Here is a 107,307-nt window from a genome sequence, read left to right as displayed (position 1 = left end):
GCGATGTGTTTTAATTCATTTGTGCAAATCTCTACATATCTGTTTTTTTATTATTATTTGTTATTATTATTATGTTAAGAACTCATTTTTCAGGGCATTTTATCAATCTGCGTATTATTTCAGGATGTTTTAGACCTATACATAATTGTATATATTCCCATGTTATGGCATTGTCATCATTTATTATGAATAATTATGAATCTAATTTAAATAGATGTATAATACATTTATTTATTTATTTATTAACCATTTATTATCAGTGTCTTGGTTATAAATATAGATTCACACCCTTTTTGTGATTTGTGGCCATTTGTTAAAACTTTTTTTTAATAGTTTGTGCATGCACCTCTTAGAAACATAATTTGACATTTCTAGCATTAGGCCTATTTATTTATTTATTTTTCTATTATGTTAGGAAGTAGGTTTTCATAGATAGATAGATAGATAGATAGATAGATAGATAGATAGATAGATAGATAGATAGATAGATAGATAGATAGATAGATAGATAGATAGATAGATAGATAGATAGATTTATATGTGCTGTTTAAACAAAAAAAAAATGATGTAGAACAATATTAGACATTCCTCGTTGCCAGGAATGGGCAGTATTTCAAATACATGTATTTAAAATACATATTTGAAATACAAAATACTATTTTGTATTTAAATACCATTGAGAAAAATCTAATGTATTTTGTATTTAAATACATTTAATCTAAGTATTTTTGTATTTTCAAAATACATCAAATACTTTTGTCAGTCAACCTCTTTATCAGACTGCGGATTTCCTGTATCAACTAGTTCAGACATGCCACTTTCATTCATGTGAGCTGCAGCTGTATGACTCCATCTAGAATTGGGTAAGCAAGTTTTCAGAATTTCAGAAGTCTGATTACAAGCTTGTCGCATTCAAGTGCTTTTCTGTTGGAAAGAACAGGAATCATGGAGTATGCCAGGTTTCCTGGGAAAATCTTATTAAAACCAAAATTGTAGATATTTATGTTATTTAATCTGGAATAAAATGTAGCATCCCATTTGTTGACAACCATATAAACATTCACAGAGCTCTCTATATAGTTAGCTTGTTGATGAATCTGGATTTTCAGTCAAATACATGCTGCTTTGCTGTGTATAAAACATACAAAATGCTTGAAATGGTTATTGCACTACGGTGTGCATGATTTTAACATTAAAACAAGGTGATCTTGCTTTTGTGGGAGAAAAAAAAAAACACCTGTCCCAGCAGCAACTGTTTTCCCCTCTACAATGTTTATGGCCTGCACAACTCAGAAACGTGGGTATAAAATTATCTAAAAAATTAAGGGTTTGCCAGTAGAAAATATGACAAAGGCAATCATGTCCAATTTCCAACTAGAAAACTCATATTTACAAAACAAAATAAATAAAAAAATGATTGCTTGTGAAGGCAGGATAAGATAAGGTGAGGATGTCTCTGCAGGTGTCCTGCAGAGTTTAGCTCCAACTTGCCTCAACACACCTGCCTGGAAAGTTAGTATAGTAAGACCTTGTTTAGCTGCTTCAGGTGTGTTTAATTAGGGTTGGAGCTGCACTGGCCAGGACATCGGCCCTCCAGGACTAAACCTGGGGACCCCTGACATAGCTAGTCAAATGTGTTCAAAAGTGTTCATTAAACTTTAAGCATTACTGGTTGCTACACCAATACGATATAAAGTGATATAAAGGGTAAATCAATTAAAAGTTTTCTTTATCATTTATATATTGTTGTGGTATGCAAATATATGTGTGGAGGTTTTAGTGGGCAGGAGTTATTGATGTGTCAGAGCGATAAGGAAACATGGATAAATTAATAATAAGATAAATGATAAATGAATAATAAATTAGTGATAAGCAGTGTTCTGTGTGTGTGTATCCCAAGACAAATAGAACTATAATGCTAATAATAAAGATACAAAGTTAAAAAAAAAATGTTCTAAGGGCATACTCACACTAGGCACAGTAGCCTTGTACTAAAACCCAAGCACGGTTGTCCTTTCGCTAACAGACAGATATGAGAGGACTATTACAGAGGCAGCTGAGGATAATGGTGGAATTTGCAGCTTTACTCACAAACTACAATACCTGTTCATCAATAAGATGAGAACCAGACCCATTATAAATCTAAATGTACTCAAATTAAATTAATTGAAAAGTGTGATATCCAAGTAGTAATAAAGATTTTTACTGTCATAATGATAACAATAGCGCATACAAAAATAGTAAATTAACTCCATGCTCCGGTGCGTACTGCATGCGTACTGCACCCGAGCCACCTCTTCAAGCGGGCCAGGGCATGTTTAAACGAACCACACTGGACACAGTACAGAGCAGTCACACTTGTGAAATGAACTGAACTTTGGGGGTGTCACGGTTCACGGGTCTGTGTGTTCGTTCCTGTGGTCAGTCTCTCCCACCCATCACCCATGTCACTGAGTCAGTGAGTCTCATCACTTCTGGCAACCACACTGAAACCATTTCCTTCCTCTTGACTGACTCCCCTTTAGCTCCTGTGGTCTTGGGTCACCCCGGCTCCCACGCCACAATCCCAACATAAACTGGCGCCAGAACACTGTTTCTTCCTGGAGTGAATTTTGTCATGCTTCGTGTTTGTTGTCTGCATGTTCTTCTGTGTCTTGTTCTGTGTTACAGGATGAACATATGGATCTGTCAAACGTGAGTCTCGGGCTGCTTCTCTAAAAACATTAAGCCTACTGCGTTGTCCCGCATTTTTTACCGATCTGAGCGCCCGTTGTCTCGCCCGTTTAAACACGGTAGTTTTAACCGTGGTGGACTGGTTCTCGAAGGCAATTCCTTTTGTCTTTCTTCTGGTTTTCATCCCGAGAGTAATGGTCAGACGGAGAGGGCCAACCAAGATTTAGAACGTGTGTTGCGGTGTTTGGTGTCTCAGAACCCTTCCTCTTGGAGTCAGCAACTTTCATGGGTGAAGTACGCACACAATTCTTTACCAGTGTTGTCTACAGGCCTGTCTCCGTTTGAGTGTAGCTTACCAGCCACCTATTTTTCAGAGTATGGAATCTGAAGTCGCGGTCCCCTCTGCCCATGCCTTTGTGCAGAGGTGCCGCCGCACCTGGAGGATGGCTAGAGAGTCTATCCTCCAGATGGGGTCACGCACCAAGGCCCAGGCTGATCGCCACCAGTCAAAGCCTCCCGTCTACATCGTTGGTCAAAAAGTGTGGCTTTCATCTAAGAACATTCCTCTCCGTACCGTCTGTAATAAGCTTGCACCTAAATTCATTGGCCCGTTTACTGTCACCAAGATTATTAGTCTGGTGGCAGTTTGCCTTAAACTTCCTCCAGCGTACAGGAGAATTCATTCCGTCTTCCATTTTTCCAAATTAAAGCCAGTTTTTCATTCTACCATTAATCTGCCTGCCCCAGTTCCCCCACCGCTGCGACTCGTAGATGGGGAACTTACTTATTCTGTAAAAAGTATTCTGGACTCGAGGCGGAGGGGACGCGGATTTCAGTACCTGGTGGACTGGGAGGGTTACGGTCCGGAGGAGAGGAGTTGGGTTCCTGCTAGAGACATATTGGATCATTCACTTATCAATGATTACAATCGCCAGGTAAGTTCCCCTGGAAGCGCCAGGAGGCGCTCCTAGGGGGAGGGGGTACTGTCACGGTTCACGGGTCTGTGTGTTCATTCCTGTGTGTCTGTGTGTTGTTGTCACCTGTTATATTGCTTGTCAGAGTTGCTCCGGCAACCTCGGTGCTGACGAGCTAATCAGTGCAGTCGCACCTGTAGTGCATTATCCGCTGCCTTTATCTGTCTTGCGTTTGCTGTGCATGTTGTCAGATCATTGTTTGCTCATGCCTGTCGTTCTCTCCAGTGCTTCTGTTTCCTGCCTCGGATTCCCTGCTGTATTGGATCAGGTCAGTGCCTCGCAGACTCCGTGCCTCTGAGACCTGCTCGTCTGCTTGATATAATCTGACTACTCACCTTGCCTTATTTTCACTGTTATTCTAAATAAACTGCATTTAACTTCCGAGTTCTCATTCGCCAACAGGGGGTCAACCACAACTATAACCATAACAGCACAAAAAATGATGAATAATAAAAACATTGACAGCCAATCGGAATTGTTTCAGCTTTGAGCTTGAGCATTTAAAGTGACAGATGACACAACTGCATTGTATACTTAGAAAACACTAATATAATTATCATTCTCGGTGTTAACAGGTCTTAATAGTGTTACTTCACTGGATGGCCAATTTTACATGTATTTTGTGTATTTTCAAAATACAAAATACTGTATTTGTATTTAAATACATTTTTCCTCGCAATATTTTTATTTTAAATACATTTTGATGTATTTGTGCCCATCTCTACCTGTTGCCTGAAGCTATAGATTTCAGGTATAATGCTGTATTACAGGTAATGTTGGACATCATGAATGTCCTGAGGATGAGTACATACATTAACAGCATATATTAATTTATGGCTGAACTTTTTTAAATTAGATTCACAATGAATTTATTTATTAACCATTTATAATGTTTGGTTTATATTCACACACTTTTGTAATTTGTGTTTTGTAGTTTGTGACTCCCTGCACATGAAAACAACAATGAGATTACATATCTAAAGTTTTCCAGGATTTTTTTTTTTTTTAGTATATTAAATACTTTTGTCCAGATCAATAATTAGTGAAAGTTGTGGATGAAGACACAGTGGCACAACTATATCAGCTGTGTTATCCTGCATAATTATTTGCCCCATACATGGTCTAATGACTGGGAGGTAGTCCTACTGTACATTTGTCCCCAAATTTGGAAGCATGGATTCTAAATTTATTGATGTGACATTTACATGGCCATTCTATATTGTGAATACCCTGATTGCACACGTACATCACGGAGACATCTATTTGACGTCTGCATTTACATCTGCAAGACTTATTTTTTGTGATGAGTGTTTGCTCATCTGCAATATACGTCTATAGGACGTTTTCTATTAGATGTCAAATAGACATCTATTAGATGTCTTTAAGATGTTTATGATTTAGAATGTATGTAAAACTGACATCTTACAGGCGTCTGTCAGATGTTTGTACACAGCAGATGCTTTCCAGATCAAGCGATCTTTAACAGAAATCTTGCAGATGTGCTATCTCGGTAGTAAATGGTATGGAACACACAGTACAATATTTTACAAATGAAAAACCAAATGAGAAAAAAGAAGCAATGAATTTACTGCCATTGCGTGAATAATTATAATTATTATATTAGTCATATTTGGAATCTGATTACATAATCCTGATTAAAGAAGTAGTTACTATTAGTAGTTAGTATTACTGTTTTGATTTCATTTTTTTAAATCAAATAAATGCTGCTTTGTTGAGCTTTAAATAATAATAATAATAATAATAAAAATACCAAATTTTCATTGCTAGTAGGCCTATATATTTTATCAAAAGGAAGTTTTACAAAAAAGTAAAGTGATTGTATCAAATGTTGATAGTGTGGTAATTTGATAAATAACATTGCAATACAAAGGTTTACCATGTCACTTTATTTATTTATTTATTTGTTTTGTTTGTTTGTTTGTTTGTTTTAGGGATATACAGCATTTAGGCTAAACTTACATCTAATATTTCCATGGCTTGCTACACAGTACACACAGTCTGGGTACATTTAATTTATTAATATACATACTAATATATTTAGATACGATGTGGTGCCATATTTGTATCTTTTTTAATTTCGCACACTATAGTTCCGTGTTTCCGGAGGGTCTTCATTTGAAACGGACTAGTGCTGAAATAAACTCGACGCGCGTGTGTCCGGGAGGCTGGTCTGTGACACGACAGCATGAGATTATTAACAGAGTCAGGTCAGGAGAGCACAGGAGCTCTCTGTCCGGCTGCTGGCAGGCGAGCTCTCAGTGTTTATTAGCGTCAGCATTTTATCGCCACACGCTGACATGCGCGTGCTCTTACTTGCCCCAAACAGTCCCAAAACAGGGAACTGTACCACTGCCGAGAGAATAAGGTAACATTGCAGTTTGATTAACGTTAGCGAAACCAGGAAGTACCACAGTCCTCCATTGATTCTCAAGTCAACAAAAGAGCTTATCCTAGTAACCCTGTAAGGCGATCATTGATCAGTGAAGCAATTTAGTATCTTAAATCAAAGTCCTAGGTTATATGTCACGTATTGCACTGCATGCATAATGCACATATTTTCTTTTGGTGCTGTTGTACAAATAAGAACCATGATTTTGGACATGTACCATGGTAAAATCATGGTATTCTTGGAGATATGCATTGAAGTACCATGGTATTAAATCACTGTACTATGATCCAGCCACAGATGTTTTGTAAGGGGTGTTATTAAAGTACAGCTCAGAGCCAGTTTATTACAGAGATGCTGATTTATACAGTGTGTGTGTTTGGTTTGCAGGAATCATATCGTGGCTGCAGGACATACTTGTGTACTGTGTGATGCAAGAGAGTTCAGCTCTGCTTCTGATGTATCGTCCCTGATGATGCAAGAGCCGCGGTTCGAAGCTGCGCTGGCCATTCATCTTTTCAAAGCAGGCAGGCTTCTTTTAGGTGACACGTCCCCCTGGCCTCTCACACATACATGCATATGTTGGTTTCGCCATATTAGTGAGAGCATCTCAAGATGCAATTGATTTTATACTGAGGTGGAGCACCTCAGAGCCTAGCCTGCACACACACATACTGTACACGCATCTATCTTGTCTCATTAGTGTTACTGTCCACTATGGAGCTCTATCACACAATTTATGACTTTACTGGAGATAGATAAAGTGGAAGTAGCTACTTGCAAACTAAACAGTAAGTTTTATAATAGTATTTTGCTTAGGGATGCACATTATATTGGTACAGTACAATATCAGTTATCAGCCGTTATTAGTGTTTTAATTTATGACTAATATTGGATATTTAATTGTTCATGCTCATTTCTGCCTACTTTAACATGTAGATGCGGTGATCTTACACACAAAAAAGTAATATACTAATAAGTCCTGGCTTATCGATATCAGTCATTTTAATATTCATGCACCCCTACTGTTGATTGTTTTTAAGAGTTTTTTTTTTTTGCATATTTGTAGCCAATAAGTATTTTTATGGACTGAAATTCCACATGTACAAAAAAAAGTACTGTTATTACTGTTTTTTGTACCATGCACCATGGTACTATTTAAAATATTATGGCATATAATCATTTTATTATCATAGTGTATACCAGGGTACCATTGTATTACCATCTGAGGCCATTATTGTACTATGGTACCCCCACAGTTTACTGTACTTTATATGATATTATATCATATGATATTTTGTCAGCATCAGTTTATGGCATTAATTTAGAAAATTGACTGTTGACTGATAAATTGTGCATCCTTACTCACAGAATGACTGATTCAGATTAAAGGCTATTTCTCTCTCACCACCCTCAGATATGGCATTTTTTAGTCATTGCCCAGAATGTCCACTCTATGGATGACTACTTTCCCCTCTGGCAAGATAAACACACTGTTTCATGCCTCAAAGACTTTGCTCACTCAAAGGATTTAAAAGTTGAACTTCAGAGGAGGTGAATAAGTGAAATAAGGGATTTACATCTTTGCTGTGAATTTTCATTTCTCTGCAGATGCTGGAGTGCCGTTTGGGGTGGTGTTTGGAGGGACGGATGTGAACGAGGACGTAAAAGATGAGCACAAGCGAGTTGCGATGGAGGAAGTTCTGCGCAAGGCCAGGTCAAATTTACTCTGTCGTTGATGAAAGCTAACACTTATCCGGCTCCTCTGCTCTGTTACATAGAATTAAAGCAATAGTTTGACCAGAAATGAAAATTGAATTGAATCTGTCCGTTTCTCACATAAAAACTGATATGGCTTCATAAAACTAGTCGTATGGAAGAGTTATGATGCTTTGAAGGTGCTTTTGCGTCTTTTTTGAAGCTTGAAATCTTCAGTCATCATTCTTCAAAAAGTTTGTGCTCTATAGATGTTTTGGAGTGAGGGGCGAGTAAAGGCTTTTTTATTGTACGTGAACAATATGAAAGAGGATTATATAAGCTTACTAGTATATTGTTCATCTCTGCTTCTAAGATTAGTCTTTAATTAGTCTTCTAATCTGAGGATTGTGTGACTCTGAACACTGGAGTAATGATGCTGGAAATTCAGCTTTGCATCACAGAAAAATCTATTCAAATACAAAACAGTTTTTTTTTAAATTGTAAAAATATTTCACAATATTACTGTTTTAGTGTATTTTTGATTAAATAAATGCAGCCTTGGTGAGAATTTCATTTAATTAAAAACATGTAAAAATCTTAATGTTTCTGAACTTTTGACAGTACTGTTTTTTTTTTTTATAAATATCATACTGACCCCACACTTTTGAACAGCAGTGTGTAGTCTCTCTGTTTTTGCTTTCTCTTTTTATCCTCCAATAGGCCTTTGGCCTAAAAAGATTGATAGGATCAGGTATTATGTGGCATTTCTTTTACTTTTCAACTGTAAGAGTCTGAATCTGTACCCAAAGCCTGCCAGCTTTGGTTTCAATTCATTAACCAGGTGTTATAGATTCATGTGATCTGTTTTATTAGTACAGGCAGACTCACACCCTTTTGACAGTCTTAAGGGAATAGTTGTCACCAGGGAGCATAAGAATGATAAGAGCCTTCCACTTCAAACGCATCTCCCAGAGAAGACCCCCTGCTGCTGCCATTACTGACTAACCTTCACATCTCCTGAAAGAGAGACGAGGGACAGGGGATGATGAAGAGGAGATGTAAGGAAACCCTTGGGGCTTAGTTGCAATAATTTGGAAAAATAACAACACTCTGTCTGCTTTTTCTTTATTCAAAATCATTGTTAGCACACCCCCACCCCTCAAAAAAAAAAAATCAAAGAGGACCTTATGTCTTATGTATGTGTGTTTGTTTTGAGTTTGACTAAAGGGAGCTGTAGAATGAGGCTTGACAGCAAGACAGAGGCATAGTCCAAACTTTACAACTTTTTTCTTGATAAAATACAAATACAGGGAAGCTTCAAAAGCCAGAACCAGATTGAAAATCTGGGAAGTAAAATGCCATTTAAAATGGGAACAAAAAGATTTAAGGTTTTGAGAAACGTAAAACAAAGAAACATGAGGGTCAATTTTTATAATAAGTATTTTCTAAAATATGTATTTTTATTTAACTTTGAACTATTTTTATGCTAACAATATAATTTCTAATGAAATTTCTTAAATTTAAAAAAAACAAACTTGACTATAGTTTCATCTTTCTCTTCATCATCCTGGCTTTAAGTGTTACTCAGGGATTGCATTGCGGTGCTTTTATTTGCGTGGCTTGACTTGTTTGATTTACAGATTTTTGGCGGCCACTGACAGCTTTGATGTCTGGGAAAGTGTGGAATTGCAGTGAAATGAAAACGTTTGAACCCAGTCACTGGGGCGAACTTAGCTATCACACCAGTGCAGAAATCTGACTTTTCATGTTTCTTTACATGTTAAACATCTCACTTTCCTCATCTCTCTCTCTCACACACTCAGGTTTGCTGTGGCGTTCACTGATAAACTGAAAGACCGCGCCGAGGAGCTCTTGGTAAGAAACATTAGAGTTTACAACTCTGGTTTCTTATAGCTTCTGTTGTTGACACTTTCAGCAGCTGTCAAGAACCCTTTCCATACATGTACTATATATGAACTGCTGACATTTATAATGCTACTAAAGATTTCGCTTTCAAATCCATGCTATTTTTAAAAAAACTTTTTATTCATAAAAGAATCCTGAAGGAAATGTATCACAAATGTTTCGACAAAAATGTTAAACAATACAATTATTTTCAACATTGATAATAATCAGAAATGTTTCTTGAGCAGCAAATCAGCATATTAGAATAATTACTGAAGGATCATGTGACACTGAAGACTGGAGTAATGACGCTAAAATATTCAGCTTTGCATCAAATAAATAAATTATATTTTCAAATATATTCAAATAGAATATAGTTATTTCAAATTGTAATAATATTGAACAATATTACTGTTTTTATTGCTTTTTCAATCAAATAAATGCAGCTTTGGTGAACTTAAGAGACATCAAAAAAAAAATTATCTTACCTATTCCAAACTTTGAACTGTAGTGTATGTAGTAGAAAATGTCCTTAGTACACTTAAAGTATAGGTACATTGAAAATATATTGAGTAAATGAGGTAATAAAAATGCCTCTAATGGGTTAGAGAAGAGGGAAAAAAGGAGAGTGACGGATGACTACTGCCCTAGCTGATGCTATAAATAATACAAAAGGATTTAACGGCCACAAATGCAATATCCTGCCTTCAATCCTGTAATAGCATTAAAATCACTATATCCGTGTTTTATCCTCCAGTGAAACCCTAGACACACACTACACACGTGGAAGTCAAGGCAAACAGGATGTCTCTGTTTTTGTCACACACGCCAGGGGTCTCCCTCTCCCAGGACTGATAACATCCAGCCAATTTCCCCTCCATCTGTGTGAAATTATCCACTTTATCTCAGCCAGCCATTTACATATTATTCTTTTATTACCTTCCTGCTGCTGTATTGTTTTTTTTTTCTTGACTGGTATTGATTTATGCAAATCATGGATTCGCTGTGCTGATCAGAGATTTTTTTTCTTCTTCAGCAGATATTTTCTGTTATTACATTAGCCAAGGGCATGTTTTGGGCATGAACTTCAAACATGGATAACTCTATTATCATAAAAAGAGAAATTCTAATGGTTGACATTTAGTTTTATTTTCACCTGCAGGGCTTCGAGGGTCACAAAACCTTATAAAATATCAGTGAATTAAAATGTGAAAAAGCAAAATCATTCAAAAAGTAATAATAATATCTAAAATGAGTAAATAAGTAAAAGATATTATTAACGGTTTGTTTCCAGTAAACATGAACCAGTGGAGACGCCATGGAAATTCATTAGTGAAAAGGTTGGAAACGCATATCTTACAATACTACTAATGTCCAGTAGGGGTCTAACATTTATTTCTTGACCTTTTTTTCCAGGTATGTGAGAGCAAGAAGATCTATGTACAGCCTCAAGGTAGAGTTTATTAGTACTACATGTTTCCTAATAGCATTACATTGAAGTTGTGGGGCAAAATGCATTTTTGAAAGGCCTTTATTTTTTTATTCAATTTGTAATTATTGAAATGTCTTCATATGTTTCCAGGGATTGAGACCAGAGTGGCATCAGATTTCAGCTGGAGTGACTTTTTACACAGCACAGGTGCAACACCTTCACAAATACTGCTCTACACTTAGTGGGCAACATCATTAAATATATGATAGATGTACAGGTAGAAGAGGATTAGATGGATTTTCAGACCCCGTTTGATTAATAACTTGACATATGCATTCATCATCATCCCGCTCGAACACTCTGATAATTTTGATAAGCAGCAGACGTCGCCCCATTAAATATACATGTGGTCTTCGGTGCTCAACACACTTGAAGCAGTCTCAAGAGCATTCAACCTTGATTAGAGACGACCTGACCGCCTTCAGGAGTGAAGAGGTTGTGCATGTGAGTCTCTACATGTAAAATATGCGCATTTATTTTGAGATGGGGCAACAGAGTAAAAGATAGAAAGAACAAAGATGTATTTGAACTTATGATATTATGAATTAGTGATTTAAACATTTAATCCATCATTTTCCTGTGCTTGGAGGGTTTGTTTTTCACATTTACTTTCTTCACATTTCACATAGCTGAGAGAAAGCTTTGCTGGTTTCGTAGATAGTTAGTTCTGAGAAAAATGTATTTATTTCAGATGCCACCTGATTTACTATTTTATATCTAATGCAATGACATTCAGATTTATAAGTGTGACTTAAAGACTTCTGGGGCTGCTGTATATCGGTCCATCACTAATGAAAAGACCCACTTCCTAAGAACATGCTGCCTTACTCTATAAAAAGCTAAATGTACAGAGACTGATTCAAGGCCCAGAATATCTAATCCATTCTCCTGAGCTCATGCGCTGGTGTGTCTGAGTAATCTGCTCCAGTGCTCCTGCTGCTCTGCATTGAAGATTGATCTCTACGTAAGCCCATGCTTGTTTGTGGAGACCCCTGGGGCTGGTGCCACCGCTCTGAGATCAGTCGACACAAGCCTCTGCAGCTCTATCAAAGCAGGTGCTCTGACCCCCTACCACGCTCAGTGGATGCTGGGATAGCTGAGATGTCATCTATGGATCACACCCAGGTTGGATATCTATAGTTGTGTCAAAGTTTTTTAGGTGGAGCAGGTCTTCACATGACAGAGAAGATCTGGGTGGTCCTCTGGGATTGTGCTGTATAGACCCCCTCATAGCACTGGGTGATGATGAGAGTCATGCCTGCAGGGGCTCATGGGAAATGAGGTCCTGATGCAGAGATGATTTGGTGTGCTCAGAGATGTGAGTGGCAAGAGTGAAGTTTTATTTCTTTTATTCTTTTCTGAGGCTTTGAGCTGTCTGAAGGTGTAAGTGTAGCACCAGGGGTTGATGTTAGTGGAAAGACATAATTCAGAGAACCTTGTGAAGGGTGTTTTTTTGACTAGGTCATTGAACTGTCTGTTTTCTGCTACACTAGGCAGAAAAGCAAATTTTTGCATTGGTGATTAATCTGAAATAGGTTATTGGTGTAATCTGATGAGGCAATTTTGGATTAATATATAAAAGACTATTTCAAATTACCGGTATAATTAAAATAACACAAAATCGCGATATGGTTTGGTGTGATTTTCAAAATGTGCTGCACGTTTCAGAGGAAAGTGTGGCACTGTGTTCACTTGCATGCAGTTTATGATCCAGTGTTTTAGTGTTTTGGAGTGGCTTGGTTCAGAGTAAATGCTGCTCCTCACAAACTCCATCTTTGCATCTGATCTGACTTTGCTTAAAATGTGCATTCGGGAATGCAATATGTGCCTTCCCATACTTGTAATGAGAAGTGCTTATAAACCGGCTGCTGTGAACAAACGAGAAACTTTAAGGGCTCCTTGTGGTTTTTCTTCAGAATAAAAGTTTGATGGTTTAATGTTTGAAAATAAAGACGACGACGACGGCGATAAATTATTGTATTGTAATTTTTACTGTTGTAATAACTATCACTAAATTATTATTTTAAATGCAAATTTTTTATTTAGGGTAAATATTACACTAATATGTCTCTTTTTAGTATTCTTAATTTAATAATAATAATACAGAAATATTGATCATAATATTAAATAATATTATTTTATCATCATATTGATATATAATAATAATAATAATAATAATAATAATAAAAGTTTGCCCAAATTGTGAAACTCTACAAAGTGCAAACCTTTAATCGCAATTGCAATTTTTTTATCAGAAAAATGCATTTTTTTATCTAATTATTTGACTTAATACTTTCCATTTCCATAAACAGCATGCAAAAACAAAGCAAACTTTGGTTATTCACTTTAGATGTTCATAAACTGCATTCCTTTTTATGGGGACTGTTCTTGGCTGTTGCAGTGTATAGGTTTTAATATACTCTTAGTAAAAGCTGCTACATACTGCTTTGAAAAATGCTTCTGATTATATTTTCAAACCAGTTTAGAAGGAAACATACCTATGTTCCCAGGGTCCTGTGTTTCCCCGCTATATATGGCACAAAATTAACACATAAAAAAGGTCCTATGTTTCCCAATTCAGTGGTCTGCTAACACACATTATGTAAACTTTTAAAAGTCAGTGTTCATTTTCTCTAACCTTAACCTAATCCTAAACCAGGAGAAAGGGTGGATTTTAATGAAAGTTTAAGTGAACAACGTAGAAGGAGACCCCTTTATTAATTCACTTGGTGTTGAGAAGATAGACTTTGTGGATGGCTTTAATGAAAGCATTTGGAAAGCTGAAGCAGATGTTCAGTGCAGCTGGCTTAGTTATCCAGTTGCATTATCCTAACCCTAACCAGTTATCAGTAATCTTTGGGTGGTTAGAACACACTTTATAGCCTAGGGAAGATACAATTTATGTGTTTCTTATATGCCATATAAATTTGGGGAACATAGGAATGACCCCATTTACGATCTCTTGTAGTGTCTTTGACTATAGGCAGTGTGTCTTATTTTTTTTATAAATTCTGGTTTAGCAAAACTGCACACATGATGTTGTTGAAATGTGGTCAGTACTGCTTTTAATACTTGGTTATGAAGCTCTGTTCCAACGTTTCTTTTGAGGAATGAACCCCAAATTGTGATGCCAAAGGTTTATGTAAAGTCAGTGTCAAGTCACATTGTTTCAGAGCAGCTTTATCGAACATTATATATTTCATTCTTTAAAGCTTGTTTACAGCCTGAAACAGTGCAGGGCATTGTTATGTTCAAATGCTATGGCAGATTGTTTAGCACTAGACAACACATCGTAAACTTACCTCATTAAGTATGCATGTGCTTTATACAATCACAGAAACTTTCACGTGTTTTATCTTCATGTCAGATGAAAAAGTGGTTACCTTTTGACAGATTTACAATAATGTTTATTAACTTCATAATTAGACTGTTAGAGTTCACAAATCTACAGATTAACATGATACAAAATTCAACTGTGAAAAGCTATAAAATGTGACATTTAAAAATAGAAAAAACTTTCTTAATGTAGTGTAGAATTTTTGGCAACACTTCAGTATAGGGACCAATTCTCACTATTAACTAGTTGTTTATTAGCATGCCTATTATAAACATATTGGCTGTTTATTAGTACTTATAAAGCACATATTCTGCATGACCATATTCTACATCACTAATCTTACCCAATACCTAAACCTAAAAACTACATTACAGACTGCTGTATTAATAAGCAGGAAGTTAGGAGTTTGAGGCAAATGTCATAGTTAATGGTTTGTTAATGAGGAATGACAGGTAATAGGGAAAAGATGGTGCGCACATTTTACAGTTTGTCCATATAAGTTTCTGTGGCACATGAGGATGATTATTCTCCTCCCTGTGGAGAGATGCACTGCTCTTACCTTTATTTGCCTTTAGTTTTTCCTCCGCCTTCAGTGACAGGCCTGTTTGTTTATATCCTCCTCTTTTTCTTTCATGTGAACTCTCAGATCTAACATTAGAAAATACACTTGTCTACCACTGCACTCACACATATGGGCAAACCCACTAGGTTTTCTTTATTTATTTATTTTTAAACCTTTGAGGTGTAATTCATCCTGCAGTAATTATATTTTCCTCTCAGGTGCATCAGATAAATTGTCAGAGCATTCTTAACTGATCCTACAGAGAGACTGCAGAAAATTGTCAAGCTTGTCTACAGTTCAGCCACTGCTTGAAGGCAGAAGTATGATAAACATATAGATAGACAAACCTTCCATATATCAATCCATCCATCCATCCATCCATCCATCCATCCATCACAATTCTAAAAACATCGGACAGGAGTGATATGGATGGCGGCTATTTACTGTGAAGTGGAGGACATATTCCCCCTTCCATCGTGTTTGAGGAAGGCTGTAATCCGCCGTAAACCACTCTTTTGCACAAATCCTCTAGCACTAGATTAGAATCCGTGGACTTACTTCAAAGTTAAAGTTACCGTGGGAAAGAGTTTGCAAATTCACAGCATGCAAGGAGTCTGCAAAACCAGACATGTTTCTACGGTACAAGTACACTGTAAAAAAACTAAAGTTGAGCCAACTTAAAATAAGTTTAGAAAACTCAAAAATCTGCTGAAGCTGGTTGCCTTAAAATTTTAAGTTGGCTCAACTTTTTTTTATATACAGTGTATAGTGCGAATATAGTGAATAAAATGGGCAGATTTAATAAACATTTAGCAGACCCATGTAGAGTCACTGTAGATGGGTACCTTGGACATTGTAAACTGCATCTAAAACTATTGAATATATATATACTATTCATATAAGCTATTAATATTTTAAAGATCCATGGACATTTAATTTACCAACTACCTTCAGAAGTCAGAATAAATAATACATCTGACAGTTTATTTAGTTTTTAAGCAGTCTTTTTACAAGTTAATTATAATATGCCTTCTATACAAATGCAATCCCCATTAATATTTCATTTTCTTGTGTGTTCAGTGTCTCTAGGATGTAGTAAAGCCTATTTTCCCTGCAGCCACATGGTGGAGTGCAGTATTCGCAGTCTCTGGCAGTGAAGGCTAATCTCTCTGCCGAACTACTTTTAGCGTGGTTGTTAGTCAAGCCGTTACTTTCTTTAGGTAAACATTTAGACTGCACCCCAGTGCTGCAGAGCCTTTGAAATCAGACGTCACACTTTATCTTGAGCTGTATCTGTTTGATCATCTGTTCACATTCAAATACTGTTGCAGTGACGGGCTGACTTGCATGCTCTTTTAGATCCATAATAAAGCATTATGGTGCCTCTTGTGGATAAATGAATATACTTCAAAGCAGAAAACAAAAAAGGTTTCCAGTTTATCCTCCTCACTCATCTGTCCCTCATATGTCTCATCAGAATTACAGTAGTAGTGAGTTGTGCCATGCACTCCATAGTTACTTACATAAATGTGCATTCAAGCTCTCAGATGTCATGAGATTATAGTATGTAATCAACCAACCTGAGAATAGCAGTGATACACTTGCAAAATTCTCCTGTAGATATTCTGGCTTGTTTTTATGTTTGTGTATTCTTTTTCATTTGTTTTGATGACCTTTTGATGAACCCTCATTTTTTGATGATGATTTCTATCCGTTAGTTTAGTTTTGGATTTGGATGTTTGAAAATGCTTTTCCCGTGACGCATATTAACTGACCCTAATCTTTAGTAGAGGTCCGCTGGTCATGATATACCTACCAGCACGATGTAAATTTCATGACTACTTTAAGTCTGTTTTTGTCTTAAGGAACCGCTCAAAGTGTGAGATTAAACCCACAGCTGAGAGCTAAAACATATTCAGGCATTGGGAAGTTTTTTTTTTTTCCCTCGCTGTCTGCTTGTGCAGGTCTTTATGAATAAAAGATGTGTAATGAAACTGCTCTATAGTGGTATATAGTGCTGCATTTCAGACATCAGCTCTCCAAAAATGGATGTTTGTTCTAAATTAAGATCATTGCCTCCTATTCAAAATGAAAGACCAATTTTTATACCGACTTTTATAATCAGTTATAAAACACTGACAGTGAAAAATAGAATATTTGGACTGAATTTCTATTTCAGCTGAATTCTACTTCCTGATGTTTAACCCTCCAGTCCTGCTTGTATGGCGGTCAAAAATGACCTTTTTTCACAATGTACTACATTTTAGTTCAATGATTTATTTTTTTATATTTTGTGTTTTAGGGGGCTTTATGGTACTAAATCATATTTTTAGACCTGAAAATGAAGTTTCCAACTTAAACTCTCATAAATCTGGAATGTTTTGGATCACAGACTTAAGTCACTTGGCAGATAATTGCTGTGAATTCAAAATGTAAAAAAAGTAAAAGAAAAAGTTAGAAGTTTGTTTATTATTATGAAAAACGGGGGGAAAAAAACACTTGTTTTAATTTTAAAACTAGTTTCAAATTTTAGGTTGATGGCTAAAAAAAGTAGCTTGCAGTAAGATTTTGTTTTGGTTCACTACCAAAAATTCCAGAAATTCCCTTCCGATTCATTTCCAATGTGGTCAATTTTAAACCACCAAGAGTACAAGTGTGACACTTTTTTTTCCAGGACCATTTAACCTTTTTAAAACTTTTTTTTTTTTCACTTGCATGTGCCAAAACCTCTACCAAGTTTTGTACCATTCAGATGAAGTAAAACAATACAAAAAGGAAACATTGAAATGTTTGAAACAATAAAATAAATAATAAAACAAAAATGAAATCTAACAGGAAATAATAAAACCCCAATAAGACATATACAGTAATATAATATAATGGCATTTTTTTTGTATTTTATTTTTAATATATTGTAGTCCGCAAAAACTTAACCCCTAGCAAAATCATATTTACCAACCTGTAACTGTTTGCTGATTAACATGAAGGTAAAATATCTAAAAGTTTAACTGTTTTTTTTCTCTCTCTCAAATAAAAAAGAGAAACTTAGAGAAAGTATGGAGGTGAATGTTGACTACCCTTTTTAGAAACAGATTTATATACAGAAGGGCTATTGTGAGTCTGTCAGCTTATCCATCTATCTATGGGGCAGATGAGGTGAGACCATCCCTGACTTTCACTTTCCAAGTAAAAATTCACTCAAAGCCCTTGTCTGAGAGTTAAACCATTGTAAGCATGTACCCCTAGATCAGTCTTCTAATCCTGGAGCTTTACCTCACGTCACATACCTCTGTGTCCTTCCCCCTCTATGTTTAAGAGTGGAAGCTGTCCTCATACTGACCTATGACCAGCCTTAGCCTTTCTGAAACTAACATCATTGATGAGAACTAAAGCAAAACTGATTCCAGATCAGGGAGCAATTTATACTAAAAGCAACAATGCTCAACTTTAAGCAGCTTGTGTGTGGATTGTTCATAGCTAAACAAGTAGGTCTAATGTGCAAAGTTCACAGTGTCATTTCATTTATCACTCTTGTCCTCAGGCATACGGCACTGGTCTCTGGCTTTACCTGCTGAAACAGACAAAATAAAGCACTGTGACTATAAAGATAAAGTTTCCAAAAGATGGGTAATGCTATAAAGAAGGGGTTTTCAAACTGTTTACTCCCAGGAGCTAATGCATAAAAGCAGCTATACTTGATGTATGTATTTCATGTATACAAACCATATATATATATCTATCTTATAATTTGTCTTATAACAGCAGGTTTCAATATTGCTTTTATATTGTCTCTGTACTTAAGCCAAAACATATAATTAAAATATTATATGGAATATATATTTTAAAAACATATCCTTTTCTACCAAGTATTAGTAAATAAATATTTTCATTAATAACTTTAGTTAACTATAATTCATAATTTTTTACATAATTATTCAATTCAAGTTTATTTGTAGTGTTTTTCAAATCGTTGCAAAGCAGCTTTACAGAAAATTTAAGTTTCTACGTTATATTTAGTAATAGCTTATCAGTGGTGACTGTCTCAAGTTGATGTCCATATGGCAGAAATATATGGTAAAAATCAAGCACTTAGTTAATGTCATGTAGTCAAACAGACGGTGAACACTGTTAACAACAATGATTACATGTTGCGATCAAATTTCTAGCAAAATTTGGTAGTTTTGTATGTTGTCTGAGGGTGGGCATCATCTGAGGTCTTCTGAGGGTTGACATCATCTCTTCTCAGGTGTTTGGTCATCTCAGGTCTTTGTAAGGGCTGGATCCAGACTGAAGCTTGTGTAATTCCTATAGTTGCCACGGGATGCCAATTAAAGTTAGAAATTTTGATGAATGCGAGATTAGAAATAAGCAAGAACTCTTAATACAACACCAGAAAAAATGGAACCCCAGTAATTCACAGAAAATTTGATAGATTAAAAATAAAAATGTATTATAAAAGCTATTGGTAAAAGATTTTGAAAAGATATTGAAAACTCAGTGTCTTCCACATGACTTGTACATTGAACAACATCAGTGCATTGAACTTCAGTGTGTTGACAATATCTGACGTGAGTGAAACTTATTATTTTTGAATTTTCATTTAGTGACACAAGTGGTGCAGAAATTACAATTTGGTTTGGCCAAACTGAAGTATTTTTTCATTGTTAGTATTTGTCCAGTGAGGTAGACAGATTTGATAATATTTTGGTCAGCGCTGTTTAAGCCTGCACTGACTCACATTTGACACGCAGTTGACATGCATGTGTACGCATGCATACACTAGCGCTTCTATTTTGTGGATAATCTGAAATAGGTGGGATTTAAATGAGGGATGATCTGGGGTAAAGCACAGATTTGGACTGAACATTCCCACAGATACCAGCTACTGACTAAACAGAGAGGACTGTGTCACATGGACTTGGTGACATCATCATGAACATCTTTGTACCTATGGGTTATTTCAGGACTGTTAATCAGTTAAATTTGTGATAATACACTAATTGACTAATCAATCAGATCATTCTTTTGCACTCAATCTGTGTGCCATTGAGTTCAAGAATGTTTCTTATGAGTAGTACTTGGGCAAGGATTGTATTGTCCAATGATAGGAAAATCACATTTGTAATTAGTTGATATGCTAAATTGACTGTCTTAGTTTTTCCTAATTATCCACATTGATTATCTTGTCTCCAGTGGTCATTCTATGATCCAGATGTTTTGCATTAAACCAAAGAATATACATGGTGGCTTATAAAAATGGTTGTTTCTTCTGTGTATACTGTGATATATAAAGTATTTACATGCTATGACATACTATTTATATATGCCATATTGATAAAGTACTCGTCACACACGCTACTTTGAGCCTGCAATCAGTTTTGTACTCATTGCGTCTCTGACATCTCTATGACCTTGTTTGATGGATTAGCCTCATTACAGATGGAGGTACAGCATGTATGCATTGATTTATGTCACATTACATTTCATTGCTCAGAAACGCTTAAACATCTGATTCAGGATCAGCAGTTTCTCTGCACATAGTCGGGTGTTTCTTCAACTATTGGCACTTTTGACCCTGTTGACAAGCATTCAGTGGTGGAAATGACATTTAGACAGTTTTGGGATAAGTTGATGGATTGTTTTGTCTAGCAAAGGTTCATTTCATAGCTGTCATTTCATGTATCCTAAATGCACACAATTAAATAGCATTTTTACACTTTTTGACCAAATATAGCTTGATTGGAAATAGATATATATATGTATGTATTTTATTAAATGAACACTCCACTTTTTTTTTTTTTGTTTTTTAAATATGCTCATTTTACAACTCCCCTAGAGTTAAACAGTTGATTTTTACCGTTTTTTAATCCATTCAGCTGATCTCTGGGTCTGGCGGTAGCACTTGTAGCTTAGCTTAGCATAGATAATTGAATCTGATTAGACCATTAGCATCTCGCTCAAAAATGACCAAAGAGTTTTGATAATACGCAGCGCCTGAAAGTAGTCCCCAGCTATATCATAACTAGTTACCTAGCTGGGGACTACTTTCAGGCGCTGCGTAATATCATTGTGCCTGCTGCACCCATGGTACAGCAGCAAAAGTTCCTTGATTATTACGCCGGAACGAGAGTATAGTTCCTAGCCATATCGGCCTAGAAAATCACAATTTTTCATTTTCGGTCGGTCTTAGTACATGATGTAACTACAGAAGAGTCGAGCTTTAAACAGGAAAATTATCGAAACTCTTTGGTCATTTTTGATGACCAAATGCTAATGGTCTAATGAGATTCAATGATCTGTGCTAAGCTAAGCTAAAAGTGCTACCACCAGACCCGGAGATCGGCTGAATGCATTCAGAAATGGTAAAACTCAACTGTTTAACTCTAGCGGAGTTGTAAAATGAGCCTATTTTCAAAAAAAGTGGAAAGTTCCTTTTTATTTCCCTCCTTGTTTAGACAATTGTAGTTTTAAAATATTTTTTTTATAAAATAATATAGATTGAAAGTTTGTGTAAAACAGCCAAAACTGTAAAATCATAAAAGGCGTTTAAAATATAGCAAAAATAATTCAGAGTTTCCAAGACTGTCTCACTGTGACATTTTTGCCTTATGTTTTAGGTGTGCATACCAAGCAAGTGGAACATCTGCATGTGTTTCTGCTGGTATGTGGACTCAGACGAGTTAAAGATCCTCTGTATCTTCTAGAAGCTTTTGCAGGTATTATTATATATTATTATTCTATAAGACAGTTCATCCTCAGTTATTGTGCAACTTGAAACTGTGGCGGTTAGTCTTTAAATGTTAATATAATTGTATAAACATAATAAACATAATAGTTATGTGTGTTAAATGAAATATGATCCTTTCTCTTACAGAATGGCACAGTCAGAACCCCCTAGTGGTCCTCATCATCATTGGTCCAAAGGTAAGAAAGAAATAGTGTCTAGTTTAGGAAGACAATGTTATTTAAAATTAAACGTTATAATGGTCGAGCATACTATATATATATATATAAAATGTATGTATGTATGTGTGTGTATATATATATATATTTTAGTGCTGTCAATCAATTAAAAAAAATTATCGCGTTAATCACAGTCATGGGCTGTGATTAATCACAATTAATCGCAAATTTAAAATACTAGGATTAACCTGTAAATGTGTTGAAAAAGAAAAGCATGACAAACTAGTTTAAGGAAACAGAGCCTTTTACACCTGTGCCAGGTATCCTTATTATGCTTTTATCATTATTCTTTTGTTTTTATTCGGCCATTATACTGGCAAAAAAACGTTTACCAAGCCTCATTGCTTCAATCCCAGTATACACTTACCCAACTATTATCAAAAGTAATTCTAAATAAATAAAACAAAACATTTTTTTGCGACCTTATGTGACACATTATGACAAAATGCATTATAAGAATTGGACCTGCTCTACAGCTGCATCAGAGCTAACGTTAGCATCATGCTTCATAAGACAATTTATGAGATTAATAGTACACTTTTACTTTAAACCACCATCGAGTGTTTGTAATAGCTTCTTTATGCGATCACGTGGAATTTGGTCGTTTACTGTTGTTAAAATAAGCTATTTATAGCCTTTTTTATCACTGTACAAATTAGCATTTCAGATGTACACATTCATTATTATGAAAATATCCAAATCTCATATGGTTTGAAAATCACATACAAACCATATCCTATCGTAATCGTGTGTTTATTATCTTATATAATCTATAGTGGCTGTTGTCATGTTTATTTCTGCTGTGATGTTACCGCCTCTCCGCTCTTAAGTTGCCAGCTAAACATTCCCAGTATAATACATATTAGTAAAATTATCTATTTTTATTTTTATTTGTCTCTGTAATTTTTCCCGCCACTGCATTTTAAAAATAGCCCAATTGTGCAGGAAAACCGCAACACTGGTTCGCTGATAACCTCCCGCGCTGCAATGACGGCAAGAAGTTGGGGTCAAACCTTATCAAACGATTCATTTGCGTTAAAAAATATTAACTCGTTAAAATTTTGAAATTAATCGCATGCGTTAACGCGTTAACGTTGACAGCCCTAATATATTTCCTTGTCCTATTTTTTTAGAAAATATTAATTCAGACTTGTCAGCTTATTGCATGCACTGTTGGTTACAGTGTTTACTTCTGTTGTATTGATGTTTTTATAGTTTTTGTTTTCTTTCTTTTTTTGTGAATATAATATAACTATAATAGGATTATAGAGTCATGAAGTTAAAATATAAATATCTAAAATATACATAAATATCTAAAATATAAATCTGTTTTAGATTCATTTTTATGAAGTTCGATTTTTTTCATTTTTTTTTTTCAATTAGTCGTTTCTAATTCAGTAAATATGTCAAATAAATATGTTTTATTGCAGCAGTTGTTTTGCATGTGTTCTTTACTATCTTTAAATGAAATAGTGTGATAATAGCAATTATATTGATCATTGCCCAACTTGTTCTGTAAGATATTGGCTCTGGTCAGCAAAAAAATTACATTGGTCATCTACTAGTTTATTCATGTAAGTAATTAGAAATAGGAAGGTTACATGAAAAAGCCTCACAGTTCAAATGGCCAGACAACAACAACAACAAAAAAGGATTATTACTGTTTCTTTTTTTTTGTGTATGTTCGATTATCACATTTGCACTGTTCAGATATGTGTAAAGCAACTCTGCTTTGAAAACGTAGTTACATTAAAAGTCAAGTAATTTTTTTTTTAGTTTTGTGTCCCGCTGAAAAGTGTACAATGTAGGAAATTCCCTAGATAATCTATTCCTCGAAAGTTGACGAGCCCTGGTCTAATTATTCCATTTAACACCCATTCCTGATGCCGTCACCACAGGTAAAGCCGTGAAACCGTTCCTCATGTGCTGTATATCCTCTCATGTCTAGTTAACATCTCCAAAAGCCCATAACACATCCTGACATCCTTGCTGTGTCAGTGTTGGCGCACGTGGGCAGCATGTTTCCGTAGATTCCAAGGTAGAGCTAATTGGATGAAGCAAAGATAACAACATTAGCATGCATTAAGCTGGGCTTATCAGAGGCATTTAGAGGCTCACTCAAGCTAGAGCAGTGGAATCATGCAGAGGATTGGGGCTGCGGGGGACTAGCATAAGCTGTGGACTGTTCGTAGACCTGCAGAGCTATATGATGCTAGGGGAGGCTTGTTAGCTGCTACAAGCTAATGGCTAGCCTGTGGCAGGCCATCTGCCACTCCAGATTATGTGCCAAGCCTAGGTGCTGCCATTCTGCCAACCCCATAGAGAGGTCACCCTCCCCCTCTGGGCAGAATCTAGTCACAGACATGGTCAAATATTTTTAGAAATAAAGAGATTTTAAAAGATTGAAAAAAGGGAGGAGGAAACAAATAAGCCCAAAGCAAAAAATTGTGTCTCTAAGTGTGTGTCTGGGGAAGAGGGGAAACAGAGCGAGTCAACACAAGACCTCAAGCCCATATTACTTCCTTTCTCAAGCATGAAAGTTTTACTGTAGAAGTCTGACTGCACATGTTCTGCTTCATTTGGCATCATGTGCCAGTGGTGTTTTCGTTCCATCATATTTTTTATTTTTTCTGGCTGGATGTCAGTTGCAGCCCATGGAACCATATGGTAAAAAGTTGTGAAATTTGGCACACTGATTAGTCTGGGATTAATGGTGTGTTTACGTCCTCCTGGGAAGTTTGTATTTACAAGTTGGGAAGTCGTAATTATGATGGGTCAGATGGGTTCAAATCACTTTGGTCGAAGCAAGATCGCAATTTTTTTTAAAGTTGGCATAAAATGAAAATTCACCCTGTTTTCTAAATGCATTTTGCAGATCTTATTGTGAACAATTCATTTGTGCATTTATCCTTCTTTTTTTGACCTCATAATTTTTAATCAGAATGTCATTCCTGGACATTCTGGCGAAAACTGACTTCTTTCAGGCTTCTCTATGACTTATGTTGGACTTTTCTAATAATTTAGGCCCCTCCCCTATTTTACATTTGACTGAAAGTTCACATTTGTTTTTAAACTCAAAATCTAAACAACAATTAATGGATAGAGCCAAGTCTCTGCCATATGATACGTTTCACATGGGTGTACTTCACATTTGTAAGAAAAGATCTGTTGCTGCTTCCTGGTTCATTGAGACTTTATCTCTACTTCTGTCATGACGGCAACTCTCGGAGGGATTGGCATGTTAATTTACATGACAATGTTAATGTGTTTGGTCTTGGCGGAATAGATCTGCTACGCTGCTACTGCCAATGCATCCAAAACATGCTGCTGTGAGCATGAAATACTGCTGCTGCACATATAACATGAAATAACCCTCATATAGCATAATGAATACCCCATAGCAGACCTATACAGGTGGAGCTGGGAAGCTGGGGGTTTCTGAAGAGCTTCTACAGCAAACACTAGCCAAGTATTTGAATGTTGAGCAGCGAGATAATTGGTTGCTGAAACAAAAAGAACCAGTCGGCTTCACCATGTGATAACGATGTCATCATGTCAGATTGAGTTTGACCTATTGGACTGCTCCATCTAGAGATTCATACCAGAATTTTGGATGAAGAATGAAGAATGTGCATCAGATGTTTCATCTTGAACACTAAATCTCAGAAATACTTTAGTTTCTTGGAAACTAAACCTGTTAGGAATAACTGACATTTATACTACAGACATTCATACTATACTGTATAGAATGCACTTTTTATGTTCCTCTACCTGCTCAGGCAGCATGCAATTTTAGATGCTCCTCTTGAACTTTTGGATAAAAACTTTCTGAAGTGTATTTTTTCAGTTATTGAAGTGGTAATTATTATTTGTAGATGAGTGTCTACTATATTTTTCTGTAGCAAATATAAAATGGTTTGTTTTAAAGAACATTCTTCTCTTTTTTCCTCTAAATATTTTCTCCTTCCATTGAGTGGAAACACAACATGTCTAAAATTCTCCAAACAGCCAAACTTTATTTTCACAATATGAGCACCAAAATATGAACAAATTCCCCACACCATTATCCTTTCTTTTTACATTTCCCACCCAATCTGACAACAGATCCTGTCGACTAACTCATGGTGCCTTCAGTTTTCCTTCATTTCATCCTGAACTTCGGTACCTTGAGCATTTCAATGTGTCCTATTTCCGCTGCCACCTCTCCTCAAGCCCCGGTGATTTCCCTACAACGACACAATGCCACACACTTCTGCCACAACCTGACTTTTGTTCTGTGATGTTTCTTTGAGATTCACACATCAGGTGGAGACACATTTTCCTTTTTCTTGTCTATTTGCGTCTCCAGTGATGTTCAAAGGCTTTCTTGTTTGAGTGTGGTTGGCTCCAGGCAAACCGATGACACTGGCAGTTGCTTACATGTTCTTGTAAGCTGTGGTGTGTTTTTGTTTGATAAGAATATCTGGAGAGTGGTAAGACTCATTGTTTCTTTGTGGAGGGGCGGGCTCATGTTGATGACATCAAATGAATCCCAGATGTCTTGTTTCTTTTCTGCCTCCTTTTGGTTTGATTTGAAAATAATATTTAAAGCTGCATTCCTAAAATGTGCTGAAACTTCTCTTTAATTACCTGTTTTTAGGTGCTTCTGATCAATGACAAGTATTACTTTAAATTAATCTGTATTGGTGATCAAATTCCAGTGAGTTTTTCATTTTCAGTGAGTTTATAATTTTAAATGTGTGATTCAAGTTGTTAACATGACAATGAAAGGATACAGATATGCTAACTTTCTAATACAATAAGCTGCCAGTATTGGTTATTTTCATATTTAAGTGTTAGAAAATCAATATTGACAGCATTTGTCATTTCTAATTTATCACTTTTGCATTTTTTTGAACAAGAACAACACTTAAAACATAATATGCATTATTTATACATTATTATTTATTATTATTGCTATGTCAAAGGTATGCATATCTGTTAAAGCTATTAGTCAGTCGTTAGTATTTTTTAATGACATTATTTGAAGAGTTCAGATGCAAAAGCCTCTAAGTGCCGTTTGAAATTTTCTTTTAAAATTAGCATTTTTATCAGTCTCCTATATTTATGTTTGATGATTTAGCTTTAATTGCAAAGAAAAGGACCTATACATTGCCATAAGAGTAAAATTACTGAACCTAAACACTTTTGCATCTGAACTCTTCATTTCTCATATTGCCATTTTTTTCTTTTCATCTCTTCTTCCCTCCTTCCACTGAGTGAAAACACAACACATATCATTCTTTTCTGAAATTCTCCAAATAGCCTTTTACGCAATATGAGCACTAAAATATGAACCAGTTTCACACACCTGTGGTTTCCATACTTCCTTTATGCATTTGATCCATTCCTAGCATTTGTAATTTGTAATTTCAATTCATTTTTCATTATTAATTTGAATGCTATTTTTTAAGTATCTTTTTACATTTGCGTTCTCTTAAAAATTATGAGGGGACAAAGGTTTGCTAACTTTTTTGTGCAAACGTGTTCACATCATATCTTTAAGTGTCTTGGATTTCAGGGACTTGTTCTCTGTAATGTAAAACTGTACACATCTGTTGACCCATTTCCATTTTTTGTTGAAAATCTAATAAAAAGGTCATTTAATGACTTTATTTTTTGCTAAATTGCTCTTGCATATAGGCCTAGTTAGGTCTTGACCTTATATACCGTTCTCCTTTTGGTGGTGTGATTAAACAGCATGTCCTGTGGGAAGGACTGATCACACGGTTTGTTCTTATCCAGCAGCTTTAGTTTAAGCAATAATCTAAAAATTTTCTATCACTATTGGATTCAAATGTGCATCAAATATCACATTTCACTTAGGAAAAAAATGAATAGGCAGATAGTGGAATCAAAACAAACAGGATTTGTTGAGAGGCTCTGCTATGCTCACACACTCATATCATCTTTGACCCAAATTGCATGTGCTGTGGTTGCTGCTGCCACCCCGGCCAGCTAATACACGCAAAGCCCTCATCGTAATGAATCAGATTGAGCAACAACCCCGCCCTGACCCTAATCTCTGGAAATCTATGGGATTTTCAAATGCGTTTTTCCCTCAGGACAGCTGACCATGTAGGAAATTATGATCAGTATGAAATGTTGTCTTGTCCACAGGCCATGATTTGGTATTATTGACAGTATTTTACAGGCAGGGAAAAAAGAGCAAAAGGGAAAAAAACAGCAACATGGGATTTGTGCTCTTTATTGCTTATAAGCAAAGATAAGCCATAGGAACTTCTGCATAATAACGAAAAGACATCCATCCCATTTCTCATCACAGTATGACCTTAAATTACTTTTCATATTTATTTTACAGCACATGGCCCCTGAGTCTCATGTGAAAAAAATGTGAATCTAAACTTATTTGCAGTGTTGCTGCAGTCTTGGGACAGTGTGTCTGTTGTTACTTAAGCAGGATTGGCTAGTTATATTTTCATAAATGAAGAAAATACAAGGTGTTCAAAATTAGGGACTGCCCTTTGTTGTTTTTATGACCAAAAATATAATCTTCATGATAATAATAATAATAACTGTTGTTGTTGTTATAAAACTAATAAAAATGTTGGTAAATATTGGTTTCAAAATAGTGGGTCTATTTCTGTCTAACATTTAATGTCAGATTTACTAACAGCTTGCCCCAGTGCAAACCATCTTTTGACATTAAAATAGTACTGTCAGGAATTATTAAGGATGCGCAGTGAAGAATTAGGGCTGAAAAGGCATGGAAACAGTTATTTTTGCACCTGACCTTATTGAATATGCATTTGTAGGAGTCAGATGCAAAATTTATGGGAGAAGTGTATTAAAATGAATCACGTAATGCAATGTACTAACGTTTGCGCTTGTCAAATTACTGGTATTTGTGCCGTTATTTAACAGCCAAAAAAAGCATATCTTAAAGCCGGTGGTAGTTTGCGCTGTTCTTGGTAGATTGAGCTGGTCATTATAGAAATGATCTGGCTGCGTCGGTGTTCTTTAATGTGCGCATTGTTAGTAAATCACACACAACATTTCCCCTCCCATCTGCGTTTTTATGGATTTGTGCTGTTTTATTTTGCATTTTAATTTTAATTGTAAACTGAATCATATTTTTAAAAATGTAGGTTTTCTGTAATTCTTATGAAATAAAGTAGTATTTTGGCAATTATTTCTAGTCCATTTCACTTAAAAACCCAATATTTAATGCAATTTTGATTTGTCTTGTTTTTAATTTATATTTTATTTAAAGTTGAGTGATATTTCTTAACATTTATTTGTAGATTTTCTTTAAATCTTATCAAATAAAGTAGTCTTGCGTTTGGGGTCTTAAAGGCAAATAATATTTTTCATTAATCCCACGTCTCATTTTAGATAGATCCAGTGTTTACCGCAGAGGTTGAGGAGAGTGTCAAGAGGTAAATATCATCTCTTCTTTATTTTCATCTCCCTCCTTCACTCTCTGGTACTTGATCTTCAAAGTCTCAGTTCCTTATTACTGCCACTAAAGACCCACACATATGCACAGGAACATTCATGTGCTTTTTAAATATGCCTGTCTGTAATCTTTCCAGTACTTTTTAAATTCCCCTTTTAGGAAATGCCCTCATTCTAAACTGTTCCTGGATATATTATAATTTATGTATGAGGATGTGTGTCTGTGTAGAACTGTTGGAGTGTATCTGGCGGCTGATTTGAGTCAAGAGGAGCTGCATGCTGCCATGCAGAAATCTTTTGCCCTGGTCAACTCGTCTCTCTCAGAGGGAATGTCCGCTGCCATCTTAGAGGTTTGTTTAGAGAGCAATAATTGAATTGAATTTGTTTTATTACAAATTCTGTTATGAGACAATTTATAACATTTAAATAATTTTTTGGTATTCAGTTTGTTCTCACCAGTAGTGCAGGGGTGGCTTACATGAGCTTTGAATCTGTGTTTGTTTTGCCTGTTATTAGATAAGATATTATGAGCACAATATTATCATGGGGATCTAGTTAATCTGTGTTCAAACTGACCAGATTAGTTTAACCCACAGTGTCATTAATGTGCTAAGTAGCTGTTATAATATTTTCCTCAATAGTTCCACATCATTTCATTATCCCACATATGTGAACAGCCTAGATTGAAATAGCCAGTTTGACAGAATTGAAGTTAAAAAGGTTGTTGTAATTTACCAGAATTTAAAAATGAAAAGGAAAAGCCTTATAAGTGCAATCAGCTAGCCCATAATGCTTGATTGCTAGCTTGCTGCGAACGTTCTTGTAGCTGAAATAGCACTCACAATGTCAAAGTAATGAGTTCAATCTCAGGAAACATATACTGATAAAATACCTTGAATGCCTTTAAGTTGCTGCAGATAAAAGCACCTGGAAAATGAATAAATGTAAATGATTTGTGCACAAGGCCAAACAGAGTTAATGTATTGCAATCTGGTGTGTTTTAGGCGATGGATTTAGGTTTGCCTGTTTTAGCGAGGGATGTTCCTGGAAATGCTGCAATAGTCGAGCATGAGGTCACAGGACTGCTGTACTCAAGCCCTCAGGTAACATTTACAAAGGTTTGGATTATCAGTGAGAGCTTCATTTTAAAGCAGTGAAATCATATATTTTTTTCCATGGTGACATTTGTGTATGAATTTTGTATTTTGATGTCTTTAATACATATATAAAAAAAAAAAAAAAATCAAAATCTCTATATAAAGAAGGTGATTAGATAAGAGCATGGTGAAATCTGGTGTATCTGGGGATACATCATGATACAATGAACATTCTGACATCGTTTACAAACATTTTATGCCATAGATTATGAAAGGAGATGTTTATCAGAATGTCCACGCTGTTCTTTTTCATAGAATGTAACTGAACTGTGACAATATGTAAATATAAATGTAATCTATATGACACATTCCAAGTCTTCTGAAGATTTAGGTTAACACACACACACACACACACGTTGAAAAATCACATTGAAATCTTTGCCTCTGCTGAATAACCAATAACAATAACCAATAGAGTGCATTAGTATTCTCAGAGGCACCAGTTCCAGAAGTATTTTTCCAATTAATTAATTTTAAAAAAAGGTTGTTAAAAAGTTAAAAGCAACGAGTCAAGCCAACCATCTGCGAGGATAATTAAAGGGGCAATAGATGATTGTCTTCAGAAACATTTTTTGTTATGCTGGACAAAGGACTGTGTATTTAAAAGACAAAGGACTGTGTATTTATCGGCTGTAGTGAGGGAAGAACTACAATCCCATGAATGGTGTTAATTGAATTCAAAACAATGGGAAAAAACATATAGTATAGACATATACTTATTATTCTTATCTTAGAGTGTAGGCAGAGTTATGTCATTCTTCATGGGAGTGGGTGGAGCTAAAGATCTCTTTTTGCATTCTTTGCTCGCTGCAGCTCTGATTGGTGGAATTTTATGTATCGCATCATGGGTAATGTAGTTTTCACCACAAATTCTGTTATTAAACACAATTATTTTAATAAGTCAAATTAATGCAAACAGATGGGTTCAACAAAAGCATATGACAACCTCAGAGCTCAGAACTGCTCTGTCTTTAAAGTTTCAGTTATTGTTAGAAATCAGTTTCCCGATGGAGAAAATGTCTTTACTTCTGGAAGCTGACTGTTCTGCCCTGTCATGTTTGCCATCATTGATGTCAAATCTGAAGTAACAGATTTTTCATGCACTGCATTCACAAACGTGAATGAGATTTCAGCTGTGACTGAATTATAATAAGATTATAAGAAAAAGATATAGGAGTGCAGAACACTTGAATATATCAGAAGAAAGAAAGTCATTGAGGTTTGGAATGAAAAAGGGTGAGTAAATGTTTTGAATTACTTGACATTATTTAAACTGGTAATTTTACAACTTTTTCTCAAAATATTTTTTGGCATTAAAACGGTGCTGTAAAAAGAAGAGTAATGTTGACCTCCTCTTCTTGGCACCATCTCTATCTGCTGGTGACTAAGCTTTAACCTGTTTTGGGTGTTTAGGGGGAACAGACAGACTTAGCGTTCATTGTATCACCGTGCTAAACGGCTGAGAGGAGCCCAAGGCGGCTTAAAAGGTCAAAGACCAAAACTTCCATCCCTAAACCAATCTGCTCCTCTGAGTAATTTCCAAACATCCATTTATCATGCTTATCTGCAATTTATTAAAAGCAATAGTGGATCTGAAAATCTGATGTCTCTAGAGATGTCACAGAAAATTGTGTTGAAAGCATTGATGTTTGTTTGCAAATCAGGTCGATTTTGACCATTTGGATCCACCACGTGCCCCTCTATACACCTGTGACCTATGCTAAGCTTTGACCCTTAATTCAAAGAGCTGTTCCTTGACAAAGAGCTTGTACAAGCCTCTCTTTTCAGTCTCGATCTGTAGGTGAGTGTGCTACAGTTCAACCCACCTGCTATGCAGTTTGCATAATGTCATTTGGAGGATTTAATACATTACTGTAGTGGTAAAATATACTTACTATTGTCCCAATAAATGGCACGGTGATAGAATCCAGTGATTATTTCACACAAATCAAATACAGATGAAAAAATAATAATGTCTAGTTCTCTGCATGCATTAAATTGATCAAAAGTGACAGTAAAGACATAGAATATAACAAAATATTTCAAATAAATTTCATATAAATGCTGTAACATATTAGCATATTACAATGTTTTTTAAAGGATCATTTGACACTGATGACTGGAGTAATGATGCTGAAAATTCAGCTTTGCATCACAGGAATAAATTAAATGAATAAGACTATTATTTAAAAAAAAAAAAAAATCTGATTTGTTGACATCGATCAGTTGACTATATTATCCTGCACATTACATGGCTGTTTAGCAAATAACTTGACCCGCTCTACACCCAAGAGAGCTCAGGAACTTCCCACCAGGCAACATGTCTGTCAAACACACTCATTTACACTCTGGTTTCATCATGGCATTGTGTCAAAGACAGGCCTCATGTTGTGGTCAAATCTTTCATATGACACAAAAACTGTTTGCCTTTTCCTCATGCCTTCTGTTATCCTGCTGAGCTGAAAGAGAAGTTTATACCCTGCCTGTCACATCAGTGTGAAGCCAACTTTACCAAGAGTCTCTGTGGATAAGAGTAAATAGCAGGGGGTCACTGGAAGCTGAAGGTGTTTTAAGTCAGGTTGAAAGGCAAAGTTGCAACATGAGCAGCTTACATGACGAGTAATTCCACTGTCCTTAATAAAAAAGGCCTTTATATTTTCATTATTCAGATAGACAGCAGTTTTTTCCATAAATACAAAATGATTTATTTTTGTTTTAAACTAATATTATTTTTTTTTGTAAATGCTTTATGCTCACAAATGCAACATTTTGAATTTAGAAAATAATACATTAAAAGCTGATACAAAAATGTATTACAACTAAATGTTCATCAGTCATTACTCCAGTCTTCAGTGTCACATCAGAAATCATTCGAATATGCTGATCTGCTACTCAAGAAACATTTCTTCTTATTATCAAACATTACTTTTTATTGTCTTATTATCAATATTATTTTGTGGAAACTGACATACTTTTTTCAGGATTCTTAAATAAAAAGTTCAAAAGGACAGCATTTATTTACAATCAGTCTTTACCGTCACAATTCTTAAAAAAAAGAAAAAAAAGAAAAGATTGACAGGTTGTGTGATTGTATATTTAAAAATCAAATGTTTTGTAACAAATAATTGCATGGATATTTCATGGATAACAGAAAAAGAAAAAGACACGTGAAGCCTTAACATTAATTTCAATGTTCTTGTTTTTACAGGAATTTGTAAGCATGTCCAGAAAACTCCTGGATGACTGTGGGCTCCAGGAAAGACTGGTGAGAAACGGAAAGAATTACATTACAACTTTCCACAACCTAATGAAGGAGAGAATAACCTATCAGAAACTCGTGGAGACTCTTGACTGACAGTATAATGGGATTATCATTTGTCTCAGGTCTTTAAGAACTTTAAAAAGGTGAGGGCTTGTGCTCTTTCTAGAGCTTTTGAGACTGAATTGCATATTTCAGTTGGATATGCAAGCCTCTCCCATGACTGCCAAGATAATGGTGGCCATTTGTTTCTAAAAATAGGATAAAAAGGAAAGATATATTCATAGGACATTGACTTTTTTAGTTTCTCGAGGTATGAAAGGGACACACATTTTACTATATACATTTACCCAGTGCTTAAATTACAATTTATCAGGTCTTGGAACAAGGATGAGTGACAGATCTGGCGGTTTTTCTTTTTTGAGGGGTAGTAATTTATCTAGAAGCGTGTGCCTGACATCCATTTGAAACTGCACATGGCCGAGCTCTTGCTGTGTGCACAGAGCTGCATGTTTGCAAGTGTTTGTGTTCTACATTTGTTGTGTTGTGGCGCTTGATTGGCGATTCGGTATAATAGTGCCAGTGTGTTACCACAGTGGTTGTGAGTTTTCTGAGTTAAAGAATGTGTTGACATTACTTTGCTAGCTAGAAAGATTTCTGCTCTTAGGAGGATCGCAGCTTGAACTGAACAGGCAGCTTGTGTTCACGTGTGCATATGTGATATGACGTGACAGGCAAGATATATGCTAAACTAAAAATAACAGAAATGGACTATACTTGATTTTTTTTTTTAAACAAATGTAATTAGATTCCGGATTCAGTTTCAGAGGTGCTGTTTAGCTCGTTTGGCACAAATTACACCCTGCTTTTAATGTCGTAAAAATGAGAGCTTTAAAAATGTTAAATGTGTCAAGGCCAAGATTTACAGGCTTAATAAACTCAGAAGATAGCTCTAGGTTAGCCATAAGCTGATTCAACTGCCAAACTGTTTTTTCTCTAAAGCCCAGATGAAGAACAGTGATGCTCTCTGTACAATAAATGAAACACAAGATTGTTTTTAAGGACACATTTTACTCTTCGGAGGATTTTTTTTTATTTTTTATTAAAAGTTACTTTGTTCAGGGATTAAGGTTTGTATTTAGAGGTTTTGCTAAAGATATTATAAAATATTTATTATGTTTGCATCTAAGACTGTAGGTCTCAAATCTTAAACCATGACTTTCTATGAATGTATCTACATTTCTTTTAATTTCATGGCACAATAAAATATACAGTAAGCACTTGTATACAAACTTCTGTTGAATTTCAGTTCAAATATACACTGTAAAAAATTGCTGTAATTTTTACAGTAAATATTTACAATAGACTACTGTATTTTGAAATTTACAGCATTACAGGGAACATGCTAAATAATTGCTGTAAAATTACAGTAGTATCTACCATAATATAGTGTGCATGTTATTTAAGCAAGAATGTATTTTCCTATAGATTCTGGGAACATGATTATACAGTGATGCTACAGGATATCATACATATTCTTTTTTTTTTTTTAGTGTTGAAATCCAGTTTTGGAACTCAGTCAACTGTAATAAATACAGCCTTTTTAACAAAATATTTACACCATGTTGACTCTGACATATGATTATATAATGTACACATCTATTAGTTTAAAACTGTTTGCTTTAAAAAAAAAAAAACATGATTAGACAACTCGGCGGAGTGCAGTGCATGTGATGTCATTTCGTCATCAGCAGCGGACATCTTGGGACTTCTCACGAGTCACGACTTCTGGCGCTCTTTTTTTCCTATTTCGCGCTCAACTCCTGCACGCTACGATAAAGAAGTAGGCAACACTGCGATTACCAGAGAAGAGGACCTCAAAAGAGTGAGAGTGAGTGAGGGAGGTGAGTGTAACAACTAATTCATGCTTCAGTTAAAACGTGAAATCCTGATACATCCAGTTATTGTTTTACCAGTCATTAAGATATTTTTTTTTATTTTGTGACGTTTCAAAAGGGATAAATAGCTGTTCAATTGTATGCTATTTGCTGTTTTAGTGCAATGTTAGGATTAACATTAGCTGGGTAACGTTAACTAACTTTTTTTCATCTTGAAAGCGTGACCTGTCTGTCATATTACTATAACATTTTCGATAGCTGTTCGGTATAAAATTAGTGTGGATTGTTGTTAGTAGTCACGTAAACTTTAAAACATTGCAATTACATTAATAAAATTAAGTTATGTAGGTTTTATGCAACTTGGCAACATTAGTGTTTCACTGGACTGTCAAGCTATTAACTAATTAGCATGTGTTTGTTTCGATGAAGATGCTGTTTTTTTTTTTTTAAGTTTTAGTTTTGTTAATATCACTTATAAGGGTGTATGTAGTCAAATTAGTACTTTAGTTGTTCATTACAAAGTACATTGGAAATTACTGTGCACATGCTTTACTGCTGTGTATGTAACTTTATTAGCACTTTTTTTTTATTGCAGTTGATGTTTATCTGTGAATTCTGTAATAATGAGAGCTGCACAATCCTACATTTTGTGCAGCATATGAAATTGCATAGAAATGTGCCTAATTCACAATTTAGATGTGGTGTGCCTGATTGCCCACATGTTTTCTTCATTGAAGTCCCACATATACAGACATCACAAAGAACATCACACGTCTGCTAAAGAGATTCAGGCACAGATGTGTGATAAAACATTTAAATGCCATGTAGACTTTTGTGAAGTTCAATGTGGGACCCTAACACAGTTTTTGTCTCATTTGAAGAGCCACATTCAGTCAGGTCTGGAGATCCGGTGCCCATTTGGTTGCAACAGGACATTTAAGGTGAGATCTACATTCGCATCACATGTATCACGGACTCATAAAATGTGCTCTGTAAACCAATTGATAGAGCCTGCTATGGCCACGGTAACTCCCGTTTCTGATGTTGTGTCTGAGAGTGAGAGATCAGACGTTGTAGAGCACAATTTTCCTGAAGTTGTGGATGAATCTTTTTCTAAGAAATGTAACCCTTTTCTATCTCTGTTCCTGTATTCCATTTCACAGTTCTATTCTATATTCCTTCCATTTGTTATTGTCTCTGAACCTCTCCCTCTCTCTCTCCTTATTGGTAACCATAGTCTTTATTATCTTTTAGTTTATAGTATTATAGTATCAGTGTCTTTATTAGTTAACATGAACTACCCATGAACCATGCTTTTACAACACTTATTAAGCTATGTCCTTCTGTATTTCTTTTACAGGTGAATCCATGACCCCAAGCAAGTGGATGTTGTCAGTCGAAAGGGAAGTTGTCCTTGGCCCATGTTCAGAGGCATTTGTTGAGGGCCTGGCAGCATTGTTTGCGACCTATTACAACTTAAACCTTGTTAATGCGGATGAAGCTGCATGCACCCTCAAATTTATTCAGAGGTATGTCAGAGCATAAACTCCCAACAAAAAATGTATTGTAGACATTCAAATTCTCTTTACTTTTTTAGGTTTACAAGTTTGGATTTATTTTTTATTTTTTTTGGAAAAGTTGTCAAACAGCAAAAAACTGAACACTGAATTTAGTACATGCAGCCAAAGTCCAGCAAAAATATTTTATCAAAAAAATCTATTACAAAATATGCATCAGGGATATGGGTTTCCATATTTTCCGACCTCTGAGGGATGACCCATGCGATTCGCGTAGATCTGAGGTTTTTTTTTTTTTTTTTTTTGATGGGGTGGGGGTGTTGAAATCATGCAAATGGCCTTAAGCTATTACCTAAATAAACTGCTAAAGATTGTTTTCTAAAACATGGACTGAATTCACTCCTAGCCGCGCTTGGTTCGAGCCAATTTAAATTGCATTTGGGAACACAACATTTGTCATTAGAAATGTTTATAAATCTGTTGTTGTTTACTAAGAGAAGTTTCAGTGTCACGTGATCCTTCAGAAATCATTGTAATATGCTGATTTGCTGCTCAAGAAACATTTCTTATTATTATCAATGGTAAAAATAGTTTTGCTGCTTAATATTTTTGTGGAAACGATACCACTCAAACATTTGTATAAGATTTAAAAGGGAGAGAAATTAATAATTTTATTCATCATGCATGGAAGTGATATAAAGTGAATGAAGACATCTAAAATTATTTTTATTTCATTAAGTTTGTTAATGCATTTATTAATATTTTTGATAAATGCAGATAAATGTTGTTAATTAAACTTTACATTTATCAAAAAATCCTGAAAAAAAATATAATGTATCACCATTTCCACACACAATATGAAGCAGCAAAATTTTCTACATTTAATAACAATCAGAAATGTTTCTTGAGTCAAATAAATTGTAATGATTTCTAAATTCTGCTTTGCATAACAGGAATAACTTTACATTTTGTAATATATTTAAATTGTAAACTTTTTTTTTTTACACCATAAAACTTCAGGTAACAAATTTCGTTACCTGAATACCTTAAGTTTTTTTTTTTTTTTTTTTTGTAATGTTTCACAATATTGCTGTTTTTTTTGTTTTTACTTTATTTGTCTCTAGCTGATCACGTGCCTGATGCAAACCATATAGATAGATAGATAGATAGATAGATAGATAGATAGATAGATGGATGGATATAGGTGCTGGTCATATAATTAGAATATCATCAAAAAGTTGATTTATTTAACTATTTCCATTCAAAAAGTGAAACTTGTATAATGTATACATTCATTCCACACAGACTGATATTTCAAGTGTTTATTTCTTTTAATTTTGATTATAACTGACAACTAATGAAAACCCCAAATTCAGTATCTCAGAAAATTAGAATATTAAGTCACCTTTATTTATAAAGCGCTTTTAACAATACAGATTGTGTCAAAGCACTTAGCAGTATCAAATTGGAGGATAGAGTGTCAGTAATGTATAATAATAAGATAACTTTTCATTAGTTGTCAGTTACAATCATCAAAATTAAAAGAAATACACTTGAAATATATCAGTCTGTGTGGAATGAATGTATACATTATACAAGTTTCACTTTTTGAATGGAATTGGTGAAATAAATCAACTTTTTGATGATATTCTAATTATAAAAATACAATTAACTTAGTAAAACTATTGAAATATTTTCTTTGGCCCAAGCTCTTCAATAAATGAAATGTTAAGGAAAATTATATTTTAAAATGACACTTAAATTTATTTTATTCATTGAGTATATGCTGTTTTTTAAAAAACAATTGCTGTGTGTGTTTTTTTCATAGAGGAATTGTGGGCATTAACCCGGAAACTGGATCAAAAGTTGCTGGAAAGAGAGACAAGAAAATGAAAGGAATGAACCCACATGTATGCACACTGCTACGGAAGCTAATGGACTTTGAATGGCTTACCATTTAAAAAAAAAAAAAAAAAAGTGTTCCAATGAAATTGAAGTGAGAGACTCTGAACTGATTGTCAAGTGCATGATTGATGTTCAAATTAATGTACATGCAATGTCTTGCCCCTTCATGGATTTGGCAGTTTAAAGGTAGGCACAGTTCAGACCCTTTCTTTTGTGTTTATTTAAACTTTGAGTTTCTGAATGAAGTTCAGTCACACTGGAGGGAAAGTCCCCCCCCCCCAGGATAAAGCCTTTGGTTTAATGTGCAATCTCCATTTTTGTTTCTTATATTTTGTTTCAAATATGTTTTGGAAAATGGTGCATATGTTAAATGAACATCTATTGTACAATAAATTGTTACATTTATGAAAACCTGTTATTTTGAAAGGTTTATTCTTCACATTACACAATAAATTGACAAAGAATACTGAAAATGAGGAAAAAGTAGGTTTATACACCCTCACAGCAGTGCTAAATCTCAGCTATTACTTTAGTGAACTGAATTTCACAACAAATGCACTAATTTACTGTAAAATGTATGTGCAGTGCAAGTTCACAGTTGCTCTTGTAATTTCAGTCACATTCGTAACCGTTGCTACTGTAATTTTACAGGGATAGCTGTAAAAAAAAGCACCATAATTTTACAGCATATATACAGCCGTGTGCTGTAATTTTTACAGGACAAATGTAATTATTGATTTACAGTAGTCTTGTAAATTTACAGTCTTACTGGCAACCAAAATTGCCAGTAAGTTACTGTAAATTTTACAGGAAATTTTTTACAGTGTAGAGGTAAAATATATACATTAATGGTGCTCTGAAATCATGGGAATTTTTGGCCTGTGTGTGGTCTCAGCCATATGTTTGTACCAGAATATCATTATATTGTGGGAAAATCGGCCAACTCCAACTCTGGCATGGAGTTTTGTGGGCAACCTTTTCTTCAGAAAATGTAAAATATGTTTTTATCACTACTATTTCATTTGACTCCACAGCTGGAGTTACCACAAATGTTTTTACCAATATGAAAACCTGGGACATGCCAACAGTGCTTTATATTTGAGTATTGAAAGATAACAGATTACAAAAGATAAAAAACACCATTCATTTTTGATTAAATGGTTTCTATTTCTTATCATAGCACAATACACTGAGCGTGGCCTTATCGTGTGGCTTTTTAATGGAAAATGAAACAATTGACTGTACATACAAATGCAGGGTGGTAAAATATCTTCAAACAAAGTGAACTTTTGTCTGTACAATAATCACATGCGATTTAGTATAAAAAATGGAAGGATGCAGAGTAACAGTCAAAACGGAAGATATCATTGTAATGAAGTGTTATCTCAGAGTTTGGCTTTAGAGAAAGAATGACAGTTTACTCTATTAAATCTTTAAATTACCCAATGAAAAGAAAAATTTACTTAGCTAATTACCTCACAGTGTGTTTTTTTTTTTTTTTTTTGGTTGGTTGGTTGGGGGGAGGGGTACTTTTAATAATCCTCAAAAATAGCAATATTGGGTTTTCTCCCTTTTATCATGATCCGTAATCAAGGCAAAATCAATCTTTTACAAAGGCTAATCACAAAGAAAATGTCACACCTGTCCTTATGAAAGCCATGAAAATCTTGAGCATAATCCTGTGTAGCACTGACCAACAGAACGACTTTTCCAAATAAAGAAGGCATTCAGGTGACCACAGGTTGGAGCTAAACTCTGCAGGAAAGTGGACCAGAGTTGCGCATCGCTGGCATAGAGATATACATTGTGGGTGCATAAATCAGACTGCACGTGAGCCAACAATCATAGCTGTTGCAAAGACTCAGCAACTGGCACCTCAGGTGTCATACAACTGTCCTCCTTTCCCACCCAGTTAATTCCATGCCCATTCTCTTGTGGTAAATTTTTGGGAGGAGTTTGTCGATCCAAGGATGTGAAGGTGGTGAACTGGACCCTTTTCCTCTTACTAGTGGGTGAGTGTAGGGATTCACTTCGGATGGGTTTTGCTGTAGGGGATCCTACGCATGAAATATTAGTATCATTTGATATAGAAGACACCTGGCAAGAGGTCCTTCGGGTGAGGGTACCACAAGGCTCTGTATTGGGTGCTATGTCGATCACAGATGTATTAAGAGCGTCCTGCTGTAATGGGCTTCCAGTGACGTTCATAACCAGCTCAGCATCTGTTCCCAGCCATACCCAGTCATGCCGGTGACCAGTCTGCTCAGAAACTTGACCAGGCGTCTGCTTGTGCCTAAATTTAACCAAGTATGATAGACAATTTCCCATAAATACTATGATAGCCAAGCAGAAGACTCCCAGTAATGCATACATCCCGATCTCCAGGTCCGTAAGTGGGCGGTTTGACAGTGGTCCTTCAATATCATCGTCGTCACCATCATCATCATCATCATCATCTCCATAGTCATTTTTTGGCTCCTGATTGGGGATTTCCACTTGGGGAGGGTAGTTATTGTAGTTCACTAAGTTCCCAGAAGCCCTCCCAGTGCTTAACATCGAACCCTCAGGAACCTCATTGCTACTCCAGGATATTCCTGTGCGACCATCACTGCCAGCTTTTCCTGTACTAAAGAAGTTTCCACTGTTTAAAATATTCCCAGGTTTACTGACTCCAGCCGAGGCATCGTTTGCCCGTCCCATTCCCAAATCATTTACGATGCTGCCAACAGTTGAGTCTCGCGCAGTCGACTTGGCTGTGGTGGTAATCTTCATCAAGGCACTTTCCTCTCGCTCAGACTCTGAATTTCTGCTTGAAACCTGTTCTGGCTGCTGCAGCTTTTTTTCTGCCTCCTCTCCTTCAGCACCACGCTCACTGCTGTTGTCCTTCCCAGTGACACCAACAAATAATCCTGTGCTGTTTCCCATGTCATTATTGTTGATGCTGCTGTTGTCAGGACGTTTGATGTTTGTCTGGAACTTTACTGTTAAACTGCCAGTGCCTACAGCTAAAGTGCTTTTGCGCTTGGATTTCTGACAGACCTCACAAATGGTCATCTCAGCTCTCACCAGCGTTCCTTGCCCTTCACCTTCTGCCACTATAATCATAGGTGAGTCCTGCACAGAGATTACACCCTCATCCAGTGATGTCACAGCAAGGCGGTAGTGAGTAGAATCATAAATGTCCAATGGGGTGAGGGAGCCATCACTAAATTGGAGCCAGGAGCTCAACACTGCTTCCTGCAATGAGAATAAAATGTAATGTGAAGCAAGGCCACTGTGAAACAAAATGTTACTTATGTATATGTAGATATACATACACACACACACACACAGTTGAAGTCAGAAATTTACAAACACCTTGCAGAATCTGCAAAATGTTAATTATTTTACCAAAATAAGACGGATCATACAAAATGCATGTTTTTTTTTCTTTTAGTACTGACCTGACCTGAATAAGATATTTCACATAAAAGGCATTTGCATATAGTCCACATGAGAAAATAATAGTTGAATTAAATGACCCATTCAAAAGTTTACATACACTTGATTCGTAATGCTGTGTTGTTACCTGAATTGTTCATGAGTCCCTTGCTTGTCTTGAACAGTTAAACTTCCCTCTGTTCTTTAGAAAAATTCTTCAGGTCCCACAAATTCTGTGGTTTTTCAGCATTTTTTGTGTATTTGAACCCTTTCCAACAATGACTGTATGATTTTGAGATCCATCTTTTCACACTGAGGACAACTGAAATGTACTCATATACATCTATTACAGAAGGTTTGAATGCTCACTGATGCTCCTGAAGGAAAATTGATGCATTAAAAGCCAGGGGTGTAAACAGTCATTGCTGGAAAGTCATTGTTGGAAAGGGTTCAAATAAACAAAAAATGCTGAAAAACCACAGAATGTGTAGGATCTGTAGGATTTTTCTGAAGAACAGTCGGCAGTTTAACTGTTCAGGACAAACAAGAGACTCATGAACAACTATCACTAAACAAAAAAAACACAGCTGTGGATCTTTCAGTTAACAACACAGTATTAAGAATAAAGCGTATGTAAACTTTTGAACGAGGTCATTTTTATAAATTCTATTATTTTCTTTTGTGGACTATGTAAATGTGTTTTATGTGAAATATCTTATTCAGGTAAGTACTAAATAAAAAACATTCATTTTGTATGATCCCTCTTATTTTGGTAAAATAACTAACATTTTGCAGATTCTGCAAGGTATATGTAAACTTCTGACTTCAACTCTGTATTATTTATTGTTTGTTTGTTTGTTTGTACCAAAATTGGTATAGAGAACCACTAAATTCTGGAATTTGGTACCAAAAACCAACTGACATGTTGGTATCAGGACAACACTCATATATACAGTACTTGGTAGATTACTTACAATATGTAGTCTGTTACTGATTCCAAATGACATGACAAAAATTGTAGCAAGTAATGTGATCCATTACATTACACATTTTAGGTAATATATTCTGATGACTTTTTGAAAAATTACTTTAGTCTGATTACAAGTATTTTATGTAATATAATCTACAGTTTTTACTTTAAGTACTTTATTTTTTGAATCTGATTACCTAATCTATGTAATATTTATGCACAGTATAAAATGATTATGTACAAAATAGCTAGTCCTAACAGGGAAGCTTAATGGTTAAATTAGCAATCCTTTTACTTACAACCTGTTACCAATTCTTTTAAATGTAAATATGGCAACTTTATCAATTGAAATTATGCTAAATATTTATTGCTTGAAAGTTGTACAATCAGACAAATCAGTGTTAAAGACATTTATAGATGCCCCAAATTTTGGTTAAGGTTAAAGAAAGTGCTGTGAAATGACCTGTTTAGGATTGCTGAGAGCTTCCTGTGTGGTTGCCGTGGCGCTGATGACTCTGTTACTTCCTGTGCTGAGCTGCAGGTTGAGTGTGAGACCACTGACCAACTGCAGGCCCAGTTCAGTGATGGTCACTCGATCATCCACGACCTTCACCGTCTTCTCTGCCAGGATGGAGTCTGACAATGGGGAAAGGACCTGAAAAAAGGAGACACCTAGTTATTAAGGCCTGCATGAGATCAATACGGATTTATGTGTGGCCTGCTCCATTAATCTTGTTGTATGTAGGCCAAACTCAACAGATTTTACCTTTATAGACGTGGTGCCCACATCTTGTCCTGACAGAATGCTGCCTGCCTGCAGACGGGCAATATTGGTGTCCTCCACCTTCAGGAAGTACCGCACCAGTCTGGTCACATCCACCTGCCAATCAGAGCCCAGGAAGAAGGCCTGTGGCTCCCGAGGGTCTGATTGCTCTGCCACAAAGTGTGTGAGGACTCGCACCAGAGCATGCTGGAACTGCAGCATACATCCCCGGCCCTTACGCTCTTCCTCACTGCTCCAGCCTGGTTTGCTGTCAGGGACATACAGATGTTACTGACCACCCACTTCTAGTCATGTAACTTCATCTGTCACCTTTCATAGTCTTCAAAAACAGCTTAGATAAGGCCTCATTTGGAAATTAAACCACACACCCATATTTATATAATTCAAATAATGTTTAAAATGCCTTCAGACAAGCCATGTACATGCATGAAACACTTATTGGATCAAACTGAATTAATGAGAGGATTTTCTGCCTCATGTAATCCATTATGCAACAGTATTTAGACTACTCATAACTTTACACAATCTTATTCACAATTTTTCCACAATTCATAATCTACTTGACCCTGTCTGAAAGTGGATTTGACATTTAAAAGCATTTACTGGCTATAATGTTCTAACGCTCACAATTGTATTGTGTTAATGCTATTTTCCTCTTTTCAGAGATCTTTCCAATCAATACAATTAATTTTATATTACGTAACTATTGTCTTTTAAAAATTTCAGATTAAAATTTATTTAAAAGGTTCATCTTATTCCCTGTTATTTGAAACCATGCATATTATACTGTAGATAATGTGTGTAAAATAGACTATTAAAGACATTCTAAGATTTAATTATAACAATTTAAATTACTATTACCAGAAACTGTTGATATAGTAAATTAACCCTGTTTCATTTTGTGATTCCAGAGTAAAAAATATCTAAAAATATCTAGCTATCTATCCATCTAATTTTCAGTTTACATATTAAGTTGTTTTTGTTTTTTTCTTTCTTTAGGCTTTTTTATTAGCCTTATTATTATTATTATTATTTGTGGCCTTTTAGATGTTTAATGAGGCCCCCTGTTTGAGAACAACTATTCTAAGCCTTGCCACAAAGAAAAGAAAGCAGGTAAGTAAATTAAAAAGTGCAAAGAGATTTGCAAATGAACAAAAAAAAACAATGTCCAGTCAGACAGGACATTAAATGCATTGTAAGCTGACATGTACATGTATACAGAAATATTCCTTTATTAGTTTTTCAGAATAGATGCTAATCACAATATAGGCATTAACTAGAAATTGTGCATTTGAATGCGGTCACTGTGTGTTTGTACCTTTTGGTGGATATGATGGGGATCCTCCAGCTCTTGATCTGACTCAGCTCTGTATCAGACACCTCTATATCCAGTGGAAGACGAGGGAACCACACCATCATCTCCAGCTGAGCGCTCAGGTAACTGTAGGTAAAATTCACCAGCATCCGCAGTCGACCCTGGGTTTCTTTTCCATTCACGTAGACAAAGTCGCATCTGTCGGACACCTGAGGGCATCCAAAAATGTTGTTTATGTTATTTATAATTCTGAATGAACAGGCTGTTCAAACTGTAGTCATGTTCTGATGGATTTGAACGGACTTGTGTAAGAGGATTTGATGGTGCTTAGTCCAAGTAAAAACAACTTTTGAGACCAAGCATAATTTAGATCAGCGTTTAAATTTGATTTTTATTCAACTTCTTGAGATCAAATTGCTTTGGTAGTTATTTCCTTCATGAATGAACTCAACTTAGAAATGTATAATATGTAAAATTGTAATTAAATTAAAATGTATAATATATAAAATGAAATGGTGGTTGATTCTAACTCTATGGCCCTTATGGTGCATTTTAAATGTAACCTTTAGGCATTTACTGTCACATCTGAAATATAATGCATGGCATTGGGAGTCTCAAAGTCACTTAACGGTTCAGCATGTACCAAATGCATGCCTCCACATGATTAAATCAATTGTATAATTTATGATGCAATTAAATTTTAACAAGATTGAGGAAGGCATGCAGGGGTGACGTTGACTGTCATCCTGGTGCTGGAAAGCAAGTCTGCCTAGCCTAAACAGTTTAGTGAATATGTAGCGTATTAATACAGTGGAAAAAAAAAATAGATCTCCTGTTGATTTTGAACATTTGCCCACTGACAAAGAAATGATCAGCCTATAATTTTAATGGTAGGTTTATTTTATCAGTGAGAGACAGAATAACAAAAAAAAATCCAGAAAAAAGCATTTCAAAAAAGTTTTAAATTGATTTGAATTTTAATGAGTCAAATAAGTATTTGATGCCTTCGCAAAACATGACTTAGTACTTGGTGGCAAAACCCTTGTCGGCAATCACAGAGGTCAGACGCTTCTTGTAGTTGGCCACCAGGTTTGCACACATCTCAGGAGTGATTTTGTCCCACTCCTCTTTGCAGATCCTCTAAGTCATTGAGGTTTCAGCTCCCTCCACAGATTTTCTATGGGATTAAGGTCTGGAGACTGGCTAGGCCACTCCAGGACCTTAATGTGCTTCTTCTTGAGCCACTTCTTTGTTGCCTTGGCCATGTGTTTTGGGTCATTGTCATGCTGGAATACCCATCCACGACCCATTTTCAATGCCCTGTCTGGCTTCAATGCTCTGGCCCTGGCGATACATGGCCCCGTCCATCGTCCCTTTTAAGCGGTGCAGTTGTCCTGTCCCCTTAGCAAAAAAACACCCCCAAAGCATAATGTTTCCACCTCCATGTTTGACGGTGGGGATGGTGTTCTTGGGGTCATAGGCATCATTCCTCCTTCTCTAAACACGGCGAGTTGAGTTGATGCCAAAGAGCTGGATTTTGGTTTCATCTGACCACAACACTTGTTCTTCTCTGAATCATTGGCAAACTTCAGACGGGCTGTACATGTGCTTTCTTGAGCAGGTGAACCTTGAGGCGCTGCAGGATTTCAGTCCTTCACGGCGTAGTGTGTTACCAATTGTTTTCTTGGTGACTATGGTCCCAGATGCCTTGAGATCATTGACAAGATCCTTCCGTGTAGTTCTGGGCTGATTCCTCACCGTTTTTTTGTGTGTGGACCCAATTAAGGTGATTACCTGTTGCTGTTTAAAGCTGATTGTATTCCATGTGGGTATTGAGCCTGATGAAGACCTGAGGGTCGAAACGTTGCTGTTATTAAATTCATTTGGAGCAGCTATTTTCAGTGTGCGGACTTCTCTCTTTTTTCTTTGTTCAAGTTCCTCAGTTGTCCTGCACCTGAGCCCGATCTGGGTGGTTGGGGTGTGCACGCCTGTTTGACTTTTTTGATTCCTCACCGTTCTCATGATCATTGAAACTCCACGAGGTGAGATCTCGCATGGAGCCCGAGGAAGATTGACAGTTATTTTGTGTTTCTTCCATTTGCGAATAATCGCACCAACTGTTGTCACCTTCTCACAGCTGCTTGGCGATGGTCTTGTAGCCCATTTCAGCCTTGTGTAGGTCTACAATCTTGACATCCTTGGACAGCTCTTTGGTCTTGGCCATGGTGGAGAGTTTGGAATCTGATTTATTGATTGCTTCTGTGGACAGGTTTTCTTTTATACAGGTAAACTGAGATTAGAAGCAATCCCTTTAAAGGGGTCATCGGATGCCCATTTTACACAAGTTGATATGATTCTTTAGGGTGAAAGTCTATAACATACTTTGGCTAAAATTTCACAGTGGTAGTGTAAAAAACACCTTTACCCTGTCAAAATCAGCTCTGCTTTCAGCACGCTGTTCTAGTCCATGTTGCTTTAAATGCTAGTGAGCTCTGCTGACTCCGCCCTTCTCTTCCATGGAATGACGAGCAGACCATAGATATCCAGATACGTTGATGCATCAGCCATCTCGCATTCACCATAATAATCAATGAATATTCAAAGATATATAAGCGTATAACTTGCTGTTGTAGACGCACACAGTCAATGCGCTCAAAGATTTGCGGAAAGATAAATAGATGCATTTATGTAGATCGGGGAATGGCGCATTCTCTTCAAAATCAAAGTAATGTTAATCCTTTGCATCCTCAGTGGCTCATATATCGGGAGTAAATGACGACTGCTGTATTCATTATTACATCCAACAACTAAATACTTCAATCACTTAATCAGAGACATATTGCACCGGAGTCGACACAATGGTGGACGAATGACAGCTCACTCAGGGCAGGTCTAAGGTAAGACGGTCTTGTCAATCAACTATCGTGGGAGGGGCCTGTACAGAACTACGTCATTCTGACAGGAATCTCAGAACAGCCTGATTTGATAAATGTGTGCTAGATGGTGACTGAAGCCTTGGTTTATGCCTAATGCATTGACAGCACATGCGCCTCTGAGGGACTAAACATACTACAGTATGTGTTCCAAAATGACGGAGCAGCAGGAAACAGTAGCAGGGAGAGAAAGTAGTTCGCAGAAATTTACATCTAACCAGGTAAAAAAAAAAATGTTTTTCTGGTACAGTAGTTGCAGAGAGAGATAGATGCAAGGATGACTAGATGATTGACAGATTAGAAGAGAATATGAAACTGTTTGTAACTTTATTTACACTCCTTTCTGGAATAGGTTTAGGTTCTTGAATTTTTGTTCTTTAATTTTTGAATTTTCTCTTGCAAGACTGTAATTTTTAGAAGTCCAAACAGTGGTGTTTTCCATCACTCTATAATTGGTGCATTTCCCAAAAGCATAGTTAGCCACCTATGGTCACAAGTTCTCTTGTTGCCAACATAGTTTAATGATTCAGTGTTTCCCACAACCATAGTTTCAACAAACAGCATTGCAAAGTTGTGTACTTGGAACTACATCTTTCAACTTGTGGAACAAGAAGCTTAGTTGTGTCTTGTTAGTATGACATCGGACTTAAACAGATCATGCTCTTGAGTACAATAAGTATCCCAGAGAAGATTTCTCTCACCAGTGAGGTAAAAAAAAACTTGGAGTGGATCAGGAGAGGAGTGATTATAGAAAACTCGAGATAAAAGGTCACTCCGCTTGTTCTGTATGCTGCTTGATTAAGTTGCAAAGCTTTGTTTTGCTTTTTCTGGAATCATTTTCATTGATGGATAAGAAATATATTAACTAACCAGTCTTGAAATTAATTATTTAAAGCAATATTAAATGTTGTTCCAAACCATATGCTATTATTTACATGAAAACTCTCAAAAGTAGAACTACTGTACTACAACACAACATTAAACAGTTTTTGAAGAATCTGCACACAGCTGTTGTCTATACAACAATAATTCATACTGTCAATGCTATATCAGGCTCCAAAAGGCTAAAAAAAATAAATAATAATAATAAAATGAAAAGAGCCCATACAATCTGTGTGACAAAGTCTTCTGAAGCCATGTGAGTGCTTTCAGCTTCTGGGGAAAAAAAATAAATAAAATAGCAGCATGCTGGTTTGGAAAAACAAGAGTATACTATAGCAACTATTCTATTAATATAGAAACTATTCCAAACATGAGTCTCATCATGTTTCTTGCTCATGTATAATCTATTAATCTAAAGTTTGGATATATATTTTTTTACTGAGAACATCACAGTAAATGCATTTCTGTGTAATTCTAAGAAATGAGGCCAGAAAGCGATGTTGTCCTTGAATGAGACAGGACTGAAGTTCTTCTAAGTCTCTGATCTTGGCTGTAGTCACAGTGCTGAGCTGTCCTTTCAGATTAACTCCTCAACAAAGAGGATACAGGCCTCCTGAGTGAGGTCAAAACATGTCTTACTGACTTTCAGAGGACTGTCCCAAGAACACAGGCTCAGTGGCAGACATTGCATACACCAGAGAATTCTTTGAGGTCTCATTTCAGACCTTACTTCTGTCTGACAATGGCATGCTTAAACACACACACAACCTTGCACAGCTATACATCGTTTGTCATTGGGTTAATGACAAATAAGAAAAAAATGTGTCAAGATCTTAATTTTCAAGATTAAATTGAATGGCTCTAAAAATGTTACTTGGTGTGTACAGATTGTAGTTGTTATTTTCAAAACATTTTTAAATATACTTTTCAATGTAAAAACTTAAAAACTATATCAATTAATAATTCATGTTTTGTTTTATTATTAAATCATGTTATTATTTTAGACAGTCACACAGCGTGATCTGAACTAATCTTCTCATCATAAAAAAAAAAATGTTCTGACTTTTATTCTATTTTAAGAAATTTTTTTACCTTGACACATAAGCGGGCTTATGATATTTCATTTCCAACTTTGATTTGACAAAACTTTTTCAAATATTAATTAGAAGTAGAGAAATGGTGTTAAAATAATTGATGAATCTATAAAATAATAAAATTTATGCAAACTCTTTAATAACGTTTACTTTTTAATAAATAAAATTATTTTAATAAGGCTGTTTTATTCATTATGATATCAGAGCATATTATTTTTTAAATTAATGCCCTTAAAATAAATTTAAATGAAAATATGCTCATTATGTCAGTGTTGCATTAAACTCATTGAAAGAATTGAATTTATGTCATTTTGAATAAATACCATCACGCTATTGACCTATTTTTTTTCTAATATGTGCACAGAGGATGAGAGTTTGATATGACTCGATGTGACAGCCACTGTATCCAAGCTGAGATACAAGAGTAAAAACAGTATAATGACTGTACCTTAAGAACATCTTCATCTGTGGAGCTGCAGTCAGCAAACTCTGAGACATCCAATACAGAACCATCCTGTTCCACAGCAATAGTTCTTACTGCCACCATAACCCTCTTACCAGTCAGCACTGCAGTGTTCAACAGCTCAGTGTCCTACACAGGGGACAGAGATCAAAGTTAAATGTTGGATCTTAATACTGAGCTAAGCTTAAACCTTAGCACTCTTACAAATGGAGGTCAGAGATTCAACATGTTACGATAACACTATGCAATCTAGTAATGAAATTAATGTCATAATATCAGTGCACCTTTTACACCAATTTCACAAGTAAAGACAGAATGTTCAGGGCAGTGGCGCCTCCAAGGGGGGGCTACGGCCACCCCTAAAATGACACTGGCCACCCCATTGGCCCCCCCCCCCCCCCAAACAGAAAGAGTGGAGTTTTTTTTTTTATAATATATATATATATATATATATATATAAAAATGAACGCGGACATTGACGAAACACTATATTAAAAATAAATATAATAAACTTGTATTATTTGTACCGTAGAATTTGCTCTTTACCTGCGTTGCGGCGAGAGACTTTGCGCACTCACACAGCCACACTATCAAAGCTGCAGCACATGGTCTGTTCAAGTTTGAGATGAGCAATCAACGCGGGAGAGGAAACTTACAAGTAAAACTTAGTTTTCGTATGTTATATAAAACGTAGTTTATTCTGTCAAACTCACATAATACAATACTGTTTGGCTATAGATTAGGCGTCACTAAGGCATTAGGAATTGATTTATTTCTGTTGGTCACATGTGGATCGAACACTTTAAGTTTTTATTGCATTAATATTACTCAGGGCTCTACAGTGCGACCATTTCAGTCACATTTGAGACTGAAAACTAGCCTACTGCGTGCGACTATGAAAAAAATATTTAGGAGAAACGTGCGACTGACCCGGGGTGCGTAAATACAGTCACACTTCATTCCTGAATGAATCAGCCGTTCAAACGAATCAAATAAATGAATGAGTCAGTGATAAAATCAGTGACTTGCCGCCACCTGCTGGCAGTTTTAGTTTAATTTTAAAGTATATTTCCTCCTTATTTAAATAATTTAATATTTCTATATTCAAAATTTTGTATTTAAAACATTAACCTCAACATGAATTTATAAATTTAATTGCACTCTCAGCCTCATTAAATGTCTGAAAATACACCTACAAGCCACTCGTGTGTTCTTCTGTGCCACCTCTGTAGTACAAATTTATTTCTTAAATACTGATTTCATTTGATTGATAATTTATTCTTATTCTACCTTTTATTCTGTTGTTTTAATTATCAATGTTAAAAAGCTTAGAATTTTTTTAATTGATAAATAAAAGATGATATACTTTTAATACTTTGCCATTACAAAGGTAAAAACAAAATTCCCTGTAAATCACTTTGAGTCAAATATCACCTCGTAATGGAAAGGTAAATTTTATATCAGAATTTTTAATTATTGATTAGAATGTGCTCCTAAATTTTTGACCGTGCTCCTAAAAAGAAAAGTAAGCGTAGAGCCCTGTTACTCCATCAGTTGATCTGTAAATTATTGCAGATTTGGGCAACATTTAATGCAATCTTTAGCTCTTAAAGTCACATATGTAGAACAGTTTTTGATACCCAGACAGACGGGTAGTATTTTATTAATTTATGTCTGCAACAGAAACAGAACATATGTAAATTAAGCACTGACAGCATATTTCCACACAAATGTAGGGTTTATGATAAATAATCGAAATGAAGAGGAAGGCAGTCGACATATCCACCTTGTTCAGCAAAAGGCCTGTAAATTCTGAGAACATTTAGGGCTTCATTTACTGCAACAGTGTACCAACTGTTTTGATGAAGTGATGGGTTAAACATCTATGCTTCTTGTTTAATTTTACTCTCATTTGAAATGAATAAAATTTGCACTTCAAATAAACATGAGGGTACTTGCAGTTGAATTGCAGAGTGACTTTTTTCTATTTTGCTCTATACAGAAAATAGTAATAGCCTACTTAAGTTTTGAAGCATATAACTTTATATGCTCCCAGAATGAATGGTAACACCAAAAATTATCCTGCCACTGGCTCAGGGACATTAAGCAGATTTTAGGTTGGGATAGACTGTGTCAATCTATTTAGATAATCTGGGCCAGAGATGCACTATACAGTCTGATACAATTTTATGTAATCAAAGTCATTTTAATGAGAACAAGTGAAAAGCAAAAATGGATTATTTTATGGGACAAAACCCCATTTCCCAATATTGTCTTCAGTGAATGGGAAGCACCAGCTTAGTGGGGTAAACCTCTGAACTTTAAAGATCCTGACAGATGCAAAATGCCAGCTCACATAAATGAAACCGGTTTTCAGGAAGCAAAGGTCACTTAATTTACCTTTATGTAATGGATTAAAAAATAAGCATAAGCTATATCAATATTGTTTTACTAAAAATGAAAAAAGGAATTTGCCATCAGGCTGATCAAATAGCACTGTTTTGTCCATGAATAAAAATAGATTAATTTCTTATCCAATATAATGCTCTCTGAAATGAGAAAATCCCTTGCCCTGTAAAACCACCTAAAAGCGACTAGCAATAGCAATTCTGACATTCTCGGCTGTCACTGGGGTAATGCCCTGTAACGCATTAGTTTAGGGACAAATTCTCACTATTAACTAGTTGCTTATTAGCATGCATAGTACAAGCATATTGGCTCTTTATTGGTACCTATAAAGCACATATTAATGCCTTATTCTGCATAACCATACTTTAGATCCCTTAATCCTACTCCATACCTACAGTAAATTTAACAATACCTCACTATTAATAAGCAGCAGATTAGGAGTTTACGAAAAAATCATAGTTAATGATTAGTAAATAGTGAGAACTGGTCCCCAAATAAAGTGTGACCAACATTTCTTATACTTAAGTTTAATTTTGTATATCTCTTACAAGTATAAAAATGTATACTAAAAGTATCCTCTCCTAAAGAAGTACTGGCAAACATGTTAGGGGTTTTTGGCCATTTTCATTCCGGTGCTGTTTTCGGATTTCTGGGACAGTGTTCAGCTGTATATTAGAGCTGCTACAGAAAATCTGATTGATTATGCCTAAATCTGCTCATATTTGGACACAATCCAAAGGTCAGCATGATCGGTCTTGCAGATGAAGCTTGTCACATTTACAAGCTCTGTCACAGTGTTGAGCCCCTGGTACCCTGCTTGATCAAATCTGTCTTTCAAAATGCCAGTAAATAAGTAATGAAGATGCTTTACTGTCTCAGATAGAGATGTTTTACTTTTTTTTTTTTTACTGTCTTTAATGAAGTACCATAACCTACCATAACTAGAGGAGCCAGGCCTACAAAGTTTCTCTGAGTGGTGTAGATCCTCATGGTGCCTTCAGACGCCCCCATCATTTTGACCTCATCAGGAAGTGTCAACTCCCACTTAATCACCTGAATCTCCGATTGACTGCTGACATCTTCCACTTCAAAATCCATCTGAAGAACTGCTTGGAGTTTATTTAACCTGAAAGAGAATGTGTCATTAAACACGTCACATAATATACTGTAAAGCCTCTTAATCTTCTGTGATCAAATGGTCAAATGAGCAGCTGCAATTGCAAATTGCTGTTTGATTCTAAATAACTGAGTGCAATTATAAGTCAATATTGATCATACTATTGATGCCATTCCTAATAACCCATTTTACATCTTAAGAAGCAATTGAGAAAATTTAGTTTCTTAACTTTTTAAAATTGCATCATTTTCTCACCCCAAAATGTTTACAAACCTGCTTGACTTTCTTTCTTCTGCAAAACATAAAACATATTGTGAGAAATGTTTCAGTGTTTTGTACAGAAGATAACTATTTAGTTACAAACATTCTTTAAAGTATCTTTTATCTTTGCTGACATTTTTAACAGTTGTACAGTAGCAACTGTATTGAGCTGTCCGAGTTCACTCTGAATCCTTCACTTGCCAGTTGTTAAAAAACTGTAAAGTTTGTTAAATTAAATTAAACCTTCCTTCTAGCCCACCGCGAACCCTGTCATAGCCGACATAGAGCGTTGAGTGTGAGTGTTGAGAATGTTTCTTCTTTATAATTTCAAGTGAAATCAAATAATTAAATGTAACCAAACATATGCCATTTAAAGTGGTTTAAAAATGCTGTCAGTCAAACAAGATTGTTATTCATGATTTAGTGTGTTTGCTCTCAAGGCAAGAAATGCCACATCATCTCATGCTCAAATCAAAGGCTGAAATCCTAGAATCGTTTCTGACTACAACCACAAATAGTGAGGAGAATTCAGGTTAGGCTTTCACTAATAGGATTCTGACACACACACATACATACACACACTGCTGTACCACCCTGACCTTTGTGCTCACATCTAATGGATGCATAATAAACCTGCACATATATGTACACATATGTAGTGAAGTTCATTCGCTGGTGGTTTTATGTTAATTCACTTTAAAGTAAAAGCATAAATCCAAACAAAGTGCTTTTATTAAACTGATAAGGACTAATCAACAAATTACTGGAATAATTATAGGACCAATTTGCTTTAGAATGTAAAATTGCTGTTTCCATGGACAATATTTCCTTCCTGGTTATGGTTAATCAGAGTCCCCAATGAGAGTCGGTTAATCACTGTCTAATCATCTGATTAAAAGCAATTAATTCAATTTTCCCTAACAGACACACTCACCTTTTCACATTTGTAGTTGACTTCCTCTGACAGATTACTCCAACACTCCCATCTGGGCCTGTGTCTAGAGTGATGACCCATAGTAATGTGTTGCTAGGTGTGGCTGTACGGAAGGACACACCCTTTTTTACCATGGCTCTGTTAGGAGTAAAAAAAAAAAATTGAAGGAATATCTTAATTACATTTGGCCTAGTATCACTTTCAACAAATGTGTGAATTGCGAATAAATTGCAGTGATTAATAGTAAAACAAACAAATAGGTTAGTTACTGGTTAAACTAATAACACAACACATCTTTCACGCTATCTCATAGATTGTTATTACAAACAAATTTGAGATGGAAATCCCCCCCCCCCCCCAATGTGTACTGGGTATACTGCGATAAAGTGGTGTACCCCAAGGCTTGATTCTGGGCCCTTTGTTATTTATAGATTTCCACTGGTGTAATGAATGTGTAACATCTTCAGTAAAAGTATACTCTTATCAGTTCTCGCGTTTTCTGGAAATCATATACTTATCTTGGCATATCTAGCAACAGGCTGTTCGAGCTACAGGAACACCTGCCAGAAAGTTTGTAAGGTAAAACCATCTCGGAAAATTTATTTCACATTTATCCTCTTTAATAAAGCACCACAGATACCTATTATCTTACACATTTAGATGGATGTCATCATGTTTTATTTGGTTTTTTTAAAGTGTAATTATGCACATTCCTGGTATGTATGATTTAAAATGTGTTTCATTTATTACTGGTTCTATCCTCACTGAAGAGCAATGCTTGTTTCTATACATAGCAGGTTTGCATGTGTGGGTGGATGGCAGGGCTGTATGGCAGGGGAGATGAGGCCAAGGATGTTCTGTTCAAGGAGTTTAAAGCTGAGGTTTACTGTGTGGTTTCCAATACAGGGGCAAAGAAAAGGATGTTAGTCTCTTTTCCCTTACAGTGGACAGGAAATCAGTGAAATCTACATCAGAGCTAGTTAGCCAAGCCAAGACGGTCATGACAACCCAAAACTACAGACAGTCACACAAATGAGCACACAAACCCCACAATATTTTATTGTTTAGAAGCTCACTCAAAGAAACAAACAACTGAAATGAGACACTTTGGCCATATATTGTTCAATCCAAATGCTCGTCTGTTCAACCACAGAAGCTCTTAAAAGTTAATTTAAGGCCATCTGAGGCAAATGTCTATGTTCCTGTTCCTCCCAAACCTTGACAAACTGTCACACTGACCCCATATCACACTATAATCAGAATAATGTATCAATATAATTGATTATACAACTGCAACATTAGGTACCCACGGGTAAAAGGAAGTTTGTCAGCTCAATAGTGTCAAAATCCTCTTTAGCTGAAGGGACCATTAGAGCTCTTGGAACAGAATCTAAAAGCTTCCCGGGAACCAATACAGGCACAAAGAGTGGCATAAAGGATATCAATATAAGCATGGAAAGATTGTTAAAAATATGACTGCTGCAAAATGCACCTTCCAGATTCCAGCACCCTCTAAATCTTTAGTAATGTCAGAGCCATATTTGTGTTTTCATCTGTTGCTGAAGGGTCTTTTTTTCTCCACGAGTGTCTGTCATAGATATTGGGGTTATAAAACTCCATAGGCAAGATATTAGTCTCACATGGGCTGTATTATAAGACCCTAGCTGCCTGCCTGCTTGACTGCTTGGTAAGGGCATTTGAACATACACATATAATCATGTTTGCAAACACAGGAAGCACAGGGAAGATTATGTTCTGTTGGTTTTATTAATGAAAACAGTAAGATTTGTCTATTTTATGCATGTAATACAGGGTTACGGTTATGTTGGGCTTGTTTAGAAAATATGATCTTTTTGTGTTCAAACTTGTGTGTACATGAGTGTAAGACCATCTGTACTCTGTAAGATGTAATCACTGTCTCGCATGAAGGGATCATGGGAACACTAATCTTGGCATTGACAGAGAAGATTCTGAGACTCTTCAAACGTAAAACCAGATTTGACACTTTCTTTCTTGAATGAAAATGTTTAATCTCTCACAATATCTCTTTTTCTTTTGTCATCTTTTCTTTGCATGTTTCTGACTGCACAGTTTCACTCCTAGTACCAGATGCATCAAGTGAAGCACAAAGGTTGCAACTGCAACATTTATCATAATGCTTTAATATTATCAATTTTGATTAGAATTGTCATTATAAACTAACTTCTAATTCCTGATTTGAAACACTAAATTATTGCATTATATTTATGTGTTTGTACAATACAATTTCTGTGAAAGCAGTAAAGTGACAGTAAATATAATTATCATGTTACTATATATATATATATATATATATATAAGTCGTGACGTATTGTCAAGTATGGTGACCCATACTCGAAATTGGTGCTCTGCCTTTAACCCATCCAAGTGCACACACACAGCAGTGAGTAGTGAACAAATCCACACACACACACACACACACACCGTGAACACACACCCGGAGCAGTGGGCAGCCATGCTGCAGCGCCCGGGGAGCAGTTGGGGGTTCGGTGCCTTGCTCAAGGGCACCTCAGTCGTGGTATTGAGGGTGGAGAGGTGCCCTTGAGCAAGGCACCGCTCAAGGGCACCTCTCCACTAATATATATATATATATAATATATATATATATATATATATATTAGTGATGTAAAAAGATTAATCGCATCCAAAATAAAAGTTTTTGTTTACATAATGTGTGTGTACTGTGTATATTTATTATGTATATATAAATACACACATACAGTATATATTTTGAAAATATTTATACGTATTTTCATGTCTATATTTAGATTCATAAAATTTACATTATAAATAAATATATTTAATATATAAAAATAACATTTATCTGAAATATATACATGCGTGTGTGTTCATTTAGAAAAAAAGTATAAAGTATGTTCATTTATGCACTCAATGTTTGTTTGGGGCTCCTTTAGCACAAAGATGACAGCATCAGTGAGGTGTGGCATGGAAGCGATCAGCCTGAGGCACTGCTGTGGCACTATTGAGCCTTCAGCTCGTCTGTAATGTTGGATCCACTGTTTCTCATCTTTCTTTTGAAAATATTCCATGCATATGGGATTCAGTTCAGGCATGTTGGCTGGCCAATCAAGCACAGTAATATCATGGTCAGCAAATCACTTGGAAGTGGTTTTGGCACTGTGGGCAGGTGCTAAAGTCCTGCTGTAAAAGGTAATCAGTATCTCCATAAAGCTTGTCAGCAGATGGAAGCACAAAGTGCTCCAAAATCTCCTGGTAGACAGCTGCATTGACTTTGGACTTGATAAAACACAATGGACCAACACCAGCAGACGTCACAGCACCCCAAATCATCACTGACTTCAGAAACTTCACACTGGACTTCAAGCAGCTTAGATTCTGTGCCTCTCCAGTCTTCCTCCAGACTCCAGACCTTAATTTCCAAATGAAATGCAAAATTTACTTGTACTAGGACTTTGAACCACTGAGCAGTGAGCAACAGTCCAGTTCTTTTTCTCCTTAGTCCAGGTAAGATGCATCTGACATTGTTTCTGTTTCAGAAGTGTCTTGGTGGCCCTTTTCCTGAAGACGTCTGAGTGTGGTGACTCTTGATGCATTGACTCCATTTCATCTTTGGAACATAAATTAAGATATTTTTGATGAAATCCGAGAGCTTTCTGCAGTCATGCAACTTACACATTCAAGGTCCAGAAAAGATATCACTAAGTAATCCATGTCATTAAGTATATCATTAACTAATCCAATTTTATTAAGTGACGTTAAGTGCTGTTTTGCACAAGAAAAAATTTATAATAATGTATCACTTTATTTCCGAAAATATTATCCAAACACATATGTTGTGGTATAGCGAACACTCACTCATGTGCGTTGTATTGATGCGAGTCATTTATGGCATGAACACAATGCTCTCGTGAACACACAATGTAGATCAATATTTTCATAAATAAAATATGTAAATTATGTTTTATTGTGCAAACAAAGCACTCGCGTCACTTAATAAAATTGAGGTTAAACCACTGAAGTCACATGGAGTACTTTAACGATGTCTTTCCTACCGTTCTGGGCTTTGAATATATAAGTTGTGTTGCTGCCTATGGAGGGAAAGCTCTCAGATTTCATCAAAAGATCTCCATTTCTGTTATAAATGTTGTTTATAAGTTGTTCAAGAAGGGGAAAGTACTTATCTTTCTCTTATATGTGTATCTAAATGTAATGGCGCTGTCTCTTGTCAATATTATTTGTATTTTCAAATTACAAATTACTTGTATTTTAATTAAATACATTTCTCACACCAGTATTTTCTATTTTAAATTAAATACATTTGATGAGCAAGTATTTGTAATTTGTAACTAAATACTTTTTGATGAAGTGAAGTGACATACGGCCAAGTATGGTGACCCATACTCGGAATTCGTGCTCTGCATTTAACCCATCCAACGTGCACACACACAGCAGTGAACACACACACACCGTGAACACACACCCGGAGCAGTGGGCAGCCATGCTGCAGCGCCCGGGGAGCAGTTGGGGGTTCGGTGCCTTGCTCAAGGGCACCTCAGTCGTGGTATTGAGGGTGGAGAGAGCGCTGGACATTCACTCCCCCCACCTACAATCCCTGCCGGCCCGAGACTCGAACCCGCAACCTTTGGATTACGAGTCCGACTCTCTAACCATTCGGCCATGATGTAATTGTGCCCATCTCTGTTGGATATCATTAAACGAATCATTATATAAATCTGATAGCATTTGTTTCAATCCATCTATTTTATTCTACTACTGTTACTCCTCAAACATGGTGATGCCCCTTCACAGTATGTTCAGTCCACACTTATCCCTCTCTGTCAATCCCCAGAAACATCTGTTCAAGACCAACATTTAACACTCCAAACCAAATTAATGACCTATGGAGACCAAACATCTTATGAAACATCCATCCCAAATCATCTGCTGTCACTGTTGAGAACCTCACAGTATATCAGTAGAGGTTATGTCAGTCGAGCTCGACATCTGATATCGCGAGCCCATTTGCGAGTCTTTTTCAATTATCCATCAAATATCCCTGACATTTCACATAATGAATGTAGGCTTTGAAATGTCATGCACATACTCAAACATGTACAGAAAATGCCAAAGAACCACACTGAGAATATTAAATGACCAAGTAGTGGAGAAAACACACGGATCCAGAATTAACACTCACCAAGTGCCAAATGTAAGGAACAATGGGATAAGCAAAATGACATTGACTTATTCTGAGGAAATGGTGCCATTTGTTGTCCACTTAGCCCTGGGGACATATCCCCAGTGAAGACCTCGACTTCAATACAATAAGAATAAAAATAGCCTCTTTAGCAATGACCTTTTGTGTCTTGCCCTCCTTGTGCAAGGTGTCAATGGTCGTCTTTTGGACAACTCAGCAGTCAGCAGTCTTCCCCATGATTGTGTAGCCTACAGAACTAGACTGAGAGACCATTTAAAGGCTTTTGCAGGTGTTCTGAGTTAATTAGCTGATTAGAGTGTGGCACCAGGTGTCTTCAATATTGAACATTTTTACAATATTCTAATTTTCTGAGATACTGAATTTGGGACTTTCATTAGTTGTCAGTTATAATCATCAAAATTAAAGGAAATAAACATTTGAAATCATGATATTCTAATTTTATGACCAGCACCTGTACTATTATTGTTAGAAATTGCAACAGTATAAAATATAAATATAATACATTTAAAATTTTAATTAAAACAATAAATAAACAATAATCTCCTGGCCAGAGGAGAACTACCCGTCCTGTCCCGTCCCGTAGAATTCTGGCTTCATATTTGAGGGGAGTGGCTTTCTATGACAGTGTTGAATTATGCTGTAGGTCTGGAATACTACAGCATAACTGACTACTCAAAATGGGAATGATAGTTTGAATCAAAGGTCTGTTAAAGAAAAGATCAGGTTTCATTGCTGTAAAAAAATATTTATGATTTTTTCTTAAATTATTATGCACATGGTCCGAAGTTGTCAATTCCCAGGGATCCACGTTTGATACTTTTTGATTAAACCTTTCTTCTATATTTTCTATTAACAAACCCTTCATGAATACCCCAAACGCCATACCACAGCCGCTGTGGCAGGACCTGCCTGTCCCACATAGGCCTCGTCAGCCACCAGCGTGCCTGTAGAAGACGTGGATGTCCTTCCTAAATCTTTGTTTGCGAAGCCAAGCCCATGAAGATGAGAAACCCAAATGAGACATTTCTAATTATTCTCACAGCATTTGAATTATGGAAAGACTAGTCTAAATAATAAAGATTCACTCATTTAATCAAAACAATCACTGAGCAGCAGTTTATCTTTCCTTCCTCACAACCTCCTAATTTATGACCAACTGTAATGCAACTATGACATGTGTCACTTCCTGCGTGATAAAATATGAGTATGACTACAGGTGAAATGTATTATGGTGATTCCTAACGGGCCTCCTGACAGATTTATATGTGACGAAATTCAGATGAGGAGGAGAAGCTACTTTTCATAAGGCTTGATTGGGTGAAGCGTTCGCAATGATTGATCCCTGTGTGATTTAGAAACCAAAATACAGAGCTGAGAATGCTGACTACTGATTTCAGTAACATCAAATACATCATTCATGGAAATAATAAATTGATGGCTGTACACATCACTTTACATACCAATTTACTAATCTAATATTAGCATAACCTTGTAAAAAATAATTTAGCTTAGGCCGTAAATAATATACTTTCAAACAATATACATAATTGTGAACTGAATATACCTATAAACTAAAGAAATTACACTTAATTGCATGTTAAGTCCAATTAAATGAAAATGTATCATAGTTAAAATTGACATAAAATTCAATTAGTTGAAATTTAGTAGGATGTAACAATAACTTCATATGTAATTTCATAATTTACATAACTTTTACTGTTGTTAAAATACAGTAAAATGTATGGCCTAATGTACTGACAAGCACTTATGGAAAACTAAAATACACTTAAATGTAATAATGTAATTTCTTTTGAAGCAGTTTTTCATGTATTTAAATATATTGATTAAGGTGCAGTTTTCTACATTTATACAATATATTACATTTATACAATATAGAAATATATTTACTTAATATAATTCTGAATAACACACTGCAGTTAAAATTATAATCAAATACTTTACATGTGCCTTATTATGTTAGTCAACACGTCAAAAATTACAGTATAATGTCAGTGTGCTTCTTTAAAAGTGCATAAAGCATGACCAAAAACTATTAAACATTATGATTTACTGTAATATGTATTTTAAGGTAAACTTTTAATTTGACAGTATTACACAGTGCACTTTTTAAAAGTCTATTTATAAACATAACCATGAAAGTGAACTCTCTTTAAAGGGATAGTTCACTCAAAACTATGGAAGTCAATGGCTCCCAGCAACTGTTTGGTTACCAACATTTTTCAAAATATTTTCTTTCATGTTCAACAGAAGAAAGGAACTCATACAGGTTTGGAATGACTCGAGGGTGAGTAAATTATGGCAGCTTTCAATACAATTAAGTACACTTCTTTTACACAGTAGTCAGCCATTTATCCATCGTTTCGTCTGTCTCAAACGTTAGGTCCACCATTTTGAGAAGATAATAATAATAATTCATTACATTTATATAGTGCTTTTCTAGACACTCAAAGCGCTTCACATTGTGAGGGGGATCTCCTCGTCCACAACCAGTGTACAGCATCCACCTGGATGAAGCGACGGCAGCCATAGTGTGCCAGAACGCCCACACCAGCTTTGGTGGAGAAGAGACAGAATGATGAAGCCAATCAATAGATATGGGGATGGTTAGGAGGCCATAATGGTCAGAGGACAAATGGAAAATTTGGCCAGGATGCCAAGGTCACACCTCTACTCTTTTCAAATAACATCCTGGGATTTTTAATAAGCACAGAGAGTCAGGACCTCAGTTTAACATCTCATCCGAAGGACGGTGCTTGTTGACAGTATAGCGTCCCCATCACTATACTGGGGTGCTTGGACCCACACAGAACACAGGGTGAGCACCCCCTCATGGCCTCACTTCCAGCAACAACCTAGCGCAGGAGGTCTCTCCATCCAGGTACTGATCAGGCTCAACCCTGCTTAGCTTCAGTGGGCAACCAGTCTTGGGCTACAAGGTGATATGGCTGCCGGCCAAAAAAGCAAATAAAAAAATTTAAAAGATAGCAAAAAAGAATAAGCATGGTCATGTCTGACTCTAGATTCACACTTCATACTGAAACATCCTGAGGAGAGGCTATGATAACAACAGCAACAGCAACAACATTAAAACAAATCCTTCAGCCCCAATACTAATGATATATTTTTCATTTCTACATTTTTATCATCAATAAAGCCACCAGGGGGATATCACAGCATGATATATCAAACCTCACCAAAGCTACAGTTTCTCTCAGTCGCTTTGGTACATTTCTCAGATCAGAAATGAAATTCTCAAAACTACCTGTTCAATCGTCACATCATCGTGTCACTTGTGCACATCAAAAAAGCAGTTTCTCATTTCTTTGAACAAGTTGCAAATGTTTTGGTACATCCATGCAAATGATTATGTACAATTCTCTGCTGTTTCCTACATTGTCAATTGCTTGTCATGTTGATCAAAATGTATTATAATGGGTCTCTGTTGAATAGTCTCACCCCCCACAACATTTAGGCATTAGTTCATAGCATAAGTCTTTACATGCAAAATGGTTGAACAAGTTGTCATAATATTTCAAGCATATTTCTATACATTTCTATTAGACTTTTTTTCTAAATATGTCCTGAACTGGTAAATTGCTCCCAGGTGAATCTTGACTTTCTCTAACGAAGGTGCATCTCATGAACCATCGTATAGTGATATACAGCACAGTAAGTGTGACCTTTACACATTTGCTATGGCTGTAGAAATGATGCAATATGTGCTGTATACATTTGATGTAACTGTATCTTGGCCAAAATGAAAATGCATGTAATTCATAAAACTCATTTTGTGTCTTCTGGATATAGCGTATAATGGAACTGGAAGCAAGTGAACCACCGCACAGCTTCATCTACATGGATGAGGCTGGCTTCAACCTAACAAAACGCAGAAGGCCTGGTCGAAACATCATCGGCCACAGAGCTACAGTTGATGTGCATACAATACAGAGTGTCTTGTCACCTTTTTAGACACTCTCTACAGGGATCTCATCCCTGAGCAAGAGAGGGGTCAGATTGAAGATGACCTGCCAAAGTACGTAATAGTTTGGGACAATGTCAGTATCCATCACTCCAACATCATCAGGCAATGGTTTGCAGCCCACAACAGGATGCTGATGGAGTTCCTCTCATCCTACTCTCCATTCCATAACCCCATTGAGGAATTTTTCTCAGCATGGAGATGGAAAGTATATGATCGGCAGCCACATACACAGATGACCTTCTGGCTGCCATGGATGCAGCGTGTGATGACATCACAGCAGATGCCTGCAGAGGCTGGATAAGACACTCTTTCCAAGATTCTTTCCACGCTGCATCGCAAGAGAAGATATTTGTTGTGATGTGGATGAGAATTTGTGGCCCAACAGACAGGAACGTCAGGAGGTGTAGGAAGACTGCACTGTAATTCCTACAGCACTGCATGTACAGTTTTCCCTAAGGAGATTGTCCTACGTTCACATTTCTTTTTTTGTTCTTTTTCTTTGTGCTACGCAGTGCTGTCTTTTCCTTTCTGTATCGCAATGACATGGTCTGTCAACAAATTACAGTACAAACAGTAAAAGCGTAAATCTGAATCTTGTCCAGTCTCTAGCAATCATACTCCCACATACACTAAGGTGTAACCTACAATTTACAATAATTGTCATCAAAACTGTAGCCATAGTTTACATCAGAACATCCCTCCAGAGTACACTGTTATATTGGCAACATGACTAGGCAATTTGACTGTCTTATCCGTACACAAGAACTTGTCATTCTGATGGCACTGACATGTTCATTGACAGATATTTATTTGTGAGAGATGAACTAAGTATTTTCAGCAAGACACTGGCTTTTGCAGGTAATCCATGGTGTTTTGCTATTTGTACGAGTTGTTTTGAGAAATGCACTTACTGTTTTGCAAATGTCAAGGATGATTCGAGAAATGTACCAAAGCGACTGAGAAACATCTCAATATCTCAATGCTTCAAGGGCAACTGAGCAATTGTTCATAATTTGATAATAGTTCCAGTTAATTAAACATATCTTTTGACTGTCTGGAACCTTTTTTAAATGTATTAATGGATAACACAAAAAATTTAATCATGTTTATGTGTAAATGCTTTGGGATTACAGAATAAATCAGGCAAGAGAAGAGAAGGCATGTCTCTTGGGGCATGTCTCAGTTGTCCTCAGTGGGTTTGCAGTGATTGATGAGAGCTGTACAGAGAGCTGGTTGTGGACGGACTTAGATTTAATGCGATAGTGATTAAAGGGATAGTTCACCCAAAAATGAAAATTTGATGTTTATCTGCTTACCCCAAGGGCATTCAAGCTGTAGGTGACTTTGTTTCTTCAGTAGAACACAAACAATTAATTTTTTTAACTCAAGCCGTTGCAGTCTGTCAGTCATAAAATGTCAGTCAATGGCTCTCACGACTTTGAGAGAGAAAAAAAAACATACAAAACCAAATTAAACACTGCGGCTTGTGACGATACATTGAGGTCTAAATACACAAAATGATCGGTCTGTGCAAGAAACTGAACAGTAGTTATATAGTTTTTTACCTCATTCACACAACAGCCGGTGCGTTACGCATCTTCTTCTTCTTCTTGCTTTATGGCAGATCGCACATTTTATGACTGACTGCAACGGTTTGAGTTAAAAATCTTCGTTTGTGTTCTACTGAAGAAACAAAGTCACCTACATCTTGGATGCCCTTGGGGTAAGCAGAAAAACATCAAATTTTCATTTTTGGGTGAACTATCCCTTTAAGTGACAAGAGCAACAGGGCTTAAAGAAAGAGAGATGGTATATCAGAAAAAAAAGGCTCAAACACGCTCATGCAGGGGTAGATGAAGAAATGTGCTTCTGAGAGGACTGAACTTCACCTGGTGCTACATTAAAGGGACAGTTCACCCAAAAATGAAAATTCTGTCATTAATTACTCACCCTCATGTCGTTCCAAACCTGTAAGACCTTTGTTCATCTTTGGAACATAAATTAAGATATTTTTGATGAATTCTGACAGCTCTCTGACACTTCCATAGACAGCAATGTAATTACCATGATCAAGGTGTAGTAACGTAGCAAGGACATCGGTCAAATAATCCATGTGACATCAGGGGTTCAACCGTGATTTTACCAAGCTATAAGATTACGTTTTGTGCACAAAGAAAAAATTAAAACAACTTTATTCAACAATTTGTCTCCTCTGCGTCACCATGCCGCCGTTTTGGAGAGTATCACATACGTAAACAACGTACATACTGTTCTGTGTCAGCTGTGCTACGCGGATACGTTGTTTTCGTTCAGATCAAAGAGTAAAATAAAGCACAATGTAGAAAAACGTATTCACGTGGGTCAGAGAGGTGTCAGAATTCATCAAATATATTTTAACTTGTGTTACGAAGATGTTCTTATGGGTTTGGAACGACATGAGGGTGAGTAATTAATGACAGAATTTTCATTTTTGGGTGAACTATCCCTTTAAGAATGAAGAGGATTAGGAGGAGGAGTAGTCAAGGACAGCAGGTCCAGCTGTCCTTTAAGACCCTAATAACACAGATACAACCTGAAATGTGAATATAAAATGGTCCACACATGAGAAAAGTGAACATAATATGATCATAAATAACAAGTACAGCAGCATTACAGAGAGACCATAGCTTTCAAAAAACACAATATAGAAAGTCTACAACTGGCATCTTAAATCTCCTCAGTCTTTTTAAGCTCTTTTATTTAATTTTCTGAGATTTCCCACATTTTTCAATGCTGAAATCCACTGCATTACAAGCTCTTTCACATCTCAAATGTATTTCTCAGTTATTTTTTTTTACATTTTTAGACAATTTTTAGACATCATAACAACATATTATTTTTACTGTTCTATGATGAATATATTTTTTAATTTCTGAATTAAAATTAAAATTTAAGGTTGAAGAGACAAAGTCAGAATATCAGCATGTTACAACCCTGCTTAGATCATCACCATCACATAAGCTTAAATGTCTTAATAATTTAGTAATATTTGAAAAATAATTGTCCTCCAAACTGAAGCCAGGGTAATCAGATCACCAATTTTCTAAAAAATATCAGATAATTTTACTAGATGGCAAGTCGGGTTTTCAAACTGAGTAACCTCACTTCCATTCTGTTGTTCATGGTGAAAGAAACACGTTAATCTAAATAATTTTATTTCCACGCCCAGAGAACATTTGCAATCAAACACAAACTTCAGTTCTACAAAGGTAACTTGGTAACACTTTATTTTGATGGTCCCTTTTGAACATTCTGTTGACACCAAGTAATGTTGCAACTACATGTCAACTAACTCTCAGTAGAGTATTAGAAGACTGTCTGCTTCATATCTGCTAACTCTTTATTGTGATGGTCTCCCAACAGACCTTCTACTGACTATAAGTAACTTTGCAAGTACATGTCAACTTATTCTAACCCTAACCCTACCAGTCTACTAATACACTACTAACACTCTAATGAGAGTTAGTAGAAATCTACGTGCAATGTCACTTATAGTCAACAGAATGTGTTAAAGGGACCATCAAAATAAAGTGAAACCGCAGATTCTGATAGTACACTTAATTACAAACTCTATTCCAAAACCGTTTTGCACACTTTTACAGAATGGCCGAGTCTAAACTAGTTATAACCCAGATGCAAAACATGATGGGTAATTGGTGGTGATACTTTTTATTTGATGCTTATACCACTTCAAATTTCAGTGTTCATTTATCTTTAGTGTAACTAATTAAGTTATAAAAAAATTGTATAAATGTACTATAAAACATAGGTCTTGGTTAAACGATTTCTGGTTCTAAATTATGCTTTTTAATACAGCACAACAATGAATGTGCAGCCAAAGAATTCGGAAAGCAAGAGAGGCAAAGAAAATGTGTTTGTTGCACAGTATGTCTTTGCATATAATCTGAGGGATTAAACATGCATATTTTTTCAGCCATATACAGTAGCTAGATGCTCAAATCTGCACAATGAGCTTTACAGAATATGTTCCCTGACTTGATGACCCCAGAGTTCTGCAGTCAGAATAACAGCTCAGAATATCATTGAATGTTATCATGAAATGTCTTTCTCCACTCCACACTGATAATCTGCACTGCTTCCAGAATAGATGATAACATTACTGGTATTTTCAGGAAAATGCACAATCCATTAAATCTTGTTTCCAGTTTATTGGTATGTTTCTCATAAAGCATTAAAACAGTGGTGAGGCATTCCTCAAGTTCATAAGAGCAGAGCACCGAGCCAGCAATAGCAAGGTTGTGGGTTTGATTCCCAGGAAATGCATGAACTGCTAAAATGTAAACCTTGATTGCAATATAAGTCGCTTTGCTTAAAAGTGTTTGCAAATACATGTTTTTTTTTCTGCTTATCGTAAAAATATTCAGAAGTCAAAGTTCTCTGCATGAGACTTACCTGAGGGAGAAAGTATCCAGGTTGGCTGAGCTCCTCACATACACATAAAAGGAGGCAATATCAGTTTTCTTAAGTGGTTTTGAGGAGGTCTGGATGACCACAGCCTCTCTCAGTCTGAGCACTGACACTGGCATGGCCCCTTGTTTGACCTGCAGGAGCCGAACGCTCCCGATCCTCTGCATGGGGGTCACAGGCATGTACTCAGTTTGAGGCTGACCAGCATTTCCATCACCCATATCCCACCTCTTGCCCTCCTCCACGCTGGCTGTGCATGAGCCGTAGGCGCTGGGTCGGGCCTGATAATACAGCTCCACAGGATTCCCCTGGCTCGGCCCTTGTCTTTCCCGACTGGAACTGCCTTCAATTGGGCTGAACCAACCTGCAGGAAGGTCAACCTCTGCCATGCAGGTCCCATGCTCATTTCTGATGACACAGGAGCCCCGAACCTCCTGGGTTTGCCAGAAGGCATACACAGTCACGCAAGGCAGCTCATCTTTCGTTCCTTTCTCCTCTCCTCTGTCCCAGTCTCTCCCAGCCACGTAGAACAGGACTCGCACTTTGGGAGAAGACGAGTAGACCCATCGGGTCAGGACAAAGGACTGGACTTTCCAGTTGAGGGTGAAAACCTTTGGTGAGGGCCGGAATAACTGCACTGACTGCACTAAGTCCAGGGGAATCTCCCGTTTGGTAGAGAGTGGGCCATAGCTGGCATTGATAACTGGGAGACGTCCCGTTTGGAGCATAACAAACGGCTGCGTGTGGCTCTTCATGCTGGAATTTTGCATGATGTCCTGTCCAGCCTCTTTTAATAGAAAGTAGTCAGCATCCCATACCTGGTAAGTTACAGGAAGGAACAACGGATAAGGGGAGGAGGATTTGGTGGCATCAGAGATCTCCTGGCTGTCCAGCTCTGCAGGAGAAATAAGACACAAATGAAAAAAGAGAGAAATAAGGTGTAATGTTGTCTTCATGGCACACAATGGGTCTGTATAGTCCTGTGCACCACCAAAATGTTTCTTCGATTTTTTGTTTTGGATGTTGCTTACGTCCATACAACAATGGAAACCCCCAATCTCGGAAGCTAAGCAACGTTTGGCCTGGTAAGTTCTTGGATGGGAAGCTGCCTTAAATAACAGGTGTTGAAAGTCCCTGCCTTGGCCTGAGATGCTGGGATAGGCTTCAAGCAGGTTGGAGAATGGATGGATGGATGAATGTTTTGGGTGTTGGTGATGGCTATGGTTTTCTCACATTTGGTTATATTTATTAATGATGAAAAACATTGCTGTATTATATTAATACTACTTTCAATTGTATGACTTTTGTCCCGTCATATCACATAAACTGGCCCCAAAAATTATTTTTACATTTTATGACACTTAAAACACTTAGAAATGTGTATCATAGTAACATGTTGTCTGGCATGAAAATATTTAGAATATCTCAATTTAAATCTCCTAGCATGTCAAATTCACACAACATTGATTGTTTTGGGTGAAATTTAGCAATTTTCTAATCTTCTAATCATTTGAAATATATTCATTTTTCAACATTTTTTTATTGTAATGTTATTTACACAGCTGAGCTCATTCAGTAAAATATAAACAATTTACTATAAATTATTTTTAATGTATCCTTAATGTGACTTTATACAGTATACAAAAATAGAATTCATTTAGTCATATAGCACTCAAAACATAATTAAAAAAAACCTCTGATCATATGAGCACAATAAAATAGTTGTTAGAGTGTTTCCACTGCGAGACTGGGCTAGTTTTCTTGATCTTTCATATTTATCTCAAAAATTATATGGTTAAAAAATCTAATAAAATGTACTGTATGAAGACCAGATGGTATAATGAGGATTGTCAAAGGCAGTATTGTCTATAATATTTCAATGACACATAAGTGGCAGACAAGCACTGTCAAATGTTTGTTATTTCATAATGTGTATGTATGAAATAAAGATAGCATTAACAATGTCCTGGTCTCATACCACATATGGAAATATTACATTTTATTAGGATCAAAAACCCAAATGTAAATTTGATATATTGCATCCAATGCTGCCTACTTTTCACCAACCCCATCTTCAACCACTTTCATCTTATGGGCACAATATCAATTCAATATTCTAGCAGATTCGTCAAAAACTCCAACAGACTGGTAAACTCAAAAGCTGAGGTCCAACATTAAGTGTATTGTGTGCCAGTAAAAAAAAAAAAAATACAAAATAAATTATAATAATAACAAGGATGAGCTCAAAAGAGAAGGCATACAATTCCTGGAAGTAATTTTAAAATAAAGCAGACTGAGTGGTAGGGTCATGTAGTCATTACAGTAAAAGGCCATGACTTAAACTAATCTCAAACTGAACTCATGGCACATGACATTTTTACATTTTATGACACTTAAATCACACTTAGAAATGTGTATCATAGTATGTTGTCTGGCATGAAAATATTTAGAATCCCTCAATTTAAATCTCCTAGCATGTCAAATTCACATAACATTGAGCACAAATGACCATTTTTTTGTTGTAATGTTATTTACACAGCTGAGCTCATTCGGTAAAATATAAACAATTTACTATAAATTATTTTTAATGTATACTTAATGTGACTTTATACAGTATACAAAAATGGAATTCATTTAGTCATATAGCACTCAAAACTTAATTAAAAAAACATCTGATCATATGAAAACAATAAAATAGTGTTTCCACTGCGAGACTGGGCTAGTTTTCCTGATCTTTCATATTTATCTCAAAAAAGATATGGTTAAAAAATCAAATAAAATGTACTGTATGAAGACCAGATGGTATAATGAGCAGCAGATTCATTACAGTGAAAGGCCATGACTTAAACTAATCTCAAACTGAACTCATGGCACATGACAACCCTAAACTCACAGCAGAAGCAGCACATGCAACAGAAAAAAAGATCATTCTGAAATGGATAACATTCTGCCTGGTTGACATTGTGATTTAAATTATTCTCTTTCTGTGCTTTGCAGAGTTGTGGGAAAAAAAAGTAAACGTGAACCCTTTGAATTCACTTGGGCTTCTTGCATGGATTGGTCAAAAATAGTATATTGAATTCAAGCTACAATATAAACAACTCATTTAAACATTCACAGTGCAGAAAGGTATGTGACTACGCTCTTCTGTGAAACACAAAAAATACATTTTGAAGAATGCTTTTGAGCATGGTGCCCAAAACAACACTGAAACTCGTATGGAACAATTGATACAATTGTTTTTTTTGTCCCACATAAGAAAGTCATACAGGTTTGAAATGACATTAGGGTGAGTAATTTTTCTATTTGATGTTAAGCCCTTTAACTGAAAATTAGATCAGTTTTCATGATCAGTACTGTAAATCCCACAGCCCACAACATTTGAATTTCAGATCCACGCCTGCTACAAAGGAAAAAAAGAAATATCACCCACAATAATATTTGTGTAATCGAGGCTCCAGAAAAACATATATACACAAAAATTCTTTCATTGCCACAAACATTTTTTTTTTCCATTTCTTTATCAATTTCACACCCATAAAGGAAATACTACTACTTGAGAAATAGCTGAGTCTGTTTTTGTGCATAAATGTTTAAATACTGAATTTATCTGTAAGGAAATGTCGAAATATCTAAGCAGATGATGTGTTTTTTATTTGTTAGAGAAATGACGTGTCTTTGTGGTGAGTGGTTTGCCTCTGATGTTTTACATTTGTGTGACATTCTGTAATTTTGTACAGTTGGCTTGGAGTGCAGAGTTCATGTAAGGGTCGCTGTGATAGCCATCAGCAGGACCAGATGCATTAGCATTAGCAGTTTTGCAGGTCAAGAGGTCAGCATCCATGCTCCATCTCCATTTCAGCAGATCACATAAGATAACATCTGGCTGGATTCAGCTCTAAACCCGTAGGTATGATGGGCTAATAAGCCTGCTAGCCACACTGGGGAAAACAGTGTTAAGGATGCGCGCTAAACACTGAGATAAATGTTAAGTTATGTTTAATATGTATTTAGATACTGATATGCTCAGTATGCTTACTGTGCATGTTTAATATATAGATATATATATATGGGCAATTACATGAGAGCATTTAAAAAAAAAAACACAAAGTGATAAATAGCATGACTACACATAGGAAAAAAAATATTGATTTTCCTAAACTCAGGAGACTTAGATGATATTCTCATATATCTCTCATTTTAGTATCAACAGCATTTCAGATGTTTCTCCTAAAATTCCTATTAGGAATAGACACAAATGAGACATGAGCATGTTTTGAGAAAAAAAAAAAGAAAGAATGTGGTGGAAGAAACAGAATATCTCTTCATTGTCTTGCTGCAATCTCTATCAAGACTCCATTATAGGAATATTGTATTGCTCAAACCCATGCTGTCTGAGGTGCAGTTGTTCCTTCACGTCAATGTGCTGCCCACAAGGCTATGGCTCTGACAGAGGCTACTCTATGCTCAGGACACTAAGGGGTGATTCTCTTATCTCATTGAGATATCAGCTTTGTTTTAAGATGTCTTTTAAGTTTCGTTTTAGGAGAAACATTAAACTTTTACTAATATTGTAAATACTAATATCATTTAATATAATTTAATCATTTAAATAGTATTAAACATTTCAGATATCAAGAGCTACTACCTTAAACTAGTTAAATTTTTTTAAATTAGCTACTAGTTTACATTTTTTTTATTATCTACAGTGTCCAACAAACACACTAGAAAGGACTTAAGTGCAAGATGTTTGAATAAGAAAAATACCTTTTTTTAAACAAATGTAAGACTAGTGTACCAGTGCTTGGCCTGGGTTTGATCCCACCTTTTGCCAAACTTTTTTTTCTCCCTTTTCAAATCTCGTATCGCATCGAAAAGGCATTTTTTTCAATAAAAATTAAGGAAATAATCAAAAAGTTGAAAATAAAGTATCGGGTAGGGTTAGGGTAGGTGTAGGGAGGGCTTTATTGTACCAATAAGGTGGCATCCTTATTGTTTTAAATTAAAATTATAATTTACACTCAGTACATTATTATTGCATACTGCTTTTTTTGCTACAATACTGAGGTGCAGATAATTGCCACTATTTGCAACAAGTAGTATACATAGCACAAAATCCAGCTATTTTCACTTAGTGTAAATACGTTAGCTGCTATCGCTATTTGACAGAACTATGTCAAATTTACCGTCACTCCCATAGACACTGTATTAGAAACACCCTCACATTTGCGTTAAGTTTTTTTGTATTCTGATTCAAAGGTAATATAATACAGAGTACAGTGTTGTAAATGTACATGCATGTATATTTTAGGCAGTAGCTATTTGCACTGTGTAAATAGCGATAGAGGCTATTTAACTAAGAGCAATATAGTAATAGATGCTATTTACACTAAGTGCAAATACCTATTTACACTAAGTGGAAATAGCTGGATTTTGTGCTATGTATACTACTTGTTGCAAATAGTGGCAATTATCTGCACCTCAGTATTGTAGTAAAAAAAGCAGTATGCAATAATAATGTACTGAATGTAAATTATAATTTTAATTAAAATGGATGCCACCTTATTGGTACAATAAAGCCCTCCCTACACATACCCTAACCCTACCCGATACTTTATTTTCAACTTTTTGATTATTTCCTTAATTTTTATTGAAAAAAATGCCTTTCCGATGCGATACGAGATTTGAAAAGGGAGAAAAAAAGTTTGACAAAAGGTGGGATCGAACCCAGACCGATCGCGTCCAAAAACACAATAACACACAATCTACTATCTGCACCACTGGAGCTGATGCTTCAAATGACTCTGCTGTTGTTCTTCTCGTTCTTCCTGTACATCTTGATTGACAGATGTCTCATCCATACCTACCTCTTCCGGTTTGTCTGATTTGTCAGTGTGTTTTCTGACTTGTTGATTTGTTTTCGGATTTTTGATTTCTGAATTGTTTTTTTGTTTTTTTAGATTTGCATTTACGTTTGTAATTTGTTATTTTGTTTTCAGAATCGTGATTTGTTTTGCACTTCTTGGCCACCGTACATTTTTGCATGTAAGTAAATTTAGGTTATGGTTTCCTTTTTAAATTATTGTGCAATAAAACACTGAAACAACTTCAAAAAAATAAATAAATAAGATCTCTTTAACATTTCAAATATTTCTCCTAGACAGAAATAAATTTACTTTAAGATTGAATGGAAACTTTTGCTTGAGCCTCCTGCTTCTCAAACTTGTCTCCTGAGAAAAAAAACACTCTCACACTGGTCTCTTTTAAAGCTTTACAAGAGATCTGAACAACATCACACACTGTGCTCAGATTTTTCTCCTACACTAAAGACTCGAGAACTCTCACATTTGTCTCCTCTAAATTTCAGAAGTGATCTGAATAACAATGCCTAAATATGAGCTCAAACATTTCTACCATATTTCTACCGTATTAATAATCAAATTAGTCAATTAATAATCAAGACTGAATCATAAGCCATTTATATGCCTTTCAGAAAAGAAAGCTCCAGGCTTACATTTCTGTAAATCAGTTTTAATTAAGACATCGGGTACGTTACTATTTACAATTAAATGATGTGCCTATACATTGTTCTTTAAAAATCACATATTATCCTTATTTCTGCATAATTTCTCTCTCAATATAGCCTTTAACTCTAAATGTATGATCTCCTCCCCCCTTAATTTAGCGCCTTTCAAGTAACTGACTTGATGCACACTTTGTAAAGTTGTTGAAATCTCTACTAAAACTTTCCAGGAGACAAATATAAGACTCCCAGTTTATTTAACTAAAGAGAAAAAAATCTAAGCACAGTGTGTGATGTTGTTGAGATCTCTAATCTAAATTTATGAGAGATCCAGAGTTTCTAGCTAAGGAGAAATGTCTGAGCATAGTGTGTGATGTTGCTGAGATCTCTTTTAAAGCTTTATAAGAGAGCTGTGTGAGAGTGTTAGAGTTTTTGTCTCAGGAGACAAGTTTGAGAAGCAGGAGACACAAGCAAAAATCTCCATTCAATCTTAAAGTAACCTAATTTCTGTCTAGGATAAATATTTGAGATGTTAAAGAGATCTCCCTCTTGATTTTTCTTTCCTATGGGTACGGCAGGACAAAAGGTTGTCACTGCCATATAGAGAGGTCAAGCAGAGATAAATAATACTATTTTGATTTAAAACATCGGAGACAAACCACTTAAAAATTTTCATCCATGCATTATCTCTCAATCCACCATAAAGCATTCTGCTGACTGTATCCTTTCCGCAAAATGGTTTTAACAGCAAATTGGCCTTATTGATGTACTGTACTAAATCAGGGCTTCTAAGCTGGTTTTGCTTAAGGAGCCACAGTTTACATCTAAAATCAACTGGTGACTCAAGACAATACTAAAATTGCAGCAAAAATGTCTTTAAAATGTTCTTGACATATATGATTATTATTGTTTATTATTTTTAAGTCAATAATTACAAACAACAACTATACATGATTATGATTAATAGTATTTTATTATTTGCATTTAGTCTCTCTGTATTAGATGTTTACTGGTGGTTTGGAACAACCTGAATAAAAATAAAAATAAAAAATAAACTCTTGAGTAGTTTTAAAAACGTTGAAAAAAATCACCACGCTGTGAGAATACAGTAAAAAGATTCAGAGGACTACAAACAGTTTATCTGACAGCACAGATGTGCATCCTCTTGAGACACATCAACAGTTGCCTCTCTTCTTCCAAATACCTCAGATTTCTTTGAATAAAAATGGAAATGACACACTTTCTTGCTATGACATTTTAACACCCCCATTCTCACCTTATGATTAAAAAAATAAGAAAAAACTATTCACATTTTTAATTAACACTTTGACACAATCAGTTACTTTATGGTAAATAAATACTATTTCAAATTTACATTTTGCAAGCCATTTAGAGATCATCTATGAGTTTCCAATACATCATTTTTTATCAAACATGGTAAAGCAGGCAAATTAAGCAAATGCAATCCATTGCAATGAGATTCAGTGCATCAGTTACAGTACGATTTATGCTTCAGGATGAACAAGCACAGATGGCAGAGTAGAGGCCATTCTCACTGACCAATTGGGGACTTGATGCTGGATAAATTTCATATTGATGACATAAATATAATATTATGACAGCTGTTAGTATATAGTAGATCCTTTCTGTGATTATACTACATTATTATATTGTCAACAAGCAAGCTTGCTCACTACCTTGTGAGTCTGCACTAACCTTTATAAATACATCCTTAATGCCAAATGTCACCACATTAAATCCTAAGCAGGTGATTTAAGGGCATCCTACTGACAAAGACTTGAAATGGAGCTCCGATGGTGTCGAAGAAATCTCATAAAGATTGTTAACAGTATTTCAATAGACAATATTAAAATGAATGTAAATACATATGACTGCAAATGACCATATGGCACATATAAAGTAATCTGATATCAGTCTAACCTGTTACATCCTAAACAAATATGCCTTGTTGTACTTGGGTATGAACATTTAGCGAGGCATCATACTGGGTCTATACTGAATGCAATCAAGGCTTTTGATATATTTTCCTTAATTCTCTCTTTTCCATCATCAATATTCATCATGCACATTTTGACTGCTTGATCTTTTAAAACAAACATAATATTCTGCACTGAATGCATTTAAGTGAATCTGTTGCACTGCACAACACTACTGATGAGCTGAACAAACAGTGCTCATGTAATATGATGCTTTTGCTTTATATATAGTATATATAAAATCTTGCTTTATAATTTACATATACAGTGCCCTCCACTAATATTGACACCCTTGGTAAATATGAGCAAAGGCGGCTGTGAAAATAAATCTGCATTGTTGATCTTTTTTATCTTTCATTCAAACAATTTACAAAAATGTTTAACTTTCATTGAAGTAAAACAATTGAAATGCCGCGAAAATCTTTTGGTGAAATAAATGTTTTTCTCCAATACATGTTGGCCACAATTATTGGCACCCCTAGAAATTCTTATGAGTAAAATATCTCTGAAGTATATTTCCATTTTTTAAACTAAAAAAAGTGACTAGGCGCATTAAATTGTCCAGCTATGACTTCCTGTTCCACAGGATTATAAATATAAGGAACACAAAGGCCAAATTCCCTTAATCATCCATCACAAGGAGTAAAACCAAAGAATATAGTTCTGATGTGCAGAACAAGATTGTTGAGCTTCACAAAATAGAAAGTGGCTGTAAGAAAAAAGCTAAAGCATTGAAAATTCCCATTTCCACCATCAGGGCAATAATTGAAATGTTCCAATCAACTAAAAATGTTACAAATCTGCCTGGAAGAGGACATGTGTCTATATCGTCCTAATGCACCGTGAGGAGGAGAGTTTGAGTGGCTAAAGACTCTCCAAGGACCACAGCTGGAGAATTGCAGAGATTAGTTGAGTCTTGGGGTCAGAAAGCCTAAAAAAAATATCAAACAAGCCCCTACATCACCACATGTTGTTCGGGAGGGTTTCAAGGACAATTCTCCTCACTCATCCAAAAACAAACTCCAGCATGTTCAGTTGTCAGACACGACTGGAACTTCAAATGGCACTGGCTTCTATGGTCAGATGAAACTAAAAAAATACCTTTTTGGCAGCAAACTCACCAGATAGGTTTAGTACAAACAGGGATAAAAAGTACCCCATGCCCACAATTAAATATACTGCTGGATCTTTAATGTTGTGGGCCTATTTTTCTGGATATTTTGTTCAGATGCATGGCATCATGGATTCTATCAAATACCAACAGATAAAACAATTCTAAATCCGACTGCCTCTGTTAGAAATCTTATAATGGGAAGTGGTTGGATCTTCCATCAGGACAATAATCCAAAACAAACATCAAAATCAACACAAAAATGTGTCACTGAGCACAAAATTAAGCTTGTGCCATGGCCGTCCCAGTCCTCTGACCTGAACCCTATAGAAAATGAGTGGGGTAAACTGAAGAGGAGAAACACCGTCATGGAGCTGTGAATCTGAAGGATCTTGAGAGATTCTGGATGAAGGAATGGTCTCTGATCTCTTATCAGGTGTTCACTAACCTCATCAGGCATTATAGGAGAAAACTCAGAGCTGTTACCCTGGGAAAAGGACGTTGCAATAATTGGGTGCCAATAATTGTGGCCAACATGAACTAGAGAAAGCCTTTATTTCACAATGAGATTGTTTCACCACTTTAAATTGCTTTACTTGAAAGATCAAAAGGAAAAACAATCCAGATTTATTTTCACAGCCGCCTTTGTTCATATTTACCAAGGGTGCCAATATTAGTGGAGGACACTGTATATATTTTTATATGCAAAAACACTTAAACTGAAAATACCACTGAAGACAGAGGACACACACAGCACAGATGTCTCAGCCCCTATGGATGAGTGAAGCTGGAGAAACACTGTTTCTGGGACAGGATGAGCACTAATCCTATCCAGACTATGCCTTGAGAAACAAGCACTCTATGCAAAAAATACTCAGAAAACATTGAGACAAATGAGAGAAATTGGAAACTAAAGAATGAGAAATGAGCAAAGACCTTTGAGGAATGGTTTGGAATTGTTTTGTATCCAATAATGCCAATAAAACCTCCAATAGAGCCTTCCAATAGGAAAATCAGTTTTATAGGGATTTAATCATCACCATACCTTTATCCAGGATGCAAATTAGTTTCTGCAGATAAATACCTTATAGATACAGATAGAATATAACTTCATGTTTATCAGAAAGATTGTGCCCATTCGAGTGCATATGCCAGTGCTGCAATAGAAATCACACATTCCCATATATAAAATTGACCAGTTGCACCAATTGAGTCTCTTTCCTCAGATGATTTGCTTTAACACTAAATGAGTTACTATCAGCATATCAATGACAATGCATGAGAACGTAGTTCAGCTGAAGTCAAGTTCAGTTGTTTTTTGCATGTAAATTTATATTTGACATCTTAAATAAAAGTACTGCTTTTCCTTTGGATATGAAGTATCTTGCCCAGGGCACCAATTGAGCCACAAATGACTCCTCCCAAAAATGGTGTATGATGAATTATTCCCATAAATTTTAAGTAAGGGAAAAAGTTTTTTATTATGATAAATTTAATTATCAGTTCAACCAATTATGTAGGCTATAAATTATGACATTGTTCTACAGTTTTAATAGCTGGATACTGTTTAGTGTACTAAGAGGGGTTTGAACTTTGAGGTGTTTAGGCCACAATTCAGACATCTGATGTGTTTAAAACATCGCATTTTTATGGTAGGTTAGATTTATGAAAGATTACAGTGTGTCAAACCAATAAAATAAGCTTAAAAAAAGGTGTACTGTGTCTCTAATACAAATAAATATATAAAGTATATTATAAAATTTGTGTTCTGTTCTCTGGTCATTAACATGATTAAGATAAATAGCCTGTCTAAAGACTGCATCTTAAGCCTATCATTTATATTTAAAGATGTTTTAAATCTTTCTGCACAGTCATTTTTCAGGTATTACAAACCTCTTACATTGGTCCTAAATACACTATTATACTGTACACAATGCCAAAAACTAAAATATAATGATTTAGATATCTTTTAGACTTTAAGAAATCCACATACCTTGTGTGACAGCCGTGATTATCGTTGCCAGGAATATCTGAAAAATCCGCCATAGGTAAGAATAGACGCTCATTTTGGCCACAGGGGTCGTCTATGATATGTCCCATGAACGTTTTTGAGGTTTCTGAAGCCTAAACAGCAGAGACTGAGCAGCGCGTTTGGTCCGTCAGCATCATGATGGTGTTTTACCTGTGGAGTCTCCACCTGTGCACGCGCTCCTCCTCTGTGTACAGCTGCGCTTCTCAATTATTCATTTAAACTGGAACAGCGGCAAATGAGCCAAAACTACATGTTAAGAAAAGTATAGCCTCAACTGGATATCTAAATGAACGCACAGTTTTCCATTATAATCCAACCTAAGAAAGGTAACATAACAGTTTTCTCTTTTTGATAACTGTCGCTGACTTCATATGCCCTGTTGTGGTCTCGTCCATGCAGAAAGTGTCCTGGCAGCGCCAAACACCACAATCATCTGTACACCCGTCACCCATCACGAGCTCTGGATCCTCGGCAGCTCAGAGCACGAGCGACAGGATTTACAGTGAATTAAACACGAGACAGGCGGTGAGAGTCATGCGATTAACTGCTCAGCGCAGTGCGTATACTACCAAAAAGAGATTAAACATTCTTGTGTTATTCATAATATGTTACATAGAAAATTTGTAGTGCAACTGTGAAATCGCACACGTACAAAAACATCAGAAAGTTTAACTTAAATCACTAAATCTGTCATCAAGTGAGTGATTCTTGGTTGTGGAATGACAGGGACCTCTCGTGGTCATGTTTGAAACTACATTTTTGCGCTGGTTTCTTTTATCAGTATGTGTTTTTTACTCAAATTCAGTTTGCATTTCTTTTGTTTGTAGATAAGGACAGTGAGACACATGGAGAGAAGGAATAGAGAAAGCAAGCATTTACATATCTCAATGAAACTGCTTGTTTCCAATTACTTTATCAACAGAATCTTGTTGAAACCGGTAAATTAATTAACCATAATTCATTATGTGATTCCAGAAGATTCAAAACTATATGTTCTTCATTAAAAATATTACCAAGGGAGAAAAATGTGATTTTAGTCTATATCTTGATTGTAGCCCTTGGTAGTTTTTTTTTTTTTTAGATGTCTCACCTTTGTCCCCCCCAAAAGTCTACATATATGAAATCTACACCACTGGACTGTGTTACAGAAGGTTTGAAAGGCACTTTATTTACTGCAGAATGAGAAAGACTGTTGTTATTTCTGTGTGGTACTTTTGAAGTATAGTAGGCCTATGTGGATTCCTGTCACAAAGTTCTGGAAACTTCTAAAGATTTGATTAAATATTATAAAGAAGATGAGAGACTCTTGCAACCAAACTTCAGTCACTATCTAATTCAGCACAGTAAATCCAAACTAGCATTCTGTAGTATCCTGGAGTAACTACAAGGTGTCATTAATAATGAAGCAGGACTCTGTTATTTTATTTATTTATTTATTTATTGATGCAAATTGTCATTATAAACATTGGACATGTATACTGTATATAGGGTCAAAACAATTCAGAAAAAAATCATATCACTAGTCATAGAACTCTAAACAAATTATAGTGTGGTGCAGTAGCGCTCTTTTAGTGTCATTAAGTTGTTTTACTTGTATCAATCTTTTAAACAAACATGAATATAACAACATAGTTATACAGCCTTACAGCATTTGTATTTACCTATTTATTTGATTTACAATCTCAGATCATCAAAACTGGTAATAAGGAACACATTAAGCAATGAAGTAGGTGAGATGAATGTAGAATGGCAGTTTTACACCATGTGTGTGACAACCCATAAAGAATTTATTTTCAATAGCTCAAAAAAACAAGATTTTGATAACCTTAATAACCAACTGCATTGTCAATTTGCATGTTATTGCAAATAAACTCTGCTCTTAAATCCAGTTGTATAATCTCATGACATAGAACCTCACATAGACATTTTAATGCAAAGCTTTTTTTCCACCATGATACCAATAATTTTTAAGATGACTGAAAGTATGCACAGAACACTATTAAATGCCCAGGGTCATGTAACTGAATTCAGCTATACACATTTTCAGCACTTCTTTTTAGGATTGTAATGCATTTGTGATAAACATAAAATGGCTGAATTAAAAGAGTCAGAACACAATAATGAAATCAGTCAATTAACAGAATATTGCATTATACATTGTTGATGTGACACCTACGTGACAAATCAAAATCACACCAAATGCTCTTTATGTGTTGACGACTGCATTGTTGTAGACCAGCAGTTCCCAAACTGGGGAGCACAGATGTATTCTGGGCATGCATCTCTTCAAATATGAAGGTCTTCATATATCTACAAACCTTCATTTACATGTCAGAAAAACTTTGGTAAGTTCTGGGAAGTTTTTATCAAATTTGATCAAAATTGTTTTTTGTTTTTTTAATCAAAACTTCCCCATAGTTCCATCAAAACTTCCTCATTATTACAAGCTTTAGGGCTCCTGTAAAAGATCCTGTTTGTATGTTTACAACAAGCATGTTAAACCAGTTTTTAAACACAGAGGTCCATAAACATGTACCAGCAGAATTAGAATCAGAACGAGATCAGAATCATGCAGGGTATGTATGTACATATAAGCCAAGGCAGATAGGAACCCGCATCCTGCTATGACATTATTTACTTCATTGTCACTCAGTTGCCTAAGCAGCCTCATAAAGTCTCCTTGAAATTCAGTGATTAAAATATTTATTGAATATGATTTACATTGTGCAGTGGGTTGTGCAACACTAATTGTTTTATAAAATTTATTAACTTGCTCAATAGACAATTTTTGACTATTACTGACATGTGTTTGATCTGGATGGCATGTTATTTTACAGAGATTATGTAGCCTATTTATCAGATGCAAATAATTAGTTGTAAGTGTCCTTTGCTAAGCAAATTGTTTGGTACTTTTCTGATTCACTACAGTGAAGGTCTGTAAATGGCTCTTTGCAGCACTTGTTGCTTTGGGACCATTTAAAAAAAAAAAGGCCCAGGGTTGGCTTGCTATGCTACTGTGCACCAGGTATGCAAGTTTGTAATACTTCCTCATACAAAAGAACCTGTTACAATGAGAGGACAGGACGACAGAATCACAAAGGAAGGTAGGTTTAATGATCAACAGTGGTAAAGGAAACTGGTAAGTAATGTCAGAATCTGGAGCCGCTGAACGAACAGGCTGATGATCTTGGGTTTTCTTCTTGCAGGAGATGAGAGGGATTAGGAGGATGTGACAGACACACACCGCAGACTTGGGATTTATCCGGAAACGCTCTCGGAACGGATGTCACTGGAGCTGGATCTGGAGATTGCCTAGGAGCGAGCAGAACAGGTAAGTAATCGACAGGTAAGTTTCTTAGGTAGATACTGCACTATGACTGAGCGTAGTGTGTTAGTCCTCTTCGTAGAAACGAGACTGGACGACTGGTGTTGGGCGGTGTGTGTCTTTATACTGCGTGGGTAATGAGAAGGGAAATGAGTGACAGGTGTGCATGATCAGTATTCTGGTGAGGGTGAGCGCTGTGATTGGGTAGCAGAACCTGGCAGATCTGTAACATTACCCCCTTCTCCACGGCCCGCTCCCGAGGGCCGAAGACCCCGACGCCGTGGCGGTCTACCTCTTCCCCTAGGGGCAGGACGATCTGGGTGGTTAGAGTGGAATTCTTCGAGTAGCACTGGGTCCAGCACATCATCCCTGGGTATCCAGGACCTCTCCTCAGGACCATATCCTTCCCAGTCTATGAGGTACTCTAACCTGCCGCCTCGGCGTCGGGAGTTCAAGATCTCCTTGATCTGATAGACCGTTCCATCCTCCAATACCAGCGGGAGAGGGGGTTCTTCCTCGGGACCAGGTTCTGCAGGGGGAGAAACAGGAGGGTGAAATGGTTTTAGCAGTGACACGTGGAAGACGGGGTGAATTCTATACAGGAGCTGGAGCTGGTAAGTGACTGGATTGATTTGTCTGATTATGGGAAAGGGACCAACAAATCTGGGACTGAGTTTCTTGCAGGGTAGACTTAACCTGATGTCCCTAGTTGACAGCCAGACCTTCTGCCCTGGATGATACACGGGAGCCTTGGAGCGGCGGAGGTCGGCTGTCAACTTACGTCTACTCACTGCGCGCTGGAGGTGGTGATGAGCGTTGTCCCAGACCCTCTCGCTCTCCCGGAACCAGTGATCCACGGCAGGTAAGTCTGAAGGTTCGCCTGACCAGGGAAACATGGGAGGTTGGAAACCAAGTATGCACTGAAATGGGGTTATACCTGTAGTAGGCTGGCGCAGGGAATTCTGGGCATACTCAGCCCAACCGATGAACTGGTTCCAGGAGTTCTGGTGGCCATGGCAGAAGGTTCGGAGGAACCGGGCTACTTCCTGGATCTTCCTCTCCGTCTGCCCGTTCGTCTGTGGATGGTAACCGGAAGACAGACTGATGGTCACACCCAGGAGCTTGAAGAAAGTTCTCCATACACGGGACACGAACTGTGGACCTCTGTCTGAGACTATATCTTCCGGGATCCCAAAATATCTGAACACATGATTAAACATTAGTTCTGCAGTTTCCATGGCCGTCGGAAGGGCCTTAAGTGGGAGTAATCGGCAAGCCTTAGAGAACCGGTCTACAATCACCAAGATACAGGTGTTCCCGTCCGATGGTGGTAAGTCCGTGACAAAGTCAACTCCTAGGTGTGACCACGGTCGATTGGGAACGGGCAGAGGAAGTAGCTTACCGGCTGGCAGATGTCGAGGAGATTTGGACATGGCACATTCCTTACATCCCTGGACGAATCTACTCGCATCCTTGGCCATGTTGGGCCACCAGAAGCGCTCTCGTAGCAGCGAGAGGGTGTTGTTGGTCCCTGGGTGACCAGTGCCAAGGGAAGAGTGAACTGACTGAATGATCTGTGAGCGTTGGTTTCTGGGAACAAATTGTGTACCTGGTGGGCAGCCCGGCGGAATGTTGGAGGAGACATTGGAGGAGGTAAAGCTAGGAGAGGTCCACTGGATGGGGCAGACAAAAAGAGATTCTGGGAGGACTGATTCTGGAACTTCATCGTATTCTTCATGGGATTCGAATTGTCGGGAAAGAGCGTCTGCCGCTGTATTCTTGGAACCGGGTCTATAGGAAATGGAAAAGTTGAAACGGGTGAAAAACAGAGCCCATCTGGCTTGCCGGGGGTTTAATCTTTTGGCTTCTCTGAGATATTGGAGGTTTTTATGATCGGTGAGGACTAGGAACTGATGTTGGGCTCCCTCCAACCAATGTCTCCACTCCTCCAAAGCGAGCTTGATGGCTAGAAGTTCTCGGTTGCCAACATCATAGTTCCTCTCCGCCGGGCTGAGTTTACGGGAGAAGAAGGCACATGGATGGAGTCGTGGTGGCGTCCCCTGCCTCTGGGACAATATGGCACCCACTCCTGACGTGGAGGCATCGACTTCAACAACAAACTGTTTCTCTGGGTCTGGATGTACGAGGATGGGAGCTCGGGTGAAAGCATCCTTCAATTCTTGGAATGCAGTGGTAGCGGCTACTGTCCAGGAGAGGGATTTGGGCTTTCCCTTCAACAGGTTGGTTAGGGGACTGGCTATGGAACTGTAATTGTGAATAAACCGGCGATAGAAATTGGCGAAGCCTAGAAAGCGTTGAAGTCCCTTTACCGTGTCAGGAGTGGGCCATTCTCGGATTGCCGTAACCTTCCCCTCGTCCATCTGGATACCACCGTGGCTGATGTTATAGCCGAGGAATTGCACTGAGGGTCGATGGAACAGACACTTCTCCGCCTTAAGGAACAGGTTGAACTCCCTCAGGCGTTGTAGGACCTCCGCAACGTGGTGACGATGTTCGGCCATACTCCGGGAGTAAATCATAATATCATCAATGTACACTAGTACAAATTTATGGAGAAACTCCCGGAGCACCTCGTGCATGAAATCTTGGAATACGGAGGGGGCGTTGACGAGCCCATAGGGCATGACAAGATATTCATAGTGGCCTGTGGGCGTGACGAAGGCGGTCTTCCACTCGTCCCCCTCACGTATTCTGACAAGATTGTAGGCGCTGCGGAGGTCTAACTTGGTGAACACGGTGGCACCTCGCAGATGTTCCAGAGCAGCTGGGACGAGGGGAAGCGGATATCTGAACTTGACAGTGATTCGGTTCAAGGCTCGGTAATCAATGCAAGGTCTGAGTCCTCCATCCTTCTTTGCGACAAAGAAGAAACTGGAGGAGGCAGGAGAGGTGGAAGGGCGAATGTATCCCTGCTTTAAGGCTTCCTCGATGTACTCCTCCATGGCCTTCTGCTCTGGGATGGATAGAGGATATATTTTACCACGAGGCACTGGTTCACCCGGAAGGAGGTCAATGGCGCAATCCCAGGGTCGGTGAGGTGGTAACTGTGCGGCTTTCCGGGGACAGAAGACATCTTTGAATTCATCATAACAAGGAGGAATTTCGGTGGATAGTTTCTCTGGGGGACTCTCTACGGAGGTGGTAAGTAACTTCAGGATCTCTGCGGCTGGTCTTGTTGGTCTAGGAATATGTGGGAAACACTCGGGAAAACATGACTCACCCCACTTAATGATCTCGCCCGTTCTCCATGAAAGGATGGGATTGTGTTGAACTAACCAGGGTCGCCCTAAGATGATGTCCGTAGTAGCATCTTCGAGCACTAATAATCTTATATACTCTACATGGAGTAAACCTAATTTAAGGCATACGGGAGTAGACCATCTGTTCACTAACTTACGGCTTACCGCCTTGCCCGTCACCGATTGGATCTGGTAGTTCCTTGGGGTGATGGAGGTTGTGAGGCCGAGTTGTCTACAGAGACTGCCCGAAATGAAGTTCCCCGCCGACCCGGAGTCGAGGAGGGCAACGACTGGAACGGAGAAAGTGGTACCCATAAGAAGTGCCTCAGTGGTCAAAGGCTTGAGATTAGGGATCTCGGAATTCAAGGCACTCACCAGGAAGCGAGTTGGTCTTACTGGGCAGGTGACTCGGAGGTGCCCCTTCTCTCCACAGTACAGGCAGAGTCCATGGGCATATCGGCGTGCCCTTTCTTGGGAGGAGAGACGAGAATTATCAACATTCATAGGCTCGGGAGTGGATTCTGGTGGGTTCGGTGTGACGGGGAGAGAGGAGCTATGACCCGGGTTGAATTCAGACAGACACGTCTTCATGCGTGTGGCACATCGGATGGAATGTTGAATTAAGCCCTCCAATCCCAGGGCATCATCAAAGGCGGCAAGTTGTAGACGGAGGTGAGGTGCCAAACCTTGCCGGTAGGCGGTTAACAGGGCTCGCTCGTTCCATCCGCTGGCCGCGGCTAGGGTTCTGAACTGTAAGGAATAGTCTTGGATATTGTTATTGCCTTGGCGTAACTTATAAAGTTGATCACAGACAGAGGAATCATAAGCGGGTTTACCGAACACATCTCTGAAGTGTTGGATGAAGGCTTGGGAGGATTGGGTAACACTGCCTCCTTGTGTCCATATGGTGCTAGCCCACTGCAGAGCTCTACCCTGGAGATGCTGGATAATGAACGCAATCTTGGCCTTCTCAGTGGAAAACAAGTGGGGCTGCATCTCAAACGCCAGGTCGCATTGTAGCAGGAAACCATTGCAATCTTCCGCCGAACCAGCGTGAAATGAGTGACAGGTGTGCATGATCAGTATTCTGGTGAGGGTGAGCGCTGTGATTGGGTAGCAGAACCTGGCAGATCTGTAACAGAACCTGGGGTGAAAGGAAGTTTGTTTAATCATGTGAAAGTTACTGTCATCTTGTCATCTTATGTTCAACTATTCATCACATTTTAGCCAACTATGGTCAGAAATTTGACTGAACAATAACAACGAAATTGTGACCATAGATGTTTTGGTAAACATACCCCTGAAAGTACAGATTTTATGTTATATTTCTTCCTTTATATTTCTTGTTTTATATTTTAGAAATGAAGCAATATCTAAATTATTGTTTATGATAGGAGGAGTCACGAAGGATGTCATAAAGATAAATTCTTCATTATTAGTCCAATTTGCAGTCACAATGAAGACCTGAAATATGTATACTGATCAAGTGACTGAGTTTGACTAGTGAGTTAAAGTTTAAGGAGAACTCTACCATCATTAATGAGGTACTATCCTCCCTGTCAAAAAAAAAAAAAAAAGATTGTCAAGTTACATTCATGTACAGGATTGATATACACATTAATGTCATTCTGAATTACTCTCATCTCCACTGACCTGCTGATTTCTTCTTGCAGTAAATGAGTCCAGCAGCTGCGAGGATGATTCCCAGCACCAGACCAGAGGCTCGAATAGTAATTTTATTCCTCTAAGACTCAGGGAGAGACGGATATGTGGAGTATATTAAATATCGTATAATATCATCGAATTATGCTTACCACAAACACAGTGATAATATGACAGTAGGTGAGTGTCTGATATTACCCCAGTCATAGAACATAGGTTTACTGAAGCTGGCATGTTCAACCATACAGGATATTTTCTTTCCAGATTTGGGGCTGTACTCCAGCTCAGAGTGAATCTGGTAGTACCAGTCCCCATCAACCATCTCCATAGTGGAGATCACATCTGATGTTACCTCTTTACCATCTCTCAGCCAGGACACTTTTATGTGTGGAGGATAAAATTCATATGCGCTGCACATCAACACAGCTGGATGTCTGCCGCCAGCCCGCGTCACTGAACTGAGCTTAACCTTTGGTTTCACTGAATCAAGAAGAACAACATCCTTTTAATTACTGATTTTAATTACAAAAGAAATGTCACTGTAATCTGTTACAGCTACTGAGAAAAATGAGAAATTAAATTACAGTTACTTATGAAAATATTAACAAAAAGGGTTTTACATCTGAATAGTTCTTGTATTAATATTTACTATTTCTTCTTATGATTTTAAATCGGTATTTAACCTCAAAGTAAAGAGGTGCTGATTTTGTGGTAGTTATGCTTTAAAATTAAATGATTATAATTTTAATTCAAGAGATGAAGTATTTCCTCATTTGTAAGTCACTTTGGATAAAAACATCTGCTAAATGACTCCCGCCACAATATATATATATTATTGTTGATATTTAATTATTATTTTAATACCTCTCATTTTACTTACCGCTTTCTGCTACAGGAAATGCAGTCAGTATTAATAAGAGATGACAACTAAAGAGCTTTTGCAGTGACATTTTCACTCACACTGTATCCCAGCTGAATGCTGCCAGTGCTTTGTTCACGTTCATGAGATTGATATCCAGCATAAAACTAAAACTAGTTATGCAGGTGTAAGTGTCAAATGCTGCTCTCATTTCAAAACAAAAACACTATAGATAGTCCAACTAATTTAGATACAACTAAACTAATATATATATAAAAAATTCATGAAAAATGTAAAAAAGTGAAACTTTCATATATTCTAGATTCATTACATGTAAAGTAAAACATCTCAAAAGTTTATTTTATTTTATTTTGTGCTGAGGCACTATTAAGCCTTCAGCTCATATTTTTATATGAATATGGACTTTAAATACTGTACCAACACAAGTCCTACACAATTATTTCCCCTCTTTATCATTTTTTTTTGTTCAAAATTCTAACCTTAAATTGAAATAAATTAATAACTGAAATATATAATGAAATATAATTTACAAATATATGTAAATATACTATTAGAATACAGTATATAGAATATATGTTTCCCAAAGTTATTGTGCCCCCTTCATTTAATACTTTGTGTAACCTATAACCTTCTTCACATATAAGGGCTAATGCATGGCTACATGATTTTAATGCATGAGGTGGAGGCAAAGAACCAGACATGAAACGGGTTGCCTCCTCCATTGAAGTCAATTTAAATAGTGTAATACACACCTGTTAAAGCTAGGTTAAAAAGTTAAGTTAAAGCTGCCCTCAAAGAGACAGCTAACCCATAAATTATAAAATCTGACAGTATATCAACAGTAAATATCACAGTATTTTAATATAAAAAGGAAGTAATCTCGAGTTTCTGAAATATTAATAACCACAGGATGGCAGTCTAAACCCTGTGATGACTATCCATCTGAGGGAAATTCCTGCCTTTGACCTGAAAGTTTGGAATAGGCTCCAGCATCTCTGTGACCTTTTAGAGATGGCAGTATTTTAGTTTGTGTCAAAGCAATTGTTTTTAATAAACAAATGGCATTTGATTTAAATGTTTTCTATGTGAAGGATTTGTATTCTAACATTGAAGAATCTCATTAAAACACTGAAATTATCATTACAGTGTTACGGATTTCTAGGGGATTTTTGATCAGATTGGCAAACAGTACCGCCGCTCCCTATAAACAGAGTACGCAGTTTGTGCAGGGCACCAACTCCCAGGGGGACATCATCCCAGATGCTCAAAAAAAAAAAAAAAAACACTTTTGTTCTATACTAATATTAACACATATAAGTATACATAAAGAAAATATAAACACACACACACACACATACACATATATATATATAAAGGGAAAGGGAAGTGGTGTGTGACCAAGTATGGTGACCCATACTCGGAATTTGTGCTACAGGAAATGCAGTCAGTATTAACAAGAGATGACAACTAAAGAGCTGAGTTGTGCATGAAATGCATGAAAAGGCAAATGCATCAAAAATGCATGAAAATTCTAATTTTTTGTAACATTTCAAAAAGTGAAACTTTCATATATTCTAGATTCATTACATGTAAAGTAAAACATCTCAATTTTTTTTTTTGTGCTGAGGCACTATTAAGCCTTCAGCTCATATGTTTTATTGGATCCACTGTTTCTCATCTTTCTCTTGAAAATATCCCATAGATTCCATATGGGGTTCAGGTCAGGCACGTTGACTGGCCAATCAAGCACAGTAATATCATGGGCAGCAAACCACTTGGAAGTGGTTTTGGCACTGTGGGCAGGTGCTAAAGTCCTGCTGGAAAAGGAATTCAGCATCTCCATGAAGCTTGTCAGCAGATGGAAGCATAAAGTGCTCCAAAATCTCCGGGTAGATGGCTGCATTGACTTTATACTTAATAAAACACAATGGACCAACCCCAGCAGACGTCCTGACACCCTAAATCATCACTGACTTCGGAAACTTGAACTTCAAGCAGCTTGGATTCTGTGCCTCTCCAGTCTTCCTCCAGACCTTGATTTCCATATGAAATGCAAAATTTACTTATCTAAAAAGAGGACTTGAACCACTGTAGTCCAGTTATTTTTCTCCTTAGCTCAGGTAAGATGCTTCTGACGTTGTTTCTGTTTCAGAAGTGGCTTGGTAGCCCTTTTTCTGAAGACAACTGAGCATGGTGACTCTTGATGCACTGACTCCAGCTTCAGTCCACTCCTTGTGAAGCTCTCCCAAGTGTTTGAATTAGCTTTGCTTGACAGTATTCTCAAGTTTCAAGAATTCAAGAAGTGCAACACTAATAAAATGCTGTACAGTAACACTGAAATACAACCAGAATATTCAGAATAACAAATTTAATTTGCACACATCTGCAATATAATGAATTAAGGTAAAAAAAACAGTGAATGTCTCAAACAGCAATGCAACAATAAATTATTTTTACTTTTCTTTTAACTTTAACAGGTTGAGAGTTACACTAAATGTATTTAATGTTTATTTACACATCACGCAATCATGCACAATTCTTCCCTCGTTATTCAGGCAGGTTTCATTTTTTGAAGAGCTTGTCCTCATCGTTCCGCTTGGTTCTTATGAATGCCTTTATCTCAGATGTGGAAACACTATTTTGGATGTAGTCTGGAAAAACAAACAAACAAAAACTCAGAAATTCTCAAGTTTCAGTTACACTTTTCACTACAGGCATATTTAGTATGCTTAAAATAAATCTTGAATTTTGATGTCACCACGTGTTTGTGAAAAGTATTCATACTACTCCCAGTTAACTTCTTATGACATATTGACATATTGGTCAGCATTAACAATGTCTTTGAACACTCCAGGTAAAAGAAGTTAAAAGGTTGGTTCACCCAGAAATGAAAGTTCTGTCATTAATTACTCACCCTCGTGTCGTTCCAAAACCGCAAGTCTTTCGTTCATCTTCAGAATACAAATTAAGATCTTTATAACGAAATCTCAGAGCTTTTTGTTCCTCCACTGATAGTCCATGCAACTACCCCTTGCACAAGAACATGCATTTCTGGAAAAAAGCACAGACAAAATCATGTTTAAATACTGTACCAACACAAGTCCTACACAATTATTTCCCCTCTTTATCATTTAGTTTTTTTGTTCAAAACTTACATGTCAGATCGAGACAAGGTGTCAGCTACAATGTTGTCTGTTCCTTTCTTATGCTGAATCTCTAGGTTATAATTTTGTACAATCAGAGACCAGCGCATCAGCCTCTGGTTCTGATTATATATTCTTAACAGGAAAACAAGTGGGTTATGGTCAGTATAGACGACAATAGGGAGCGAACTAGAACCCACATACACTTCAAAATTTTGAAGTGCCATAAGTAATGCAAGAGCCTCCTTTTCGATAGTAGAGTAATTAAATTGGTGCTTATCAAATTTGCGAGAAAAATAACAAATCGGGTGGTCAATTCCATCTGCATCCTCCTGCAATAGGACTGCCCCAGCCCCCACAGCACTAGCATCAACCTCCAACTTAAATGGGCGATCAAAATTTGGTGTTGCGAGTACCGGAGCGCTGCACAACAGTGCTTTCACACTGTCGAATGCATGTTGGCATTCCAAAGACCACTTAAACTGTTGCGAGGGGCTCAACAAACTTGTAAGAGGACTTGCAACACTTGAGAAGTTTCTACAAAATCCACGATAGTATCCGGCCATCCCCAAGAATCGCCTCAACTGACGCCGGGTAGTAGGAACAGGAAAATCTGAGATGGCTGAGACTTTAGCAGCAACTGGACGGACTTGTCCCTGCCCAACCTGTTTTCCAAGATATGTAATAGTTGCCTTAGCAAAATCACATTTCGCAAGGTTTAACGTTAAATTTGCTTTTGATAACCGTTCAAACACAGAATTCAACTGGGACATATGCTCCGGCCAATTAGTTGAATAGATCACCAAATCGTCCAAATATGCATTACACCCAGGCACACCCGCCAGTACAGTAGCAACCAAACGTTGAAACGTTGCAGGCGCATTGCGAAGCCCAAAAGCCATAACTTGGTACTGCATAAAGTGATCTGGGGTAACAAATGCAGATATGTCAGAGGCACGAGGTGTCAAAGGCACTTGCCAATAACCTTTTAACAAGTCCAATTTGGTTACAAACAGAGCGGCACCTGAATTGTCAATACAATCTTCCATCCGTGGTAACGGATAACTATCGGGCACGGTCACGGCATTGACCTTACGGTAATCAGTGCAAAAACGAAAGGAGCCATCAGATTTGGGAACAAGTAAGCAAGGCGAGCTCCATGGACTGCAGCTTTGTACCGCAAGACCATTTTCACAGAGATATTTTACCTCTTTTCTCATCAGCTCCCTTTTCATAGCATTTGCGCGGTAGGGATGCTGTTTAATTGGAGCAGCATTGTTCACATCAATATCATGTTGTATTACTGTAGTTTGACTCGGGGTATCGCCAAAAAGATTTGGATACATTCTAACCAATCGCTCAATATCTTCTTTTTGGGAGTTAGACAGATGACTCAATAATGTAGGCAACTCTTGTAATTTTTCTGAATTGGGCAATAAAGCACACTGTTGCGGAGCATTACGCAAGATTAAACCATCCTCGTCAGTCTCTGAACCTCCAGTCCCAAGAGCAACAAGCACAACAGGGGCAACGGCAGGTTTCACTGTCGTTTCCTCTTGTTCAGGGTGAGACTGGCGGGGGTGGTAGGCTTTTAACATGTTAATATGGCAAATCCTTGTTTTTCGACGTCTTTCAGGTGTGCGAATAACATAATCAGTGTCACTCAATTTTTTCTCAATTGTATATGGACCAGCAAATCTCGCAGACAAAGCGGACCCAACGATGGGTAACAAAACTAGTACCTGGTCTCCGGTTTTAAACTCACGAACTACTGCCTTCTTGTCATATCTGTGTTTCATAGTCTTTTGAGCTGCGGTCAACATTTGACGCGCCATGGAGCAAGCCTTACGCAACCGCTCCCGAAACCTGCTGACGTACTGCAGCACATTCGTTTTGCTCTCTGACTCTGAAGCCAGAATGTTCTCCCTCAACACCTTTAACGGGCCACGTACAGTATGTCCAAACACGAGCTCGGCTGGACTGAAACCAAGGGACTCTTGTACTGCCTCTCGTACAGCAAACAGCATAAGAGGAACCCCTTCATCCCAATCCCTGCCCGTATCTAGGCAATATTTGCGTAACATAGACTTTAATGTCTGGTGGAAACGCTCAAGGGCTCCCTGGCTTTCAGGATGGTAAGCGCTAGAGACCCTGTGTTGAATTGCAAGACTCTTTACCACCTGATTGAACACCCTCGACATAAAATTTGTACCCTGATCACTCTGGATGACCTTAGGAAGACCGAATGTTGCAAAAAACTTCATAAGGGCTTTAATGATTGTAGGCGCAGTTATTTTACGGAGCGGGACAGCTTCAGGAAAACGAGTAGTCGCACACATAATAGTTAGGAGAAACTGATTACCGGTTTTTGACCTTGGCAATGGGTCAACACAGTCAATAATTACACGTTCAAATGGTTCCTGCACAATGGGTATTGGAGTAAGGGGAGCATTCGGGATTACCTGATTTGGTTTACCACTGCACTGGCACGTCTGACAGGTCCGGCAGTATCTGGCAACATCTCGTTTCAAACCAGGCCAAAAGAAATATCTCAGAATTCTGCGATAAGTCTTGGTGATTCCTAGGTGACCGGACAGGACATGGTCATGTGCAAGTGACAGTACATGAGGTCGGTATACAGAAGGAATGACCACTTGGTACACGGTATTCCAATCAGCTCCCTGTTCGCGTGTAGAACTCCACTTACGCATCAACATCGAATTCTCAACAAAATAACCCGTGGGTTGCTGTTTTAACTGTTCCTGGGAAAATACAGCATCAAAACACCTTTTTAATGTCTCATCCTTTTCCTGTGCGACAATTATCTGCTCACGAGTCATGTTTAAATTAAGCTTCTGAAAATTATTGTGATCCATTTCAAGAACACAAGGTTCCTCCACACTCTTAGTTCTAATTAGCAAGGGTTCGTCGGCATGCATAAATGTATTCTCAAGAGTAAACTCCTCATTATCCAGCCGCTTGGCCTGAGAACGAGTCACAACACATGCAGGAAAAGTGTCAGGATAAGTGATGGACAACTCATCATCTACAGCGGACACGGGTTTATCATCAAAAACCTCTAATGATGGCATCACTTTACCCCCAGCAATATCATTCCCGAGGATAAAAGACACCCCTTTAATTGGCAAGTCCGGAAGCACAGCTACTGACACCACACAATTCACAAGCTCACTCTCTAAGTGGATTTTATGTACAGGGACTTTAACAATGCCCATCTCAATCCCCTGCATGAGAATGCTTGTACCACACGAAGTCTGTTCATTCAAAACAAGCACATCAGCGATCAACACAGAGTGGGCGGCACCCGTATCACGGAGTATCTGGATTGGTTTCTGATCTGCGGGGTTACCAGTTGTAGAGACTACCCCATTAAAAACGAATGGACGATAACTTGCATCAACGACCTGTTTCTCTAGAAATAATGGTAGGAGGCTGTTCGAGGCTGTTGACTGAATTAAACCAACACTTGTGGGTCGCGCATGTTTACTTTTAAGAGCACGACAATCTGCAATCAAGTGACCAACTTTATGACAATAGTAACATTCTCTCATCTCCTTTCCTTGCTCTGTCTTAGCCGGAGCACGGGGAGGAGAGGAATGAGCTGACGAATTCACAGATACCACTGTTTTAGGACGAGCTAAAGAGAACACCGGTTTATGCATAAGCATGAACTCCTCTGCATGTATAGCAGCTTGGGACACAGAATTTACTTTTTGTTCATTCAGATGTACTACAATACGCTCAGGCAAACAATTCTTGAATTCTTCCAGTAGAATAAGTTCACGTAACTCACCAAAATCCATTGTCTTAGTGGCAGTACACCATTTGTCAAATAACAAGCTCTTCTCTCGAGCAAACTCTACGTAGGTCTGTTGCATACCCTTCTTATGGTTCCTAAAACGTTGTCTATATGCTTCAGGCACCAGTTCATAACCCCTTAATATTGCCGACTTCACAGTATCATAATCTAAGCTTTCCTCAACTGAAAGTGCAGAACAGATCTCCTGGGCCTTGCCAGACAGCTTACACTGCAATAGCAATGTCCATATTTCGGATGGCCAATGGAGGGTCGACGCAATACGTTCGAATACTTGAAAGTAGGAGTCAACTTCGTCTTCACAAAAATTTGGAACAAGTGAAATGTACTTACTTATGTCAGTATGGTGCGAATTGGGCAAAGCAACTGGTGCACTCACTGGTGCAGCTGTGGATGTACCTGTATCAGAGATAGGAGAAGCCAGGCGTGCAGCTTTAGCAGCCTCTATGTCTAGCTGTCGCAGCTTGACCTGCTTATCCGCCTCTATCTCCAGTTGTCGAATCTTAAATCGCAACTCAAACTCAGCTTGGTGGGCACGTGCTTTTTCCTGAGCCTCATACTGTAATTTGGCTAGACGTAACTTAAGTCTGCCATCTCCCATTAAAACAGTCGAGGCAGGTGATATGGGATCAAAGGGCGGTAACACAACCTTGGGTTCAACCTCCGTCTCCCCCTCAGCTACATCACTATTCAGCCCTGCCCATCCAGGACCGCACGGCCTTTCAGTCACACCGAGAGGATTCAATACTTCTGGAGCTACACTATCCACAGCAAAAATCCCCAATTCGACCAACCGATCATAAATAACTTGCCGGATTTCTCTTTTAAGATTTTGCTTATTCACTAGAATCTGAAAATGTTCAGCAATTTGAATTAAATCATCTTTGCGATATTTATCAAATTCCCCAAGAGTTGGGTTCTGGATAAATGAGTCCAAATTGAATAACGCCATACCTGATCCAAAACCAACATACAGAACTAATTTGCCTTAAGCAATAGACAACGTCCACTACCAATGAAATCACTTTGCCAACCGTGCTGAGCACAACGATACCAATGTCCAAAAAAAAAAAAAAAATATCGGGACCTTTAAGATCCCGGACGAGCCCCCAAAAATGTTACGACCCTTGATGGTCTAGGGGTATACGGGTCGCACACTTGAATTTGTAAGACATTGGCAAGTTGACTTCTCAGCACTGATTGCAACCAAAGTGATGACTACTAAATACTTTATCAGCAAGATGTGTTTATTTACATAAAGTACAAAAAGTAGTGGTATCAAAAGAAATATTTACAAGTGAAAATAATTGTTTAAAGTCAGGCACTAATAGAAAGACTGGCTATGGGTGCGGCTGAAAATAAACCAAAAAAAAAACAACCCAGTCTAACTAATCACAATATCTAGTCTAGATACCCCATCTAGTCTGATCTAAAAATAAAAGGGGGAGAAATAAATCTGAGCACAACACCCTAACTGGCTACACTATCTACATCGAAAGGGATACATAGGTTGGCACGCACCATCTTACCTAGTGTATCTCTAGACAGCAAGTTACCTACATGTTGAGATGTATACCACGTGGCTTACTTCCCTACACCAGTCTCTCAGTCATGAATATCACCAACATGTTGACTGACAAAATCAAAGTGTAGCCAGAGCAAAGTGAGTCTCAAGACTGGCTCTAATTCCTGAAACAGCTTCTTAAAAACCAGCTGGAGAATGGGGATTGGTTGAGGACGGTGCACTGAAACAGATTATTGTCCAATAAGAAGAATGGAGTAACAGGATTGGTTGAAGTACTGAGATGTGCAGCAGCCAATCAGGAGAATGGAGTGACGGGATAGGTTGACACAATGGAACATGAGCCAACCAATCAAGAGCGGCAAGCAATGGATGGAACCACTAAGGACCTGAAAAAAAAAGCAGCAGACAAACAACCATCCAATAACCCTCTGGAATGTAACACATGGCTACATGATTTTAATGCATGAGGTGGAGGCAAAGAACCAGACATGAAACGGGTTGCGTCCTCCATTGAAGTCAATTTAAATAGTGTAATACACACCTGTTAAAGCTAGGTTAAAAAGTTAAGTTAAAGCTGCCCTCAAAGAGACAGCTAACCCATAAATTATAAAATCCGACAGTATATCAACAGTAAATATCACAGTATTTTAATATAAAAAGGAAGTAATCTCGAGTTTCTGAAATATTAATAACCACAGGATGGCAGTCTAAACCCTGTGATGACTATCCATCTGAGGGAAATTCCTGCCTTTGACCTGAAAGTTTGGAATAGGCTCCAGCATCTCTGTAACCTTTTAGAGATGGCAGTATAGTAGTTTGTGTCAAAGCAATTGTTTTAAATAAACAAATGGCATTTGATTTAAATGTTTTCTATGTGCAAGATTTGTATTCTAACATTGTAGAATCTCATTAAAACACTGAAATTATCATTACAGTGTTATGGATTTCTAGGGGATTTGTGATCAGATTGGCAAACAGTACCGCCGCTCCCTATAAACAGAGTACGCAGTTTGCGTAGGGCACCAACTCCCAGGGGGACATCATCCCAGATGCTCAATAAAACAACAACAAAAAAACCCCCCGAAAACTTTTGTTCTATATTAATATTAACATATATAAGTATACATGAAGAAAATATAAACACACACACACACACACATATATATATATATATATATATATATATATATATATATATATATATATATGGTGTGTGGCCAAGTATGGTGACTCATTCTCTGAATTTGTGCTTTGCATTTAACCCATCCAAGTGCACATACACCCAGAGCAGTGGGCAGCCAATGGCACGGTTGGGGGTTCGGTGCCTTGCTCAAGGGTCTCAGGGTTACAAGTCCGACACTCCATTAGGCCACGACTACCCCAGCAATATATATATATATATATATATATATATATATATATATATGATTCTGCTTTTTACATCAGAGCTGAATGTAAATTTCAATTTACAAATATGAATATTAATGAATGAATATATTAATATGACAAGTTATCAAACATCACATATGACATTTATGACATATAAATAAAATTAATATTTGGTTGCTGTCTAGAATAGTGTGTGCTAGACAGCGAATGAAGCCTTTATTTATGCCTAATGCACTGACAGCAGGCTCTATACTTACTGTGTGTTCCAAAATGACAGACAGCAGCAAGAAACAGTATCAGAGAGAGGAAGTAGTTTGCAAAACATTTTAAATCTTTACATCTTACCAGGTGAACAATTAATAGTTTTTCTGGTACAGTAGTTGTAGTTGCAGAGAGAAATGTATAGATGCAAGGGTGGCTAGATGGATTGACAGATTAGAGGAGAATATGAAACTATTTGTAGTCAACCTTATTTACAGTCCTTTATGGAATACTTTTAATTCTGATTTGTCAATTGCGTGTTGTTTTTAGTTCCCTTTCAGTCGCTCATGTTCGACGTAACGTCGACGTGACGACGTAATTGGGATCACTTCAGAGAGCCCTATCCACTTCGAGTATCTACAGAACAAGCCAATGAACGTTGGCGTGCGTGAACGCGTCACGCGCCCCCGCCCCGCCGCGCCGCGCGGGTATAAACCGGAAGCGGGCGCACGCACACATTGTCTTTCGCTTCGGAGCCGAGCTTTGCTTCACTCTACAGAAGACTGCCTAAAGAAGAGGACTCTCCTTGGTGTTGGTGTGACGGCGCAATCAGCGGTGGCCGCGAGCATTGCAGCTCACAACTGCTGTTTTCACAGCACTATCGTGCTGTGTGTGTGTGTCGGTCCGGTGGGCGTTTCCCCATGTGTTCATTCACACCGCGGCTACCCCTGGGTGCCTCAGCACTAGAGAGTTATTTTCTATTTTTTGTTTTCACTAAAAGAGCAACACAAGCGTGACCCTGCGTCTTTTTCAAGATGCCATTCCGCTTGTGCGTTTCTGGATGCCGTCGTTCCCTGGCGCCAGCAGATGGCCACAGTAGTTGCCTCTCGTGTTTGGGCCTTCAACACGCTGAGGCAGCTTTTGTGGATAGTTCGTGTTCCCATTGCGGGAATATGACCATCTCAGCGCTTAGATCGAGACTCGCTTACCTCAAGGGAGGTGCAGTCCCCTCGCCTATGCCCCGATCTAGTGTTTATTCTGCCCCGCAGTATAGACCTACTTCGGTGCATGACCAGGGTGATCTGAGGATTACCGTGAGGGCTTCCCCGTCGAGTCAACCTCCGCGGGCCCCTCATGCCTCACAAGCGCTGCTGCCACTGGAGTCCCTTGGCGAACGTCTTGGTCCTTCTCCGGAACGACCAGCCGTTTCCTTTCGGGCTCCTCCTGACGACCAGATGTCGATCGCAGAATCGGAGTGGGAGCTTCAGTCCTCTGGAGATGATGAATTGGCTGCGTTACCCCCCTCGGGGCGTGTGGCGTCCGAGCCGGATCCAGAATGGGCGGCTATGCTTTCCCGGGCCGCCGAGAAGGTTGGGCTTGTGTGGAACCCTCCACCACGTCCCGAACCTTCTCGGTTGGACGATTGGTTTCTTTCCGGTACCTTTCTTTCCGGAGGTGCATAAGGAGCTTTCTAGGACGTGGACGGCGGGGCAGCTGAGGGGTACGTGGATATCCCTCCAGTGGAGCGGGCCGTCGCGATGCAACTGTGTCTGCAGGGCCTGTAGGTTCTCGTCCGGTCTAACGGCGAGGGCTTACAAGGCCTGTGGACAGGCTGCTTCCGCCCTCCATGCCATGGCGCTCTTGCAGGTCCACCAGGCCCAGGCACTCATGGACATGAACGAGGGTGGTTCTGACCCAGAGCTCCTTCGGGAGCTCCGTGTGGCAACCGACCTCGCCCTCCGGGCGACGAAGGAAACTGCACGTTCAGTCGGTCAGGCGATGTCCACCTTGGTGGTCCAGGAGCGCCACCTTTGGCTCAACCTGGCGGATATGAGGGACGCCGATAAATATCGGTTCCTGGATGCCCCTCTTTCCCAGGTTGGGTTGTTCGGCGACGCGGTCGAGAGCTTTGCCCAGCAGTTCTCGGCCGCACAGAAGCAGACGGAGGCCATCCGGCACATCCTGCCCCGGCGGACCGCTGCTGCTTCCTCCCGTCCGCCGGCCGCAGATCCTCCGTCTACTCGTCGCCGAGGTCGGCCTTCTGCGGCATCCTCCGCTCCCGCTAAGCCCCAGCAGCAGCAACCATCCAGGCCTCAGCGCGGAGCAAGCCGTAGGAAGCCGACCCCGCCCGTCCAGGCCGCTGCCAAACCAGGGGGCAATCTGGGATGATGTCCCCATGGGAGTTGGTGCCCTACGCAAACTGCGTACTCTGTTTATAGGGAGCGGCGGTACTGTTTGCCAATCTGATCACAAATCCCCTTTCAACATTTCAATCCCCAAATCCCAATGTTGCGTACATCAACCGCCAAGATCTGTTTGCCACCCCGGACACGTCTCATTGCCAGTTATTCTATTCTCTGACCGAGGGGTCACTCGGCACGGATGCTCTGGCACACAGCTGGCCCCGGGGCCTACGCAAGTATGCGTTCCCCCCAGTGAGCCTTCTTGCACAGGCCTTGTGCAAAGTCAGGGAGGACGAGGAGCAGGTCTTGCTAGTTGCGCCGTATTGGCCCAACCGGACCTGGTTCCCGGAACTAGTGCTCCTCGCGACAGCCCCTCCCTGGCCCATTCCTCTGACAGAAGACCTGCTCTCTCAGAGACGGGGCACCCTGTGGCACCCGCGCCCAGACCTCTGGAAACTCCATGTCTGGTCCCTGGACGGGACGCGGAGGTTCTAGATGACCTACCCCCTGCGGTAGTTGACACCATCACTTCCGCTAGAGCCCCCTCTACGAGGCGCCTCTATGCGTTGAAGTGGAACCTGTTCGTTGACTGGTGCTCCTCTCACGAGGAGAACCCCCGATCTTGCTCCATCAGAGCCGTGCTTTCCTTCCTGCAAGAGGGGCTGGAGCGAAGGCTGTCTCCCTCCACCCTTAAAGTGTATGTGGCCGCCATTGCTGCACATCACGATGCGGTTGATGGTAAGTCTCTTGGGAAGCACGACCTGATTGTCAGGTTCCTGAGGGGAGCGAGGAGACTGAATCCTCCTCGCCCACTCTCTATACCCTCTTGGGATTTGTCTCTGGTCCTTTCGGCACTTCAGAGACCACCCTTTGAGCCTCTGCAGTCAGCTGAGTTAAAAATTCTGTCCTGTAAAACAGTACTCCTGGTTGCATTGGCCTCTATCAAGAGGGTAGGGGACCTGCATGCATTTTCGGTTGACGAATCGTGCCTAGAATTCGGCCCGGGTAACTCTCACGTCATCCTGAGACCCCGGCCCGGATACGTGCCCAAGGTCCCTACCACTCCCTTCTGGGACCAGGTAGTGAACCTGCAAGCGCTGCCTTCGGAGGAGGCAGACCCAGCCCTGGCTTTTCTCTGTCCCGTTCGCGCTCTGCGTCTGTACTCTTCATCTGTTACGGAGGCCAGCAGAAAGGGAAGGCTGTCTCCAAGTAGAGGATGGCCCACTGGATAGTGGATGCCATCGCCTTGGCTTACGGAGTCCAAGGCGTGCCCTGCCCACCTGGGTTGAAAGCCCACTCCACTAGGGGTGTCGCTTCTTCCTGGGCGCTGGCACACGGCGCCTCTCTGACAGACATCTGTAGAGCTGCGGGCTGGACGACACCTAACACGTTCGCTAAGTTTTATAGTTTACGTGTTGAGCCGGTTTCTTCCTGTGTGCTCGCTTCTTCTAGCCGGTAACACCGAAGCTCCCGCTTAGTGTCGGCTTGCTGCGCCACTCCCTTCCTAGGAATGGATACGTGCGCTTTTTTACTCCAGTCGAGTTCCCCACTTGGCGAACCCTGTGAGTTCCTCCGCACCCCTTCGGCAGTCGGACGTTGCGGAACGTCCGGCGCCAGGCCTAGTGCTCGTATGCTTGTGTAACTTGGGCTAGGCCGGGTTCCATATGTGCGTTCCGTGCGGCGATCCCATATGTGTATTCCTCCACGACCAGCTCCCCGCGGTGAGCCCGTGTCTTCCCTTGGCAGAGTCTGCTCTGCCGTCACTGTCCGGTGTGTCTCCCCCCCCTTCGGGTGGAGCCACCCCAGTGACATTCCATATGTTGCACTGCCCCCTCGGCCAGTCCATATGTGTATTCTCCACATGTTACCTGCCTTCGGGCAGGATGTGGCTCCGCAGCGTCCTTTTCCCTGGAAGGGTACGCTTTCCCAGTGTTATTAAGAGTTCACTGTGTGGGGGGTAATGGAACAGCAGTTGAGCTCCCTCTACGCAGGTCTTCCGCCCCAGCAGTTGGGGGGCTGAGAGTCTTGCGTAGGGCGCTGGATGTGGCAGCAACCGTGGCGTTTTCCATGGGATCCCAATTACGTCGTCACGTCGACGTTACGTCGAACGTGAGCGACTGAAAGGGAACGTCTCGGTTACTGATGTAACCCTCGTTCCCTGAAGGAGGGAACGGGAGACGTAACGTCCCGTCGCCACTGTTGCTGACCATCGCTGCATGGCCGTCACAATCTCGGCTCCTCAGCGAAAAACAATGTGTGCGTGCGCCCGCTTCCGGTTTATACCCGCGGGGCGGGGGCGCGTGACACGTTCACGCACGCCAACGTTCATTGGCTTGTTCTGTAGATACTCGAAGTGGATAGGGCTCTCTGAATTGATCCCAATTACGTCGTCACGTCGACGTTACGTCTCCCGTTCCCTCCTTCAGGGAACGAGGGTTACATCAGTAACCGAGACGTTTTTTGTTAAAAATTTCTAACTTCTCCCACAAAAAGTGTGTAATTTTTAAAAGTCCAAACAGTGGTGTTTTCCCTCACTCTATAATTGATGTATTTCCCAAAAGCATTTAACCACCTACGGTTGAAAGTTCCGTTGTTACCAACATAGTTCAATGATTCAGTGTTTCCAGAAACCATAGTTTCAACAAACAGCATTGCAAAGTTGTGTACTTGGAACTACATCTTTCAACTTGTGGAACAAGATGCTTAGTGTCTTCTTAGTATGACATGTGACTTAAATAGATCATGTTATTGAACACAATAAGAGAAGTTCCTCTTCAGGAACTTGAGCTGCATCAAAACGCTTTGGGAACACCTTCAGCGTGACCACGTTCTGAATCACGTGTGTAATCAGACCAATGGATGGGCGAGACATCACGGGCGGGGTGACGTAGAGACCACGAAGCATAAAAGCGCGTGCGGTGGAACCGGCATCAGCTTTTTGTCATTCAGCAACCACTACTATATGTGTGTCTTCCATCTGTGTTGTGAGTCTTATTTAGTGTTGTTTGTCTTTACACAATCACTTGAAATAAGCTCCACACTGAATTAAGAGCAGATAAAACTGCACTTAGGCGAGAGCAGATCGCATTATCAGACCACACACAGTCCGTGTGCTTGTTGGTTGAAAGGGGTGGCTGAGGTCCGGCGGTGCTCCTCGTGGCGTGATTTCGTCCCTTGTGCGGTGCGTCAGTGCGGTGCTCGTGGCAGGGCAGGATCGGTCACTCGCTGGGCTCTAAAAATCAAGGTTGAAAAGGGGTGGCTGAGGTCCGGCGGTGCTCCTCGTGGCGTGATTTCTTCCCTTGTGCGGTGCGTCGCTCGTGGCAGGGCAGGATCGGTCACTCGCTGGGCTCTAAAAATCAAGAAGAGTAGAGCGCATTAGTTCTCAGGTTCTTTGGAGATGTCTCTCTCTGTCATGCAGCCTCACACGGCTTATCTGGCCACGGGCAAACGAGCCTCAGGTGTGGCCGATCCCACCGTGATGAGGAGGTGCAGGTGTTTCTCCTTCGTCTTCAGGGCAACGCTGATGAGGGACGCTAGTCACAATATATATATATATATATAAATATATATATGTATATATATATACATACATATGTATATACATACAGTGGTGTGAAAAAGTGTCGGCCCCCTTCTAATATTTCAGATCATCAAACAAGTTTAAATATTAATCAAAGATAACACAAGTAAACACAAGATGCAATTTTTGAATGAAGTTTTTTATTATGAAGGGAAAACAAAATCCAAACCCACATGGCCCTGTGTGAAAAAGTGCTTGCCCCCTAAACCTAATAACTGGTTGGGCCACCCTTAGCAGCAACAACTGCAATCAAGCGTTTGCGATAACTTGCAATGAGTCTGTTACAGCACTGTGGAAGAATTTTGGCCCACTCATCTTGGAAGAATTGTTGTAATTCAGCCACATTGGAGGGTTTTCGAACATGAACCGCCTTTTTAAGGTCATGCCACAGCATCTCAATAGAATTCAGGTCAAGACTTTGACTAGGCCACTTCAAAGTCTTCATTTTGTTTTTCTTCAGCCATTCAGAGGTGGAATTGCTGGTGTGTTTTGGATCATTGTCCTGCTGCAAAACCCAAGTTCGTTTCAGCTTGAGGTCACGAACAGATGGCCGAACATTGTCCTTCAGGATTTTTTGGTAGACAACTGAATTCATGATTTCATTTATCACAGCAAGTCTTCCAGGTCCAGAAGCAGCAAAACAGCCCCAGACCATCACACTACCACCACCATATTTTACTGTTGGTATGATGTTCTTTTTCTGAAATGCTGTGTTACTTTTACACCAGATGTAATGGGACACACACCTTCCAAAAAGTTCAACTTTTGTCTCGTCAGTCCACAGAGTATTTTCCCAAAAGTCTTGGGGATCATCAAGATGTTTTCTGGCAAAACTGAGACGAGCCTTTATGTTCTTTTTGCTCAGCAGCAGTTTTCGTCTTGGAACTCTGCCATGCAGGCCATTTTTGCCCAGTCTCTTTCTTATGGTGGAGTCATGAACACTGACCTTAACTGAGGCAAGTGAGGCCTGCAGTTCTTTAGATGTTGTTGTGGGGTCTTTTGTGCTGCTCTCCCGATTCGCGCAGTTCTGGAGTTCCTGCAGGCCCGTTTCTCCGCAGGGTTAACCCACTCCACTATTAAGGTCTACATGGCAGCTATTTTGTCATACCACGCCCCTAGTAGTGGCCAGTCAGTGGGTAGACACCCCCTAGTTACACGTTTC

At 38.0% G+C, this 107,307-nt stretch overlaps 2 protein-coding genes and 1 long non-coding RNA gene across 3 annotated transcripts; 2 read left to right on the top strand and 1 right to left on the bottom strand.

Annotated features, from left to right (window-relative positions):
- The first annotated feature begins 5,782 nt into the window (after positions 1-5,782).
- LOC306847899 (glycosyltransferase 1 domain-containing protein 1-like) lies at positions 5,783-41,199 on the top strand. The gene is made up of 13 exons (XM_079382131.1): positions 5,783-6,033; positions 6,445-6,596; positions 7,666-7,771; positions 9,576-9,627; positions 11,074-11,110; positions 11,240-11,296; positions 21,666-21,764; positions 21,923-21,972; positions 29,407-29,450; positions 29,699-29,819; positions 30,474-30,572; positions 33,835-35,208; positions 40,035-41,199. The coding sequence occupies exons 1-12, from the start codon at positions 5,966-5,968 to the stop codon at positions 33,979-33,981; spliced, it is 1,032 nt and encodes a 343-aa protein (XP_079238257.1). The 5' UTR covers positions 5,783-5,965; the 3' UTR covers positions 33,982-35,208; positions 40,035-41,199.
- Positions 35,618-39,674, top strand: LOC306848758. Its single transcript, XR_013782275.1, has 4 exons — positions 35,618-35,789; positions 36,665-36,724; positions 37,144-37,312; positions 39,129-39,674. It is a non-coding gene; the product is annotated as an uncharacterized lncRNA (long non-coding RNA).
- Positions 40,708-81,820, bottom strand: LOC306847898 (transmembrane protein 132D-like). The gene is made up of 9 exons (XM_079382130.1): positions 81,121-81,820; positions 69,482-70,391; positions 55,788-55,925; positions 54,412-54,601; positions 51,052-51,195; positions 45,698-45,903; positions 44,362-44,626; positions 44,059-44,250; positions 40,708-42,442 (listed from the first exon to the last, which is right to left on the bottom strand). The coding sequence occupies exons 1-9, from the start codon at positions 81,191-81,193 to the stop codon at positions 41,048-41,050; spliced, it is 3,513 nt and encodes a 1,170-aa protein (XP_079238256.1). The 5' UTR covers positions 81,194-81,820; the 3' UTR covers positions 40,708-41,047.
- Positions 81,821-107,307: the final 25,487 nt, after the last annotated feature.

The sequence above is a fragment of the Barbus barbus genome, assembly GCF_936440315.1.
Source record: "Barbus barbus genome assembly, chromosome: 28".
In the NCBI taxonomy this organism is placed as follows: domain Eukaryota; kingdom Metazoa; phylum Chordata; class Actinopteri; order Cypriniformes; family Cyprinidae; genus Barbus; species Barbus barbus.
This window is presented reverse-complemented; position numbering and strand designations above follow the sequence as displayed.

Bases quoted from the DNA above. Each gene is read 5' to 3' on its own strand.
- LOC306847899 (XM_079382131.1), top strand. From the start codon at position 5,966: ATGCGCGTGCTCTTACTTGCCCCAAACAGTCCCAAAACAGGGAACTGT. The intron at 6,034-6,444 runs GTAACATTGCAG...TTTGGTTTGCAG, and splicing joins ACCACTGCCGAGAGAATAAG to GAATCATATCGTGGCTGCAG. The intron at 29,451-29,698 runs GTAAATATCATC...GTGTCTGTGTAG, and splicing joins GTTGAGGAGAGTGTCAAGAG to AACTGTTGGAGTGTATCTGG.
- LOC306847898 (XM_079382130.1), bottom strand. From the start codon at position 81,193: ATGAGCGTCTATTCTTACCTATGGCGGATTTTTCAGATATTCCTGGCA. The intron at 45,904-51,051 runs GTACAGTCATTA...GGATGCCCTCAG, and splicing joins CAGATGAAGATGTTCTTAAG to GTGTCCGACAGATGCGACTT. The intron at 44,627-45,697 runs GTACAAACACAC...TGTCCCTGACAG, and splicing joins CCCATCATATCCACCAAAAG to CAAACCAGGCTGGAGCAGTG.